This window comes from Podarcis bocagei (assembly GCF_964188305.1).
Source record: "Podarcis bocagei genome assembly, chromosome: 5".
NCBI classification, from domain to species: Eukaryota; Metazoa; Chordata; class Lepidosauria; order Squamata; family Lacertidae; genus Podarcis; species Podarcis bocagei.
Window position 1 is genome coordinate 7,516,632 of NC_138129.1, and position 143,858 is coordinate 7,660,489.

The 143,858-nt window shown below is 46.7% G+C and overlaps 2 protein-coding genes across 5 annotated transcripts; both read right to left on the bottom strand.

Moving 5' to 3' along the window:
- Positions 1–5,913: 5,913 nt before the first annotated feature.
- RGS19 (regulator of G protein signaling 19) lies at positions 5,914–71,602 on the bottom strand. 3 transcript variants are annotated; one of them, XM_081196745.1, is made up of 6 exons: positions 71,383–71,602; positions 27,756–27,902; positions 25,729–25,868; positions 15,538–15,612; positions 9,552–9,786; positions 5,914–8,651 (listed from the first exon to the last, which is right to left on the bottom strand). In XM_081196745.1, the coding sequence occupies exons 2-6, from the start codon at positions 27,783–27,785 to the stop codon at positions 8,463–8,465; spliced, it is 669 nt and encodes a 222-aa protein (XP_081052871.1). In that variant the 5' UTR covers positions 27,786–27,902; positions 71,383–71,602; the 3' UTR covers positions 5,914–8,462. The 3 variants fall into 3 exon arrangements, with proteins under 3 accessions (XP_081052871.1, XP_081052870.1, XP_081052872.1); XM_081196744.1 differs by lacking the exon at positions 71,383–71,602 and adding an exon at positions 43,902–44,027; XM_081196746.1 differs by lacking the exon at positions 71,383–71,602 and adding an exon at positions 39,076–39,491.
- A 37,127-nt stretch (positions 71,603–108,729) lies between these two features.
- Positions 108,730–127,834, bottom strand: LKAAEAR1 (LKAAEAR motif containing 1). 2 transcript variants are annotated; one of them, XM_081196788.1, is made up of 6 exons: positions 127,697–127,834; positions 124,080–124,198; positions 121,413–121,754; positions 116,422–116,544; positions 113,456–113,492; positions 108,730–108,952 (listed from the first exon to the last, which is right to left on the bottom strand). In XM_081196788.1, exons 3-6 carry the CDS (start codon positions 121,704–121,706, stop codon positions 108,942–108,944), a joined length of 465 nt encoding a protein of 154 aa, XP_081052914.1. In that variant the 5' UTR covers positions 121,707–121,754; positions 124,080–124,198; positions 127,697–127,834; the 3' UTR covers positions 108,730–108,941. The 2 variants fall into 2 exon arrangements, with proteins under 2 accessions (XP_081052914.1, XP_081052913.1); XM_081196787.1 differs by lacking the exon at positions 108,730–108,952 and having other exon boundaries at positions 113,253–113,492.
- Positions 127,835–143,858: the final 16,024 nt, after the last annotated feature.

Sequence of the window (143,858 nt, forward strand, 5' to 3'; positions counted from 1 at the left end):
GAAGACATCTGAAGGCAGCCCTGTTTAGGGAAGCTTTTAATGTTTAATAGACTATTGTATTTTAATATTCTGTTGGAAGCCACCCGGAGTGGCTGGGGAAACCCAGCCGGTTTGGCAGGGTATAAATAATAAATTATCATTATTATAACATCAGAGTCCCTCTTTAGAAATCAGTGCCACAGGGCGAAATGACTATGCATAATTTGCAGATTTAGGTCCAGCAGGATTTCCTTCTAAAGAGGGCAGAGGTGAGAGCAAAACCCCATTGGTTGCCTTTGTTTTTGTTTTAAAAAACTAAAATAGCCATCCAGCAGGCGAAAGGGAAAGCCACGTACAACAGCCAGGCGCTTTTGCTTGAATTGGTTTCGTAGCATCTCTCTAGCCTGCCGGCACAGGAGGATCTTGGAATATCCATGGATGTGAACATTCATTCTCCCTTTCCAAGCAGTGGAACCACAAAGGCCGTTTAAATAAAATAAAATAAAATAGCATGTTCACTGTTGTCCTTTCCTTCTAAAACACCTTCACTTAAAAGACACCAGGAACTCACTGCCGTAATTGGTTCGGGTGGGAGAGACTTAAAAAAATTAAAAAATGAAGGTTTTTTGGGGTAGAGGGATGGGTCAGAAAGGATCTGACATGATCTGAAAAGGCAGCCTGCCACGTCAAGCCTCTGTGTACTGGGATTCCATAGCTGTTTTGTACATTTGCCAGTTGGAGAACAGACTAAATATGGCAAATATTGCAGCCAGCCTGCCAATCCGCTTCCAAGCTCCACCTTTTCTGTTTTGCAAAAATAAACATATTTTCCTCTCCTTCCCCCAACGTATTTCTATTCCTGCTGGAGTTGCTTGATATGGAGAAACAACAGTTGTGGATTCAGTTTGGTACTCACTGCTGTTTCCATGGCATCCATAGAGTAAGGATTTTCTTCGGGGGGTGGACCCCCCCCAAAAAAAATAATCCAAAATGAGTGCAATATAAGATCCACTGCAAAATAGCATTTCCTGATCATTAATTTTAGGGAAACTGCTGCAATTTTAAAATGCAGATATAAAGGAATCATTTTGATGGGCCGCAGCTCTCCTGCTCTCATCTTCATGACAAGTTGAAGCGTAGAAAGAGATAGGGGAATCTGAAGGTCATAGTCCTACTCCCCGCCCCCCAAACAGGATTCTCTGTGCATTGAATCATGGGCACACTGTACAGAAAATCCCCTTGCAGATACATTACAGCAATTGAAAGTTGCACAAGAGAACAGGAGACTAGAAACCAAGGCTCCATGCATAGCCAAGCAACCAGTTTCCAAGAGTTGCCAGCCAAGGTGCTTCTAGGAAATTCGCAAACCAACATGACCCACAAACTGGTGTTGGGGTTGACGCTGCCTGAAATGTGGAGATTCCACTTTATCAGCATGGCTAAGTAGCTTAGCTGTCCTCCATGCATTTTCTTTTTAAAAAACGAAACAGATCTATCTAAGACAGCGGCAGTGATCTACTGCTAGGATAGCTGAGTTGGTAGAGCACGAGACTTTTAATCTCAGGGTTGTGGGTTTGAGCCCCACATTGGATTAAAGATCCCAGTATTTCAGGGGGTTGGACTAGATGAACCCTGGTGATAAATCTACATAAATTCCATACTGCTTTGTGAGCAGTACGTTGGTCTGTCTCGAATCCACTCCCAGTAAAATCCATTGGGATACCCAGAGTTCTAGTGCTCTGGACAGAATCGTCAATCTGCTTTGTCTACCATGCATTTGATAAACTTCCCCCATGTCCCAGATTACATGTACCTTTTCATCATATTCTCCTGCCTTTTGTGCCACATTGGAGAAATGTTGGAGGGTATTAAGTTGGACAGTGTTCTCAAAGCTACCAGCATGAGTTTGACCAAACTGCGGGAGGCAGTGGAAGACAGGAGTGCCTGGCGTGCTCTGGTCCATGGGGTCATGAAGAGTCGGACACGACTAAACAACTATTAAATTGGAAGCCCAGTTTCCTCTTAAGAGAAAAAGGCTCTCTCAGTTGTAGCTATCTGCCAGATCTCACTGACACTTGCTACAAGGTGCCGCCTTTTAACAACTTGGGAGTCGGGACCAAAGAACTCACTGGGAGCTACTCTCCATTACTTGCCAGGCTGGGCCTTGTTGATTTGCTTTCATTGGTGGCTGCACCTGATGTTGCGGCCAGGCCTTTGTCATACAATAGGGCTTTCTCTGCAGCAGACCGTCCCATTGGTGAAAATCCACAAGAGGCTGCCTCCAGCTCACTGGCAACTTGGAGAGATTTCCACATGTGCATTTGAAGGTCTGTGAACAGGCATGGATATTTCGGTGCTTGAACCACTTTACCTGCTTAATGTGATGTTTTAAGTACAGTGGTACCTTGGTTTTCAAACACCTTGGTTCCCAAATGCCAAAAACCTGGAAGTGTGGGTTTTTAAATGTTTTTCGGAAGCCAAACGTCCAATGTGGCTGTCAGCTATCATTTCCAGGGTGCCTGCACTAATCAGAAGCTGCGCCTTGGTTTTTAAACATTTTGGAAGTCAAATGGACTTCCGGAATGGATTAAGTTTGGCGCTTTTGTTTTTGCTATTTTGCATTTTTGAGGCTTTTTTCTGTTGTTCTCGTGACTGTGTGGAAGACAATTTTTATCATCTATAATACTGTCTTATTTGTTTTACAGTACTGTACATTATTGCTTTCATTTTATGGATCAATGGTCTCGTTCATGTTAAATTGTATAAATTGAATAGTAACATTCATGTTAAATTGCTGTTTTAGGGGTTGCTTTTAAAAAGCCTGGAACGGATTAATCCGTTTTGCATTACTTTCTATGGGAAAGCGCACCTTGGTTTTGGAATGGGCTTCCGGAACGGATTAAGTTTGAGAACCCAGGCGCCACTGTAGACTGTTTCACCTTATATGTTCACACCTGGGGATCCTTTGGGATGAAGGGCAGTCTATAAATGTCTCTTAAACCCAAATCAATATCCCAGGAGGGAGACGTTGTTAAGCGCCCAGTCAGAACTGACAGGGCTCAGTTACATGCATCTTCCCTCAAAATTCTTGCACTCAGCTCAGGCAGAGGCTCCCAAAGCTCTTCAAATTTAGCCCGTCTCTCACCTTGAGAAAATGCACTTATCCCACTCAGCTAACTTGAAAATAGCTATCATGCAATGCAGGCTTGTTCCTTTATGAAGCCATTTGCTCCAAATGTTGTGATGCATCTCAAGTTTTCATCTGCCTTTTGCGCCGCGGTCCTATGGAGCTGTGTAGGAAGCACATTTGATTCTGAAAGGTTGGGGACAATTTTGTCCATGCCCCAGGCAGGACTCGTTTACCCATTCACCCGATACTTGAGTGAACACTGAAGTTCCCAAAATGCTTGTGTCTGAGAAGGTACATTTAAAACAGTACTTAGACTTCCTCTGTCTGTTCTTTCACACTGTCATTTGCATTGCATTTACCACTCCTTTGAGTGTGGCATAGGGTCTTTTGATACTTGCTGTCATAAATCAGATTCGTACTCTCAGCGTCAGGCAATCCAGACTTCTGGTGTCAAATACTATAGGGTGGAGGAAGGATGGCTCTCAGATGAGCAACATTTCTTATACTGCGAATCTTCAAATTAAGAATTCTACAGTTTTGTTTTCCTCTAAAAGTCAGGGTGGGACGCGGGTGGCGCTGAGCCTAGGACTTGCTGATCAGAAGGTCTGCCGTTCGAATCCCCGCGATGGGGTGAGCTGCCGTTGCTCGGTCCCTGCTCCTGCCCACCTAGCAGTTTGAAAGCACGTCCAAGTGAAAGTAGATAAATAGGTACCGCTCTGGCGGGAAGGTAAACGGCGTTTCCGTGCGCTGCTCTGGTTCGCCAGAAGCAGCTTCGTCATACTGGCCACATGACCCGGAAGCTGTACGCTGGCTCCCTTGGCCAATAAAGCAAGATGAGCGCCACAACCCAAGTCGGTCACGACTGGACCTAATGGTCAGGGGTCCCTTTACCTTTAAAAGTCAGGGTAGGCTTATGAAAAGTTGTTAAACAACATACTAAATGTGAAAGTGTCCACCCTCACTAAGAACTGAAGATTTCATTGGGTTTCATATACAGTGGTACCTCAGGTTACATATGCAGACTCCTCTAACCCAGTAATAGTGCTTCAGGTTAAGAACTTTGCTTCAGGTTGAGAGCAGAAATCGTGCTCTGGCGGTGCGGCAGCAGCAGCAGGCCTCATTAGCTAAAGTGGTGCTTCAGGTTAAGAACAGTTTCAGGTTAAGTACAGACCTCCGGAACAAATTAAGCACTCAACCCAAGGTACCACTGTAGTAACTTTACATTTTGGGAGTCCAGGAAGAAAGGGGAGTTGGAACTTGTTTTAAAACATTGCAGATTGTAGACCATGTCCTGCCTGAATACCATTGACTGGTTGTTTTATGAAAAGTGCCCATTCACCCCAGTGAATAACACCCATCATTAATATTGGAGAAACCACATAGGGAGACTTCCTGTGGCAAACCTGCTCTCCATTCTGAGCACTGGATAGTCTAGCACTACATTAGAGTGCTATGTTTCTTTTTAAATTGAAAATGGCCCAATTGGAAGGTTGGGTGGGGAGAGGCCACGTAACCCTTTCTCCTCCAGCTTTTGATCTGCCCATCCCAACATCTGTCCAGTAAGAACAATTAGCAGGGTGATCTCTTGACCATTCCCCCAAACATTTTTCTCTCTCATACACGAACCAGATCCTTTATATCCACAGACCTCGTACCTGATCCACGTTTGCAGGAAAAGCTTTGGTCAGAAAAGTGCTGGAACTCAGATGCATTTCTGCGGCTTTTAGGCAACCACAACACAGCATTAAGAAGCAATGTGTGTGTGGTTGTGTCTTCGCTCCTTGGTGGAGCACTCAGATAATCACCACCTCCATGTTCAGAGCAGCATAACGTACAGCCACCCCAGAACATGGAACATAACCCCACATTTTGTTGCCTGTTCCCCAAAATCAGTGTGGCAGGTGGGCCATAATATTTTTTTGCATGGTTCTGGCAGATGCCTGCCAAAGTAAATTCTCTAGATATTCAGCCAACATCACCTACAGGGGAATTTTATTTTCCCCTATAGTTACTGTGACACAACTTCACCTCTTGGCTTTCCCACTCAATGCACAGCACAAACACTAACCATATTCCTTAACCCAAAGGGACAAGGCTCACAGAAGCACCACGACTGTCTCCGCCCATTAAGAGAGTTGGGTGCTGATGAGGCACTTGCCGCCGTTGTTTTGAGTTTTCAATTTATGACATGGGAATCAGAACGATCTACATCACAGGGTTGTTGTGAGTAGAAGACAAAGCACCTCGTAATTATGCTGCGCAAGAGGCATCTGCCAAACACACACACACACACACACACACACACACACTAAATGTTGCAGTATGGAATCTTTCTGTCTAGTGTTCCAGCTACCCAGCCATGCTTCCTTCCTGGATATTCAATTGCATTCACTGTTTTCAGTTCCCCATGCTACAATAGACAGCATTCCAGTCCAATCGCGCATACTCAGCCCTCCTTGAGCTGTTTTGGAGTTGTCCCTCATTTCTTTTCCTAAAAAAAATAAATTCTTTTTTGCATTTCTGCAAACCTCTGCATTCCACGAACACACCAGTATGTAGGAACTGGCACTCAAGAGAAAGATTTTGTTGTCACTACATCTATATCAATGCAAGAGTCAGAACTGATCTGTCCAGTCTGAATCAGGAAAGATGTATCCTAACAGAGCTACAGTACTCTCTCGCAAAGTGTCATTTCCTTTCCAGAATTAAAGACACTCAGCCTATTCACACTGTTGTAATTACTTGAGGTCACTTGCTGCAATTCTCACATTTCTTGCACCTGTAAAAAAAATAATAATCCTCAATTGACACAATTGGCCTTTATTACTTCTGGTGGAAGAGAGTTCCACAGGTCAAGAAAGGGTTTGTTGTGTGTGTGAAGCCTGCCATGATGTGAACGTGTGCCCTCTGAGTGTTGTGTGGAAAGAGGGAAAAGGGAAACCCAATTGCTCCTTTTAAGACTCTCCCAGGCCAGTTTCACGAAGTGCAGGTGTTACCGGGCAGAAACGAGAGAACTGCAAATAAAAGACAGTTGAGAAGGAGCTCAAGTCTTACTGGCTCTCCAACATCAGTGTGGGGTGGCGGCGACACAGAGGCCTCAACATCATTGCATATTGTGGCTTGATGAAAACATGATTTCGACAGACATCCACGCCCATCTTTCGGAAGAGGCCGTGGCAAACAGGCTATGGTCGTGACACAAGCTCCAATTTTGGCACCCAGAATCAAGCAATATAAGCTTTTGAGATCATGGAAGGGGGGAAAAAGAAGAACAAAAGGAGGGTGTCCCATCTTTGATGGAAGACACAAAACCAGCTGCACATCTAGTGTGAGGAAGAGTCCACAAATTGGCATTGCCCCAGGCAGATGCCCACTGGGACCTGGCATAGTTCAGGTGAGGGTTCCACTTTTGGAAACACTGCATGAACAGAACAAGAAGGGCAGCCACCTCACTCCATGCAAGGAGTTTCTACCAAGGAAGCGTCTCTCCCTTTTTGTGGATACAGCTTCTCCCGTTACTGCAACGGTAGGATGGGAGAAACCAAATCTGGTGGGACGCCTGTCTCCTCAAGAGGAGACCGAGAGGAGATATGATGGCCATCTTCAAATATCTAATGAGCTGCCGCATGGAAGATGGAGCAAGCTGGTTTTCTCCTGCTCCTATGAGGACAGGACCCGAACCAACGGCTTCAAGTTACAAGGAGATTTTGACTAAACAGCAGGAAGAACTTTCTGACGGCAACAGCTGTTCAACAGTGGAATGGACTCCTTCTGGGAGTCTTTAAGCAGTGGCTGGATGGCCACCTGCCCTAGTTGCCCTGAGGGTTGGACTAGATGGTCCTCAGGGTCCCTCCCAACTCTGCAATTCTGATTAAAAGGAACCACAGCCCTATCTGAGAGGCGTGTGTGACACCTTGACCTTTAGGCTTCCTTAGAGGTTGTTGCTAAGCAACCCAGCCTCTGAGACGGGCGACCCCATCCCATATCCCATAGTCCTTTCTCACTCACTCTGCCTACTTCTGCTGTTGAATTCTGCTGGAGAGAGGAGATGCTCTGTCTTCCTCCAACAGGCACGACTGAGCTACTCCATTCTGCTCTAGCATGTACAGTGAGGACAGACCAGCTGGATGAAATCTGTTCTAGCTTTCTGCTTCCTCCATGCTTAACCAGATGCTTCTAGGAAGCTCACATGAAAGCAACAGCCTTCAGAGGCTCAAGGCGTCATCTTGGCATGACTGCTATGCCACGGAGTGCTGTGGCCTGGCAGAAAGGTTTCCTTCTCCAACCAAGTCTGCTCCATGCAAGGTGGAACCCCCGTTTTCCACCTGCCAATCATTTCCTTCACCTTTCGAAAACCAGGTCTCAGTTCCAGAGCCTCACACCTCCCAGAATCTGATGGGCTCCAACCAGCAACTCCACTACCAAAAGCGTCCTGAATCTTTGTAGGACGAACACGTAATCACACTATGAATTCCCCTGTGTTGCTAACACATGGAAGCCTCCTGTACACTTCTGGGATCTCAGGAAATTTGGGAGTTTACTTCCGGGTTGCTTCTGGAAATAGCAAAACCATGATTTGCACCAGGGAGGTCTGCTTTCAGTGGAACTCCTCAACAACCCTAGGTCTGGCCCCAGCTGGAATAAATGCAACTTGGGGGAATAGAGAAAGCCTTTGAGTTGCACGGGACTCTTCTCTGGCCAAAAACCACCACCTACACCTGTGCAATTCAGAATATTCTTATGCTACACTCATATCGGTCTGACTGAAGCTTCCACCAGAACCATTTGAGATCTGCCACGGAAACAGCTCTTTTTTTTTTAAACAGGGAAAACCAAACAAAACAGAAAAAAGACAGGAAGAACAATATTCAGAAGATGTGGATTTTGGCCTTTTTCTTTTCTTTCGCCATGTTGCCCAGGATTCTCTTGCCCCCTCCCAACCCCCACCCCTCCCTGCACCAGTTGGCCGATTCCTTCCGTACTTTAGTTCTTCTGCGTGGTCAGCTAGCTTGCCAACACGGATTCAGTAGTAAAAGCAGAGGCCTGAGTTTTGAGGTTCACGTGATGGCAGGTGTCACCTTTCTGGCAGAAGAAGATGGGGCAGGTTTGCACGGAGTGAACTTCCTAGTAAGTTGGACCAGCAGCTTGTTGTTCAGAACTGAGGCGGTTTTACAGGATTTGGCCCAGAATGCCATTTCAGGTCCCTTGGTTCTGTAAGACCAAGTGGGAGGTCCATATATATATATATATTTAAAAACCCCAAAGTTAACACCTGCCGTATGAAAGGAGAACCGTCACTTCGTATTTTGCTTCTCTCCCCACCCTCCCCAGTGATGGTGGTGGTGGAAGGGGCTTAGGACTCCGAGGATGACCGAGAGACGCTCTGGAGCAGTGCTTTGTATACGGCTGAGTTCAGAAAACGGGGATAGGAGTCTCTATGCATGAGCGTGTAGATCTGTAGCTGTGCATCGTCGAAGGTGTGCGAGGACGGCTCCTGCATCTTGCGGTTGATGCCTTCGCGGACGCGGGAGTCCAGGCTGACCTGAGAGACAGGTGGGCGAGAGAAGCAACACACCTTTTAGGGGAAAGATGGAAAGTGAATCTGCTGGGGAGAAGGGCTGAGCGATGTCTGGTTTTCACCAGCTAAACATTGCGATATACAGTGCTACCTCTGGATGTGAACGGGATCCGTTCCGGAGCCCTGTTTGCATCCTGAGTAGAACACAACCCGCATCTGCGGGTCACGATTCGGCGCTTCTGCACATGCATGTGACGTCATTTTGAGCATCTGCGCATACGTGAGCGGTGAAACCTGGAAGTAACCCATTCCGTTACTTCCGGGTTGTCGCAGAGAGCAACCTGAAAACGCTCAACCTGAAGCGACTTTAACCCGAGGTATGACTGTCCTGATTTTTCACAATGTCTGCAATAAGGAAGCAAACAGGGTAATGTCCCGGAAACCGCTTCTACTTAGGGGTCTGTAAGCGACACATTTTTACTTATCTTTAACAAATTGTTATGGCTGTTATTTTGTATTGCAGAGCAACAGGGGCGGCAGGAATCACGAGAAAAGGGATGCCCGTTTCTCCCAATATCAAGGTTTTTTACACAGCACACACACATGATTCGCGAAATATTGCCATGTCAAATATTATGAAACTGTTATCACGATGTGGACTTCAAACTGATTTTGGATGACGTATCGATACATCGTCCAGCCCTACTGGGGACTACAGGGGAAATGGACACATCAGCCAGAGGGAGGGAGGGAGGGAGGGAAGGAGCTGGGATAATAAAGTACATTATCAAATAGCAGTTTTTAAGCATAGGTTGGGTAGCTATGATCTAGCAGAGATTCCTGGACTGTAGGGGGTGGAACTAGCTGACCCTTGGGATGGGACCCCTTCCAAGTCAATAATTCTAGCTGCAAACGGACAGGTACCTCCTTGGGCGAAAGGATGGAGATGTAATCTTCGTAGATCATCCGAGCCTTCTCGTCGATGGCGTGCTTGTTGCACTCGCTTTTGAGTTCCTCGCAAGCCAGCCAGAAGAGCATGTTCTCCTCGCTGTACTCAGTCCGTAAGAATTCCCGGAACACGTTCCTGCCGGCTGGGTTCTTCATCAACTTGTCAAAAGACTGGGACCAGCCCTTGACTTCCTCAGTCGTCGGCTTGGCGCTGAAGGGGCAGCCCTCCCACCAGGCAGAGGCAAAGGCAGCGCAGGAGGGAGAAGCCGCAGGGAACAAGATGGGGGAGAAAAGGAGTTATTTCAGTCCCTTCGGCCTGCTCTCAAGAGTCTCTCCCAGTGTGCTTGCTCAAGGGGAGAGATTCTGTTTTGCATGCAGCAGGCCCCAAGCTGAATCCCTACCATCTCCAGGTAGGCAGGAAAGGCCCCCTGCCTGGAACCCTGGCCTACAATATGGAGCTAGGTACTGAGACTGCTGACAGGCAGTGGGGAGCAGTGGTTAAAGCGTTCAACTAGGGTCTGGGAGGCCAGGGTTTAACTCCCCACTTGGCCATGAAGCTTGCTGGGTGTTCTTGGGCCACTCACTCACTCACTCCCAGGCTAGCCTATCTCATAGGGTTGTTGAGGGGATATACAGTGGTGCCTCGCAAGACGAAAAAAATCCGTTCTGTGATTCTCTTCGTCTAGCGGTTTTTTTCGTCTTGCGAAGCAAGCCCATTGAAGGATTAGCGGCTTAGTGCTATTAGAAGCTTTTAGTGGCTTATCTGCTGACTGGATCAGCTGATAAGCGGCTTAGCGCTATTAGCGACTTTTAGCTGCTTTTAGCGGCTTATCTGCTGATCGGATCAGCTGATAAGCGGCTTAGCGGCTTAGAAAAAGGGGGGAAAGGGGGAAAAAACCAGCAGGAACTCGCAAGACATTGTCGTCTTGCGAAGCAAGCCCATAGGAAATTCGTTTTGCGAAGCACCTCCAAAACGGAAAACCCTTTCGTCTAGCGAGTTTTCCGTCTTGCGAGGCATTCGTCTTGCGGGGCACCACTGTAACGGGTTGGGGAGAGAACTGTTGGGATATTCCATTCCACCTTACGGAAACAGGCATGATTGTTGTGTGTCACATGTCAGTTTACACTCCAGCACAGCTTGCTGGGAACTTCCGTTTGTGTATAGCTTTTGCTTTAGCTGTCTTGCTTCGGACACGAAGGAGATCAAACATGTTTCCTTTTGGCTGAATAAACTGCTTGTAAATAGGCTCACACAGCCTCTCCTGCCACTACTTTTTGCGCAGTGTTTACTCTGCTGAGGAGCGTGCCCTGTCCTCTGAAGCTCAGGTCGCAGATTTATGCTGTATCAAGGACTGGAGTTTGACTGGCACACTGGCCAGTGGGCTGGAGCCAACTGGGGGCCTGCCAATTGCCCCCATTTCCTTAGCTGTATTTCAAAAAGAGCTATGTACGTCACCTTGAGCTCCTTGGGAAAAAAGGTGGGCTATAGAGGTGAACTTTCTTCTTTGCACGCAGAAGGCCTCATATTCAATCCTCAGCATCCCCACGTACCACTGGTAGGAGCCCTGCCCCAAATCCCAGAGAGCCACTGCCAGTCAGTACAGACAGCACTGAGCCATATGGATGGCGGCTAACAGATTGAGGTTGAATCCTGACAAGACAAGTACTGTTTTTGGGGGACAGGGGGCGGGCGGGTGTGGGGGATTCCCTGGTCCTGAGTGGGGTAACTGTGCCCCTGAAGGACCGGGTGCGCAGCCTGGGAGTCATTTTGGACTCACAGCTGTCCATGGAGGCACAGGTTAATTCCGCGTCCAGGGCAGCTGTCTACCAGCTCCATCTGGTACGCAGGCTATGACCCTCTCTGCCCGCGGACTGTCTCGCCAGAGTGCTGAATGCTCTAGTTATCTCTTGCTTGGACAACTGCAATGCGCTCTACGTGGGGCTACCTTTGAAGGTGACCCGGAAACTACAACTAATCCAGAATGTGGCAGCTAGACTGGTGACTGGGAGTGGCCGCCGGGACCACATAACACCAGTCCTGAAAGATCTGCATTGCCTCCCAGTACGTTTCCGAGCATAATTCAAAGTGTTGGTGCTGACCTTTAAAGCCCTAAACGGCCTCGGTCCAGTATACCTGAAGGAGCGTCTCCACCCCCATCGTTCAGCCCGGATGCTGAGGTCCAGCGCCGAGGGCCTTCTAGCGGTTCCCTCATTGCGAGAAGTAAGGTTGCAGGGAACCAGACAGAAGGCCTTCTCGGTAGTGGCGCCCACCCTGTGGAACGCCCTCCCTTCAGATGTGAAGGAAATAAGCAGCTATCCTATCTTTATAAGACATCTGAAGGCAGCCCTGTTTAGGGAAGATTTTAATATTTAATGCTGTATCGTTTTTAATACTCAATTGGGAGCCGCCCAGAGTAGCTGGGGAAACTCAGCCAGATGGGCGGGTTATATTATTATTATTATTATTATTATTATTATTATTATTATTATTATTATTATTATTATTATTATTATTATATCAGGGTTTCCCAAACATGGGTCTCCAGCTGTTTTTGGACTACAACTCCCATCATCCCTGACAACTGGCCCTGCTAGCTAGGGATGATGGGAGTTGTAGTCCAACAACAGCTGGAGACCCAAGTTTGGCAAAATGGACCAGGGGTCTAACTCAGTGTTAAGGTAGCTTCCTACGCTTTAACTACCGTTCTGAAAAACAAGCTTGCAGGACTGCACTAGGCCCTGAGTTTCGGCAAGCTCACACATGGTAATGGACTTTCTGAAGATCCATTAATGGCTTTTTAATGTGCAAAAGGAGCAGAGATATTCCACACACACACCACCCATGTCTCATGTGCTTCTTTCCTCTCTCTCTTTATGTATTTCATACTTCTTACTGGATTGCTATTTTAACTGCAAGACAAGGTCTTGAAAATTAAAATGGAAAGAACAAAGGAACAAACCTCACCCTCTCTGGCCAGCTGAACTCTGGCCCTATCCCACCCTCCGAATCCGAACGTTGCTTTTTGGTTTCTGAGATTTCATCATGCACCCACCTTTGAGCTTATTAAAAACTAGAAACATGCTTTTTTAAAAAAAATATATAGAATGTAGAACTCTTGATTATTATTATTAAAAAAGTCTGCATACAAGGCTTAACAACTATACATGCAGTTGTGCTTTAACTTGATGCTTGGCAATTGTCCTAAAAAGATTCAATAAAGTCTGTAATAAAAAAGAAGTTTGTCTTCCCTAAAATAGAGTCCTCCAGATGTTTGCAAGTACAGCTCACACCAGTCCCAGCTGTCACCACTGGGGAACCAGCACCACATTCGGGAAGGCTGTGTTCTAAGCTAATACCAATTTATTTGGGGAAAAGCTGTAGCTCAGCAGTACAGGATCAGCTTTGAATGCAGGGGTCTCCAGGCAGGGATGGGATAGTTGCTTCCAATATGTGTAGACAATATTGAGCTAGATGGATAAATTGGGGGCCTGAGTGAGGCACCTTCCTATTTTCCTTTGCTTCCAGAGGGCCAAGTCAAGCACTTTAAAAACCCACTTTCGGGGGGAAATCCCATCAATAAAAGATTGGCAAATCAAATTTTGTGAATCTACCGTAGTTTTCGCTCCATTACACGCATTTTTTTCCTCCTAGAAAGTAAGGGGAAATGTCTGTGCGTGAAGAGCTGCTGAATGGGGAGGAGAGAGGGACAGAGTGCCTGCTTCTTTAAAGGAGCAAAGCGGGAGGGGAGGGGAGCCGTTTACACGAGTGTAAGCGGCTCCTGTCCGGTTGGCTCCTTTAAAGCAAGCAGGCTCTCTTGTATCTCTCTCGTCCCGCTTTGCTGGAAATAGCAGGAAAGATTTTCAGCTCGCTAAGGGGGGGGGGAGGAGGGAGAGAAGCAGAGCCTGCTTGCTTTAAAGGAGCAAAGCGGGAGAGGGGAGGAGCTGCTTACACGAGTGTAAGCTGCTCCTGTCCGGTTGGCTCCTTTAAAGCAAGCAGGCTCTCTGTCCCTCCAGCAAAGTTTTTCAGCTCGCTAAGGGGGGGCGGGAGGGAGAGAAGCAGAGCTTGCTCCACGCGTGCTCCTTGTCCCTTGAGTGCTTTTCCTTCCCTCCCCACTTAAAACGTGGTTACAAAGCACAGATCCACATGGCTCCTCAGGATTTTTGCACTGGGTCACCCCAAATTCATCATCAGATCACATAGCATGTCCATGGCTACAGTTTGCACCAAAGAAACCATGCACACACTGTTGCCTGGGGCCGCAGTGGTGCAAGAACGTGGTTACAAAGCATGGATCCACATGGATCCTCAGGATTTTTGCATTAGGCTACCCCAAACTCACCATCAGATCACATGTCTGTGGCCACAGCACGAACCACAAAAATCATACATCCACTGTTTCGTGTAGGATATTTTTTTTCTTGTTTTCCACCTCTAAAAACTACATGCGTGTTATGGTCGGGTGCGTGTTATCGAGCGAAAAATACGGTATATATATATTTGGCAAGATTCACAGCATTCTTCAGGGGACAATCGGCCCAAAAATTAGTAAAAGAATGGGATTGTGTTAAAGAATATATGAAAAAACATTGTTCTAAAGTAAGTATATCGGTATGTAATGAATGAAGCTTTGCGGGGTTAAAGAAATTGAAAAATGGTGCAAGAGGTATAAAGATAGAGGTAATCTACACTAGACACAACAATACAGAAAGATTAAAAACTATGAGGTCTCAGAACAAACAAAGGAAGTCAATATGTGTATATGTATGTAACGATTAATATGAGGATATGGTTTTCTTAGAGGGACGCGGGTGGCGCTGTGGGTTAAACCACAGAGCCTAGGGCTTGCCGATCAGAAGGTCGGTGGTTCAAATCCCCGCAACGGGGTGAGCTCCCGTTGCTCAGTCCCTGCTCCTGCCAACCTAGCAGTTCGAAAGCACGTCAAAGTGCAAGTAGATAAATAGGTACCACTCCGGCGGGAAGGTAAATGGCGTTTCCGTGCGCTGCTCTGGTTCGCCAGAAGCGGCTTAGTCATGCTGGCCACATGACCCGGAAACTGTACGCCGGCTCCCTCGGCCAGTAAAGCGAGATGAGCGCTGCAACCCCAGAGTCAGCCACGACTGGACCTAATGGTCAGGGGTCCCTTTACCTTTACCTATAGTTTTCTTTGTAGGTGTGATTTATCTTTTTTTAATCTTTGTTTTTTGTATTGCTTTGTCTTGTTTGTTGTGCTTTGTTTTGGACTTTATGTTTGTAATCTATTTTTTAAAAATAATAAAAATTAAAAACAAAACAGAAACCCACTTTCAGCCCATGCACGATAGCTCAGTCGTTAAGAGCATGAGTGAGTTCAAGCCCCACGTTGGGCAGGAAGATTCCTGCATCACAGGGGGCTGGACTAGATGACCCTCACGGTCCCTTCCAACTCTACGGTTCTATGATGTCAGTGTACTTAACTCTCCCACTGAAAGTGATCAAACTTGGAAGGCACTTCATCACTTTAGCTGAGCCATGCACCTTTTGTGTAGAGATTTACCTCCGCTCCCCATGGCTCCAAAGGAGCCCGGAGGAAACCTAACAATGGATAAAAACCAGTCGCTAAAAAAACAGCCACTAAAATGCATCCGTAAAAACCAGCGAACAGTGCCACAGCCATTAAAAACCATATAAAAACCAGAAAAGAACAACAGGACATCGGTGGAATCTCAGAAAACTAAAGTTAACTCCCCAAACGTCTGCCAGGGAACGATGGTTCTTTTGTATCTCCAGAAAAACAAGCAAGCCAAAAGACATGCCTGTTGAACTTGCCTATCTGGGAAGTAAGTTGTTTCGGTGAGGGTGCCACCACCAAAAAGGCCCTGCCCGTTGTCCTGCCAGTTCCTCAGCATGGCTCGCTATGGACAGGTTGATGGGGAAAAATTCTGAGTGCATGAGAGCTGCCACCACGGCAAAGAGTGAACTCACCAGGCTTCACAGTTTGGAATGGGCTCCAGTTTGGTGTCTCGCGATGCCCTCCACGCCCGCTCACGATCTTCATTCCTAGTATCAAAATGAAAAGATTGCTAATAGGGCAGGGTGTGTACAGCATCAAGAACGAAGTTATGGAGAAGCTTCAAGCATATGATCATGCTCCCCACCACCCTACCTTATGAATGAATTTTATTATTTCGGTCACAGACCAGTTCCAGCCCACATACAATATCAAGGAAGTCATAGAACACGATAGGGATACATTTGAATTTGCAATTAGGTATAAGAGGGACAATACAGATATAGCAACAGTTAAAAATATATAAAAATTAAAACTTAGTCCCTAACATATAACCTAAAATTATCATTTAAAACTGTAATTGTTATGATAGCACAGCTTGTTCCCTAAGTTTTATGGCAATCGCACAGAATTTGGCTACCCTTAACGTGATCTCAGGATCCTTGTCCTCTACCAGGGATTTTAGACATTGAAGTTTGGATTCATTTGGAGATTTTTTGCATAGCAGGGGTAATAAATTCCGAGCGTATATCCCCGTAGAAACGGCAGCGTAACAAGGCACACCCTACCTTATGAGTAAAGTTCAAACTACATGTTAATCCGAGTTGATTCTATGGATTGCCTCCTCCCCCAAACCCAACTGGGAAAAGCTGCTTAACCCCTTTCCACTCCTACAGCTTTCCTGCTCAAGAGCACCCCTATCTTTCCCCCCCCCCCCAACAAGTGTAAAAGCACCCAGAGGAGGTCCGTTTTGAGCTGAAAAATGACGAGGGAGAGATTGATTAAGGACCTTGCACCTACTGCACAGATGCAGCTCACGCCAGGGCTGCTGTGTTTTGAAAATGAAGCAGAGAGAAAGAGAAAAGAATGGATAAACTCTCCATCAGAGGCAGACTGAGACTCAAGAGCTTAGGTATATATAGGAAACTTAGGGAAGGAAATGTGCAGCCGTCTTTACCAAAGCTGACAACTAGAGGTCAGTGTTCTCTCAAAGTTAAAGCAGGCGACGGTTTCACCAGCAAATATAAGAAGTTTAAATGCTGCTCCAGGAAGTGAAACTTTTTACCGCTATAAAAAAATTCCTTCCAGTAGCACCTTAAAGACCAACTAAGTTAGTTCTTGGTATGAGCTTTTGTGTGCAAGCACACTTCTTCCACTATGTTGGCTTGGAGGTGATGCCCAGAGCCAAAGGAAGACAAGCATGAACCGTAACTCTGTTAGTTGGATGAGACAAGTGTCTGAAATCTTGGAGTGCAGCTGCCAGTCCGTGTGGACAATACTGAGCTGGGTGGACCAACACTCCAGATTCCTATTTTTCATTATATTTATATCCCAAGCTTCTTCCGAAAGAGCCCCTTTTCCTGCTGTCGAGTCCTACTCTCAGCTATTCCCCTGCGATGTTCGCGAGCCTTGGCAGCTATGTACAAGGCAGGATTTTCAAAAGCAGGGGCAGGAAAACCAAAATTCCCTCTTCTACCTACCAAATGAGCCCTGCTCTCTTCTGCATCACCTCAAGCTCAACTCCAGTGTTAAAAGTCTCAGTACAATTCTCTCTGTGTTGACCAGGGGACAGCTGAGAGTGGGGTTGCACTGCAGAAAAAAGGGACTCTTGGAAGAAGCATGGGATATGAAGTTAATGAAAAATTATCTGAACCAACCCCTGCTGCTTGGCTGATCATGGGGAGGATATGTTGTGGGGCATGTGAGATTAGGCAGTGGGCTAGAAGCAGCCTAGGGAGCAAAGGTTGAACAAGAAATAGAGCGGGGAAAGTATGTTCTTTGGAGTTTATGCATAGTGATTGGAGAATGTGCATATTGCCCAGACAATGAACAAGATGCAGCCGATATTATGCACATTCCCCAAGGCCTTGTGCATTGGGGATTGTGCATAATGACCAGGAAATGCACATAATGTCCTCTTCACAGACAGATTCTGTGCACCTTCTCCATGAGGCTCAGTGAATGTGCATAATGGCCGGGTGTTAATGCACATTGAGTTGGGACGCGGGTGGCGCTGTGGGTTAAACCACAGAGCCTAGGACTTGCCGATCAGAAGGTCGGCGGTTCGAATCCCTGTGATGGGGTGAGTTCCCGTTGCTCGGTCCCTGCTCCTGCCCACCTAGCAGTTCGAAAGCACATCAAAGTGCAAGTAGATAAATAGGTACCGCTCCAGTGGGAAGGTAAACGGCGTTTCCGTGCGCTGCTCTGGTTCGCCAGAAGCGGCTTAGTCATGCTGGCCACATGACCCGGAACTGTACGCCGGCTCCCACAACCAGTAAAGCGAGATGAGCGCCGCAACCCCAGAGTCGGCCATGACTGGACCTAATGGTCAGGGGTCCCTTTACCTTTAATGCACATTAGCAGCTCAACTTACATTCCACTTAACACACACAAAAACATCAGCTGCCTGATTAATCTGAGCATCTTTCTAGCCAGTCATTTTTTATATATATATATATATATATTTATATATATATATATATATATATATATATATATATATATATATATATATATCACACTCTAGACATTTCGCCTATTAAAGTTTGCATCCTTGATTCAAACATGAAAGATCAATGTTGGCAGCCTCCTCTGTGCCCGAAGCAAGCGACTGTAGGCCTGAGTTGCTTCAACTTCCTTTTTTTTTTTAAAGAAAAAGAACTTTCGCTCGAAGCCCCACAGGAAGAGAGGTTCCGGTGTGCAAATTTCATCTTTTTCTCACCCCCCTTCTGCCTGGCGGTCTGAGAGCATCAACTATACAAGAAAAGAATTAACATAAAGATATTCCACTGTCCAAGGAAGCCACCCTGAGTCCAAATGCGACCGACCGCAGGCTTATCTTGCAGGGACTTGGGGGAAAGGCAGACAGAGTGGCAGATCCTCGTCCGACTGCAGCGGCTACCAATCAGTTTCTGGGTCCCATTCAAAGTGATGGTTTTGTTTTTAAAGATATTTATTAGAATTTTACAAACAATAAAAAGTTACAGAATTAAGGATAAAAAATAGAACAGAATAACAATAATAAAAGAAAAAGAGATACAAAAATACAGAAACAAAATACATAAAAAGTAAAAAGAAAGTTAGGGAAAAAAAAGAATCAATATTTTCATGTCTTATATTTCAGTTACTTGTTTCCTGACCTCCTCACACCCCCCTTTTTTGTATTCCAGTTCAAATATTTAATTCAGCAAATCCTTACCCTCTATCATTTATCTTTACTTAATATCTTAACCTATTTATAACTATATATTTCCAACCATTGTCAATCCGTATTTACATATTCTTATTAATCTTTTTACCAATACCGCTTATTTTCAATCAAACATCCCTTTAACATTCATTAATTTTACAGTATTTCTGCAAATAGTCTTTAAATTTCTTCCAGTCTTCTTCCACCACTTCTTCTCCCTGATCTCGGATTCTGCCGGTCATTTCTGCCAGTTCCATGTAGTCCATCACCTTCATCTGCCATTCTTCCCGGGTGGGTAAATCTGGTGTCTTCCAATACTTTGCAATCAATATTCTTGCCAAAGTGATGGTTTTGACCTATAAACCTTAAACGGCTCAGGACAACAATACCTCAAGGACCGCTTCTTTCCATCTCAATCTACCCAGACCCTGAGATCATCTTCTGAGGCCCTCCTTCGTGTGCCCCCTCCTCGATAGGTCAGGAAAGTGGCAACACGTGAACAGGGCCTTCTCTGCAGTGGCTCCGCGTCTGTGGAATGCTCTCCCCAGGGAAATTTGCCGGGCACCTTCATTATACACCTTTAGGCACCAGGCAAAAAAAGTTCCTTTTTAACCAGGCCTTTGGTTGATCTGTTTTACATCCTATACCCTTTTAAAATGTGGCTCTTTTCTGGGGTGTGTGCATGCTATTGAGTTGTTTTTATTCTGATTATATACTGTATGTTGTTATTTTTTATGTGAACTGCCCTGAGACCTCCGGGTATAGGGCAGTATATAAACTCAATGCATCAATCAAAATAATAATAATTTAGCCTGGAGGCGAAGGGCTTTGTTGCAGCAATGGCTGAGAAGGTCCCAAGTTCCATTTCCAGTATTTCCAGTTAGGGCTTGGAATGTTCCCAGTCTGAAACCGTGGAGAGTGGCTGCCAATCTGTGCAGGAAACTCTGAGTTATGTGGACCAACTGTCTAACTCTGTGTAAGGAAGTGTTCTCTGTTCCTAGCCTAAGATGTGGTGAACAGGTCTTTCTCTGCATCCCACTCAAAATGGGAGTGTGGTCAGTGGTGGCTGGAGACAGGGTCTTCTCTGTGTTGTTGTTTAGTCGTGTCTGACTCTTTGTGACCCCCTGGACCAGAGCACGCCAGGCCCTCCTGTCTTCCACTGCCTCTCGCAGTTTGGTCAAACTCATGCTAGTAGCTCTGAGAACACTGTCCAACCATCTCGTCCTCTGTCGTCCCCTTCTCCTTGTGCCCTCCATCTTTCCCAACATCAGGGTCTTTTCCAGGGAGTCTTCTCTTCACATGAGGTGACCAAAGTATTGGAGTCTCAGCTTCAGGATCTGTCCTTCCAGTGAGCACTCAGGGCTGATTTCCTTCAGAATGGAGAGGTTTGATCTTCTTGCAGTCCATGGGACTCTCAAGTGTCTCCTCCAGCACCATAATTCAAAAGCATCCATTCTTCGGCAATCAGCCTTCTTTATGGTCCAGCTTTCTCTGTGGTGGTACTCAAGTTATTAGACACTTTGCCCCATGGGATTTGGGCGGCTCCCTCTCTTGCTGCTTCCACAATCCCAGCATGTTCACGCTTCTGTCTTAATAATAATAATAATAATTTTTATTTATACCCCGCCCTCCCCAGCCAAGACCGGGCTCAGAGCGGCTTACAAGCAATAATAAAAATTATTTATTATTTAGCGACGTCTACGCTGTTACTTGGTCAAGTCCACAGAATGGAAGATGGCAGGATCTTCAAGGATGTGCTCTGCAGGGAGTTGGCTTCCAGCACCAGGTGTGTTGGCAGGCCAACTCTGCGTTACAAAGATGTCTGCAAATGGGGCACGGCGGCTGGCAACACCAACCCCTACCATGTGGGAATCCGTTGCAGATGACTGCAGTGTCTGGAGACAGTCAGGTTGTGCATCCGTCGCAGTGACCAGAGGAGGAAAAACCACTGGGAGGAGTGCAGACGGAAGAAAGGCCACGGTGCAAAAACCAGGCGCCTTCCTCTGCCCCAGCTGCAACAAAACATGTCTCTCCTATATCGGTCTCTACAGCCACAGCAGGCACTGAAACTCTCCAACGGTTTGACTTCACCTGCAAAGGCACACTCCTTCATTGTCTCCCGAGGCAGAAGTATGCCAACAACAGTACAGTACAGACTTCCCTATTCTGGCAGAGATTTGCCTTGACAGGTAAATAACGTTGTGATTTGAAGATGTGTTTTTAATCTGCCATGCCTGTCTCTGTTCTATTCTGCTGCTGCTGCTGCTGCGGTTTTATTGCAAGGTTGCAATTTTAAGTGATGCAAGCTGCCTTGAGTAATCCATATGCATCAGAAGGGAAGGGTAAAAAACAACAACAAGTGTCTTATCAAATAAATAAATTCCTGCAGACAAATTCCCAAGGAAGGGTCCAGCTGCTCCACACTGGGAGAAGACGGGGAAATTCTGGGTAGGCCTCACGTTTGTGAACTGGTGAGCACAGATAGAATCTGATTTAATCAAAAGGGTTTAAAAATAGGGAACAATTTGAATTTTAAAAGCTCTTTCCTCTGAGGAAAGATTGCAGCGTTTGGGCCTCTTTATTTTTGAGATGGGAGACATCACAGAATGGTGGAGTTGGAAGGGACTCCAAGGGTCATCTAGTCCAACCCCCTGAAATGCAGGAATCTCAACTCAAGCACCCCTGACTCGTGGACACCCAACCTTGGCTTAAAAACCTCCAAGTAAGGAGAGTCCACAACCTCTTGTGGGAGACCGTTCCACTGTCAAACAGCTCTTACTGCCAGAGAGTTTTTCCTGCTGTTGCGTCGGCATTTCCTTTCTTGTAACTTGAAGCCACTGGTTCAAATCCTGCTCTCCAGAGCAGGAGAAAGCAAGCTTGTTCCCGGTGACAGCCGTTGAGATATTTGAAGATGGATATCATATCTCCTCTGTCTCCTCTTTTCCAGGCTAAACATACCCAACTCTTTCTGGTTTCTAGACTACGGTTACCAGATTTTTTTCAATAATTTGGGGACACTTTTGGGGGGGGGGGAAGCTGAGTAGCAACAGGGAGTCAGTAGTGGGGATGGTGAGGCAAAAGACCCTGGGCCCAAGCACACATGCATATTGTATAAAGGTGCAAAGCCCTTCTTCCGCACCCTGTGAAACATAAATGCGCAGTGTTTAAAAAACTGGGCAGTGCCTGTGACTCCCAAGCTTCCCTGATCTCCTTCCCCCTTTGTTTTGGCAGATTGGGGGAGGCTCGGGAGTTGTGGGCAGGCGGCTGTTGCCCAGTTTTTAAAAAACTCTGCGCATTTATGTTTCACAGGGTGCGAAAGAAGGGCTTTGCACCTTGCCTGGCAGAGAAACTGCACGCTTTGTGCCCCTCCTGGGCAACGGCCACCCGCCCGCAACTCCTGAGACTCCCCCGATCTGTCAAAAAAAGGGAGAAGGGGGCAGCAGATCTGTCTTGCTGAATGTCCCCAGTTCACCTTTGGCAGTGGCAGTGGCAGCGGGTAGCGAGCCACTCCTGAAGCCAGCCAGAGCCAACTGAGCTACCAGGCTGGCTCCGGGCTGCTGAGACTGCCGCTGACACATTTCCCGGGGACAGATTTGCAAATCCGGGGACGTCTATTCTAGACCCTTGATCATCTTAGTTGATCTCTGCACACATTCCAGCTTGTCAATAGCCTTCTTAAATTATGGCGCCCAGAACTGGACACAGTATTCCAAGTGGGGTCTGACCAAGGCAGAATAGAGTGGGACTATTACTTCCCTTGATCTGGACACTAGACTTCTGTTGATGCAGCCTAGAATAGCATTACAGTGGTACCTCGCAAGACGAACGCCTCGCAAGACGGAAAACCCGCTAGACGAAAGGGTTTACCGTTTTGGAGGCGCTTCGCAAGACGAATTTCCCTATGGGCTTGCTTCGCAAGATGACAGCCCATAGGGAAATATCCGGGACAGCGGGGAAGCGCAGCGCGCATTCCCCACTGTCCTCAGACCTCCTCCGAAGCCGGGCGGTGGGGCGGGAACGCCTCCTCCCGCCGCTGCCCGGCTTCGGAGCATCGTTCCGAAGCCGGGCGGCGGGGAGGGAACACCTTCTGAAGGCGGGCGGGGGGCGAAAGTCTTTGCTCCCCCCTGCCTGCCTGTCCCGGAGGGCTTTTGAAGGCAGGCGGGGGGAGCAAAGACTTTCGCCCCCCGCCCGCCTTCAGAAGAGGTCCATGACCTCTTCTGAAGGCTGGCGGGGGGCAAAAGTCTTTGTCCCCCCTGCCTGCCTTCCCAGGGGCTTTTAAATCGCCCCGGACAGTGGAGAAGTCCTCCGCTGTCCCGGGGCGATTTTAAAATGCCGCCTGCCAGCATTTTAAGATCGCCCGGACAGGGGAGAAGTCCTCCGCTGTCCCGGGGTTTTTTAAAATGCTGGGGGTGGGAAGAAAAGCCCTTGTCCCCCCCCCCAGCCTTCAGAAGAGGTCCGGGGACAGACTGTCCCCGGACCTGGTCTGAAGGCGGTTTCCCTAGGAACGCATTAATTGATTTTCAATGCATTCCTATGGGAAACCGTGCATCGCAAGACGAAAAACTCGCAAGACGAAGAGACTTGCGGAACGAATTAATTTCGTCTTGCGAGGCACCACTGTAGCTTCTTTTTGCTGCTGCGTCACACTACATGGGGGCCAAATACAGTCCTCCAGGCCATGGGTATAGCCAGGATTTTTGCTGAGGGGATGCAGGACCTTTGTGTGTGTGGGGGGGGGGGCAGAACTGAGCCACCTGCGACTTGATTGGCATTTTTATTAATTTACTTGATCTACGGAGGGGAGCAGCCCCCAGCTACGCCTATGCTCCAGGCTTTTCTACTGGGCCTTTGGGCTTATCTGCAAGCCACACTCCTCTCCCCAGGCCACACACTTCACCAGCCCTGCTTTGCACCCTTCCTCGAGCGTTTCCACCTGGCTGAAACGTGCCCCTGAACTCTGACCACACCTCTTGCTCACCTGGGGACAGAGGACAGAAGTGTGCAAATGTCTGTAGGAAGTAGCCAGCTACAGAAAGGTAAATTTCACATTCGTCGCTTTGCTCACCCTTTTGCTTCTGGCCCTGCCCATTATTGGCGTGTGGCCCCCAGAAGACTGCACGGAGGGGAATGTGGCCCTTGCACTGCATGTGAATCTGAGAACGACAAGCGCAACGCAAACGGGAGCAGGGGCTCAGTGGCAGACTAGGGAAATAGCAGCATTTCCGAGAACAGATTGTAGGAAAATTCAGCCGTGCAGTATATCCTAAATCCAAAACACAAACACGTATCCGAACCCAAACAAAACTGAATATCCAAAGCTTCCGGGGGCCTCCGCACTCTGTGAGGCACAAATACCAGACCATCTGCTCAAGATGGTGTTTACACTTGCTTTGTTAAATACTCCTCCAATTAGCCACCAGCTATAAACAAAGCTTATGCACATGGCTCCTCCGAAACGCGGCAGCTGAACATCAGGCAGCAGAGGGAGAGGGAACCTCCAAAACTTGCCTATAAGAAGAGACCAGTGGCCCATCTAGTCCAGGAACCTGTTCTCACAGTGGCCAGTCGGATGCCTGTGAGGAACCCAGAAGTAGGATTTGAACACGAGATTTGAACCCCTCCTGTGGTTTCCAGCAGCTGCTCATCAAAAGCATTCCTGCGTCAGACCATGGAGGCAGAACAGAGCCACCACCACAGTGATCAATATCCCTCCCCTCTACGAATTTGTCTAATCCTCTTCTAAAGCCATCCAGCTTGGTGGCCATCACCACCTTCTGCAGTGGCAGGGAGTTCCATAGTTTAACTGTGATGAAGAACTTTCTTCCCTCTCTCCTGAACCTTTCAACCTTCACCTTCACTGGATCTCCCAGAGTTCTAGCGTTCTAGAGGAGTTAACCTTTCGTATTTTGCTTTTCAAGAGTACTCTGCATTAGACTGCCTTGGCACTGTTCTAAGTATCCAAGCAGGTTTGCTAGGCAAGACATTTGAAAAATATAATTTCCAATAATATAAGAATGCATTCTGAAGGCTGCAAAAAAAATTTCTTTGCTTTTTTGCTGCGTGTTTGGGTTGTTAAAAGCAGTGGGGCGTCACTGCTGGAACAGAAAGTCACTGCAAGACTTGACAAAATAGGATGGGTTCAGTTAAAAGCCGTCTTTGAAGAAGCTTTTAAAAATATGCTGTATGGGATGTTAAATGTTTAGTTTCCCCCCTGTTGTGTTTTAGAATGTATTAATGTGTAAGTTCTTCAGTGTAAGATCTGTTGGGTGGCAAGTGACTAATAAGTCAAATAAACGAATAGTGTTATGAGGGAGAAAAGGACTTCTCTATCCACCTTCTCTGTGCCATGAATTATTTCACAAACTGTTATCGATCTTACTCACCTTTTCCCTTAACGAAAAAAGGCGTAATGGCATAATAACCTATCTGCTTCCTCTTCCATAGTTTAAAACCAAAATTAGCTGACCCTGCCCATCATTGGTTCGGTCATTACCTATGATTAGACTCCTGCTAACTGCAGTGGGCGGGACGCGGGTGGCGCTGTGGGTTAAACCACAGAGCCTAGGACTTGCCGATCAGAAGGTCGGAGGTTTGAATCCCCATGACGGGGTGAGCTCCCATTGCTCGGTCCCTGCTCCTGCCAACCTAGCAGTTCGAAAGCACGTCAAAGTGCAAGTAGATAAATAGGTACCTCTCCGGCGGGAAGGTAAACGGTGTTTCCGTGCGCTGCTCTGGTTCGCCAGAAGCGGCTTAGTCATGCTGGCCACATGACCCGGAAGCTGTGCGCCGGCTCCCTCGGCCAATAAAGCGGGATGAGCGCCGCAACCCCAGAGTCGCCCACGTCTGGACCTAATGGTCAGGGGTCCCTTTACCTTTAACCGCAGTGGGCACCAGCCTCCACTGGCCCAGGCCCTATGACACAGGCACAGGTAGGCAGCGTCCAACCCCCCAACCCGCCCCAGTCTGTTCCACGTACCACGAGCAGCTACAGCAGCAGCACCAGCAGAAGCAGCAGGGGTTGTTGCGTCGGTGGTTGCTGGCGCGTCGCAGTACTGTCGGAGAGGTCTCATGCTGGGACATTGGAAGGGGTCTCCCCGCGTACTCTGGCTCTGGGTACTAGGGAAGGAAGCAGAAGGAGGAGCGTGAGACGTCACACGGAGCAAGCCTGTTTTCTCCTGCTCCGGAAGATAGGGCTGGAACCGACGGATTCAAGTTACAAGATTCCGACTCAACATCTAGAAGAACCTTCTGACAGTAAGAGCCGTTCAAAGGTGGAATGGACTCCCTAATCTACTGGGAAGGATTGTGGGAGCCCCAGAGCTGATTTGGGGAGGGGGGGATTTGTGGGGAAACATGGGGGTAGGATAAGGAGGGGAAGTGCCACTGCGCAAGAAGAAATTCTCCCGCTCCCACAGACACATAGGTCATATTCACACCGTATGTTTAAAGCGCTTTGTAGGAAGCCACAACTGTTTAAAGTGGCTCTAAGTTTAAATACTGCTTTAAATGTATTCTTAGGGCCTGTTTTTCACAGGCAGTATGAGCCTAGATGAATCAGTGGTCTGGCTCCTGTAAATCTAGCTGGTAACAATTCTTGCCAAAACTTCACCAGAGCTGAATAGAATGGTACGTATGATAGCACTTATATTCCACCTCTGGGGCTTTCTAAACTTAGCGTTCGTAGTGGCACAACCGCTGTTTGATCCAATGTTTTTGAGGGTGAATTTGTAGCTGACTGCCTGCACATTTGAGCACATGTTACTGCTATTAGAGGGCAAAGGGTTTTCCTTTCTATGATAACGACGGGTTCTGCCCAAATTGGAGAAAATAAATAAATCTGTGGCTGTAGTCACATCACATCCCTTAGGTATCTTTGTGTTCCTTCAGTCAGCAGAAGCCAAGAGTTTTTAACATGCACGTGGTGACAGCCCTTCTGCAGCTTTTCAAAATTTTATTCAGTGCTGAGTATTCTGGAATTCTAATTTTGTGGGAGCACAGGAGATTAGAAGAGTAACTATGTGTCTGCCTGAGCTACGATGAACCTTGCTATTGTGATGTAATGTTGTGTGCAGCTAATGTTTGCTGTCATGGGCAGCATTCTGGCTCAGGACCTTCAGCTTGAGCCGCTGCCTCTCTCCTCTGAACCGAGCCACAAACTTGCAGCTCGCACCAATCAGAGGGAAAGTGGTAGGAAACACATGCCTTCCAAACCACATCCACCAACCCCAACCCCCCACTCCACACAGGAAGTGGGACGATACTTGTACACATGCCATAAAAAATACTGAGCGTCCATTCCTGTTCTTTCACAAAAGTCAGATTTTTTTAAATGGAAGAAGAAAAAGCTCCCCCTGGTTATACAGTGGTGCCTCGCAAGACGAAAAGAATCCGTTCTGTGATTCTCTTCGTCTAGTGGTTTTTTCGTCTTGCGAAGCAAGCCCATTGAAGGATTAGCGGATTAGCGGCTTTTAGCAGTTTATCTGCTGATCGGATCAGCTGATAAGCGGCTTAGCGGCTTAGAAAAAAGGGGGGGAACCAGCAGGAACTCGCAAGACATTGTCGTCTTGCGAAGCAAGCCCATAGGAAATTCGTTTTGCGAAGCACCTCCAAAACGGAAAACTCTTTCGTCTAGTGAGTTTTCCGTCTTGCGAGGCATTCGTCTTGCGGGGCACCACTGTACTATTCTGGAGTACTAGCTGAATAATGACGTCATGTGGCAACATGCTGAACATTTCCCCCAAAACCGAGTCAGTGACATGAATGCTCCCGCTCAAATCAAGTTATGACGTCAAGGTGCTACGTAGCCAATCAGATTTGACTGTGTTCTGATGTCACCCGAGACCGTATGACCAATTCAGGAAGTGTTGTCTCACTCTTGAATAGTTTTTACCCCCTTTCGATGCGACGAAGGGGTGAAAGAAACCTCTAGAAGGGCAGCCCTTCCCAAGGTTGTCAGATTAACCCCAAGCCTGACCTTCCTGTAAGACAAAACCAGCAGCTCACCTGCTTCCCCACTTCATAAACCGCCGGCATGGGCAGGTCTGCTCTGCCGTTCTGGCCCACCGTGGCTGTTGTTTCTGGCCAAGGGCTGGCCACACGTCCTGTTGACACTTGCCCTTCCTAGGGCCCCTGCGGTTTATGGGATGGCACCTGTCGGAAGAAAAAGGCAACACCCCATCAGTGTCATCGCAATGCAGTTTCTTCGCCGAGGGAGTTGAACCTCGCATACCAGAAAAGGAAGTAGCGTATTATCGTTTTTTAGTATCTCAACTTATCTCTAATGCCTGGGGGGGTGGTTAATTTTAAAACCACAACACACACACACACACACACACACACACAATGAACCTCTGAAGCAAAGAGACTGATGATCCTGCTCATGTAAAGAAGAGAGGAAAAAAAGGTGCTAGCTTGTTGTCTGGTATGCAACAACATGGCTTCGGATGCTCATTGGAATGAACATCCTATTCAAAGTCACACTGCTAAACCACATCCTCACTTGAATATGCTTCCAATTCCCAATCTACTTCCTAATCCATAAATGACACACGCCTACTATGTCTGCTCATGAATATAGGTCTCCTTAGCTGAATTGGTGGGAAAGAATGTAAATAACACAGTATTATTATTGCATTCTGCTTATGTGTGGGGTGGACAGGAGTTCTAATCCAACCACACCTGGAAAGCCACATCTTTCCCAACATCAAGGTCTTTTCCAGGGAGTCTTCTCTTCTCATGAGGTGGCCAAAGTATTGTAGCCTCAGCTTCAGGATCTGTCCTTCCAGTGAGCGCTCAGGGCTGATTTCCTTAAGAATGGAGAGGTTTGATCTTCTTGCAATCCAAGGGACTCTCAAGAGTCTCCTCCAACACCATAATTCAAAAACATCAATTCTTCAGCGATCAGCCTTCTTTATGGTCCAGCTCTCACTTCCACACACTAATAGAGGTAAGTAAATGCTCCCAGGCCCTTCATGCGCAACACTGGTACAACCTGAAAAGTGTGACAGCTTTACAGCAATGGAAGGGGACTCTTTCCCCTGCAAACATTCTTCATCATCAACCGATGACCTGCAGGTGTGGAAGTCATCACAGAGAGATGCTTCTTAAAGCCTCAGATACGAAGCATTTTAACAGAAGCCACTCCAATGGACAGATCGTGAAGCTGAGGCTCCAATACTTTGGCCACCTCATGAGAAGAGAAGACTCCCTGGAAAAGACCCTGATGTTGGGAAAGATGGAGGGCACAAGGAGAAGGGGACGACAGAGAATGAGATGGTTGGATGGTGTTCTTGAAGCTACCAGCATGAGTTTGATCAAACTGCGGGAGGCAGTGGAGGACAGAAGTGCCTGGCGTGCTCTGGTCCATGGGGTCACGAAGAGTCGGACACGACTAAACGACTAAACAACAACAACTCCAATGGAGTTTACGGTATACCACAGCATCCTCACAACAACCTTGGAAAGTAGGTTAGGGGGTGTAAATACGTTTGTTAAAAAATGAATAAATGGATGCATGAAATTCCAGAGGTGTTAAGAACCCAACAGGAGCAGCAGTGCTGTCATGTTCTTTGCTGAGTCAGACCAACATAGAACTGGAATAATAATCAAGAGGGTATTTGGAGAAGTCACAAAGCCTACATAACAGAATCAGGTTCCTACAAATTTAGGCATCTGGAAACCTGGGAGTTTCCCACTCCTGTCTTAATGGGGCAATGCTGATTAGAAAGATAAGACTTCTGGCTGCACACATAAATGGGCAGGTGCAATGATGGTCTTCCATACAGAACCTCTCATTAAAGGGTAAGGGGAGGGAGAGAGAGAGAGAGAGAGAGAAAGCAAGGGTATTTAGCTCTTACTATTCATTGCAAAAAATCACTTGGGATGGGATGTTTTGCTAGCCATTTCAGCTGCCTCCTTTCCAGGAGCACAAATCTGTGGGCCTAAGCACCGATCGCGCAACCCGAGCAGCTCCATGGGCCGTTTGCACATCCAACGCCCTCTGCTGCAACTTCGCCGCATGACCTTGCGCCACAGAGAGTGGCGCAATCGCTGGATTGTGCAGGCCGGAGCAGAATCTGCGTGGGACTAGGAACCGTGTCAGCAGCGGGGCAAGCCAGCCCCTGAGACGGCCAATTAAAAAAAAGATAAAGAACGAAAACTTCAAGTGGCTTGCTGCAGCTGCACACCACACAAGACAAGACGAATCAGTCAGCCACCAAAGAGTCTGGGGTCAATGTTGGTCCCTTTAACTCCCTCCCTGTCCTTGCGATACTGACAGATGGAGGCTCCACGGTTGCTGAGCGTTTCATGCATGAGATATTTTATAAATATGCCTAAAGTTTTTGAGCACGGGTCCAAAAATGCAATGTGGGAAAGAAACAGGTTTGTCTGGAAACATGGGTTTGTGCACCAGTTGTCCGATTTAGCGGAATCATATAATTGTGGAGTTGGAAAGGACCTCCTAGTCCAACCGCCTGCAATGAAGCTTCCTGTGAAGTGTGTAGGCCCTGGCAAGTCAAGCTACGTACAGAAAAGCCCTGGAGCTGGGCATGTTTAGCCAGGAGAAGAGGAGGTTAAGGGGTGATATGATAGCCATGTTCCAATATATAAAAGGATGTCACATAGAGGAGGGAGAAAGGTTGTTTTCTGCTGCTCCAGAGAAGCGGACATGGAGCAATGGATCCAAACTACAAGAAAGAAGATTCCACCTAAACATTAGGAAGAACTTCCTGACAGTAAGAGCTGTTCGACAGTGGAATTTGCTGCCAAGGAGTGTGGTGGAGTCTCCTACTTTGGAGGTCTTTAAGCAGAGGCTTGACAACCCTATGTCAGGAGTGCTCTGATGGTGTTTCCTGCTTGGCAGGGGGTTGGACTCGATGGCCCTTGTGGTCTCTTCCAACTCTATGATTCTATGAATCAGGGTGGGGTGGGGATCTGTGGTCCTCCAGATGTACCCGGACTACAACTCCCATAATCTCTGGCCATTGGCCATGCTGGCTGGGGATGGTGGGAGCTAGAGTCCAGCAGAACCTGGAGGACCAGAGGTTCTCCAGACTGGATGTAGCGCTGGGAATGGGGACTGTGCAGCACTCAAGATGTGGCTAGACTCCGTCTCCAATCAGCACCAGCCAGAATGGCCTTAATGTGTAGGGATGACATGAGGAGATGGAATCCAGAAACCTCTGACAGATCGGAGATTCCTCGCCCTAGCCCTAAATGGTCATAAAATCATAGAATCAAAGAGTTGGAAGAGACCCCGAGGGTCATCTAGTCCAAACCCCTGCAATACATGAATCTCAGCTTAAGCATCCATGGCACATGGCCACCAAGCTCTGTTTAAAACACCTCCAAGGTCCACCACATCCCGAGGAAGATTGTTCCACTGTCAGAAAGCTCTTCCTGTCGTTTAATCAGAATCTCCTTTCTTGAAACTTGAAGCCATTGGTTTGAGTCCTAGCCTCCATCCTCCATGGGACAGGCCTTGAGATATCTGAAGATGGCAATCCTATCTCCTCTCAGTCTAAACATACACAGCTCCCTCAACTGTTCCTCATAAGGCTTGGTTTCCAGACCTTTCATTGTCTTGGGTGTCTCTAGCTCAGTCTTACCTACCTCAAAGGCAGTGGACTCGCCTTCACTGGGAGTTTTTAAGCAGAGGTTGGACTAGATGACCCTCGGGGTCCCTTCGAAGTCTACAATTTTTTGATACCCTAACCAAAATCTCCCCCAGCATTTCACTTGGGGCACCTGCTAGCCAAAACCTTACAAGCTGGATACACTAGGCACTCTAATTTTTTTCAATGTATTTTTATTGAAGATTTTCTTGATTTACAAAGGTATGTGCAATGTCTCTCTCTCGTATTTTTTTTTCGTAACACATTTTTTTCTTTTTGCAAATTGGTTTCATTTGCTGAGACATTAGGAAGAATAGGGGGAAGAGATGGAGGGGGGAAAGATGAGTGGGGTTGGGGGTGATGTTTCCATTTTACTTAATATATGTGGGGTTTTGCATCAGCGTTCCTTGTACAGGTTCTCTGGTGTTCGCTTGTGTTCCTTTGGTGTTGAGAGAGGTTGGGGTTGGCCTAGGGTGTGGCTGTTCATTTGTGGTTGGCTGTGGTGGTCTTTGTTTTCGTGTGTGAGTGGGTGTTTTGGATCAGATTAGCCATATTGATTTGTATGCTGTTGGTGGATTTTTGTCATTGTCTTGTTGGGCTGTGTATGTGATAAAGGGGAGCCATACCGGGGTGAAGGCGTCTTCTTCTATTTGTTCCTGTGTCAATTTCAGTTTATTGGTTAATTTTTCTAGTCAGGCTGTTTCCCATACTATTCGGTACCATTGGTCCATGCTTATTCCTGACAGGTCTCTCCAGTGTCTGGTTATGATGTTTCTGGCTGCTGAAAGTAGGTGGGTTATGAGTTCTTTGTGGTGTAAGTGGGCATTGTTGTCTTGGAAGATGTTTAGTAGGGCCAATTCTGGGGTGGTTTCTAACACTTGCTTGGTTATTTTATGTATTTCTCGTATGATTGTTGTCCAGAATCGTTGGATTTTGGGACACTCCCACCACATGTGGAGGTATGTGACTAGGCACTCTATTTGATATTTTAAGAGACAGGGACCTGTCCTGCCACTGGGCCATGACCCTGGTATGAACAGCTGGCTGTGGAGCATTTCCCAGCTCTACTGCATTTGCACATGGGGCAGGGAGAGAGAAACGAACCGCTTTCCTCCAGTTTCAATGCTAGCCTTCTTGCCACTGCCTCTCGCTTTCAAGCAAACCATCTGTAAAGCAGCCAGAGCCACCGCAACACAGAAACTCCAAAGCTGAGTCTAGACTCTCTCTTGCTTACACAATGCAGCACAGGCTGGGGGCATCAAACACGGGACCTGCCTGGTCATAGAATCCTAGAGTTGGAAGAGACCACAAGGGCCATCGAGTCCAACCCCCTGCCAAGCAGGAAACACCATCAGAGCACTCCTGACATATGGTTGTCAAGCCTCTGCTTAAAGACCTCCAAAGTAGGAGACTCCACCACACTCCTTGGCAGCAAATTCCACTGTCGAACAGCTCTTACTGTCAGGAAGTTCTTCCGAATGTTTAGGTGGAATCTTCTTTCTTGTAGTTTGGATCCATTGCTCCGTGTCCGCTTCTCTGGAGCAGCAGAAAACAACCTTTCTCCCTCCTCTATGTGACATCCTTTTATATATTTGAACATGGCTATCATATCACCCCTTAACCTCCTCTTCTCCAGGCTAAACATGCCCAGCTCCCTTAGCCGTTCCTCATAAGGCATCGTTTCCAGGCCTTTGACCATTTTGGTTGCCCTCCTCTGGACACCTCTGGACACTCTGGTGTTCTGCTCCTTCCTCAACATCCTGCCAGTTACCTCGGCACGGAAGTCAATCAACACCTTCATATTTGAAGGTTCTGCCTAGGCCTTGCCAGCACCTCGGAAGGTGGTGGACTCTCCTTCCTTGGAGGATTTCAAGCAGAGGTTTGGTGGCCATCTGCCAGATTCCTGAGCTCCAGTTCCTGAATTGATGGATCTATGATTCCATCTCCCTCCCCACCAAATCTTTGCCAAGAAATTCCAAATCCCCCTGTTGACATTTATTAAAAGCGAGCCACTCTTGTCATTTTGCACCACCTGCGGGATGTTCCCCATGTCTTTTGAAAGTTATTAGTAATTTATTAAAGTTATAACTTCCTGCCGTTCCTCCCAAAGGAGCCCAGGGCGGCATCAAGGGCTGAACCTGCATCCAAGACAGCACATGCTGATAAAAACTGGTTTTAGATTTACAAAGAAATAAATAAAATAGGGATGATCACTTCTTAGGCCATGCTAATTTTAATACAGAAGAAGCATATTCTTTTCTTTAATTCATCGATGTGAAGCTTGAAATGAGGAAAAGCAATTATAGCGTAAATCATGCAAGTTCTAGAATTACTATAAATATGAAAAATGGAAGATGCAATCACTGTATAGAATGGGGGGGGCAAAACTCATTTCTTACTTCTATAGCATATTGCTAAATAAATTGCAACAGACAAAAGGGCGGTCCTTCTTGAATTCATGTACATGGTATTAACTTAGTGTTTGGATTGTTTGTTATGAAAAATGCTGTTTTCAACATTGTATTTGGAATATACATGTCTTTTTCCGTTGTATATAAAGTGATATAAATGACTGAAGTTTTTTTTTAAAAAAGACAGCACATGCTTTTGTGTTAATGCCCTCCTTATTCCATAAACTGTTACCAAAGTGGTATCAAGACCTTTTCCATTGCTCCCGTGATTGGTGGCTAAGGTGTTCAGTTTATACCTATGAATTCCACCACCACCCCATCAAAAAATTGTTGTATCCTCACCAAAACATCTCCTCTAGGTACCCCGGCCCTGTAGCTCAGGGCATCAGACAAATGTCTCTTTCACCAAATTTGCACTATGGGTCAACGATACTGGCCCCGCCTCACAAGGCTGTCACATGAGATAATAACATTGCCAAAGCACTGAAAGGTGCTTGATAAAACTACAATGACGAATGCAAAACAGCTGTTGGCAAAAATAAGCCACGCTTCCGCTTGGACCCCAAACAAACAGGATGTCAAGATCACCTAACTCAGGCACCTTATGGTAAACCTTATCTATTCATGGCATCGGCTTCTGAGAACAGGGCTGTTTCAGGGGACGACTCTCAGCTGGATGAGAAAACTTCAATGCGCAGAATAAATGAAGGGAAAAAAATACCCGTGCCACCAAATGTTAGGATAAAAAGGCTTAGCTTGGAATCCTGTTATGCAATTCTGTTAACATCTGCCAAGCTGACGACAAACTCTGTGGATTCCCTCTGCGGCTACGTTAATATCAAAACCAGACACATGCTCCCATGAATCCCAGGTGCTTGCCTCACAGAATGTATTAACACCACACAGCGAGAAGCCGGAAACCAGGCCAATTCAGCAAGCACAAGGATGTGAGCTGGGAGAAAGGAGGGGGGGGGGGAATTAGCCAGACCACACCCGAAGAAACAGATGATGGCAATTAGAAATCGGATTGGGATTTGAAAAAAACAAAAACAAAAACTAGCAGAGCTGTAAAAGTCTGGGATCATCTCCCTGGAACAGCTGTGGAATAAAGAACCTCAATGCACCCAAGACAGTGATAGGAGCCTTTACGGAGAATATCATGCCATTTCCATTCCAACGATGCCCATTCCAGTTACAACTGCAAGGAAACCCTTGCCAGGACGCAACAGGATTTTCTGGGATTTTTCCAGCCCTGGAAAATGGAACAACGCTCTGGAACAGCCATTCCTAGCTTGTAGGTAGTGTCATGCTGCGTACGGGCTCTGCCGACGCAGCTTGCAGCTTCTACGTGAAACCTTATTTCCTGCGCTTGTGTTGCCCTGCGAGAAATCAAAGGGGGGGAAGAGAAAGCCCTGAACGATGTCTCTGCACCTTCCGACTTGCCAACAGCTTTCCCAGCCTGTTGCAACCGGCAAGAGATTGCCACCTGAGATTCTCTCCTGTGTGAGAGTTTGAAAGTCCTTTGTGCTGTTGGCTGTCCGAGGCAGGAAGAGGCAAGGATAAGACACAAGGTGGAGGAAACGGAGTTGAGAAAGAAAGACAGGGAGAGGAGTCTGGAGGGAGAAAAAAAGGGGAGATGGGGAGGACTGCGCAATGGCATCGCAGAAACCTGTTGCATGGAGGAAGTGCTGAAACTGCATTGGAGGCTGATGCGTCTGCCTGGGAGAGAGGAACCTCCTTGTACTTCCTGGCCTAACCTGTGTTGACCTTCCCGCAGGTGCAAGACTGACCGATATAGTCCTGGGTTGCTAACCTCATTTCCTACCTCCTCCTTTTTCATCCTCACCTTGGGAGAGGAGACATCTTTGTGTGTCTCTCCTGAAGAGATGTGTAGCTCAAGGCGACTCCACCTTAGGGAACTTTCCCAACCCACATGCATTTCCTGTAATAAACATGGCTTTTTCATTCTCCTAAACCAGGCATGTCCAAAGTCTGTTTCGGGGGCCTAATCTGGCCCCTGTGGCAGTCTATTTCCTGGGGTAAAAAAGCTCAACAACTTTGGTCGGCCCCCACGGCCCTTCACTTAATCAAATCCGGCCCTCATTGAAAAAGGTTTGAACACCACTGTCCTAAAGTCAAGATCTCTATGTGATTGCAAAGTGTGCCCCTCCAGCAGGGATTTAAGTTCCAACTTCTGCCAAGCATTTAAACACCAACCCCCCAAAAGGGGGGGGGGATGAAACTCAGATGGGCTGCAGAAAGAGAAGAGAGCACCGAAAAATAAAGGGGGTAAAGAGAGAATGGAAACAAAAAGTACACACTGAACAAAAAAATGGCAGCAAAAATGTTTTAGTGTAGTGGTGCAACCCAGATGAACTAAAGCATGGGTAGGCAAACTAAGGCCTGGGGGCCGGATCCAGTCCAATCGCCTTCTAAATCCAGCCCACGGATGGTCCGGGAATCAGCATGTTTTTACATGAGTAGAATGTGTCCTTTTATTTAAAATGCATCTCTGGGTTACTTATGGGGCATAGGAATTCGTTCACCCCCCCCCAAAAAAAAATATAGTCCGGCCCTCCACAAAGTATGAGGGACAGTGGACCACCCCCCTACTGAAAAAGTTTGCTGACCCCTGAACTGAAGCGTAAAATGCAAGAATGGCCCTTAAGAGTCATTCATTCTCCAGTCCTGGCTTTTTCCAATCGATGGGCAACCCAGTGGCACAGGCGGGGAGAATTTATTGCAGGCTTGGAGAGGAGATGGACGTTCTGGGACCGTGACAGGGAGGGAGACCTAATACTGCCTGCCTCTCCATCACTGCCTGGCTGCCTGGGCCACTAGTTGAGGCAGAAATAAAATAGGCTTTCTGATCTTCTCCTCCGTAAGTGTTCTAGGGGCTCACTCAGTGCTCTTCTCTGATCTGCCACTTCTGACTCTGTTCAGTGAAGATTGCAGGGTGGGGAGGGGGGAAACGGAACAGAAGACCTTCTGGATGCAAAGCATGCACACCGTGGCTTGAGTGACAGCCTCTTCCCCAAAATAAATGTCTGGAAAGACGGACGTCTTTCTAGGGGGCCCTAGAAAGCTTTACAGAGTTAAGGAGTGCAGACATATGCAACCTTCCGTAATTCATAGAATTGTAGAGTTGGAAGGGACCACCACAAGGGTCATCTATAGTCCACCTTCCTGCAATGCAGGAATATTTTGCCCAACGTGGGGCTTGAACCAACAGCCCTGAGATTAAGAGTCTCGTGCTCTACTGAGCGAGCTATCCACCATGAGCCTTCATCCACCCATCTTCCCCACAAGTCTTTACCCAACCCATTCTGGAAGCAGAAGGCATTGGGGAAGATGGAGTGTACAGAGCGATGTGGAAAGGTACAAACTAGGAAGGAGGGAGCCTCCTCGGTTGGAGAAGTGATGCATGCTGCTGCTGCTGCTTTTGGTTGGAAAAGCAGCATGTGTCCTGCTGCAAAACAAGACTGGCCCTAAAGTGCATTTGAAGTAGAGATGGCTCAGTTTGCATTGAAAGGAACATCTACCTACAGTGGTGCCCCGCAAGACGAATGCCTCGCAAGACGGAAAACTCGCAAGACGAAAGAGTTTTCCGTTTTGGAGGTGCTTCGCAAAACGAATTTCCTATGGGCTTGCTTCGCAAGACGACAATGTCTTGCGAGTTCCTGCTGGTTTTTTTCCCTCCCCCCCCCCCTTTTGCTAAGCCGCTTATCAGCTGATCCGATCAGCAGATAAGCTGCTAAAAGCCGCTAAAAGCCGCTAATAGCGCGCTAATCCGTCAATGGGCTTGCTTCACAAGACGAAAAAACCGCTAGACGAAGAGAATCACAGAACGGATTCTTTCCGTCTTGCGAGGCACCACTGTATTTTGCACTGTCCAATGTGTGAACCAAAACACAGGCATCCCTTTGAAATGTGCACTTCTCTGAATATGGCAATGCAGTTCTCCACACAAGCAATGTGTACAAAAAAATGCATATACTAAAGTGTGCATAAAAAACACCCATCCCTAACTTGAGGCCAGAACTAGTGATTCATCATAAAACATGGGAGCAGGGCTACTAATCCTGTGTTTGCCTTTGAAGAGAGGGGGGGAGGGGCTGGTCACTTGCAGGGAAGAACCAATATGTGTGTGCAGGAAGGCCAGGGAATTAACTACAGTGGTACCTCTGGTTACAGACGATTCAGGTTACAGACGCTTCAGGTTACAGACGCCGCTAACCCAGAAATAGCACCTCGGGTTAAGAACTTTGCTTCAGGATGAGAACAGAAATCGTGCAGCAGCGGCGCAGCGGAGGCCCCATTAGCTAAGTGGTGCTTTAGGTTAAGAACGGTTTCAGGTTGGGAACGGACCTCCAAAACGAATTAAGTGCTTAACCCGAGGTACCACTGTATTCCCTCAGTCATTACTGGTAGTCTGAAGCTGGTCCTCACTCTAGCTGAGCTCCAAGACCATGTTTCCCAGGGAAATGGGGAAAGTTGCTGCCGGGGAAGGGTTAAGCACACACAACACAAAACGATTCCACTTCCTTCACCTTTAGAGGCAAACGCAGGATTGGGAACTCTACATTTGTTGATGAGCATCTGGTTTCACCGTTTGGGCAACTCCTTCCTGTCATTCAGCAGCCTCTCTATGCAACTCTGGGCTTCGTCGGTCAGAGATGAGGCTCGCACGAGCATTTGCACAATCACCTTTCCCAGAATGCAAACAGAGGTGAAAGAAGCTAGCCAGGTTCACTGCAATGCTTTCAATTGAGTTTTTTTAAAAAAATACGCATAGGAATTTATTTAATCTCAACTCTAAATATTCAATACAGTGGTACCTCGGGTTGCAGACGCTTCAGGTTACAGATTCTGCTGACCCAGAAATAGTACCTCGGGTTAAGAACTTTGCTTCAGGATGAGAACAGAAATCGTGCGGTGGCGGCACAGTGGCAGCGGGAGGCCCCATTAGCTAAAGTGGTGCTTCAGCTTAAGAACAGTTTCAGGTTAAGAACGGACCTCCAGAATGAATTAAGTTCTTAACCCAAGGTACCACTGTACAAATAAGAAACAAATAATGGATTGAACAAAGTAATCCTGTTTGCAAAAAGGACTTCTACTTGTGCAGCAGAACTTCCCCTCCTGCTCTGCCCCCAGCCTTAGGATCTGGGGGCAACATGGGAAGGAGAGGGGGACGTTGCCTTGCGCAAATGTTAAGTCCTGGAGCAAATGGGAGGGCTTCGTTCGATACAACCCCAATATCTACATTCATGCACATACACCAAGAATATCATAACTCACGCTAAACTCCGAGAGCCAGGCTGAAAGGCTGCAAAGCACAGTGCTTGAGCGTGCAAGGAATTTGGATCCACTTGTGTTGGACACAGAGAACTCCTGGCCACATGCTGCCCCTACCAGCATAGAAGGAAGGCTGGAAAGGCTTCAGGGCTGCCTTGCCCCTTGACTTCCCCAGTGCTCACAGGAGGAAGCTGCGCCGGACTTGCGGACTTGCACTCAGCAAGCACAGCAGCTCTTTGCTGGAGGAGGGAGCTGTCTGTTGGCAAGGGCTTCTCCCCGCTGATCTCTTTTGGTGGCTAATCTTCCTTCCCAGCTGCTGGGATATCTTACGCCTAATAAACATGCACTGACAGATGCTTTCAGTGGAAATCCCAAAGGAAGGCGACTCCGCAGGAACACGGAAATAGACGAAGCTCGTGCTTTATCCCAGGTCAATTAGCCTATCTTGCCCCCCAGTATGGTTTATTCCAGCCTTCCCAAACCCAGCTCCCTCCAGATATTTTGGATTACAGCTCCCAGCCAGCACATCTGGTGCTTGTAGTCTAAAACACCTGGTTAGTTTGGATTTGTAGTGCAAAACACCAGAGGTTGAGGAAGGATGGTTTATTCTGACTGGCTGCAGCCTACGAATATCTTGGGGGAAGGTTTCGCCCAGTCCTGCTGACCAAGTGGTAATCCCAGAAGTGATTTATTAGTGGCCACAAACAAACAAAAGTACAAGAGAGAGCCTTCGATGTGATTAATCACACCATCTCTGAAACTTACAGCATTGCTCAACCAGTATTTGGGGCTTCAATTCAAGGCACTGTGCTTTTAAGCAACTTCTAAAGCCGAAAAGACAAGCTGCTTGGGAAGCTCAGCAGTAACGGCTTGTCTCTTCGGGATCAACTTAAGCAAACAAATGGGGGGAAATACCCAACTAGCAAGTTATTTCCGTTATCACGGGTCCCTTTAGTTCAAACCCATTGGCCGCAGTCTGAAAAAGGTCACACGCCTTGGCTATTCTTTTTGGGTTTTCGGAGCACAGAGAATCTCCAGACTTTAGAGTGGAGAAAGTGTGAGACAGCAATAGTTGGGAGGAGAAGGGCCCTTGCTGAGATTCCTGCATTGCAGGGGTTTGGACAAAGTGACCCTCGAGGTCCCTTCCAATTCTACAATTCTATGATTGCGATTACAAAAAATGGTCGGTCCCTAATTCTGCTCCCTAGGAGGCTTCTGAAGGCCACCATCCACTTTCAGTGGGCTGAATGTGGCTTTGCAGATTGCAAGCGCTGCAGACCTGGCCTAGCGAGGGCACACGAAAATCTGCAGAGGATCTGCCCAGCAGCAGAGCAAAGGAGGAAGTTCATTTTGGGTAGCTAAAATACCGGGGCAGTTTATCTCAAAACGCCCTTTAAAAAGAGGAAGGAGAGAGAGTGTGTTAATTGCGAAGAGGAACAATCTGAAAATGCGGAAATTTCCCAAGACAACAAAATAAGGACCCGTCTCTTTGCTTTGAAAAGGGGGCGGCTCCCCCTTTTTGTTCTGGGGAACCTGGACTCGTACGCAACAGATTTAACAGCGCAGTTCAAGAGTCACTGCCGCCCGGTTTCCAAATTGTGGCTTGGTGATTCGGCAGTGTGACGTTCAAAGGGGTCGCCAGGAGCCAGCCCTACGCCGCACAAATTAAGTTTAAAAAAACTGGAATTCCAAGGGGAACGGCGACTATAGCATATTCCACTGGAACGGCCAAAAGCCACGCAAAAAAAAAAGTCGACGATTTCTTTCCACAAGCTTTCCCTGGAATGTGACCTAGTGATAGCTTATTGGGTCTTTTAATTATTATTATTATTAAAAAGAGAATTTGACATTGTTCGCTGCTTCAGCATTTTACTATTAAAGCAGTATATGAATTTGCAAAGATACACACACACACACACACACCAAAAAAAAACAACAACCACCCACATTGCTCAGTCGGTAGAGCATGAGATTCTTGATCTCAGGGTCGTGGGTTTGAGCCCCACAATGGGCAAAAAGATTCCCAGGAAAGTTGCCTCACATCCAGAGACGACCCAAAACACTTTGGGGCATATCCAAACGGCATTCACCTCTCCTACCACAAACGTGTGGTAAAAATACATGTTGGTTAACTAATTGTCAATTTTTGCCATTCTTTCCTGGCCCCACAAGAAACTGCCAGCTGAGGTAGGCCGCCTCTTCCAGCCTAACGTTAGGACTGGGCCTAGTTCTCATCTAATTTCCTGGGCATCTTTGCCCACTATGTACTTGGGATATTTTCACCGCCTGGAAACCAGAGGCTTAATTCTCACACAGAAAACCACGGGGTTTGAATCCAGCCCAAAGGCCACATTCACACCATATATTCAAAGCACGATGATGCCACATTAAACCGTCATGGCTTCCCCCAGAGAATCCTGGGAAATGTCGTCTGTTCAGGGGGCTGAGTGGCGCCAGGAAGGCCGCCATTTTCTGCATTGCCTTCTGAAGAGGACTATAAAACGACTCTGGGAACTGTCGTCCTGTGAAGGGGAATAGGGGGTTTCCCTGAACAAACTATATTTCCCAGGATTTTGCAGGGGGGAGTGTTTAAAGCAGTGATCCCCAAACTTGGCCCTCCAGCTGTTTTGGGACTACAACTCCCATTATCCCTGACCATTGGTCCTGCTAGCTAGGAATGATGGGAGTTGTAGTCCCAAAACAGCTGGAGGGCCAAGTTTGGCCGTCACTGGCTTATAGTATATGGCACAAAGTTGCGAATGACTTCTGGCTGTGCTGTGGAAACTCCCCTCGCTCTCCTCACACACCCATCTGCTGTGGGGATCCCCCCCCAAACAATTTTTTGGGGAGCAATAATAATTTTATTATTTAATATGCCACCCCCATCTGACTGGGTTGCCCCAGCCGCTCTGGGCGGCTCCCAAAAAAATATTAAAACACACAATAAAACATCAACCATTTAAAACTTCCCACTTGGAGTAGATTTGGGAGCGGGGGGCGGCGGCACATGGTGGGATTTTAGGGAAAATTTTGATATGTGAGTAGGAATCATTCTGCTAGGCGACTCCTGTCAGATCCTGTAACCACCTCAGGTCTTCTTAAAATAAAAATAAAATAAAAGCAGGCAACGAAAAGGAAGCCCCTACATCACAACACAAAACGATGACTAATCCAAGCGGAAAGGAAATTCGCTTACTGCCTTTAATATACTATTAAGCTAGAGGGACAATTAGAATAAAATAGCTTCAGGAAACTCACAAACTATTATTATTTTTAAATTTGTATACCGCCCTATACCTGCGAGTCTCAGGGCAGTTACAACATAAAATCATAATACAGAAACACAAAATACAGAGTAATAATAATAAAACAAACAGACTACTCGGACGCTGAAGTTATGTAGCCGAATCCTGGTCAGAAAATAAAATAAAATACAATTGTAACCTGACAGTATGATGTGTTCTGCCACTACCCCATCTTGAAAGAGAGTTAACGTGAACAGAGAAATGAAAATAATCTGGAGCAGAAATCCTAAAATGTGAAACGTCATATGAATATTTAAATAAAACGGATAAAAGCAGCAGCGGATTAATATGTTCCGGGAGAAGTTTATGGGCTTAGAAAGCAGAAATGGGCATGGGGGAGAGTTGCCAGTTACTGGAAAGAGGGCAACGTGGGGTTCGGACAAAAGTTCCCGGGGAGGAGAACGTGGCATAACTGGGTTTCTCCCAGTTCACCCACAACGGCTGCTGGCAGAGGTGCGAAACCTCTCAGGGTGACCTCAGTGCCGACACGGAGGAAGGAGATGGCAAACTGGGTGGTTGCCATTGCACCCAAGGAACGCATTGTGGTGAAATGACACCAAATGCCTCGAGCGCCATCTTTGGCCACAGCCCCCCTGCAAAAAGAGCAAGGTTTGCAGTAACACCACGCACAGGAACCGCTTCGTGCAAACAGCTTCCCACGCAGAAGAGGCACCCACACAATTTTGTCTTCCGAGGAGCGACGGTGGCATGAGCACGGCGCTTCAAAGAGGGCTTATTTCTGTGTGCCGACCGAGATGCGGCGCATAAGCTTGAACCGAAGCATCAATATGATAATCCACTTAAACATCTATGCATTTATGATCCCCGAAAGAGGAGGTTGGCAGCCGGCAGGGAGGAGAGAAACGGAGGTGGCAGAAGCAGCTAAAAAGAAGTCTGGTAAAGTGAGCAGAACAAAGGCATGGAAGGAAAAAGAGGTGGGGGGGATATGAAGAGGAAAATGGAAGAGAACAAGCAGAAAGCATTGAGACAAGGACGGGTCACACCAGCGTAAAATAGGATATGAAATATTTTTTCCAGCTCTGAGCACAAATATTCCCGAAACGCCAAGCTTCTGAGTAAGCAGAAATTCCCCTAGTTATGAAGACACCGGAATACAAATGTGCATTAAGGGAAATCATTCGGGAATGAACTACAGCATAGCACTGAAGTATTTAGAATATGGTTTTGACAGGAAGGCCCTTAAATGAGGCAGACAGGTAGACATTTATCTGCCCACAGTTTGTAAGAACTGCCTCCCTGCAAGGAAGCTTTTGCAAACAGGTAGGGGAAAAGCTGGTTCTTTTCCCCCCTGGGGCAACGGACACATGAAGTTGTGGGCAGGTGGTTAAAAACAAATAAAGCCCAAACACTGTGAAACAAGTGGATTCTGTTTGCAAAAGCTGCTGGGCATGGGCAGTTGCAGAGACACCACCCCGTGGTGAAAGGCTATCTTGCCCAAAGTCAGAAGAAGACAACCGTGAGAGCATGGTAAAAAACGTTCCAGGTTAGTACAGGTTCCCTTACCTGTTCCGTGGCTGGCAGGATTCCATCTAGCCATACTGAGGTCTCTCCAAGCAGACTGATGTCTACTTGCAGGGCACGGCACAAGACATTTTGCAAAAAAGGAAGGGGGGGGGAAAGGCAGATAGACTCGGGGGTGATAGAACAAAAAGGGGAAAAAAGGAGGAGAGGGGAAGTGAATGTCTTGTTACTTCACAGGAAAGGGAGTGGCAAAGGAAATGGCATAATCTAAATGCAACGCTAAAGCCCTTTTTTGGGAAAGCCCCGGCCATCTCTTGTGAAGGCTTCCTAGAGACAGGAAAAGCTGGTGGCCGCGCAGAGAATGAAGAGAGGAAGTGGTTGAGAAAACGAGTAAGAGTTTGGGGGGGGGCACAGAACGGCGGGGTTTGGAACAAGAAAGAGAGAGCGTTCTGTGTTACGTTCTCTTGCCGTGCCGCAAAACTCTTCAGCAAAAATATGGCAAAAAATAAGCATTTTTTTTTTTTTGCAAATATGGAGGTGCATTCATCTAATCGCCAACTGGTTTTAAAATATTGCAAAAATAAGCATATTTTTTTTTTTTTGCAATTATGGAGGCGCTTTAACCTAATCGCCAAAGCTGGTTAAAAAAATATATCGCAAAAGGTCTGGATCTGCTGGCCTAAGCAATGTGGCTGAGCTCTTGGAATCCCAGGTGGCAGCTGATGGCATTTTATCAGCGTTGGCTGCCATGCCTGCTTTGAGTGCCACAGGAAGACAGAGACCAGGCTGTTCTCATTCAGACCATGCAACTTCCAGATCTGCCGACTGAGAGGCATTCTATGCCTTTGGGGCGAAATGTCTGGAACTTGTAGCTGGTGCAGAATGAGACAAACGGCTTGCCAAGTGATGTGAGCACAGGAAAACAGGGAGCTGCTTATACAGAGTCGGACCACTAGCCCAGATGGCTCAGCATTGCTGACACAGACTAGTAGCATCTCTCCAGTTTTTCAAGGAGGGGACATTTCCAGTCCTACCTGGAAATGTTGGGGAATGATCCAGACACCTTCTGCATGCAAAACATCCCTTGCCTATGTCCAGGCATGTCCAACTCCCAAGAGACTGTGATCTACTCCCATTATAAAAAAACTGACAGTGATCTACCAAAGGTGGCAACTAAACGGGGGGAGATTTGCCGAGGGTTGTTTAGCTTTTTTGAGGGGGGGCCCAAAGCTGTTTCTCAGTGATCACTTCCTATCGTCCCGCCATCTACCTGAAGCACCCCGGTGATCTACAAGTAGATCGTGATCTACAGGTTGGACATCCCTACACTGTGTCTGATCTCTAAATCCTAAAACAACTTGGGTCCTAATTATTTGTAGTCCCATTATGAACCTGCCCTCCCTTCCAGCTCTTGGGGAGGTTCACCTACAGCGGTGGTGTCCAAACTTTCTTCAAAGAGGGCCAGATTTGATGGAAGTGAAGGGCCGTGGGGGCCAACCACAGCTGTTGACCTCTGACCTTTTCTTAGGATTGAAGTTGAGCTTTTTTAAGGATTTTACCCCAAAATTGTTGAGTTTCTTTTTAGGATTGAAGTTGTTGAGGTTTTTTTGGGATTTTACCCCAGGAAATAAACTGCCACCACAGGGGCCGGATTAAACCGACCAGCAGGCCGGATTAGGCTCCTGAAACGGACTTTGGAAATGTCTGACCTACAGACTCCATCCAACTAAGTCTGGCTTAGCCTCCGTGGGGAAAGGGGTCTTCTCCTGGGCAGCCCCCAAACTCTGGAACTCTCTTCCAATGAAGATGTGAGTAGTCTCCTTCCAGGTGTCTAGTTCCCTTTCCCCCAGAAGGCTTTCATTCACCTTGTTACGGTAAAATCTGGGTGCGGGGCTACTCTGCCACCCAGCTCGTCGGACTAGGTCCGCGGGTCCCTGCGGAAGAAAATGAGCTCAGCCGGAGACAGGAGCAAACTGCAGAAGATCAAAGTTTATTGCGCAACAGGTTCAAGACAAGATTGAACAGCGAGAAAGGGGTGACATGAACTTTTGAAACTTCCCTCCATGTCCCAGAATACAGTGCAAAATACATCCTAGTTACATCATGAATACATTAAGAAGAGGTTGGGTTACACAGGATTAACATACGGAGGAAGGAGGGGGGATTATGCAGAGCTGGAGATATGCGCAGATAAGCACATCCTGAGTACCTGATGAGAAGAAAATGGTCCATGTATGCATGGTCTGCCACCTGGCATTGCCCGGAGGACAGGCTTGGCAGAGTGATTTGACAGGATTAGGGTCTTGACACCTTGCTTGAGGGATTATGGAGGACAGGGGAGGTGTCATGGGGTCCTAGAGAAATTGAGCAAATTGGCACGTTGATTTTCTATGAATTTTATAGATTTTAGTCCATTTTGACATTGAGAATTGGAAATAAATGGATATATTGTAGCGAAGGAGGTGAAGAAGACATGCCCCCCCCTTCCGTATCAGTCTGCATGGCATGTGTCGAGTTGCAGCTCGGCATCCAGGGAAAAATCAGTCTCACACCATGAGGGGTTCCGAAATATGGCTGCTCTAGGGCTTGGCAGCTCCTAGGGCTAATGCAGCACAGCTTTTATTGTGTGAAATCAAAAAGATACAAGCCAAGGAAAGATACAAAATACAAGCCAAGCAATTTGTTCTAGCCAATAGATAAAGACATGCGCACTAGACCGTGCGAGCGATCAGGCCATGCTACGTTAGCCAATCATATAGGACAGCACGAGCTGTTCACGCGCTGTTCATGCTCCAAGGATGCTTCTAGCTATGAGATCACCCTGCAACAATAAGAACTTTGCTCATGCTCTCATATACAAGCAATCATTTTCCCACAGGCATGCCTACCTGTGGGTACCAGGCTAGTAGCTAAATGCAAGCCTGCATTATACCACTCACCATCTTGCACAAGATTTCATTTTTTCAGAATGGGAATCACAAACTTCAATGCTATGAACTAAGCACTATGTATGTCCCAGCTGTTATCTGAATGTATCTGAAACTGCTTTATGAACTCTTTTCATATATGTTAATTGTTCAAACTATTATTATTATTATTTTAATATATGCAATTTGGTTTGGTTTGGATTGTGACAATTGCCCTTAGATGCTTCAAATGAAGGGATTAATAAATGAAATTAAGAATAATTTCAACGTAGCCAAATGACACAGCAAGGGTACTTAAACAAAAGCAAGTAACACCAAATAGTTTTCCATAAATGTGTTGCTGATTTTAACCTCAATCCCACACAGTTTCAGGGCAGTTCTGTGAACAGGTTCTTTCAAGTAAGCCCCACCGGGCCCACTCACTTCTGCATAGGATCAAGGCTATACAGCCCCCACAACATTCCAACAAAACACAGAAAATATGGGCTGATGCTGTGAAGAATATGTTTTCCACTAGCTAAATATACGAGCTGTTACAGTTTGTGGCCATTATGAATGGGTGGTATCCCTTGAGCTGGAGAAGGAGCAAAGAGGTTGAGAGAATTGCTTTATAAAGAGTCTTGGCTGTGATTAAATATGAAAATCAGGTGAAACCCACTAACTAATTATACATTTCCACTACAGCTCTCATTGCCAAATAAGCTATGTCCCTCCAATATACTCTTGACTAATGAATGGAGTCAAATAACTGCCATGATAAATAAAAAACACCCTTTTTTGGTCGGGTTTCAAAATGCAAGTTGCTTCAGAACCGGCTTCTCTCTGCTTTCCAAATCACAACTTCTATGTGGCTTCTTTGCTGTCTCCAAAGCCCCTTTGAAATCCAGTTTAAATCCATACCATTTCTATGCACTGCATACTGCCATCAGCAGGGGTATATATCCCAACTTGGCTTCTGCAGACAGCTCCATGCATGATATTTCTCTGGGCAGGAGCTACAACAACTCTGGACAATATGGGACTAGGATGGAATCTACACGCATATTAAAAACGCTGTAAAAATGCATTTAAAAAAAAAAGTTTTGAAAAATATATTGTATTTTGCATAGCTCACTGTTGCCATCTAGTGTCACATTTGTATATTGCACTTTACAACACATTTAAAATGGGTTTTTTTGCAGCTGTGTAGCTGCATCCTTAGGGACGCGGGTGGTGCTGTGGTGTAAAACACTGAGCCTTGGGCTTGCCGATCGGAAGGTCAGCAGTTTGAATCCCCACAACGGGGTGAGCTCCCGTTGTTCGGTCCCTGCTCCTGCCAATCTAGCAGTCTGAAAGCACATCAAAGTGCAAGTAGATAAATAGATACCGCTCCAGCGGGAAGGTAAACGGCGTTTCCGTGCGCTGCTCTGGTTCGCCAGAAGCAGCTTAGTCATGCTGGCCACATGACCCAGAAGCTGTATGCCGGCTCCCTCAGCCAATAAAGCGAGATGAGCGCTGCAACCCCAGAGTCGTTCGCGACTGGACTTAATGGGCAGGGGTCCTTTATCTTTACCTGCGTCCTAGGTTATCTCCAGGGACCCCTAACCATGTATACCCCTGCCTGGTCACTTCATTCCCTCCGGAGAGATGCTCTTAGTATAGTTGTTTGCACTGGAGCAGGCATAGGCAAACTCTGGCCCTCCAGATTTTTGGGACTACAATTTCCACCATCCCTAGCTGACAGGACCAGTGGATGATGGGAATTGTAGTCCCAAACATCTGGAGGGCTAGAGTTTGTTTATGCCTGCTCTGGGCCTTTGGTGTGGTAGCACCTGCCCTATGGAATGTGCTTCCAACAAGACAGTATTGAGCTCATCTCTTCTCCCAGGTGTTCACAGAAAGGCGATCCAGTTATGTCGATGCATCAAGCTGCTCTAACAGAGGCAAAAGAGCCAGTGGCCAACTGACCGATTGACTGACTGCCCAGTTCCTCACTGACCTTCGCACAGTTGAGACCTTGAAGCAGAGCTCACTTATTCACATCCTGATCTGAGAGTCACCGCCACATGAGAGAAGCCCAGCCCCACAGGGGGGAAAGGCGGGTGTCAGAAATTGTGGAGAAAATAATTTTGAGGATCTCTTTGAAAGCACCCCTTTGGCCGCCAAGGTGGATCTTATTGTTGTCTGTTAAGACCGCCCAAGAGCATTCAGCTTACTTCTGAACAAATTCTCAGAAGCTCCAAATCACTTCGCCCCTTCGAAAAGCTGGTTATCACAGCATCAAGAGCAGCCGTTTTGCCAAACTCATTAAACTAAATAGCTTTAATTGGATTTGAAATAAATGTGCAATTAATTGTTCCTGCTTTGAATTTCACTGTGCCGTTATCTTCCTGAGTGGGCAGTGCAAACCACTATTTTGAATAAAGCTATTTATAGGGTAAGGGACGCGGGTGGCACTGTGGGTTAAACCAGAGCCTAGAACTTGCTAATCAGAAGGTCGGCGGTTCAAATCCCCGCGACGGGGTGAGCTCCCGTTGCTCAGTCCCTGCTCCTGCCAACCTAGCAGTTTGAAAGCACGTCAAAGTGCAAGTAGATAAATAGGTACCGCTCTGGCGGGAAGCTGAATGGCGTTTCCGTGCGCTGCTCTGGTTCGCCAGAAGCAGCTTAGTCATGCTGGCCACATGACCCAGAAGCTGTACGCCGGCTCCCTCGGCCAATAAAGCGAGATGAGCGCCGCAACCCCAGAGTCAGTCATGACTGGACCTAATGGTCAGGGGTTCCTTTAGCCTTTACCTATTTATAGGGTAGGGGGCGCTGGGAAGGAGTTTAAGGAACCAAAGGAGCAAAAAACGATTTGGGAACCACTACTCTAGGTTAGAAAGGTTCAGGAAAAGAAACACGGCAGTAGAATCGTGGTCCAGTTTCCTTTCGAAGCAGAGGGTAGGCCAGCCAAGTGAAGACGAAATGCATGCAGAAATCTGTTACGAATGTTTACTACAGGAAGCAGCAGTGACATTTGCGCAGGTAATGCGCAGATTGTTGTTGTTTAGTCGTGTCCGACTCTTCGTGATCCCATGGACCAGAGCACACCAGGCACTCCTGTCTTCCACTGCCTCCTGCAGTTTGGTCAAACTCATGTTTGTAGCTTCGAGAACACTGTCCAACCATCTCGTCCTCTGTCGTCCCCTTCTCCTTGTGCCCTCCATCTTTCCCAACATCAGGGTCTTTTCCAGGGAGTCTTCTCTTCTCATGAGGTGGCCAAAGTATTGGAGCCTCAGCTTCAGGATCTGTCCTTCCAGTGAGCACTCAGGGCTAATTTCCTTAAGAATGGTTGTGTTTGATCTTCTTGCAGTCCATGGGACTCTCAAGAGTCTCCTCCAGCACCATAATTCATAATGCGCAGATTACCCTCCCCTGGAATATTAAGACAAGGGCCGCCTCGGTTGCCTTCTTAGCACACATGGAGGAAATTCCTTTTTCAACAAGCTTTTTAAGCCTTGCTCTTTCCCCAGTTTGGAACTGTCTTTAAGGATGCAATTATGGGGGGGGGGGGAGGCAGTTCAAAGCAGGGCTGCCTTTCCAGAGTGTGCTGGGTTCAGCGGGTGCAGAATGCAGGTTAAGCGGTGCAGGTTACAGAGATGGCATCAGGCAAAATCCTTCCCACATCCCTGAGCCGGATCATAACTCCACATTCCCTGCATCTGGGATGGGGTGCGGCGCCTCTGCCAGTGGTTTTCAACCTTTTCGAGTCCACAGCACCCTTGACATAACCACAGTCTTTCTGTGGCTTCCCTGTGGGAGCTACTCAGACCAGGGTTCCGTTACAGGACGCGTGTAAATGGGGATTCCCCCCATTCGCCCCCACCCTGACCCGTTCTGCCCCCCCCCCCCCGCTGGCTCCCCTGAATGTTCCTCAGAGAAAAGGAAAGAGAGAGATAACGCAGGAAGATATATATGGGCTGTAAGTTAATGGTCGCCCCCTCTAGGGATTCACTGGGCATTCCTCCAGTCTCCCCAGGGTGCCCCTGCACACTGGTTGACAACCCAGGCCTGACTAATAATAATAATAATAATAATAATTTATTATTTATACCCCACCCATCTGGCTGGGTTTCCACAGCCACTCTGAGCGGCTTCCAACAAAGTATTAAAATACAATAATCTATTAAAACATTAAAAGCTTCCCTAAACAGGGCTGCCTTCAGATGTCTTCTAAAAGTCTGGTAGTTGTTTTTCTCTTTGACATCTGGTGGGAGGGCGTTCTACAGGGCGGGCGCCACTACCGAGAAGGCCCTATGCCTGGTTCCCTGTAGCTTGGGCTTCTCGCAGCGAGGGAACCGCCAGAAGGCCCTCGGTGCTGGACTAGGATTCCCCTCCAGCCTCTAGGGCCTCTCTGGGGATTAAACACTCCACACCCCAGAACTGTCCTAATCCACATGGATGGATTGGGGAATGTGTTCCCCACCCACTGTGAGGGAGCCCATTCACAGAGGATACGGCTATCAGCCACAATGGCCGAGTTCTCCTCTCAGTTTGCTTGGCATCCGTCTGTCTTGGCAGACAATGGAGGTCTGTACATTTGGAAGTGAAGTCAAGAGTTACACAGCACCTGCTGTGGCTGTAGAGACTGATACAGGAGAGACATGTTTTGTTGCAGCTGGGGCAGAGGAAGGCGTCCGGTTGTACTCCTGCATAGGCACCATGCCCTTTCTTTTCTCTGCACTCCTCCCAGCGGTCATTCCTCCTCTGGTCACTGCGATGGACGCAGAACCTGGCTGTCCCATCATCTGGCACTGTGGTCATCTGCAAGGGAATCCCGCATGGAAGGGTTGACGTTGCCAGCCTTCGTGCCTCGTTTGCAGATATCTTTGTAACACAGAGTTGGGACTTCTCTGATTAGGGCTTAGTTAGGTTACGTTAAACCCCATTAAGTCTGAGATACAGTGGTGCCTCGCAAGACGAAATTAATTCGTTCCGCAAGTTTTTTCTTCTTGCGAGTTTTTCGTCTTGCGAAGCACAGTTTCCCATAGGAATGCATTGAAAATCAATCAATGCGTTCCTATGGAGACCGTCCGGGGACAGAGGGGAAGCGCCGCGCGCCTTCCCCTCTGTCCCCGGACCTGTTTTAAAGCAAGGGAAGGGGCAGCGGGGAGAATCGCTTCTCCCCGTTGCCGCCCCTTGATTCAAAAAGGGTCCGGGGACAGCGGGGAAGACGCGCTGTGCTTCCCCGCTATCCCCGGAGCTTGTGGGGCAAGCTTCGTTTTGCAAAGCAAGCCCATAGGGAAATGCGTCTTGCGAAGCGGCTAAGAAAACGAAAAACTCCTTCGTCTAGCGAGTTTTTCGTCTTCCGAGGCGTTCATCTTGCGGGGTACCACTGTAATCTGCATCATTTATTGCTTTTCTTCAAGGAGTTCAAGATGGCATTCATGGTTCTTCTCTTCCTCCTCAAGGAATCCACACGACAACCCTGTGTTGTAGGTTAGGCTGAGAGGCATGGCCTGGACTAGGGTCACCTGATGAGTGTCATGGCTGAGGTGGGATTTGTACCCTGGTCTCCCAGATCCTAGCCTGACACTCTACCAGGCATCCCCAACCTGCGGCCCTCCAGATGTTTTGGCCTACAACTCCCATGATCCCTAGCTAACAGGACCAGGTCAGGGATGATGGGAATTGTAATCCAAACCATCTGGGGGGCCGAAGGTTGGGGCTGCCTGCTCCAACCACTAAACCACACTGGCTCTAGGTGACACCACCGGTTTTGTCACCAATCAAGATGACACCTTTTCACTAACAGAAGCTGATTATTTTTCTACTGAATTGTAATGGGAGTGGCTCATATTTTTTTTAGCAGTGAGATTCGTTTGCATTTACAAAGACGCCATCTGTGTGTTTCCTTGTAAGCGTAGTTCTTCCTGTTTAGCAAACTCAGCTTTGCAAATAAGTCTGCAAGGTATGGATGAGCCTACCAAAAATAAAAAATAAAAAAAATGTGCTACTGGCTGCCTGCCCACAAATAGTCATTTGTGACTTTCAAAGCAGCAGGGAGAGAAAGACGCTTTTGTAACCTTTTATTTTTTATCAATGAATGCTTAGAGGACATTGCCATTGGGCCAGCAGCTGTTTACAAGCCTGGGCAAACCTGTGATTGACAAGCAAGGTGGGCCATGTAAAATTTACAGAGGAAATGCACTGCATTTAAGCAGAAATATTTATCTTTTTAAAGACTACTTATATGGCTCCTATCTCCTTCCAAACCACAATGTCCCGTCCAGCAGACACGTGAGAAACAGAAGCCACCGTAACAGAGTGACGTAGTAGCTAGAAAGTTGGGATAGGCTCTGGGAACCCGTGGGGTCAAATCCGAACTTGTCCATGAAGCTCTCTCATTCATATCTATCTATCTATCATCTATCTATCTATCTATCTATCTATCTATCTATCTATCTATCTATCTATCTATATCTCTATCATCTATCTATCTATCTATCTATCTATCATCTATCTATCTATCTAATAAATGTTCATAATGTACAAGGCAAACACATACATAAGTATATAAACCACGTGTCTGAAATAGTACAGAACAATCCTGAAGCCATTTTGACTCTCCCAAATTGACCTCAAATCTTTCTCTGCAAGGAGGAAGGAAATGGGAAAAGCTTTCCAGTTGTCTTTGGACTGTAGGGGCTTACGCTTCCCTTTGCAAATACAGTCTGGCAAGTATCTGTTAAGCTGAGCACACTATCAATAGGAGCAAGAGATTCAGGAACTAAGTATTTACCACCTCCAAGGAATGGCCAGGCTACCCGGAAAAGGCAAGCATATAAGGCATTATCAGGTATCCTGGCAGACAGGAGAGAAACAACACACTCAAATTTCTGCTGGGGACCACCTCTTTCTGTGATGTATGTATGATGTTTTTGGGGGTGGTCTTGAGCTACAGGGGAGGCAATTTCAAAAGTCTATACAGTGGTACCTTGGGTTACATACGCTTCAGGTTACATACTATTCAGGTTACAGACTCCGCTAACCCAGAAATAGTGCTTCAGGTTAAGAACTTTGCTTCAGGTTGAGAACAGAAATCGTGCTCCGGCGGCGCGGCGGCAGCGGGAGACCCCATTAGCTAAAGTGGTGCTTCAGGTTAAGAACAGTTTCAGGTTAAGAACGGACCTCCAGAACGAATTAAGTACTTAACCCGAGGTACCACTGTATAATCAGGGATGCGGGTGGCGCTGTGGGTAAAACCTCAGCGCCTAGGACTTGCCGATTGCATGGTCGGCGGTTCGAATCCCCGCGGGGGGTGAGCTCCCATCTTTCGGTCCCAGCTCCTGCCCACCTAGCAGTTCGAAAGCACCCCTAAGTGCAAGTAGATAAATAGGTACCGCTTTATAGCGGGAAGGTAAACGGCGTTTCCGTGTGCTGCTCTGGTGCCGGTTCGCCGGAGTAGCTTCGTCACGCTGGCCACGTGACCCAGAAGTGTCTGCGGACAGCGCTGGCCCCCGGCCTCTTAAGTGAGATGAGCGCACAACCCTATAATCTGTCAAGACTGGCCCGTACGGGCAGGGGTACCCTTACCTTTACCACAACATAAGAGCTTGCACACCAATGTTCTGGGTTCCTTTCCTCCCTCCCTGCGGGGTGTGTGTGTGTGTGTGTGTGTGTGTGTGTGTTTGTGTGTGAGCACCCTGTTGCAACAGTTTAATAAAGATCAGGCTTGCTAGCTGCTTTGCTTCTCAATATTCTCTGGTTCTCCTACCCATAGAGAACCTACATAAGGATTCTATATGGGCTCTTGGATACCCCATAAGGGATAAAGCAGCAGTTTTTTCTTATGACAACTCTCAGCCGAGCCTACCTGGTAGAGTTATTGTGAAAATAAAGACGGTGAGGAGAAACACGTAAGCCACCTTGGAGTAACAGCGGATAGAAATGGAATAATGTATATAAAGACGGCCTTCTCTTTCTGCTTGCAGGATTATGGAAAGGGATTTCTAAATTTTTGGGGAGATAGAGTTAAGCCTTGGGATTGAATTCGCATTCCTTTCCCTCCCACTTCAGCCACTCTGAAGTGCAGGTCCATCTGTCTCGGACGAGTCTTGCTCTGCGTCTCAGGAAGTGCCCCACAAGACGGCCGAATTCCCTTTGGAATTGGAAAACGCCACGCCATTCCTCACAGAGTCTTTACATGCCCTTTGCCAGGGCTGCTTCTCCATTTATTTGTGGCATTTGTATCCTTCCCCGTGGCTACCAATAGCTATGTGCTGTTGGAGGCACCATGCCTATTATAAATGCCATTGCTGGAGGTCACAGATGGGGAAATTGGGCTGTTGCCCCCAGGTCCTGCTTGAAGGCTTCCTATGAATATCTGGCTGGCTGCTTTGTATACAGTGGTACCTCTGGTTGCGAATGGGATCCGTTCCAGAGGCCCGTTCACAACATGAAAGGAACGCAACCCGCAGTGGCGCACCTGCACACGTGCTGGTTGCGATTCGCCGCTTCTGCGCATGACGTCATTTTGAGCGTCTGTGCATGCACGAGTGGTGAAACCCAGAAGTAACACCTTCCGGGTCACCGCGGGATGCAACCTGAAAAAACATAACATGAAGCGGACGTAACAAGAGGTATGACTGTACAGTCACACCTCGGGTTGAATGTGCTTTACTTCCAGGTTTCCAGGGTGCGTTACTTCCAGGTTTCACCGCTCGCGCATGCGCTGACGCTTAAAATGACATCACGCACATGCGCGGAAGCGGCAAAACGCAACCTGCGGACACGCGCCGTCACGGCTTACGTTGCGTTCAGGATGCGAACGGGGCTCCGGAACGGATCCCGAGGTACCACTGTACTGTTAATCTGGTGAAAGAATCTAAAAAAGCACCAGATTACAGTGGTACCTCGGGTTACAGATGCTTCAGGTTACATACGCTTTAAGTTACAGACGCCGCTAACCCAGAAATATACCTCAGGCTAAGAACTTTGCTTCAGGGTGAGAACAGGAATCGTGCTCCGGCGGTGTGGCAGCAGCAGGAGGCCCCATTAGCTAAAGAACAGTTTCAGGTTAAGAACGGACCTCCAGAACGAATCAAGTTCTTAACCCGAGGTACCACTGTACCCATTAAAATGCCTGGGATAATTCTCTTTTTTTAAAAAACCACACCCTCGCCTGGCACCTAAAACGCCAGCTTGGAGAGGGCATTCCACAAACAGGCTACCATTGCTGAAGAGATCTTCTCTCTAGCAATCAACTGCTCCTCACATCACTGACAGGGAAACTTGGGAGAAGGGTCTCCAGGTCCAAATTCAGAACATCAGAAAAGTACTGCTGGATTGAGCCATCAAGTCGCCTGCGTTGTTCTCACACAGGAGTAGGCAACCTAAGGCCCGGGGGCCGGATCCAGCCCAATCTCCTTCTAAATCTGGCCCACAGACGGTCCAGGAATCAGTGTCTTTTGACATGAGTAGAATGTGTCCTTTTATTTAAAATGCATCTCTGGGTTATTTGTGGGGCCTGCCTGGTGTTTTTACATGAGTAGAGTGTGTGCTTTTATTTAAAATGCATCTCTGGGTTATCTGTGGCGCATAGGAATTTGCTCATTATTTTTTTCAAAATACAGTCATACCTCATGTTACGGCGCTTCAGGCTGCGCTCTTTTCATGTTGTGAATGGGCCTCTGGAACAGATCCCGTTCGCGACCAGAGGTACCACTGTACAGTCATACTTCACGTTATGTCCGCTTTATGTTACGTTCTTTTAAGTTACGTCCCGCGACGACCTGGAAGTACCGGAAAGGGTTTCGCCGCTCACACATGTGCAGAAGTGCAAAATGACCTCATGCGCGTGCGTAGAAGCGGCGAATCGCAACCCGCGCGTGCACAGACAAGCCGCTGTGGGTTGCGCTCTTTTCATGTTGCGAACGGGCCTCCGGAACGGATCCCGTTCGCAACCAGAGGTACCACTATATAGTCCGCCCCCCCCCAGAAGTTCTGAGGGACAGTGGACCGGCCCACGGCTGAAAAAGGTTGCTGAGCCCTGTTCTCACGGCATCTGCCTGTCTTGAGAGACAACGGAGTGCGCTTCCAGGGGTGAATTCCACTGCCGCATTAGTAGCACCCAAGTGACCACCCTGGGTGCAAGCCTGAGCTGGGGGGATAAAAATCAATGATTTTTAAATAAATAAATAAATAAATAAATCGGATATTTTTTATTTAAAACGGATTTTTAAAATAAAGCGCTTTTGGAGGAAAAAGCTTTCTAAAGATAGACACTGCTGGAGTGGGGAACACACATACACAAAAAAAATAGAGGGTGTTTGGAGACATTTATCATAAATCCAAGGGTGGGAAATGTCTGTGTGTATACCTGTGTTGGAAGAATAATGATAATTTCTGTTTAGGTTACATTATAGTCCAAAGGCTATCCATCAGGAAATAAGGGTTTGTTTTAAGTTTTTCATGTGTGCTAAAACAGTCTTAAGTTTTGGTGGTTTTTTTTTAAAAAAAACGTTTAACCACATCCGTTAACAAACATGGATACTGTACATATGCTACAATGTTATCGCTTTAGTTAAATAAATTGTTTAAATTGTGATTAAGGAAATGATTGTTTTTCTCCTTCCAATAAAGTACAGCAGAAAAGTTGTCTAAATATAAACAGTTAACTTATTAAACCTCACAATTATTTCATAATTATCGGTCTATGTATTTCTAATCGTGTAACCAAATCGGTAATTTTTGATATAACTGTAAAAACTACGCTGAAAATTTATTATTCCAAAAATGAAACCTTCCACTGGTTGTAAATATTAAGATTATACCAGCAAGAATGATTCTTTCTGTAAAAAAAAAATATAAAAAAAAATTAAATCAAGTCTTACTGACTAGTGATTTAAATCATTATTTAAATCGATTTGATTTAAATCAAATCCACCCTGGATCTGAGTGTCACAGAACTCTTCCGAGTGGTGATTCTCAGCCGTTGGTATTCAAAGGCATAATGCCTCCAACAGTGGCGGCAGAAAGTAGACTTCCCTTCCATGAATTTGTCCAATCTGCCTTTAACGCCATCACTGTGGCAGGGAGTTCCACAGTCTAACAAGGCATGGCTAAAGCCCTTTCTTTTATCTGTCCTGGATCTCCCAGCATTCAGCCTCATTGGACGTCCTCAACCATTATAAGACAGGGAGAAAATGTCTTCATTCCTCGGCTAAAAATGGTTTTCAGCTTGTTTTAACCTCTGTGCCGAGTTTTGGTCTTATTTCTGTTTGTATTATTCACAACTGCCTTTTTTCAGTTTCGGTTTCTTCTTGTAGTTACAGAGGTTCCTAACCTCCTACGCTGCGTGCACATAAATACGTCCCCTTCCCACAACACCCAAAACCAGTTTTTTCCACGAAAGAATACAAGGGCTCCCTCGAGTGTTATATCTCTATAATCCTTCCAGGCCTTAAGATTTACATCGGCCAAGTACTGTTGCACAAAAAGCATATTTATAGAGGTTCGGACAACGGCAGGGGCAGATAAGCACCTATTAATCACTACTTAAAGCTCCATCAAAGACAGCTTAAGAAGAGTCAATAGCTATTTAATCAGCATTTCCCTTAGACAAAATGGAATGTGTTTCCTAAGCACCCCCCCCCCTTTTGAAAAGCATTCCTGAGCAGAGCAGTGGAAAGGCTTTGCTGAGAGACAGGAAAGGATGTGAGAGCCAAAGGGCATTTATCTGTTGCAAGGAGAAGGTTGCTCATGCGCTTTCTGCCAAGGTGCCCTAACGTGTCAGAAAGAAGTCTAAATTCAGCATGCAATATAAATTATGCAAAGCACTATAAATAATGCTCCTTCGACATGCTTGGAGATTTTATTTTCTTTAAAGTTGTTCCCAATTCTACACCAGCAATGGACTTGGAAAGGCTGGAAGAATTTGATGCCAGCTCCGAATGTTTGGCATCTAATAATTTTAATATAATCATCAGTTGGCAGAGCATGAGACTCTTAACCTCAGGGTTGGTTGTGGTTCGAATCCCATGCTGGGCAAAAGATTGCTGCATTGCAATGGGTTGGACTAGATGACTCTCATGGTCTCTTTCTAATTCTAGAATTCTGTAAGCACAGAAACTGCTTTCGGAAAAACAAAGAATTTTAATTTTACCTTCCGAAAATGTCAGGCAATGCTTAATAACTGGAAAAAAAAAACCAAAAGCAATATATAATTTAACTGCAAGTACTTGGCAAACATTTCTAATGATTTCTATGCCACTTTGCACACATTTTACCGTATTTACGCGAATCTGGTGCACCAGCAAATCTAAGGCACACCTCAATTTTCAAAACCAATTTTTTTTTTTTGCTGGTGAATGTAAATGCACAATCAAATCTAATGGCGCACCCGGATTTTTGTGACGTAATTTGGCCCAAAAAAGGTGCACGTTACATTTGAGTGAATGTGTTACTTACCAAGCAAAACTAAATTATGTTAACTTAACCAAAGTATCTTTTGAATTCCCAGGTCATGTCACAACTTTTTAGCACACCTCGTTCTTGGAAATTGGAAAATTCAACACGTCCTAATTTCTCATCTTTCTCCATCTGATTCAATAGCACAGCACACATTTCCTCTTTCGCTCTCACAACTGCGGTGCTTTGTGTACACAGTGCTGCACTTTGGCTCCCCACGTTTTCCACATGCACAATCGTGAAAATTGCCTCGCTGACCGTTTCTGTTTTGACCAGGGCTCTTTGCTTCCAACAGCTGCCAGCGAAACGCCCCAGAGGAAAAAAAGGGAGACGAGAAACCACACAACCCGCCTTGCCCCCCAAATTTTGTGCCATTCAGCGAGACACAACCCCTGTGCATGGAATTTCCACTTTGGCTATCAAGGAGGAGACAAGATTTCAAGATTGCAGTCTTGCCTGTTCCCATTTTGTGAACGCATGCCTTTGGACTTCTCCTAGTTACGCGCCTGAAAATGCCTTGGGAACACAAGTAAGGAAAAGCAGCAGAAAGAGTTGAGAGTGGGACAGCAAATCCCTTTCAAGTCTCTGGTTACAACCTCTTTTTTATTTTCATTATATTTTTTGAGACTGCCCAGAGGCCGAAAAGTTGACCAGACAAGAGGATGCTCTCTCCTAATATTTGGCGGATCACTTTCACAGGCAGACAAAACCATCCAAGAGAGACAAATATTTCCTTATATCCTTTGCAAGCACTCTAAGATAGATATGTGTGTGTGTGTGTGTGTGTGTGTGTGTGTGCGCGCGCGCAGTGGTACCTCGGGCTACAGACGCTTCAGGTTACATACGCTTCAGGTTACAGACTCTGCTAACCCAGAAATAGTGCTTCAGGTTAAGAACTTTGCTTCAGGATGAGAACAGAAATCGTGCTCTGGAGGCGGGGCAGCAGCAGGAGGCCCCATTAGCTAAAGTGGTAATTCAGGTTAAGAACAGTTTCAGGTTAAGAATGGACCTCCGGAACGAATTAAGTACTTAACCTGAGGTACCACTGTGTGTGTGTGTGTGTGTGTGTGTGTGTGTATATATATATATATATATATTTGCTTTCGTAGATTTTCACGGGTACAGGAATGCAGGTTTTGGTGTCTTCGGGTGTCTTCCCGTGTAAGAGTTGGGGTGTCTAGGCGACGTTTCGACGAGGTCTCACTCGTCATCTTCAGGCTGGTGCTTTCGGCTTCTTGTTACTAGAACAGAGCAGGATCTCAGTGTTTGAGTTCCTATAAATACTGTTGAGGGGGTGTGGTGTATAGCCTCCAACGTTCTGGGCAGAGAGGAAGTTCCTAGGTTAATGTGCCTTTTCTTCTTTTGTTCATTAATTACTTGAGGGATATCTTGAGTGATTACTTGAGTGATATTCTGAGTACCACTTAGGAGGGTCATTAGGTGTGGATTAGTTGCTAAAGCTTTCGTGTCTTGACCTCTTGACCTTGTAAAGAGTTTTTCTGAGAAGATGGCTGTACTGCACTTAGTTGTGCTCTGGCTTGGCTTCGTGTATAGGGGCGAGCTGTGGTTTTGTGCCCTGTGCCAGCCAGATCTGTGTAGGGATTGCAGGGGGGTGCAGCATCCGGAGGTGCCACTATGGTTTGGCTACTGGATGGTGTCTGTAATTTATCTGTGGAGAGGGTCTGGGTTTGGGTCTGGTGTGGTTGATTGGAGATGGCGTTCTGTGTGCCTCTGGTTCTGGTGTCGGTTTTTGTGGGGAGGGCTAATTTCCAGATGTCTGGCAGGCGGGACGTGTCGTCACGCTTGTTCATGTTGTGAGGGTGTTTCTCTATCTCGATGGCTTCCATGATTATTCTCTTGTGGTGATGTTCCATGTTAAAGAGCAATTTGGAATCTGCAAAATTAATTTCGTGTCCTGTTTCTTTCATGTGTTGGTAAAGAGAGGAAGTTTTTTCTTCTAGGCTATACACCACACCCCCTCAACAGTATTTATAGGAACTCAAACACTGAGATCCTGCTCTGTTCTAGTAACAAGAAGCCGAAAGCACCAGCCTGAAGATGACGAGTGAGACCTCGTCGAAACGTCGCCTAGACACCCCAACTCTTACACGGGAAGACACCCGAAGACACCAAAACCTACATTCCTGTACCCGTGAAAATCTACGAAAGCATATATATATATATATATATATCTGAGAAAAATTATAAGATCATAAAATACAGAACAAATGACAAACTATCAAATTAATTCTCCAAAAACGCTTGGCAAAACAAATAATTTTTCAGCAGACGACAACCAGAATTGTAGGTGCCTGTCTGATTTTAATAGGAACACTACATCATCATCATCATCATCATCATCATCATCATCATCATCATAATATACCCCACTCATCTGGTTGGGTTTCCCCAGCCACTCTGGGCGGCTCCCAACAGAATATTAAAAACATGATAAAACATCAAACATTAAAAACTCCCCTAGACAGGGCTGCCTTCAGATGTCTTCTAAAAGTCAGATAGTGCTTTATTTCCTTGACATCTGAAGGGCGCCACTACCGAGAAGGCCCTCTGTCTGGTTCCCTGTAACCTTACTTCTCGCAATGAGGGAACCGCCAGAAGGCCCTCAGAGGTGGACCTCCAGTTACTATGCTAAAAGCCTCACGTCACAAAGAAATTATATGAAAGTGAATGAACTGTGGAACAACCAGGAAGGCTTCTTCAGGTAATCAGACAGGTGTATATGGAACAGGATGGAGCTTGTTACAAACATCACGGCAGTGAGACAGTGTGGCAAAGTGGTTAGAGTGTCAAACTGGGACCTGGGTTCAAATCCCCACTTGGCCACGAAGCTCAACATGTGACTTCGGTTTAGTTGCTGCCTCTCAGCCTAACCTACCTCACAGGATCTTTGTGGGAATTAAATGAGGAGAGGGAGAACCGTATGTGCTCCTTGGAGGGGGAAAAAGTAGAATATAAATGCAATAAATATAAAAGAAACACCGTGGTGCATCTGCAGCAGCCCAGCAAGAAACCTTCATCTGCCCCAGCTGCAACGAAACATGTCTCTCCCCTATCAGTCTCTACAGCCACAGCAGGCGCTGCAACTCCCCAACGGCTGGACTTCACCCCTGACGGCACGCTCTTCCACTGTCTCTCCCAAGACAGACGGATGCCGAAAAACCAAATACAGCGGTACCTTGGTTTTCGAACAGCTTCGTTCCCGAACAACTTGGAACCCGAATGCTGCAAAACAGGAAGTAGGTGTTCCGGTTTTCAAACTTTTTGGGGGGAATCCGAACGTGCTCTGTTTTGAGTCCCCCTGTGTTTCCTGTTGCGCTGCTAATTTGCGTCCATCCCCCACCCCCATTGCAATTCAAGCCTTCCTTTTTCGATTGCAGTGTTCTGAAGTGATATTTGGAGCTTATATTTGGTGCTTTCGTTTTTGCTATTTATTTTGCGTTTTTTGTTTTGAGGCTTTTTCAGTTAATTTGTTTTTGTTGCTGTGTGGATCCCAGTTCAGCTACTGACTGACTGACTGATTGATTGACTGCAGAAATGGATAAAAGCCCCCCCCCCCATCCAAACAATGACTATCATCAGTGTAGGTAAGAATTTTTTAAATTTTTATCCTCTACAATACTGTTTTATTTATTTTACAGTACAGTACATTGATTATTGCTTTCATTTTATGGATTAATGGTCTCATTAGATAGTAAAATCCATGTTAAATTGCCGTTTTAGGGGTTGTTTTTAAAAGTCTGGACCGGATTAATCCGTTTTGCATTACTTTTTCAAAGCATGGCTTGGTTCTGGAACGCTTTGGTTTTGGAACGGATTAAGTATAAGAACCAAGGTACCACTGTAAAATAAATGCAACAATTTTTCAAGTACAAGGGGAACTCCAGATCTACGCCATCTGGACAGCGGAGTTCAAGGAACCCTAGTAGGTGTCCGGGAAACAAGGAGATCTGGTCTGTTTTGGTGTGTGTGGATACGGTACTGAGTCTGGAGGGGAAATGAAGAGTAGCCAAACGTCAGAATCTGCCAGCGGCCTCTTAAACAACCTGATGTCTGCCAAGGTCTCTTGGAAGGCTCCGCAGAGCTGCTTAAGGAAAACTGTTTCTTTCCCAGACAGGTTGACGGTTCCCTAGAGGAGACCCACCTTCACCCCCAATCGTACAACATCTACAGGCTGCAGCGACTGTGACAGGAGCCACTGTGGCACGTTCCGGGGAATGTGCTTCCTCCCATCGCCGTATGCACTGCAAAAATGCTTTCCAGTATTTCTGCAAGGTTTCAGCTAGTCGTCCTTATCTAGCAGGAGCCAATCCACCTCTTCCACCTAGAAGTCTGTGAGCCCAGGAAACTGGAGGGAGGGGGAAAGCAGATCCCACCCCATCCCCCAGGCCTTTCTCCCTCAATTTTCCCAACTAAGGGGGGGGGGGGAAATAGGAAAATTTGGGTGAGCACTGGCAGGGGCGGAACGGTTACGTTTACGTTCTTTGAATGAATGAAATTCTTTTTGATGCATTACTTTATTTTAATATTGTGTTGGAAGCTGCCCAGAGTGGCTGGGGAAACCCAGCCAGATGGGCGGGGTATAAATAATAAATTACTATTATTATTAAGGCAAGGCTTTACTTAAGTGTAGTATGAAGATTCAACCGCCAATGTGTTTTGTGCTTTATAGACACACTTGCAGATTTGGAAGGGAATCTTTTGCCCAGGGCTGGGATCGAACCCATGTCCTTGAGATTAAGAGTCTCTTGCTCTACAGACTGAGCTATCCTGGGTTTTCCTTTTGTACTTTTATGTTGTGAACTGCCCAGTGATCTTTGGACGGAGGGGGTAAACAAATTAAATTAATGATGATTATGATATTGATGAAAGCAGCAATGTTTCTGAATACCAGTTGCATTAACCACTGTGCTGCAGCCCTTTGTGTAGCTCACATAAAGGCTGCACCCCTACACTGGCTTCATGTCCCCTTATCCTTAATTCTAATAATAATAATAATAATAATAATAATAATAATAATAATAATAATAATAATAATAATAATAAATTATTTATACCCCGCCCTCCCCGGCCAGAGCCGGGCTCAGGGCGGCTAACACCGGTAAAATTACAATAAATTACAATAAAAACTTAATAGGGGAAAAAAATTAAAATACAGGTTAAAATGCAATTTAAAATGCAACCTCATTTTAAAAGTAGCCCATAGATCAAAACCATAAGGGGAGGGAAACATAAGGGTCAGACTGAGTCCAAACCAAAGGCCAGGTGGAACAGCTCTGTCTTGCAGGCTCTGCGGAAAGATGTCAAGTCCCGCAGGGTCCTAGTCTCTTGGGACAGAGCGTTCCACCAAGTCGGGGCCAGTACTGAAAAGGCCCTGGCCCTAGTTGAGACCAATGCAACCACCTTGCGACTTGGGACCTCCAAAATGTTGTCATTTGTGGACCTTCAGGTCCTCCACGGGGCATACCAGGAGAGGTGGTCCCATAGGTATGTGGGTCCTAGGCCTCGTCCTCCGTTTCTCTCTCCATCCTTACATCCCAAGAGCCACTCTTCCTATAAAGCTTTTGGCACAGCCCCTTAGTCCTCACCAGGGACGGCATGTTGGAGAATTCAAACAGAAATGGAAACAGGGGTGCAATCTGCCGTTGTCCTGGTTGCTTTCAGTCGGCAAACGATCACGTTCGCCTCCCACCTGCTTTTGCAAATGAATGGGGTGGAAGAACATAACCTATCCGAATTACACTTTTGCCATGGCAGACAAAATGAGACAAAAAGTGTTGTTTATGGAAGAAGGTGAACCGCAGCAGAATGGAAACGGTGTTGCATGCGACGAGTACAGGGCCAAATGAAAAATGCCCTACCTCTGCATTACAGAAACGAAGCCTAGGTACGTGTAACTGAACAGGATACATATCCTTCCCATTCACCCTTCTCTCTTCCGTCCCCCTTCCCTTTAGCCTCCCCAAAGCCAGGTTTTCAATTGTATGCTCTCTGGGGCAGGGACCTGCCTTTTAAACAATCTTGCAGAGAAACAATTTTTCTATCAAAAGAAAAGGGAATCCTCTCTCAAAAACAAAATTAGCTCATCGCTCAAACTAATGCGGGACGCGGGTGGCGCTGTGGTCTAAACCACTGAGCCTCTTGGGCTTGCTGATCAGAAGGTCAGCGGTTCGAATCCCTGCGACGGGCTGAGCTCCCATTGTTCGGTCCCTGCTCCTGCCAACCTAGCAGTTTGAGAGCACGCCAAAAGTGCAAGTAGATAAATAGGTACCGCTCCGGCGGGAAGGTAAATGGCGTTTCCGTGCGCTGCTCTGGTTTGCCAGAAGCAGCTTAGTCATGCTGGCCACATGACCCGGAAGCTGTACGCCGGCTCCCTCGGCCTGTAAAGCGAGATGAGCGCCGCAACCCCAGAGTTGTTCGTGACTGGAATTAACTGTCAGGGGTCCTTTACCAAAATAATGCATCATACTGTTGACTCATGTTCAGTTTGTGGTCCACCAAGACCCCTAGATCCTTTTCACATGTACTACCAGCAAGCCAGGTGTCCCCCATCTTATATTTGTGCAGCTGGTTCTTCCTGCATAAGTGCAGAACCTGACATTTGTCCCCGTTGAAATTCATTCTGTTAGCTGGGGAAAGACTCCTGCTGCAATCCTGCAGAGCCACTGCCAGCCAGTGGAGTGTGGACCATAGTTAGCTAAATGGGTCAGCATCAAGCAGCTCCCCATAATCGATTTATTTTAATTTATTTCCTAACATTGACTGACTGCTTGATTGCAAAAAACAAAACGAAACCTCAAAGCAGTTTGCAAAAAACGATAAAACGAATAAAATCACCAATAAGAACATCATCATCAACCTTTTATTCGACCGTCAGTCAGAAAAAAGTACAATTGTCAATACACAGTTAAAACATCCAAGAAGATTTTAGAGCTTAGCCAACACTAAAATGGGCTAAACAGATAGCCCCATATCAATACAATCAATTAAAGTCTTGCGACGCTTAAAAGCTAAAAAAAGAAATTTGGCCACCGAGGAAGGTATAGCTCTAGTGATGTTATTCAGCAAGTGTAAAACCTGGTTTTCTCCAGGTAGGGAGCTAAATTGACGTAGAAGTGGGTCTATAAAATTTTGTCTAAGCTCTGCATAAGAAGGGCAAGTCAAGAGGATGTGTTCGGTGGACTCAACCACACCCATGGCACAATGACAGGTTCTCTGGGCGTATGGTACTCCCCTGTACCTTCCCCACAATATCGCAGAGTCAAGGACATTTAATCTGGCCGCTGTAAGAAGTCTGCGGTATTCCACATAGTGGATTTCTGCAAGGTAGGGGGCTGGTATGGTCCGATAGATCTGGTCCCCTAGGAACATCCCTGGTTTTACCTGGGCTATGTCCTCTTGTCTAGCAATGTCACTCAATCTCCGGGAGATCACAGCTCTAGCTTGATTGTACGACATAGACTCAAAGTAAAGATGAGACAATCCGCAGGATTGAACCTCGTTAGTGACCTCCCTTTCCCACGATGATTGGAAATCGTCCCTCAATATCAAGGGGGCAATACCCACTGGTTTAAAACAAAGCTTAAGCCATAGCCAGAGCTTCGTCTTCAAGGCCACATACCGTAGAGCTTGCCAGCCGACCTCTAATCACCACCAATAAGAACAATGCGCACACAAAAACGTTTGTGTTGACCTTTAAAGCCCTAAATGGCCTCGGCCCAGTATACCTGAAGGAGCGTCTCCATCCCCATCGTTTTGCCCGGACGCCGAGGTCCAGCGATGAGGGCCTTCTGGCGGTTCCCTCATTGCGAGAAGCAAAGCTACAGGGAACCAGGCAGAGGGCCTTCTCGGTGGTGGCGCCCACCCTGTGGAACACCCTTCCACTAGATGTCAAAGAGAACAACTACTACCTGACATTCAGAAGACATCTTAAGGCAGCCCTGTTCAGGGAAGTTTTTAATGTGTGGCATCTTAGTGTATTTTTGGTCTTTGTGGAAGCCGCCCAGTAGTAGTAGTAGTAGCAGCTGCCGAGAAAAGTACAGCGAAGGCACCTGCCTTGATATCAACAGGCAGGAAGTTCCAAAGTTCTGCCACACCAAAAGCCTTAATCCATACAAATGCAAGAAGGGTTTGCAGTTGCCTTCGCCAACTTAGCGCACCCCCCTCCCAGGTGTTTTGGAGTGCAACTGTCTGATGCTACTGGGAGCTGTAGTACAAAATATTTGGGTGCTGCCACGTTGAGGAAGATGGTCTGGAGAATGAGAGGCCTGCAGGAGCCAATCTGAGAGGGTGGGCTGGATGGGTATTTGTTTCTCAAGGGGTCTTGCCATGCCCTCTGGGGTTCCCTTCCACATTTGGGTGCTGGGCATGCAAAGAGACACCTGCATGTCGCTCAGGTCCCCTGCTGGGGGGCAGACGCCACCTGCCCGCCCCCACCTGGCTGGCAAATTGTGCCACCGCCTTCTCCTTCGTCGGCGCTAGCTGAGAGCAGCTTAGGCTCCAAGCAGCGAGTGTGGGAGTCCTTTTTCTAAATTTGTGGTTTTATAAATGATCTTTTAATTGACTCTCGCATCTTTCCCATTTTGAGGTTTCTTCGTTTTGCAAAGCCGCAGCTGCGCGTCGCCTGTGCCAGGAAAGCAAAACAAACGGAGGGTGTCGCCACCACTGTTTTTGCAATCTGAACGGTCCCCCCTTTCAGATCGAGAGGTACAGCCACTGGGCTTAAGATATCCCCAAAGTGTGCTGGACGAGACAAATCGCAATTCACACAAGCGCTTGGAGGTTCACACTGCACCCATTTCCACCAATTCCTCCTGAATTCAACAACAAAAAAGTTACAGAAAAACAGAATGACACCTTAGGCGGAGACCACTGGTCTGCCTGACCTCTCTGACTGGCAGAAAAAGATGTTTCCTCGTCTTTAACCGGAGATATTTGTTGCATCTCACGTTTTCCTGCCAAGGAGTTCATGGTGGCAAACATGCTTCTATCCCTACTCATTTAATCCCTACAACAGGCCTGCGTGGTAGGTCAGGCTGAGAGGCAGCGACTTCAGCATTTCAAAATTTGCCAGGCGCATTTTGCACCCAGGACGCGGGTGGCGCTGTGGGTTAAACCACAGAGCCTAGGACTTGCCGATCAGAAGGTCGGCGGTTCGAATCCCCGTGACGGAGTGAGCTCCTGTTGCTCGGTCCCTGCTCCTGCCAACCTAGCAGTGTGAAAGCACGTCAAAGTGCAAGTAGATAAATAGGTACCGCTCTGGCGGGAAGGTAAATGGCGTTTCCGTGCGCTGCTCTGGTTCGCCAGAAGTGGCTTAGTCATGCTGGCCACATGACCCGGAAGCTGTCTGTGGACAAACGCCGGCTCCCTTGGCCAATAAAGTGACATGAGCGCCGCAACCCCAGAGTCGGTCACGACTGGACCTAATGGTCAGGGGTCCCTTTACCTTATCGTCCACCTGTGACCAACTGAAGATGCCTGGGTGCTAAGAACGGTGACTTAAATCACCACCATCTGGAGGTACATGCCCGGGCATCCTCGAACCAAACGTGACTGTTCTCACACACTAACAACACACCCTGTAGAATCCCACCCATCATATTTTATCTGCACAATCAGAACGAATTCCAGGAAACAAAAACTTGCGTTGAAACATACGACTTTTGAGCTGCCCGGCACCAAAATGGCAACAAGGCGTTCTGTTTGGGTGACTATAACCCTGGTTTAAGGAGCCATTTGGCGCCTAAGCTTATATATCTGAGTTTCTAACGAGGAGTGACCAGCTCCCAAGGTCACCCAGTGAGTTTCGTGACCAAACCCCGGCCTCCCAGGACCTAGTCCGACACTCTGACCACTAGACCACACTGCCTCTCAAAGTCAGTATCATATGTCAGTCGATATGCGGAGGCAGTATCGACAAAGATTGAACATTCTGCAGGAAACTCAGGGTTACCACAGGACAGCATAACCGAATCAGGACCTGGGTTCAAATCCTGACCCATTCACAAAGCTCAATGGTTCAGCCACTGCCTCTGATCCTTAACTACCCCACAGGATTGGATGAGGAAAGGGAGAACCATGTCAGATAAAAAAGCAATAAAATGAATATAAAAATCCAAGCCAGGCTTCAGATCCCTCCCTAGCCTTGAGCTCTTTCGCACCCTTTGCTTCTCCTTTTTTCCCCTTTCCAGAATCTGCAACGCGGGAGCTAGGGATGACCTCCATCACAGGGCTGTCATGAGATCGAATCCAGCACGGCCAAAATTACGTATATCGCCATGGTACTTTCAGCCAGGCAGCCGTTAAAAAACAAACAGAACACGTCCCTTGTAACTGAAGCAGATCTCTCTGGCTCCTCCTGTCCAGTGGCCCGTCTATTCTGACTGGCAGCTGTCCATCACCAAGGAATATCTCCTGCCCCCATTTCTTGGGATGCCTCCGCCAAGGATTCAGCGGGGATTTCTGCATGCAGAGAGATGCCGGAGAAGAGCCACCACTAAACTGGGCTTTCGGAGGTAATGCGGTGGGGGTGCCAGGCAAAACGCAGCTCTTCCTTAGGCGAGGCCGGGTTTCCTCTCCGCTGGGAAGCCCCGGAATTAAAAGACAGGGAAATCCCACACCCGAATACCCCCCCCCATGTCCTATTTCCTTGCTGTAGAAAAAGGGGAGATCTCTGCTGCGGGCTGTCTCTCCCGGTGCAAAAGCAGGGGTTCCCTTGCTCCGGCAGAGGATGCCAGCTCTACAGGGTGGGGCTGAAGAGTGGGGAGAGGAATTGGAGAGAGGGAAAGAGAGGATATTTGCAGGGAGGAAGAGGAGGAGGGGAAACCCCCACCGCAGACTCTGGAATGGGAAAGCCCCTGCGCCTCCCTTCCCTCCACCGTCGGGGGGGGGGGGGCGAGGATGCAGCAGAGCGGGCGGGGCGGGGGAACACTCTTGCAATGCAGACAGGCATGCAAGCAAGCTAGGAAGGGACTGCAGCCCAGCCGGGCTGCTGGGAGCGCCCTCTTGAAGGAGCCTTCCAACGCAACCCTGATTTTTTTAAATGCATATATATAATATATATATAAATAATATATATATAAATGCATGTATATATATGCGCGCACACACACACATACATACATATATGCATGCATTAATTTATATTTGCTCCGAGCAACTCGTGCAAGGTCTGACGGGCATCACTCGCCACGCGACCCGCCCGGCAAATCCCCGGGTCACGGAGGAGGAAGCCGGAGGGCGCGCGCCAGCCTCCTGCCCTGGCCGCTCCTTCCAAAAGGGAAGCCCCCACCCCACCCCGGAGCTGGCAACCGAATGCGTTGCAAGCGATGCAAACTCCCATTCCGGATCCCCTTCCGAGCAAAAGCCACGCATAGAGAAGGCTCCCTCGCTCTCTCTCTCTCTCTCAAATCGTATGCAAACCACCGCACATGGCTTTCATTTTAAAAGCAAAGGGCCATAGGGCGGGTGTTATTTTTTAAAAAATGTAATGTGCCCCCCCACCCCAGCGGACGGGGTGTGAGGAGAGAGAGACCCTCGCTCAATTGGCAAAACGGGACGCGGCCACCTCCCCCCCACTCCAAATCCACAAGCTTTGCCTCCCTCCCTCCCAAGTCCAGCAATTTGCAAGCACGAAGCAGCTGGGGGGTCTGTGTGTTGGCTTATTTCTTTCCCTCCACCCCCACCCTGGCTGCCCATCTCCTCCCAGTCCATTGCAACTGGATCTCTCTGCCCCCCCCCCCGTGGCACACTTGATGCATTTATGAAGACGGGAGGGAGAAAGAGGCTCTCTCGCTTCCCCGCGCGGCTGTTTCAGGAAAGCCGTTTTTCGTGTCTCTTTTTTTTGCAACGCGATGCAAAGACAGGAAGAGGACCGGGGAGGGGGCGGAGGGGCTTTTCCTCTCTCTCTCTCTCTCTCTCTCTCTCTCTCTCTCTCTCTCTCTCTCTTTTGCAAGGTCTGCTCCGATCCCGCTCTTTCCCTCCCCTCCTCCAAGGAAACACCCCCCTCCTCTGCCCCCCACCCCCGGCCCGATCGCTTCCCTTTTGCACCCGCGCCGAGGACCAGGGAGAGTGGATGCTGGTCTGTCTTTCCGTAGATAAGAGAATATATATTTTTTTGCAAAAAATAAAGGAAAGTGGGGGTTACTCACGTTCTGTGCATCCGAGGCCCCTGCAGCCTCCCCCCGCCGGCTGGAGCACATCCGTGCCTTCCTGCCTTGCTTGCCTTCCAACCCCCCCGGGCCGCTTCTTCCTCGCCTCTTATTTTAAAGCTCCAGAATCGACACCCTTTGAGGAAAGGGAGGGGGGAGGGAAGGAGGCGAAGAGAGAATTGGAAAGCAAGCTTTGAAGAAGAAAAAAAATACTGGCTGGCAGGGTCTCCACTGCGCACGCGTCCCCCAGCCCCAGCGATTGACTTCCTAAAGCAACTGCTGTTTTGCACTTCCTCGCGTCAAGAGCGAACCAACCAGCCCCCTTCCCGCTCCTCTCTCTCTCGCTCTCTCTCTCTCCACCTCCCTCTTCCCGGGACCGGGCAGTAGGGATTGCCAGCCCACCCCCAGCTCATGCACACGCATGCATGCGCACATGCACACCTTTTCCCGGGTGCATGCATGCGTTGCAAAACCCCAGCGCCTGCTGCTGCACCGTGCAAAGGAACCGCTCAAGCAGCAGGGAGAGAAAGAGGCTTGCAAATGGGAGAAAGAAAATCGAACCTGCTCGCCATCTGCATTGCATCCGCCGACGGCGCAAGTTGCAGAGCGGAGTAGTATTTTGGGGCGTGGGTGGGGGTGTTTTTAGGGGCTCCGCACGTGAGAAAGTTCAGGCTGCGCTCCGTTTTGCGCGCTTCTTCGCCGGATCGAAGGCTTCGCCGCGCGCTTTTCTTTGAACCGCTTTGATTATTGTTAGCGTTATTTTTGCTGGAGTTTAATCTGGGCTAGGATTCGGATTCAGGGCAGAGCGCAGCGGAAAGGAATGGCAGGTGTGGAGTGCCAGGAGTGCCTCTGGGCACGTGCAAAGCGCCCTTCCTTCGCCGTTTGGATAGCTAGCGCGAAAGCGGGTGCTAGCAATCCTGTCGCTCCCGGTGGGTCAGGTCCGAAGGGGGAACTCGAAGAGGTGGCTTCCCAGGCCTCTCACCTGCCGCCCAGGTGAGCGGATGCGGGAGTCACTGCGTATCTGCTACTGCTTCTTCGAGGAAATGCTGGAGAGCGCCGTTATTGCATTGATAGCTCACCCTTTTCTCCAAGGAGCAAATGTGACTTGCAGGATTTTTAACACATTAATCCCACAACAGCCCTGTGAGGTAGGCAAGGCTGAGAAACAGTGACTGGCCGAAGGGCTATTTCTGCCCCAATGAGGGGGCGGCAACATGCAAAATCATAAAATAACAGGCTACCATAACTTCTCTATTAAAAGCACACTCAAGGATTTACAGGGGTTCACATTAGCACATTTATTGTGGCCCTTTGGGCCACCACTACAATGGCAAAGCGAGGATGTGAACTGATCTCCCAGGTCCATTGCAACCAATCTCATTGCAGCCACAAGCTCAACACAAACACGCACACAGCCTCAACCACTTGCAGGAAGGGGTTAATTATACTGGCCTGCCTTACGGGGCTGGTGTGTCAGGATTAAGGTGACCAGGTATGCTTCGGGCTTTGAACATTTGCAATTGGCTATATGTGCTAAGACTTATTTATTAACCAGCTTCATTGTCAGCTGCACCAGCGGTCCGGCTCCATAGACCCTGCCATCCGGAGGTGAGGCAGTGTGGTTTAGTGGTTACAGTGCCGGACTAGGACTGTAGTCCTAGAATGCACCCCCAGTTGTGACGCTCAGTGGATGACCTTTAGCCTGAGACCCATCTCTCAGGGTTATTGTGGCAATAAAATGGAAAGTGCGATATAAAGGTAATAAATAAAGACATTTTTTTAAAAAATTGTGGCACCATTTCCCAAGGCCCCCTTATAGCACAGGTGATTGCTAACACACCCACACGCCCACACCCACACCTCCCAAGGATTATAATTGCTGCTTCTCTGAATTCATATTCATTGCTTTTGTGTCAATAATAGTAAGCGATTTCCGGTATCTGCACGTGTGCAAACGCGGTTTTTGGCACCGTTTGGCATGTCACTGCACTGCGCCGGTTTAGCACAGCGTGCGGGGGACTCGCCAAGCAAGCTGCTCAGTTTGGGGGCGGCTCGTGGGCTGGTGAAACAATCTTCATGGGCCGCATCCTGCCTGTCGGCCCCACGTTGCCGGCCCCTGGCTTAGGACATGAAAAAAAATACATAGCTGCAACATAACATAAGTAGTCATAAACAACGAATAACACATTAAAAAAAAATACACAGCCAATTTGAAGATTTTCCACATAAATCAAAATAGGATCTCAAATATAGGTACAAAAAAGCTGCCCGGTTCTGAGCCAGCTGCAGTTTCCAAAACGTCAGCTCTTGTTAAAGGAGACCTGGACAGGGTTTGAAGACTTAAAACCGTTTACATCACTGGAGCCGCTTGCTCTAGAGAAGTCACATGATCCTGCAGTAAAAGCAGGGGTCGGCAACCTAGGGCCCTTGGGCCTAAAGCGGCCCATGGGGGTCGTTTAACCGGCCCATGGACCCCCCACTGCCCACTCGGTTGGCTCCCATGCGCCGCACTAAACTGGCGCAGACCAGAGGGGGGACCGCCTTCCCCAGTGCTGGCCGGCTTTCCATTGGCTGCAGGAAGCTCCTGCAATCAATGGGAAGCTGCGAACGCCTCTTCCGCACCGGAAATAGCGTTTGCACATGCATGCATGCGTGCGCACTCAGGCCCACTGCTGCGTCTGCGGGACTGTGAAGCAGCCCGAGCCACAAAACTTTGCTGACCCCTGAGTAAAAGGCCTGGAAAACGAGGGCTGCTTGCAAAAAGATTGCTAGGAACTTTAAAGCACTAGAGTTCATTCATATGCCTGCCCTCCACTTGGATAGCATTAGTGGGAGTTCGTTATGAATAAGAGGGGAAATTTATTCACATAATAACATTGGAAGTGTCCTTTCTGCTGGATTGGAACAAAGGCCTATCTAGTCCCACTGTGGCCAGTCAGCTTTCTCAAAGGGAATCCCACAAGCAGGTAAAGGTAAAAGGACCCCGACCATTAGGTCCAGTCACAGACGACTCTGGGGTTGCGGTGCTCATCTCGTTTTATTGGCCGAAGGAGCCGGCGTACAGCTTCCAGGTCATGTGGCCAGCATGACTAAGCCGCTTCTGGCGAACCAGAGCAGCGCATTGAAATGCCGTTTACCTTCCCCGCCGGAGTGGTACCTATTTATCTACTTGCACTTTGACATGCTTTTGAACTGCTAGGTTAGCGTGAGCAGGGACCGAGCAACGGGAGCTCACCCTGTCACGGGGATTCGAACCACCGACCTTCTGATCGGCAAGTCCTAGGCTCTGGTTTAACCCACAGCGCCACCCGCTTCCCATCCCACAAGCAGAATTTGAGTGCAATAGCTTTGTTCCCAAGCAACTGATATCCAGAGGAATACTACAGAGCTCTCATCCTGAAGACAACATATAGCCCATCATAACTAGTAGCCCTTGACTTTCTCCTCCATGAATTTCTTTAACGCTCCTTTCAAGTAAAAGCAGGAATCCATCAAGAGAAAAAACTGGTGTAGAAATTGCACGATCTCAGCAAATGCTTTCGTTTTCCCCAAAACCTTCCCGTTTCCTTGCCTTCGGGGTTGAAAATGTGAAAATCTCTCGCATGCTTTTTCCAGTGCCAACGTGAAAATCCAGTTTGCCCTGAAAGGAGCCCTATGCTTTTTCATTATTATTAAAGATTTTCTTGGTTTACAAAAGTATGTGCAATGTCTCTCTCTTTTTTTTCCTCCCCCAAGGAACATTTTTTACAGATCAGTTTCATTTGTTGAGATATTAGGAAGAAAAGGGGGGAAGAGGTGGAGGGGGGAAAGGTGAGTGGGGGTGGGGTTGAGTGGTGATGTTTCTATTTTACTTAATATATGTGGGGTTTTGTGTCAGGTTCTCCGGTGTTCACTTGTGTTCCTTTGGTCGTGAGAGAGGTTGGGGTTGGCCTAGGGTGTGGCTGTTCATTTGTGGTTGGCTGTGGTGGTCTTTGTTTTCAGGTGTGAGTGGGGTGGGTGGGTGTTTTGGATCAGGTTAGCCATATTGATTTGTATGCTGTTGGTGGATTTTTGTCATTGTTTTGTTGGGCTGTGTATGTGATAAAGGGGAGACGGCGTCTTCTATTTGTCCCCCGTGTCAGTTTAAGTTTATTGGTTAATTTTTCTAGTCAGGCTGTTTCCCATACTATTTGGTACCATTGGTCCATGCTTACTCCTGACAGGTCTCTCCAGTGTCTGGCTATGATGTTTCTGGCTGCTGAAAGTAGGTGGGTTATGAGTTCTTTGTGGTGTAAGTGGGCATTGTTGTCTTGGAAGATGTTTAGTAAGGTCAATTCTGGGGTGATGTCTAATACTTGCTTGGTTATTTTACATATTTCTCATATGGCTGTTGTCCGGACTAGTTGGATTTTGGGGCATTCCCACCACATGTGGAGGTATGTGCCTGTGGAGGTGCACCCTCTCCAGCATTTTGGTGAGGTTCCTGGGCGTATTAGAATCATAGAATCATAGAGTTGGAAGAGACCACAAGGGCCATCGAGTCCAACCCCCTGCCAAGCAGGAAACACCATCAGAGCACTCCTGACATATGGTTGTCAAGCCTCTGCTTAAAGACCTCCAAAGTAGGAGACTCCACCACACTCCTTGGCAGCAAATTCCACTGTCAAACAGCTCTTACTGTCAGGAAGTTCTTCCTAATGTTTAGGTGGAATCTTCTTTCTTGTAGTTTGGATCCATTGCTTGTAGTTTGGTCCGTTTCTCTGGAGCAGCAGAAAACAACCTTTCTCGCTCCTCTATATGATATCCTTTTATATATTTGAACATGGCTATCATATCACCCCTTAACCTTCTCCAGGCTAAACATGCCCAGCTCCCTTAGCCGTTCCTCATAAGGCATCATTTCCAGGCCTTTGACCATTTTGGTTGCCCTCCTCTGGACACGTTCCAGTTTGTCAGTGTCCTTCTTGAACTGTGGTGCCCAGAACTGGACACAGTACTCCAGGTGAGGTCTGACCAGAGCAGAATACAGTGGCACTATTACTTCCCTTGATCTAGATGCTATACTCCTATTGTTGCAGCCCAGAATTGCATTGGCTTCTTTAGCTGCTGCGTCACACTGTTGGCTCATGTCAAGTTTGTGGTCAACCAAGACTCCTAGATCCTTTTCACATGTACTGCTCTCAAACTAGGTGTCCCCCATCTTGTATTTGTGCCTCTCATTTTTTTTGCCCAAGTGCAATACTTTACATTTCTCCCTGTTAAAATTCATCTTGTTTGTTTTTGCCCAGTTCTCTAATCTGTCAAGGTCGTTTTGAAGTGTGATCCTGTCCTCTGGGGTGTTAGCCACCCCTCCCAGTAGCGCTAGTTTTCTTGGTTTTAGGTACCACAAAGCAGCCCTATGCATCACCTGCACCTTAAATCCCGAAAGCTTGTCTCAGTAAACTGGGAGAAAGGATAAAAAGAGGGCGCCCATTGCATCCTCACTTAGGAAGGAAACCCGCAAAATAGGGGCAACCTGTTTTGGCTCTCCCTCGTGTCCCCACCAGCCAGGCATCTGATGCTGATGAGACCCAGAGAAGGTGCTCACCTGGAGATTTTAACACCAGGATATTTCAGGTAGTCAGGGCCCAAACCTTAACTTGTCGTGTCTTCCAGTCTTGGACTCGTAGTTTGCTCACCCCACCCCAAGCAAACCTTGGTTGTCTGGGGGGGGGGAGAACAAACCATCAGCCCAGTTGTGAAGGACACTGCAATCTAACACCTGTGGTTTGCAACTTGTGGCACAGCAGAGGGAAGGAAAGGAATGTGGCAGGGATTTTTGAGTGATGTTCTCCAAAACGCTGTCTGTTTGTGCTTAGCGATGGGAGTGGGGAACACGCAGCCATCCAGATGTGGTTAAATTTCCAGCTTCCATCAGCCTGGCCAGAGGGACCAATGATCAGGGATTATTTTGAAATAAATTAATAAATTAAAAAAATTGTCCAGTAGCACCTTAGAGACCAACTAAGTTTGTTCTGGGTATAAGCTTTCATGTGCATGCACACTTCTTCAGATACACTGAAGACCCAGAACAAACTTAGCTGGTCTCTAAGGTGCTACTGGACAATTTTTAATTTATTTATTTCAGACCAACACGGCTACCTACCTGAATCCGGGATGATTTTGTTATTTATTTATTTTCTATGCCACTCTTTATCTGAGGACCACAGGGCAGTTTATGAACACAAAAATATGTGACGCAGTAACAAACAATAAACCCTCTATAGGTCGTTTAATTAGCCAGAGGCTGGGGGGGAGGGGAGGAAAAGGATTTTTTTGCCTGACCTCTAAAGATATGTAACAATTGTGCCAGGCGAGCCTCCCTGGGGAGAGCACTCCAAAGAGAGGGGCCACCTCAGAAAAGGCCCTGTTCTCATGTTGCCACCCTCCGGACCTCTTGCGGAGGAGGCACGTGAAGAAGGGCCCAGATGATGATCTCGGGGTCTGGGGCAGTTCATATGGGGAGAGACAGTCCTTGAGATATTATGGTCCAAATTCCAGATGGGAACAACATCTGGAATGCCACTCATTCCCCACCCCTGCCTTAACGTGTTGTGGCTTACCTGTTCCCTTCTCACATTGGGCTCCCGTCACCTCCTAGCTGACATGGTCAGGGCTGTTGGGAGTTGTAGTCTGGTAGCGAACCATGGTCTACACCAGGCATGGCCAAACTTGTCCCTCCAGATGTTTTGGGACTACAACTCCCATCATCCCTAGCTAACCCGACCAGTGGTCAGGGATGATGGGAGTTGTAGTCCCAAAACATCTGGAGGGCCGAGTTTGGTTTGGCCATGCCTGGTCTACACTGATTGGCAGAGACTGTCAATGGTTTCAGTCATCTCTACCGGGGAGTAAGCACTAGACTTTCTCAACACAAAGCATATTCTCCATCACTGGTCTGTGGCCCTTCCTGAGTTTGAGCTCTATCATGGGGGGAAATATTTGTCAGTTGTTTGGGGTTTCTTTTAGGGACGGAAGGAACTGTCAATTTTGTTCTGCTCAGTTTCTATTTCCCCCCCACAATGTCAAATTCAGTTTTCTACAGATCTGCAGCAATTTACGTTTTTGTTTTAAACCCAACTGTCATGTACATTCCAGCATTTTTTGTCATTTTCTCCCAATAAGGACATTTTTGTATGCAGATTTAACTCGTTCACACCATTTTCAAGCAATTTCCTTACATGGAATCATTTATTTTATGTCTTTATTTTGCATGCTGTTTTCACTAGTATATTCCTTTTTACACATGCTTTTCCCCAGTAAGGGCATTTTGGTCAAATTGTTTGGTGGGGGGAACTGCACCACAAAGGTCAGGTAAGTGCGAATTTCATTGAATGGTTGTGTTTTGGTACTCAAGAAAGTGTGAATTGGATAAATTCATCTTTAAATAGGAACTGAATCAAATTTATCACCCATCTCTAGTCCCCCCCCACTTTGTCTACTGCACATATGTAATAACCCGGTGGGGGGGGGGGACTGGAAGATTTTCAGCAGATGTGGTTAATGCAGTTTATCTGTATGAATTTGTTGTTATTATTATCCAGCAATTGTCGTAGGCAATAGCAGTGACCTTTAATCTTTTTTCACACTGTCAGATCTGGAAGGAGCAACTGTGATAAACAGGAATCGGCTGCAATGTTGTTTGGGTTTTGTCCCTGTATTTGAGGAGAGTTTTCTAAGGACCCATCTCGACTTTTGCCCTGACTTTTCTTTAGGCAGGGGCAACAAAAGTTGTGCTACGATTTAACCCCCTCAAGTGCCCTGTTAAAATGAGGACACCCCGTTTTTTCGCACGAGAGCATGGTGGCCAATTTGGGCACCGCAATCTCGCACTACACACTTTTTGGGGAGCCCTGATCTCACATAATGCCCCCCACAAGCCTGTCTTTTGGGGCCATGATCTTACATGTTACATGATTCGCACGGGAGCCCAGCCCTGGAAGATGCAAATTCCAGTTTTTTGTGTGCCCTGGTTGGAGGGTATGAAAGCACACACCCCCATGGAACATCTATGGCATTAAAATTTACAAGATTTCAGCCACAGGACATGCCCCAATTGGAAACAGCGTAGTATTTATTCTGAAACCTTTGCAGGTTCCAACAATATTGAAGGCATGATCATGTACAACTACCCCAATACCTATCACCAGGGCGAATTCTCCCGAAGGCACAATAAAAATTATGTCTGTGGGTCGGAGGCAAGTTGGCAGAACACTACCATTTGGATTGGATTTGAAAATCTAAAGTCTTAAAAAGAAAAAACGGTAAGATACAAAACAAGGTGAAATTTTGATTCCAGGAGAAAGTGGTGCAGAACAAATATTAAGGGACATACTGGCTTTAATCATAACAGCGTAGAATGCAAATGAATGCAAAACAGTTTGGAGATGTAGCTGTGCTCCCTGAAAATATATATATATAAGATTTACTTGGGCTACAAGAGTGTATACAGTCTGCTTTCAGTTCATGGGAGTCCTTTCTACACATCAGTTATATTCTATGTGAGAGACTATTGTTATACACACTATAGCATTGGGGGATGCCTGATTATTGTCTTCCAAAGCACGTACTCTATTCCGAACTTAAAAATGGAAAGCGTAATGCAGGTGGTCAACAAAAAAGGTTTAAAGACTGTCTCAAGGCAAATCTTAAAAATGTAGTATAAAGACCAACAATTGGGAAACACTGGTCTGCGAGCGCTCCAATTAGAGAACAGCCTTTACCAAAGGTGTCATGGACTTTGAAGACACTCAAACTCAGGACACAAGAGGGAAACGTGCTAAGAGAAAGGCACGCTTGGCAAACCTTCACCATGATCAACACCCACTCAGAAACCTATGTCCCCACTGTGGAAGGACGTGTGGGTCCAGAATTGGCCTTCACAGTCACTTATGGACTCACTGTTAAGTCCATGTTCATGGAAGACAATCTTATTCGGCTACAAGTGATCGCCAGAGAAGAAAGAAGAAGGGTTGGGGGTGAAGAGAGGGGGAGAGACAGGTGGGGGGAGAGAGAGATCGGGGGTAGTGAACTTTCATTCTTTTCCATAGTGTTTTGTGTGAGGTTTTTGTGCCACGTTACATGGGAAGGTTCTCTTCCTGTTCATTTCCTAGTTTTCATTGTTGGTGAGAGAGATTGAGTTAGACCAGGGGTCAGCAAACATTTCAGCAGGGGGCCAGTCTACTGTCCCTCAGACCTTGTTGGGCTCCAGACTATATTTTGAAAAAATAAATGAACGAATTCCTATGCCCCACAAATAACCCAGAGATGCTTTTTAAATAAAAGCACACATTCTACTCATGTATAAACATGCTGATTCCTGGACCACCTGCGGGCCGGATTTAGAAGGCAATTGGGCCGGATCCAGCCCCTGGACCTTAGTTTGCCTACCCATGAGTTAGACCAGGCATCCCCAAACTTGACCCTCCATGTGATTTGGGACTACAACTCCCATCATCCCTAGCTAACAGGACCAGTGGTCAGGGATGATGGGAATTGTAGTCCCAAAAACATCTGGAGGGCCAAGTTTGGGGATGCCTGAGTTAGACCCATGGCCCATCTATCTCAGTGGCTCTCCAGGAATTTCTGGGAACCTTCCTTGCCTGGAGTTTTTGGGATTGAACCCAAGACATTTTGCATGTAGACCAATTGCTCTACCGCTGAGCGAATTTTGCTGTTCGCAAGAACAGCGCTCCACCTTGAATTACCTTTTATATCAAGAATCTCATGTGCATGTGTGTGTGTGTGAGAGAGAGAGAGGGAGCCTTTGAGAAGTGGGGGCCCATAAAAGTATACCTAGTTTGGAAAGTTTCCCAGTAGTGATGTATGGAAGTGAGAGCTGGACCATAAAGAAAGCTGATTGCCAAAGAATGGATGCTTTGGAATTCTGGTGCTGGAGGAGACTCTTGAGAGTCCCATGGACTGCAAGAAGATCAAACCTCTCCATTCTGAAGGAAATCAGCCCTGATTGCTCACTGGAAGGACAGATACTAAAGCTGAGGCTCCATGACTTTGGTCTCCTGATGAGAAGAGAAGACTCCCTGGAAAAGACCCTGATGTTGGGAAAGATGGAGGGCACAAGGAGAAGGGAACGATAGAGGACGAGATGGTTGGACAGTGTTCTTGAAGCTACCAGCAGGAGTTTGACCAAACTGCAGGAGGCAGTGGAAGACAGGAGTGCCTGGCGTGCTCTGGTCCAGGGGGTCACGAAGAGTCGGACATGACTAAACAACAACAACAACAGTTTGGAAAGAATATGGCTTATTCTCACTTGCTTTTCCTCTGCACCTTAAACCTTCATGCTCAAGTGCTCTTTTATCTTGCCCTCCCAAAGATAATGGGCATTGCCATTCAGTTGGTGCACATGCGCCGCGATACAGTGGCACCTTGGTTCTCAAACTTAATCCGTTCCAGAAGTCTGTTCCAAAACCAAGGTGCGCTTTCCCATAGAAAGTAATTCAAAATGGCTTAATAAGTTCCAGACTTTTCAAAACAACCCCTAAAACAGCAATTTCACATGAATTTTACGATCTAACGAGACCACCGATCCATAAAATGAAAGCAATAAACAATGTACTGCAGTCACACAATCAATCCATCAGTAGCTGGACTGGTTTCCACACAGTCACAAAAACGAAACAAAAAAGAGCTGCAAAAACAAAGTAAAATAAATAGCAAAACCACTCAAAATGTAACACTCAAAACGGAAGTGTAACACTCAAAGCAGAGCACGTTCGGCTTCTGAAAAAAGTTCGCAAACCGGAACACTTACTTCCAGGTTTGCAGTGTTTGGGTTCCAAGTTGTTTGAGTACCAAGGCGTTTGAGAACCAAGGTACCACTGTATCATAGCTGTAAACGTTTCCCTTTTCTTGCGAGGAATCCTATTCGGAATAAGGGAATTTCCCTTTAAAAAAGGGAAACGTTGACAGCGATGCACTGTATGTGATATTTATTCAAAATATTGAATATTTTATTCAAGTTGGCATCTCTGGGTGGCAAGGAGCTGCAGGGCTAAGCTGAACCTAGAAAGCTTTCTCTCTGTTTGTAGGAATGAGTTAAACTGTTCTATCCTCCCAGTCACAAATCCTACTGCTTTTGACCCAGAAGAAGCCCTTTCACATAGATAACAGCTGGCAGTCGTTTTAGATTGTACAGTCTAAGGACAAGCTAATCATGTTTTTTTTTGGGGGGGGGAGGAGTTTTGGACTCGACGTCTAATCGTTCCCCCACTCATTGGGCTGTACCAATGCTAGCCTTACTCACAGTAGACCCATTGAAATTATAAACATGGGTAATTATTTCTAAGATCCTTTCAAAACTGCTTATTAAAAACTCTAGGTGGTAGAACTACAAAAGAAAAACAATAAAGCAATGTTTCTTTTCAATTAATATTTTATTATGAGAATTTTAGTTATAGTGAAAAAAAGGAGAAAGTGCAAATAAAAAAGTGAAAAATCATAAGTAAAAAGATATAACATAGTACACTAAGTATAGTCAGGTACACTTCCAAACATTATTATATAGATATTTAAGTAGTATTATTGTCCCAATACCTATATGATTATAAATAACCTACTATATTCTGTATAAACTCATTCCAGATGTCAACATATTTATCCAAACAAACTCTGCGGCTATAAGCAAACCGTTCATATGTTGCGGCTGTTCTCATGTCGTCAATCCATTGATTAAAGGGTTTATTATTGCTTAATTAACTCAGTCTTTTTATATTTAAAGATTAAAAAACCCAGAGTTTATAAAATGCAGGAATTCAGTAATAAGAGAGTCCATTCTTATGGGCCAGGGCAAGCCTGGGCAAAAAGATACATCTTTATTAGATTTATTTATTTATAATTAAATTTGTATGCAACCCTTCATCTGAAACTGGGCAGTTCATGCTAAAAACGAATTAGACACATTAATGTGAAGTAGGCTGCCAGATTATTGTCTATTTGCAATGACTGGTAACATTAAGGGGCAGCGTTGTTTGATTGACAGTTGCGTGTCGAGACCCCGCAGCCACCCCCTCGTTGGAAATAACTCACACAAGGACACGGATATTAAGGGTAAGCCACCGGTAGGGGGAGCCCTGTCGATGCGAACCAACTCAAGCTCCCCCTGGTGTTCCCGTCGGGGTCGTGTCAAGGCCTTAGCCCCCCAGCTGGGCTTCAGACTAGAGATCAACACCCCCAGGTTCCTTTAACAGAATACCCTTAAGCATGGAGGGGCAAGTGATGGCCACACCTCCCCTCCCCCACACAAGGTCAAACAATGACTAACCGCAACCCTAACAAAGTTGTGACGATTGCTATGAGGTAGGCGAAAACCAAGTGGCCAGTGCCAATTTGCCAAGTGGAAAAATTCCTACCAGGCCCCTCAGACAACCAAGGCGACCAACCAAGGTCCATAGCAAGGCCACTGCCTAACCTGCAAAATAGGGAGGGAGGGCGGGTGATTGAGGAAGCGAGCCAAAGAGGAATACCTCAATTTTTTAACCACTTAGGCTGCACCCCTGATTTCACTTACCTGGAGGTTAGCCCCATTGAATTCAATAGGATTCACTTCTGGGTAAGCTCTTAGCCTGCAATCCTATACTCACTTACCTGGGCGTAAGTCCTGTTGAACTTGGTGGGACTTCCATATATAGGTAAAGGTAAAGGGACCCCTGACCATTAGGTCCAGTCGTGCCCGACTCTGGGCTTGCGGCGCTCATCTCGCTTCATTGGACGAGGGAGCCGGAGTACAGCTTCCATGTCATGTGGCCAGCATGACTAAGCTGCTTCGGGCGAACCAGAGCAGCGCACGGAAACGCCATTTACCTTCCCGCCGGAGTGGTACCTATTTATCTACTTGCACTTTGACGTGCTTTCAAACTGCTAGGTTGGCAGGAGCAGGGACCGAGCAATGGGAGTTCACCCCGTCACGGGGATTCGAACCGCCGACCTTCTGATCGGCAAGTCCTAGGCTCTGTGGTTTAACCCACAGTGCCACCCGCGTCCCTTTCTATACATAGGGTGGGGCAGAAAATGTTCAAAAGTGAACTTTCTTGCCATAAGTTCATTATTTAAATGCTTTAGAGGAGTGGTTGCTAAACAGAGGCCTGGGGAGAAGCAGCTTTCAGGCTGGTTGTCAAGGCAACCAGGAAAGTGACAAAAAAACTGCTGAAGATCTGTGATGAAGGTTTCTGTGATGTATCCTCCTTGTGCTGAAGAGGCAACCCACTTCATAGAAATACTGCTTGCCTCTTCAGTCATATAACATTTGTTTTTATCTTGTATTTTTATGCTGTGAACCTGCCCTAAGATCTACAGATCAAATTACACAAATTTAATAAATACAATAAATAAATAAACGAACAAACCTGACAGTATATTGTAATGTCCCTTCCCCCATTGCATACATATAGAATTGCTGGTCACGGCCACAAAGTCCAAATTAATGTCTGAGTTTGAATGTTTAGTCTTTATTCTCTCCTGCAGTTGCCAAAAGATAATACAACACAAGGAATTTCTGCAAAGAATAAACACAACAGAATAGCAGTTCTCAGTGCAAGAAAGTGCTATGAGAATTATAAGGTCTAAGATATAAAATAAATGTTCATAAATGTACCAGGCAAACACATACTGTACGTAAGTACAGTATATAAACCATGTGTCTGAAATAGTACAGGAGAACCACCTTGAAGCCATTTTGACTTTCCCAAATTGACCTCAAATCTTTCTCTGCAAGGAGGAATGAAATGGGAAAAGCTTTCCAATTGTCTTTGGACTGTAGGGGCTTACGCTTCCCTTTGCAAATACAGTCTGGCAAGTATCTGTTAAGCTGAGCACACTATCAATATGTGAAGAGATTTAGGAACTAAGTATTTACCACCTCCAAGGAATGGCCAGGCTACCCAGAAAAGGCAATCAGATAAGGCATTATCAGGTATCCTGGCAGACAGGAGAGAAACAACACACTCAAATTTCTGCTGGGGACCACCTCTTTCTGTGATGTATGTATGATGTTTTGGGGGGTGGTCTTGAGCTACAGGGGAGGCAATTTCAAAAGTCTATTAATAAAGATCAGGCTTGCTAGCTGCTTTGCTTCTCAATATTCTCTGCTTGGCCTCTGTTATTTTCTCCTACTGATAGAGAACCTACATAAGGACTCTATACGGGCTCTTGGGTACCCCATAAGGGAAAAGGAGCAGTTTTTTCTTATAACAAAAGTTTAAGAGTTACTGTAGAGGGAGTTTCTGAGATCTTAGGGACTTGCAAGAGAAACAAAGATGTCATGGGCTGGAATCCATTGAAATTGTCCTGCATTAGCCCTGTGGTTTCCTTTTCAGGATTGGTGGAATAAGATACAGTGATCACCTCTGGGTTAGATAGGCTAACAAGGAGGTCGGATAAATTCATAGAGGAGGGTAAGCCTATCAGAGCAGCATGACTTTTGGGGCTTGCGCAAGACATTGCAGTGTGTCCTCCCCGCCTGCAGGGGCGCTCATTTTTAGGATTCCAACTTGCCAGCCATGCCTCCCTCCAAGGCACTATACATACATGCCCATTGCAAAGTACGGTATCTTTGCAATGTATCCCTATGGGACTGCCTCTCCTGGTATGCCCCGCGGAGGACCTGAAGGTCCACAAATGACAACACCTTGGAGGTCCCAGGTCGCAAGGTGGTTGCATTGGTCTCAACTAGGGCCAGGGCCTTTTCAGTACTGGCCCCGACTTGGTGGAATGCTCTGTCCCAAGAGACTAGGACCCTGCGGGACTTGACATCTTTCCGCAGAGCCTGCAAGACAGAGCTGTTCCGCCTGGCCTTTGGATTGGACTCAGTCTGACCCTTATGTTTCCCTCCCCTTACTGTCTTGATTTGTCAGCTACTTTAAAATGAGGCTGCATTTAAATTGCATTTTAACCTGTATTTTAAATTGGTTCCTCTCCCATTATGTTTTTACTGTGATTTTATTGGTGTTAGCTGCCCTGAGCCCTCTGGCTGGGGAGGGCGGGGTATAAACAAAATTTATTATTATTATTATTACTATTATTATTATTATTAATGTAATATGCTGATATAAAATAGCTACTTAGTCTAAAAAAAGAACAAAGGCAGAAAGGAGAAAAGAATTTGAAAAAGGGAAACCTAAAGAGAGAGAGAGGAGAGAAAGAGAGAGAAAAGATTAGAGAGAGATAAATTAGGATAGCAGGACTTCCGGCTCTCTGTCCTGCAGCTACATATGATATTAAGATCCAATCATTCTATCTTCCATAAACCAGTATTTTTTTCAATCTTCAGCTATGACAAGTTCATTTTCTATTTCACGCAGAAACTCCACAAGAAATTTCCAATCCTTAATAAGTGTCAGGAATGATTTTTCTCTAATTAAACACGTTAACTTGGCCATCTCACCCAATAGTTTTATCAGCCAATTCTCCTATAGCTGGGAAGGCTGTATCTTTCCCTCAAAAGACACGTGCCTCCCTCTCTCTGCGAGGGGAACAGGCGCCTCCTAAAAGCGCTCAGCACCCTTTTAACAAACTACAGCTCCCAGAATCCTTGGAGGGGGCAGGGATGCAGATAAGTTTTTTTCTCCCTTTCTCATCACACTCTGATTGAGGAGGGACAATGCAAGGAAGCTGAGCGCTGGAAGATTCAGGACAGAGAAAAGAAAGGCAGCGTATAGTTGAAACTATGGAACTCCCTGCCACTTGAGGCAGGCATGGCCACAGACTTGGATAACTTTAAAAGACAGATCCAGCAGCTTCGCTTACGCTCTGGCTCTCAGTCAGGCCCTGAACTGTTCCTGAGTTTCCACCTTCGCCAGGGAGGGCCATAGATGGATGGTGTTTTGAACTTAGAAGCTCCCAGCTTTAATCCTCAGCGTTTCTGGGCAAGACTGGGTGTCATGTACTGAGTTGAATAGGATCCAAAATGCAGCAGTCTGATTGGTCCTAGAACAATAGGGTCCAAAATGCAGCAGTCTGATTGGTCCTAGAACAATAGGATTCAGAATGCAGCAGTCTGATTGGTCCTAGAACAATAGGGTCTAGAATGCAGCAGTCTGATTGGTCCGCAGGAGCCACCCAATCCAGCTCTAGATGGAAGTGAATCCACAACCTGATTGGCCTACAGGAGAATCCCGGAATTAGCCAATCACGTGGGGCCCACTGTGTAAATAATGTATATAAAGCAGACATTCTGGGGGAACTTCCATTCCTCCTCACCACTATGAGCTGAATAAAGAGCATGAAATCCACTCTCGACTCCAAGTATATTTCACTGGGAGAGATTGCATGCCTGAAACCCTGAAGAGCCTCTGCCAGTCAGTGTAGGCAGCACTGAGCTATATGGACCAGTCAATCTGACTCAGTAGAAGGCAGTTTCCGTCATCCACTCCCTCCCAAAGCACTTCTGCAAGCAAAGCGATTGGGCTTCTGTGGTAGTTCTGAAATTCCCATCTGGCTCTCTGCCTTCTCAGCTTCTGTTGCTCTGGAAGAGATGGTGTGTTTGTGTGTGTGTGTTTATGTGTAGGGTTCTGTCTTTGAGAGCCGGCCACCAAGCCATGCGACTGGTGTGGGAACCTTCAGTCCTGGGGCAAGCAAGACCTGAGTTCAAGAGCACGCTCTTCCTCTGTGGTTTGCAACAACCGGTACTCAGAACCATACTGTCTCCGACAGAGGAGGTAGGGCATAGCTGTCAAGATCAGTAGTCATCGAAATCAAAGCCACCATAACCAATAAAATATAAGGTAAAGGTAAAGGGACCCCTGACCGTCAGGTCCAGTCATGGTCGACTCTGGGGTTGCGGCACTCATCTTGCTTTATTGGCCGAGGGAGCCGGCGTACAGCTTCCGGGTCATGTGGCCAGCATGACTAAGCCGCTTCTGGAAAACCAGAGCAGCGCAGGGAAACACCGTTTACTTTCCCACCGGAGAGATACCTATTTATCTACTTGCCCTTTGACGTGCTTTCGAACTGCTAGGTTGGCAGGAGCAGGGACCGAGCAACGGGAGCTCACCCCGTCGTGGGGATTCAAACCGCCGACCTTCTGATCGGCAAGTCCTAGGCTCTGTGGTTTAACCCACAGCGCCACCCGCGTCCCCTTATAAGCACCCATAATTAGCACCCAAAATATAAGCACTCATAATTAAAGCACGCAATAAAATAACCCCTGTAAAGCAGCACAGCAGTTAAAGCAGGGAATGCGAGCTGACCGTATTATTATTATTTATTAATTTCTCCCCGTTCCTTGTCGTTTCCTTCTGAGCTGCGTTCTTCTGTGCATCCAGTAGGTGCCACCCAACTCCAGCAATCGGGAACTCGATTTCCCGGGCCCACATCAGAGGACAGACCCTTTCTCTCTCGAAAGCAAGAAGGGGCCGTCTCACCCTCCCACATTTGTTTCCTGCTAGCCACATGCTCACTCCTGCAGCCAAAGACTGAGATCAAAACCGATGTGTGAAAGATGACATGAATATGTCGAACCTTTCCCCTCTGCCTCTGTGACCTTGCCGCATGCTTGCTCCTGGATCTCCCCAGTCCGATAAACACCCAAAGCTCCCTACTCATGTTTCCTAGGGATAGAATCACAGGACACACATAAAACAAATTCACGCACAGGGGACATTCGCAGGGAAACCAAAATGCTTGTTTCCAAAGCTATTGTACTACCAACCTGACTGTATGCTTGTGAAACATGGACTACTTATCAACGCCATCTCCAACTCCTCGAAAGATTCCATCAACCGTGTCTCTGAAAATTTTTGCACATCATTCGGAAGACAGGCGAACTAATGCCAGTGTACTGGAAGAAGCAAAGATCACCAGCGTCGAAGCAATGATTCTTCAACAACAGCTTCGTTGGACTGGTCATGTTGCGCGGATGCCTGATTGTCGTCTTCCAAAGCAACTATTCTACTCCGAACTTAAAAATGGAAAGCATAATGCTGGTGGTCAACAAAAGAGGTTTAAAGACTGTCTCAAGGCAAATTAAAAAAAAAGTAGCACAGTGGTACCTCGGGTTAAGAACTTAATTCATTCTGGAGTTCCATTCTTAACCTGAAACTGTTCTTAACCTGAGGTACCACTTTAGCTAATGGGGTCTCCTGCTGCCGCCACACGATTTCTGTTCTCATCGTGAAGCAAAGTTCTTCACCCGAGGTACTATTTCTGGGTTAGCGGAGTCTGTAACCTAAAGCGTCTGTAACCTGAAGCACCTGTAACCCAAGGTACCACTGTACAGTGGTACTTCGTGTTGCGTAACCTCCAGGTTATGGAATCTTCAGGTTATGGCTGCGGCAAACCCGGAAGTGTATACTTCCAGGTTTTGCCGCTTGCGCATGCACAGAAGCGCTCTATCACACCGTGCAGGTGCACAGAAGCAGCACCTCTAGTTACAGATTTTTAGGGGTTCGCACGGCACCCCGAAGCGAATTAAATCCATAACCAGAGGTACCACTGTATAAACACCAACAACTGGGAAACACTTGCCTGCGAGCACTCCAATTGGAGAAAAAGCCTTTATCAAAGGCGTCATGGGCTTTGAAGACACTCGAACTCAGGATGCAAGGAAGAAACGTGCTAAGAGGAAGGCATGCTTGGCAAATCCACACCGTGATCAACTCCCGCCCGGGAACCAATGTCCCCACTGTGGAAAGATGTGTGGATCCAGAATTGGCCTCCACAGTCACTCACGAACTCGTTAAAACCGTATTTATGGAAGACAAGCTTACTCAGCTACGAGTGATTGCCAAAGAAGAAGAGAGAATGATAGAACCATGGAGTTGAAAGTGAGACTGTTCCTCTGTCGAACAGGATGATGCCTAGAGCTACTCCCAGGATCAGAGGTAGACTGCGGCCACCTCTGGAGGCTGCCTCATGCGCCAGAGCCTCATTCTGTAGCTGTTTGGTTTCAGGCCCACAGCACCTGCCCTGTGGAATATGCTCCCCATAGAAACTAGACAGGAACCAACAACTGTGGTCTTTCATCCTGTATTAAAGACTTTAAAAATAGTAATCTGCTTGTTTTTCCAGAGAGATGAGCCTATTTACTGGCATTATTTGTTGACAGTATTTTATGATGTGCTTTATTACATTCTGCTAAACTTGTGCATCACTATGGGAAGGGTTAAGTGTTCTATAAATGTTTTCAAATAAATAAATAAGACCCAGTGCACGAGTTTGCTTCCCCCCTCCTCCACCCCCACCCCCATTCCTTTTGTGCTATGTCTGTTAAATTGAAAGCCTGAAAGGAGGAACTGTCTTATTACCGATCTTTGTAAGGCCCCCTCGGGAGCCCTTTTTGGCTGAGCAGCAGGGTAAAAATCCTTCAAATAAATGCATTGATCCAGTCTGCTTTGTCCTACAGATCTCTATAGGAGGTGCTGAAATTGCTCTTATCTGTTCAGCCGCCCCAATATATATTGCCTTAATAGCTCATTCAGGATCTGCGCAGGTGAAGTTTCGGCACCGGAAGTTTCTCAGCATGGGTTATATACAATTCCCTGGCAGGACTCCTAACACAAGCCTGCAGCAGGTTGTTTTTTCTCGGCAAAGGAAAAGGAGGGAAAGCGCAGGGTTAATTCACTAATCCTGAATACAAAACATCCCCTGACATTGCAATAATTAGGTAAAGGGACCCTGACCATTAGGTCCAGATGTGGCCGACTCTGGGGTTGCGGCGCTCATCTCGCTTTATTGGCTGAGGGAGCTGATGGTCATGTGGCCAGCATGACTAAGCCGCTTCTGGCGAACCACAGCAGTGCATGGAAACGCCGTTTACCTTCCCGCTGGAGCGGTACCTATTTATCTACTTGCACTTTGACGTGCTTTCGAACTGCTAGGTGGGCAGGAGCAGGGACCGAACAACGGGAGCTCACCCTGTCACGGGGATTCGAACCGCCAACCTTCTGATCGGCAAGCCCTAGGCTCTGTGGTTTAACCCACAGTGCCACCCATGTCCCATTGCAGTATTTAGGCCAGCCAAAAAAACTTCTTCCACATCAACATTCCCAATATAATAAAAGTTAACCTGGTACCTACTTTGTTATCATTTAGATCTCCCCCCTAAATCCTTTTCCTTTTTAGTTCCATCAAGCTCGTAATTAATTAATTAATTAATTAATTAATTAATCAAATGTACACACGTTCGAATGTAAGCAAAACTAAGCCGTTTACAAATGTCTTCTGCTTTCTTTTTCTTTTAATGCCAATTCTCCAGCTACAACTATGTTTCTGGTTATATTTAGCAGCTGTTAAGCACGTACATGTTTATTTACCACATTCTGTCCTTTTGATTGCTTGTACGAAAAGAATTTTTTAAAAAAATATAAAATAGTAATAATTAAAACTCAAATTGATTCGAATTGAGAATTTGTTGTCCTGGGGTTATTGGTCAAAGAGTGGCACACATATTCCTTAGATGAAATAAACCAATGGGGTTGGGGAAAGCTGTGTTTGGGTGAAGTTTGCTTCTTTCCTGCTCGCTGGGGAACTCTGGGTACCGTATTTTTCGCCCTATAAGACGCACTTTTTCCCCTCCAAAAATGAAGGGGAAATGTGGGTGCGTCTTATGGGGCGAATGCAGGCTTTCGCTGAAGCCTGGAGAGCGAGAGCGGTAGGTGCGCACCGACCCCTCTCGCTCTCCAGGCTTCGCGGACCTCTCCTCAAGCAGCGGGAACGTTCCCACTGCTTGGGGAGAGTTGCCGGCATCCCGAAGCCTGCAAGCGCTGATCCCAGCACGTGCAGGCTTCGCGGATCTCTCCCCAAGCAGCGGGAACGTTCCCACTGCTTGGGGAGAGTTGCAGGCATCCCGAAGCCTGCGCGCGCTGATCCCAGCACGTGCAGGCTTCGCGGATCTCTCCCCAAGCAGCGGGAACGTTCCCACTGCTTGGGGAGAGTTGCCGGCATCCCGAAGCCTGCAAGCGCTGATCCCAGCACGTGCAGGCTTCGCGGATCTCTCCCCAAGCAGCGGGAACGTTCCCACTGCTTGGGGAGAGTTGCAGGCATCCCGAAGCCTGCAAGCGCTGATCCCAGCACGTGCAGGCTTCGCAGATCTCTCCCCAAGCAGCGGGAACGTTCCCACTGCTTGGGGAGAGTAGCAGGCATCCCGAAGCCTGCAAGCGCTGATCCCAGCACGTGCAGGCTTCGCGGATCTCTCCCCAAGCAGCGGGAACGTTCCCACTGCTTGGGGAGAGTTGCAGGCATCCCGAAGCCTGCAAGCGCTGATCCCAGCACGTGCAGGCTTCGCGGATCTCTCCCCAAGCAGCGGGAACGTTCCCACTGCTTGGGGAGAGTTGCAGGCATCCCGAAGCCTGCGCGCGCTGATCCCAGCACGCGCAGGCTTCGCGGATCTCTCCCCAAGCAGCGGGAACGTTCCCACTGCTTGGGGAGAGTTGCAGGCATCCCGAAGCCTGCGCGCGCTGATCCCAGCACGCGCAGGCTTCGCGGATCTCTCCCCAAGCAGCGGGAACGTTCCCACTGCTTGGGGAGAGTTGCAGGCATCCCGAAGCCTGCGCGCGCTGATCCCAGCACGCGCAGGCTTCGCGGATCTCTCCCCAAGCAGCGGGAACGTTCCCACTGCTTGGGGAGAGTTGCAGGCATCCCGAAGCCTGCGCGCGCTGATCCCAGCACGCGCAGGCTTCGCGGATCTCTCCTCAAGCAGCGGGAACCACCGCTGGGCTCCCACGGCTTGCAGAGAGCTGCCTGTTTGGGGGCTGGGGTCGGGGGACGCTCGGGCTGCCCCAGCCCCGCACCTGGGGGGGAAATATTTTTTTCCCTTTATTTCCCCCCCAAAAAACTAGGTGCGTCTTATGGGCCGGAGCGTCTTATGGGGCGCAAAATACGGTAATCTTCTAAGCCAGGCTTCCTCAACCTCGGCCCTCCAGTTGTTTTGAGACTACAATTCCCATCATCCCTGACCACTGGTCCTGCTAGCTAGGGATCATGGGAGTTGTAGGCCAAAAGCATCTGGAGGGCACAGGTTGAGGAAGCCTGGTCTAAGGGATCTCAGGGGTTCTTGCAACGCCCTTTGAAAACCACAACATTAAAGGAACTGATATCACATGTGTGGCTTGTATACTGCGGCAATCCCCCTGAAGTTTTAATCCTTCCAGTTATACTGGAGGACCACCACTTGCAAATGCAATGTTTTGCTTAAATCTGATTTCACCAGAGGCCTTTCTCCTGGGCATGGTCGGCCAATTGGTGCTAAAGAAGGATAGAACTTTCTTTATGTATGCCACAACAGCAGCAAGAATACTCATCGCGAAGTATTGGAAGACACAAGATTTACCCACCTGGGAAGAATGGCAGATGAAGTTGATGGACTACATGGAATTGGCAGAAATGACTGGCAGAATCCGAGACCAGGGAGAAGAATCGGTGGAAGAAGACTGGGAAAAGTTTAAAGACTATTTACAGAAATATTGCAAAATTAATGAATGTTAGAAGGATGCTGGAATGAAGTTAAGTGGTTTAAGCAGTAATGCTATAAAGGTGTATGTAAAAATGGATTGATATCAGGTAAAAATTTAAAGTTATACTATATTAAGTTAAAGGATTAGGAGAAAATAAAGAGGGAAAGAAATTGCTGAATTAACTAATTGAATTGGAACACAACAAAGGGAGGTATGAGGAGGTCAGGGAAACAAAGATATGAATGTAAGGCATGGAAAGATTGATTCTTTTTTTTTCCTTTGTGTTTTCACTTTTTTATTCTGTATTTTGTATTTTAAATTTTCTTTGTATTTTTAGGTTTGTCTGTTATTTTTGTACTTCTTGTTTTTATGTAATTCTTTTTTCTGAAATTTTAATAAATATCATTAAAAAAAATGATTTCAGGGGGGCGAGTTCTGCTTAACTCTGACACTGCCTTGGAGATCTTGCTCTTTTTCTGCTCCTGATGTTCTCCTGACCTTTATGCTTTTCACTTTCCTGATCTCCACTCCTCTTGAGTCTCTAGTATTCTTCCTTTTTATTTTGGGAACAATTATTCAAGGATCTATTCTGAGTGTTGCAGCCTTTGAGATACTACTTGGCTGCCATTATTTCCGTTTCCCTCTTGGGTTGTTACATAGGCCTTTGAAAGGAAATAAAACCCCACTAGATAGTCCTTCACTGCAAGAATGGCTCTCCTGTATTTTTCAATTTACTTGCCAATTCTCCTCCCATTCCCTCTCCCCCTTGATGAGGCACTGCAAACCCTCCAATGGGAGGCTGTGCTCTGGCTTTATGCAAATCCAGCATTGTGATGTGACGCAACAGATCCTCCAATTGGGGCCGCGTGACGACAGCATTACATTTTTATGTATATAGGCAGAAAGCTCTGGAGCACCAATCCAGCACCGACACATGCCATATGCTATTGCACCGTGTTGCTCAGTGCCAGAAGAAAGCTTGCCCTTATGGCAGTGTGCAAGCCATATATTTAAAAGACTTGTCTTCCCCGATAATCATGGGAATTGTCGTTTGTAATGGGTGCTGGGAATTGTAGCTCGGTGAAGGATTCTTTTTTGGGGGGGAGCAATGTGCTTTAAATGCATGATATGCAGAGACTTTGTCTGCATGGGATAGTCTCCAATAACAAAGGAGTTTCACAAGATTCTCTGGACTTTTATCTGAATAAGGAGACTGAGAGATGATAGTCATCTTCAAATATCTGGAAGGCTGCCACAAGGAAGATGGAGTGAGCCTGTTTTCTCCTGCTCTGGAGGGCAGGACTCGAACCAATAACTTCGTTACAAGAAAGGAGATTCAGGCTAAACATTAGGAAGAACTTTCTGACAGGAAGAGCTGTTGGACAGTCTCCCTCAGGAGGTGGTGGACTCTCCTTCCTTGGAGGTTTTTAAGCAGAGTTGGAGATGGCCATGTGCCATGGATACCTGAAGGAGCATCTCCACTCCCATCGTTCTGCCCGGACACTGAGGTCCAGTGCCGAAGTCCTTCTGGTGGTTCCCTCACTGCGAGAAGCAAAGCTACAGGGAACCAGGCAGAGGGCCTTCTCGGTGGTGGCACCCGCCCTGTGGAACACCCTCCCACCAGATGTCAAAGAGAAGAACAACTACCAGACTTTTAGAAGACATCTGAAAGCAGCCCTCTTTAGGGAAGTTTTTAATGTGTGACATTTTAATGTATTTTTAATCTTTGTTGGAAGCCACCCAGAGTGGCTGGGGAAATCCAGCCAGATGGGCAGGGTACAAATAAATTATTATTATTATTATTATTATTATTATTATTATTATTATTATTATTATTATTTAGTTGAGATTCCTGCATCGCAGGGGGTTGGACTAGAGGACCCTTGAAGATCCCAGCTGTTATGGAAATTACCGGGGGGGGGGGGGAACGTCTATGGGGTTGTTGAATGTTCCAAATATTATGCCTGAATGTATCCTTTTGACCTGACTGCTCAGGGAAGATACCTAGCTTTATAAATCATATACTGTACCTTGCCAATTTAAACACATTCCAACTCCATTTTGCCCTTGGAAAAAGGACTCTTCCCTGCTACCTCCCTGAGGACATGTACACCCACCCACCCAGGGAAGTGCCCAGGGGTGAGAATTGCTGAGATATCTGAAGACGTGTGCATGCACACGAAAGCTCATACCAATAAAAAACTTAAAGGTAAAGGTAAAGGGACCCCTGACCATTAGGTCCAGTCATGGCCGACTTTGGGGTTGCGGCGCTCATCTCGGTTTATTGGCCGAGGGAGCCGGTGTACAGCTTCCGGGTCATGTGGCCAGCATGACTAAGCCACTTCTGGCGAACCAGAGGAAATGCCATTTACTTTCCCGCCGGAGCGGTACCTATTTATCTACTTGTATGCTTTCAAACTGCTAGGTTGGCAGGAGTAGGGGCCGAGCAACAGGAGCTCACCCCATCACGGGGATTCGAACCGCCAACGTTCTGATTGGTGAGTCCTAGGCTCTGTGGTTTAACTCACAGCGCCACCCGCATCCTTATAACAAACTTAGTTGGTCTCTAGGGTGCTACTGGAATGATTTTTTTTTTATTTTGTTTCAATTGCTGAGCACTTAGCTTCCAAAAGCCCATCACCTGACTTGCTCCAGGCTATGGATATGCAAAGGGAGCTCTACTGTCCTTTGATTGTGGGTACTTGGTTGTTGCCTAGACATGTTTGACCTGTGCTAATCTTGTACCAAGGACTTATCTGGACATGTTTGCCAAGGTTAAACCAGTGTAACCCCTGTCTACCCCTCCCCTTTTGTGACACGTCAGTGATGTAAAGATGATGTATCAGTGATGCTGCTCTAAGTGTATTCTGGGGGAAAGAGGGAAGTTTTAAAGGTCAGCATCACCCCATGCTCTGGATTCTTACTGCTGTTGGAACCTGTTGCGCAACAATGAAGAATCTACTGAAGAAGTCTACTGCTGTTTTGCTTCAAATTACTTGGCTTGAATTTCCTTCTTTTACTGATCTCATGGACCCGCAGGGGACTTGTACCCCGGCGAGCTGGGCTGCTGAGTAGTCTCTCAACCCAGAATTTTCTTTAACACCTCCAACTATATGATTCTATTCTATGATTTTGTGATTCTAATAATAATATGCCTGTTGTCTTTGTCCATGGAGTTTTCTTGGCAGGGACACTGGAGTGGCTTGCCGGTTCCTGCTCCAGGTGGATCACGTTTAGTCAAAACTCTCCACTATGACCTGTCCGTCTTGGGTGGCCCTGCACAGCATACCTCATAGCTTCTCTGAGTTATTCAAGCCCCTTCGCCACAACATGGCAGTGATCCATGAAGGACTGTGATCCATGAAGTGATCCATCACTGGAAGGACACATCCTGAAGCTGAGGCTCCAATACTTTGACCACCTCGTGAGAAGAGAAGACTCCCTGGAAAAGACCCTGATGTTGGGAAAGATGGAGGGCACAAGGAGAAGGGGACGACAGAGGACGAGATGGCTGGACAGTGTTCTCGAAGCTACTAGCATGAGTTTGACCAAACTGTGGGAGGCAGTGGAAGACAGAAGTGCCTGGCGTGCTCTGGTCCATGGGGTCACGAAGAGTCGGACACGACTAAATGACTAAACAACAACAACAACAACAATATCCTGGCTTTCCTCCTGGAAGCTTAAGTAGCATATATGGTTCCCCCTTCCTACCTGATCCCCACAACAACCCTGTAATGTAGTTTATGCTGAAAACATAGGAAACCAGAGTCAGATCATTGGTCTATCTAGCTCAATATTGTTTACACCAGGCTTCCTCAACCTCGGCCTTCCAGATATTTTTGGCCTACAACTCCCATGATCCCTAGCTAGCAGGACCAGTGGTCAGGGATGATGGAAATTGTAGTCTCAAAACATCTGGAGGGCCGAGGTTGAGGAAGCCTGGTCTACACGGACTGACAGGTGTTTTCCAGGATTTCAGTCAGGAGTCTTTCCTCGAATGAGACAAGGTTCACCCCAGTGAGCTTAGTGCCTGAGTGGGGATTTGAACCCAGGTCTCACAAGCCTTAGTTGAATCCTCTATCCATGCTGGTTAGGTGAGCGTCCATATTGTATGGTTCAAGCCTGGCTTCCAGTGCAAAGTATCAGTGCAAAAACTTTACACATGGAAACCCAGCTTGGAACCGAGGCAATGCGTCCCTTTCTTTTTTTTTTTTAAATAATTTTTATTATTTTCCAACACAAATATACAATTATGCCAAATTTTCACAAATTTTCACAAATTTGATTCTTTTTAGACTTCCTTCGGCTTCTCTGACAATCATCCATAATTACATCTCAGTTTATGCATTTCTCTGTTTATATTGCCATTAAACTTCCCTCCCACTCCTATTTATTTTTAACAACATATCTCTGCTTTCACAGTGCTTCTTGAAATCTCACCAGTGTTGGCACTTCCGGTCGGCGCCAGCGCTAATGGCGGTCCTTTTTCCGAGCTCCGGAGAAGGACTGCCCTGCGAGTTCGGGTCTGTCCCGCTACGGCAAGCGGGGGACCCCTAAAATCACAGGCGCGGAAGCCTGTGAATGAGGAGATTCGGTGGGCACCAAAAGCGCCCCCCCTTTACCGCAGAAAGAGCCTTTTTAAAGGCTCTGGAACGACATCGGGGGAGCGCGGTGCTGAGAATCGCTACCCAGCCCGCAGGGTGAAGCCGCGTCGCTATTAGTGGAGAGCGCCGATTCCTTCCTGTAAATTACGGACAGAAAAAACCCGTGAGTAAAACGGAACTTTTATTTGGATCTAAAATTTGGAGATTTGGCTGAAAGCGGGGAGGTCAAAATCAAGGAAGTCTGCCTCCCCCCGACTGCATGAAAGTGAAAGCAACGGAACTCTAAAGCTGCATCCGTTAAAGACTTTGTTTTTATTTAATCAAACCTGACATTTGGACTTTAGATCTCCCCTCTAGCTAGCAGGGCAGAGGGGAGGCGAAAGAGACTTTGGCAACTGCATGATTTATTTAAAAGAAAAATCCTCTGCTGCCTCAGCTGTCTAAGAGCATGAAACGGTCTGCCTTTTAGGACAATAGGACACTGAACTGACTTTTCCCTGTGAAAGTTACATTGTGATACAAAGTTTTTGCATTGACTGGATACAGTACATCAGAGTAAGTTGAGACAGTATCTACTGGGAAATTGTGGCAATTTGCAGTTACAAGTCTCCAGCCACACTTGCTTTAATTTTTCTCTTTCTCCCTTTCCTACGTATTTGGATATTCTCTTTGCCTTTGTATTTGGACATTTTATATTTTGGCCATTTTGATTTGCTCCCCCTAGAGGGTAAAGTAAAGGTTGGCCCAGCCTAAGACAGTGGAATTTTCCAGTGGGGAACAGCTCCCGTGGGAAACGACCTTGACATGAGTGGCTCACAAGAAGAGATAGTCACAAGAGCCAAGACCAAACAACAACAACAGCACCAGCTGCAGCAACAACAGCTAAAGAAAAGAGGCTCAATCACAAGCGTAACTGCCGGACTTGCAGGAATAACAGGACAAGAAAAAGTGACAGCTGTCTCTATGGAAGCCGTGACAGAAGCCCTGCTCAAGATAAATCAATCCCTGGAGTCTCTGACAAAACAGACTTCAGAAAATACACAAAAATTAACAGAAATATCAGCAAGACTAGACCAGAACACAGAATCTATAAACAAATTGGTTGAGGAAAATTCTACTACACGTAAAATTGCTGAAGAAGCGAGAGCTATCGCTGGAGAGACACAAGAGAATTTAGAACCGATTGCCAAGAAGGTCCATGAGCACGACGCAACTTTGGCTCTGTGGGAATTACAGAGAAAAGAGAGAAATTTGAAATTGAGATTGATTCCAGAGAACGAAAGTGACAACCTTGCGGAGTTTTTAACACAGGAGTTTGCTGATTGCTGGGATCTGGAGGAAGACGAATTTAAAATTACAACAGCCTTCAGATTGGGCAAAAAGCAGGATAGAAAGACCCCGAGAGACTGCCTGATTACACTTAGATCTAAGGAAGAAAGAGATAAAATACTAGGACTACACTTTGAAAAGGCCTTGCAAATTGGAAACTCAGCTGTACAGATTTTTAAAGACATTCCAAAATATATTTTGGATTTGAGAAACTTTTATAAGGACTTAGCTCTTCTGTTAAAGAAAAACTCCATCCGCTTCAGGTGGGAATTCCCACAGGGACTGTCTTTTGATTACAAGGGGAAGAAGGTCAAAATAAAGACTATTAAAGACAAAGACAAATTTTTGGAAAGAAATCAAGAGGACCTGCAGAAGGGGACTGTGGACCCAATTGCAGAACAGAGGAGAGCATTAGACATTCTGAATCTCTCGCTTGGACACAAACCACCACCATCAGAGGAAGAGCAACAACTTGGAGCTGTTGGAGGAGTGTCAGAGAAATAACAAAATGGCTCTGCAATTTCTTAGCTGGAATTGTAATGGGCTCAATGGGCCTTTGAAGAGAAGACAAGTTTTTCACATTTTGAACAGAGAACAATTGGACTTGATATGTCTACAAGAAACCCACATAACCAGAGCTCACAGGAAATTACTTACAAACAAAAGACTAGGACAAGAATTTATCTCATCAGACAAAGTAAAAAAAAGAGGAGTTGTGATTTATGTAAAAGAGAAATGGGCCCCAAAAATGATGTTTAAAGATGAGCAAGGGAGATATTTGGCAGTGGAGATACAAGTACAAGGAGAAAAACTTTTAGTTGTTGGAATCTACGCACCAAATGAAGGTAAATCTGACTTCTTCAAGAGACTTCATGAAACTCTGACGGACTATTTGGATTACAATATGATAATTATGGGAGACATGAATGGTGTGGTCTCCACCAACATGGACAAGGCACAAAGACTAACAGTTACCAAGGAAGGGAGACTTCCTAGGACCTTTTTTGAAATGACGGAAAACATGGACTTGATAGATATATGGAGAACAAGGAACCCTCTGGAGAGAGAGGGAACCTTTTTCTCCCAAGCAATGATGACCTGGACCAGAATTGATCAAATTTGGATTACTAGTGGCATGGCTCCAAAGATTAAGAAGGTAGAAATCTGCCCAAAAACTTGCTCCGACCATAACGCCGTGAAGATGGAAATGAAACTTACAACAACTGGCCAATTTAGATGGAGAATGAATGACACCCTCTTTCGAGACAAGGAGATCCTTATGAAGGCCCAAAAAACTTTAAAAGACTATTTTGAAATAAATTTGAGGGCTGACGTGGAGAAAAGAGTGATCTGGGACGCAAGCAAAGCGGTGATGCGAGGTTTTTTGATTCAACAAAACTCAATAAAGAGGAAAAAACAAAATGAGAAAAAAGAAAAGATTTTGGAAAAGATAAAGGAAGGAGAGAAAAAATTAAGAGTAAAACCAAAGTCCCAGGAGATCTTAAGAGAGATTAAGTTATATCAAACACAATATATGGAATTGATGAACCAAGAGATTGAATGGAAGATAAAGCAAATGAAACAAAAGACATTTGAATCAGCAAATAAATGTGGCAAACTTCTGGCATGGCAATTGAAGAAAAGGCAGAAATTAAATACAGTTACAAGCCTAGAAGTGGATGGAAAGAATATATCTAAACCTAATGAAATTAGAAATTGCTTCTTGAGTTATTTTAAAAAACTTTATACTCAAGGCCCGCAAAATGAAGAAGATATAGACAAATTCCTTGATAAATATGGATTACAAAAAATCTCTCATCAAAGCAAGATGGATCTGAACCAGAGAATAACAGAACAAGAGATAGAGGCTGCCATTCAGAATATGCAACTGGGCAAATCTCCAGGACCAGATGGACTGACTTCCAGATACTACAAATCGCTGAAGGAATGGTTGATTCAACCACTAAAAGAAGTCTGTAATGAGATCCTTGAGGGAAAAAAGGCACCTGAATCGTGGAAAGAAGCATATATTTCACTCATACCAAAGACAGAGACTGAAAAGACTCAACTGAAGAACTACCGCCCAATATCACTACTTAATGTGGATTACAAAATTTTTGCAGACATTTTGGCAAAAAGATTTAAAAAAGTGCTGATGGAAAAGATTCATAAGAACCAAGCAGGCTTTCTCCCAAAAAGACACCTAGCAGACAATGTAAGGAATATAATAGATATTTTGGAAAAGCTAGAGGTGAATATAAATACTAAAGCAGTGTTGATTTTTGTGGACGCGGAGAAAGCCTTTGACAATATTTCTTGGAGCTTTATGATAAAGAATCTTCATGGGATGGGGGTAGGTCAAGGTTTTGAGAATGGTATGGCTGCAATATATTCTGAACAAAAAGCTAAATTGATTGTAAATAATGTAGTAACTGAGGAACTTAAGATAGAAAAAGGAACACGACAGGGGTGCCCAATTTCCCCATTACTCTTCATTTCAGTTCTGGAAGTGTTGCTGAACATGATTAGGAATGACCAGCAGGTTAAAGGAGTGCAGGTCGGAGCTAAACATTATAAGTTAAGAGCATTTGCAGATGACCTAGTACTGACTTTGCAAGAGCCAAACACTAGTACGAAAAAGGTCCTAGAAATAATCCAACAGTTTGGCCAGGTAGCTGGATTTAAGTTGAATAAACAAAAAACCAAAGTTTTAGGAAAAAATTTAACAGATACGGAAAAAGAGAAATTCCAAGAGGAGACAGGGTTGACGGTGGTCAAGAAGGTGAAATACCTAGGGGTTTATTTGACATCTAAAAATGTGAATTTGTATAAGGATAACTATGAAAAATGTTGGTCAGAGATTAAAAAAGATCTAGAAATATGGTCAAATTTGAAATTGTCAATGTTAGGCCGAATTGCAGTGATTAAAATGAATGTATTGCCTAGAATGTTATTTTTGTTTCAGACCTTGCAGATTCTTGATAAGATGGAATGCTTCAAGAGGTGGCAGAAAGATATTTCGAAATTTGTCTGGCAGGGCAAAAAGCCCAGAATTAAATTTAAAATATTGACAGACGCTAAAGAAAGAGGGGGTTTTGCCCTGCCGGACTTAAAATTGTACTATGAGGCAGCAGCTTTTTGCTGGCTGAAAGAATGGATGCTCCTCGAGAACACAGACACTTTGGATCTGGAAGGTTTTAACAATGCTTTTGGTTGGCATGCATATCTATGGTATGACAAAATCAAGCTGCATAGTGCCTTTAAAAATCACATTGTTAGAAAAGCATTGTTCAATGTTTGGATAAGATATAAAGATCTGTTGGAAAACAAAACCCCTAGATGGGTGTCACCAGTGGAGGCCAAGGCAGTGAAGAAACTCAATATGGAGGTCGGATGGCCGAAGTATTGGGAAATTTTGGAACAGGATGGGGATAAGTTGAAATTACAAAGTCATGAGAAATTGAAACATAAAGTACAAAATTGGTTTCAATATCATCAAATAATGGAGTTTTTCAAACAGGACAGGAAAATTGGCTTTCAGGTGGAAAAATCAAAACTAGAGACTGAATTGTTAGAACCCAATACTAAGAATTTATCCAGAATGTATAACTTGTTGCTGAAATGGAATACACAGGACGAAACAGTCAAATCGGCTATGATTAAGTGGGCACAGGATGTTGGTCATAACATTATGTCAGCTGACTGGGAATGGTTATGGAACACCGGTATTAAATTCACGGCATGTAATGCCTTAAAGGAAAACATTATGAAAATGGTCTATAGGTGGTACATGACCCCAGTCAAACTGGCAAAAATTTATCATTTGCCCGATAACAAATGTTGGAAATGTAAAGAGACTGAAGGTACCTTCTACCACCTTTGGTGGACATGCCCGAAGATTAAGGCTTTCTGGGAAATGATCTATAATGAAATGAAAAAGGTACTCAAATGTACTTTTCCTAAAAAACCAGAGGCCTTTCTCTTGGGCATTGTCGGCCAATTGGTGTCAAAGAGGGATAGAACTTTTTTTATGTACGCTACAACAGCAGCAAGAATACTCATCGCAAAGTATTGGAAGACACAAGATCTACCCACTCTGGAAGAATGGCAGATGAAAGTGATGGACTATATGACATTGGCCGAGATGACAGGCAGAATCCGTGACCAAGGAAAAGAGACGGCGGAAGAAGAATGGAGAAAATTCAAAAGTTATCTTAAGGACTATTATAAACTCAATGAATGTTAGAGTGTTGTGGTTTTTAGGAACAAAGGGATACAGTGATATAAGGTCAGAATACAGAGAAGACTAAGATGACAGAGGTTGGAAAGTAACAATTGGGAGTTGCTATAAAATTATGGACATTGGGATGCAGAAAGGGGGGGTATGTGGAAGTCCCAGAAAAGAGGTTTATGAAAATATGTTATGAAATTATACGTGTATGTTTGTCTTTTTAAGTGTTTGTTTGTTTTCTAAAATTTTGTAAAACCAATAAAAATTTTATAAAAATAAATAAATGAAATCTCACCAGTGTTGTTTGCACATCACATGTTCTTTTCAGATAATCAACAAATTTCCCCCAGTCCTCGATTAACTTTTGGTCTTGAAGATATCTAATTTTTCCAGTTAATCTATCTAATTCTGCATAGTCAGTCAGCTTCAGTCTCCAATCTTCTATTGTCGGTATCTCCTCTTGTTTCCATTTCTGGGCCAGTAGAATTCTTGCTGCTGTGGCTGCATATTGAAAAAGTTTACAGTCTTTTCTTTTAATTTCATTCCCTGTAATTCCTAAAAGAAAGATCTCTGGTTTCTTTACAAATGTATATTTCAACATCTTTTTCATTTCATTATAAATCATCTCCCAGAAACCCTTCACTTTCTTACATTCCCACCACATATGATAAAACGTACCTTCTTTTTCTTTGCATTTCCAACATTTGTTGCACGTCTTATACATTTTTGATAATTTTACCGGTGTAATATACCATCTGTAAAACATTTTCATAACATTTTCTGTAAGTACTGTACATGCAGTAAATCTTAAATTCTCTTTCCACAGTTTTTTCCCAGTCCTCAAATTGAATATTATAACCGAAATCTCTGGCCCATTGTATCATTACCGATTTTACTTCCTCATCTTTGGTATTCCATTCCAACAATATTTTATACAGGCAATGCGTCCCTGTCTACTCTGCTCAGAGAGGTTGAAGGCGGTTGCATAATCTGAGTTAGAGAGAAGTCTAGGCTCTGGACAGCAAAGAAGAGTCAGAGACACCAGAGGTAATTGAACTCAGCTTCCAGTTTATTTGTACAGCATCTTTGCATATGAAGTGCTTAAGACAATTTACATCGAAACAGTAATAATACAAGAGATGAACAAACAACAACAAACAAGCAATCCGAAATATCTAGGATAATGCAATAAGCCACTTACAACAGTGAGGCAATCATACATAAATCATATTTTATAGTCGGTTGTTTAAAATCCGGATATTTATTAAGCAGCAAGGTATTAAACAGCAATTCTGTTAAAAAAAGGAGTTATCAAAATATAACAAAAACAAATCCAGTCAGGTTAGCCACACAACAAAATCAGTTCCCAACAATGCTTTCCTATTCACAATAATGGTGCAATCTTAGAGGCATGTCTACTCAGAAGTAAGGCCTGCTGTGTTTAGTGGGACTCACACCCAGGTAAGCATGTATGGGATTATGCCCTAAAGCACGTAGTACCCCTTCCCGCACCCCCGCCACAAAAATACCAATTTAGAAGACATAATTTTCAAAGCAACGATGCAGAATTTAATTGCCAAGAAATTCAGGAGCCTGGGAGCGCATGTTAATAATAAAAGTAATAAATTGTAAAGGCCGAAGTATTAAAAAGGTGGAATATGCTTGCCTACAATTTCATAAGCCCTGGACTTTATTTGGCCTGCGGCATTTAAATTCCCAAGCACAGTACTTCAGAGGACTTTTTCCTGGCTGAGGAGAAAGGAGCAAAGGATGGAGGAGCCATTTAATAATGATAAATAATAATAATAATAATAATAATAATAATAATAATAATAATAATAATAATAATAATAATAATAGTTTATTATTTGTACCCGCCCATCTGGCTGGGTACAAATAAATAAAAACATGTCTGTGTGTGATTTTATGCTCCCTCCTGCTTCTATCTTGGAATATAGCAAAATATAACCCAGTGTTAGAAAAACGGAGGCAGAAGTGGGATGATAGACCAAGGGAGGCTGCTCCACTTGTGTTTTAGGAACCGGGCTGAGCAGTGAGTATTTTTTTCTCCTGAGCAGCATGGGGAATATGTGGTTATCCAGAGACTCCAACTCCCATCAGCCACAGCAAGTGTGGACGGGGATGATGGGAGTTGTAGTCCATCCACATCCAAAGAGCCCCAGGTTCTCCACCCTGACTCTTGAGCCTCAGCATTATGTTGAATGTTATTGACACAAACACACATGATGTTGCCAAAGCTTATCATATGCCATTGGGCTGGAGGGGGGAGAATAAAACGATGAATTGATTTCCCCCCTTTTATTCAATGTGTGTTAGCTGCTGCTAAGGTAAGAGTGAAGGGTTGTGGAAGCTGCCATGATGATGATGATGATGATGATACATCATCATCATCATCAAGAAACTGTTACTCAGAGTAAGGTAAAGGTAAAGGGACCCCTAACCATTAGGTCCAGTCGTGGCCAACTCTGGGGTTGCGGCGCTCATCTTCCTTTACTGGCCAAGGGAGCCGGCATACAGCTTCCGGGTCATGTGGCCAGCATGACTAAGCTGCTTCTGGCAAAGCAGAGCAGCGCACGGAAACGCTGTTTACCTTCCCGCCAGAGCGGTATCTATTTATCTACTTGCACTTTGACGTGCTTTCAAACTGCTAGGTTGGCAGGAGCAGGGACTGGGCAACAGGAGCTCACCCCGTCGCGGGGATTCGAACTGCTGACCTTCTGATTGGCAAGCCCTAGGCTCTGTGGATTAACCCACAGCGCCACCCGCATCCCTGTTACTCAGAGTAGGACCATTGAAATCAGCGGGTGCAAGTTGGTCATTAATTTCAGTGTGTCTACTCGAAGAAACAGTTAGCTGACTGCAACCCTTAGAAATAAGATCTTCCATTGTCTAGATTGCACAGAAAACTCCACAGTGGCTCAAAGCATCAGATCGGTCCCAAAACTATTCTAAACTGCCTGTACATTTTAAGCATTGCAACCCAGGAAGCCGCCCAATGCCGCACCAGAACATTGATCTATCTAGCTCAGCATTGACAACACCAGGGGTCAGCAAACTTTTTCAGCTGGGGGCTGGTCTACTGTCCCTCAGACCTTGTGGGGGGGGCGGACTATATTTTGAAAAAATAAATAAATGAACGAACTCCTATGCCCCACAAATAACCCAGAGGTGCATTTTAAATAAAAGGACACATTCTACTCACGTAAAAACACACTGATTCCTGGACCGTTCGCGGGCCAGATTTAGAATGCGATTGGGCTGGATCCGGCCCCCGGGCCTTAGTTTGCCTACCCATGGGCTACACACTGGCAGCAGCTCTCCAGGGTCTCTGACCCCCCCCCCCAGCCTGACTGGAGATACTGGGGAATGAACCTGGGACTTTTTCCCACGGAGCTATGGGCCAGGTAGCACAAGCTAGCCTGACTTCTCCTCCTCAGGTTGGAGCTGGAGAGGGGATTGTCCTCACAAGGACACTGTTTGGCACAATTTGCGGAAAAAGGGGGGAGAGGCACTGAATGCAGCAAAACAACAACAACAACCTAGAGAGGAAAAAGTTCTTAACGTGTCTGAAATCTTTTGTTATTGCCCACGCTTGGCAAAGGGGGAAGCTGCAGTAAAATATATACTGTATTGGCCCAAATATAAGCCACACTTTTTTTTTGCCAAATTCTGTGATGATAATAATAATAATAATAATAATAATAATAATAATAATAATAATAATAATAATTTATTATTTATACCCTGCTCATCTGGCTGGGCTTCCCCAGCCACTCTGGGTGGCTTCCAACAAAATATTAAAATACAGTAATGCATCAAACATTAAAAGCTTCCCTAAACAGGGCTGCCTTCAGATGTCTTCTAAAAGTCTGGTAGTTGTTGTTGCGGCTTGTATTTGGAGCCAAGTGCTGGCACTGACTTGGGGAGCGGAGTGGCGAGCGCCGGCTGCCCCCACGCCCCATTCAGGGCAGGAGTGCCGGGAGGCAGGCTGCCCTCACAAATAAGCCTTGAATTTTAAAGGTGTGGCTTATTTGTGGGTGCGGCTTACTGTCGGTCCAATATGGTGTGTGTGTGTGTGTGTGTGTGTGTGTGTGTGTGTGTGTGTGTGTGTGTGTATTTGCAGGGGATTGTCTTGGAGGAAGGGAATTCTTTATTTCTTGGATCTACCTCATTTTTGTGATTGTAGGTTGTTTTAAACTGTTTCTAATACTGTGTTTTAACCCGCCCTGGTTAAAAACCCGCCCTGGGACCTTAGGGTGATGGGCAGGAGAAGAAGAAGAAGAAGAAGAAGAAGAAGAAGAAGAAGAAGAGGAAGAGGAGGAGGAGGAGGAGGAGGAGGAGGAGGAGGAAGAAGAAGAAGAAGAAGAGGAGGAGGAGGAGGAGGAGGAGGAGGAGAAGAAGAAGAAGAAGTTATTGTTTCCAAAATGCACTGGGCAACAATAATTGATTGCACTTGGGGAACTTTCTCTCCTGGGTGTCTTCTGGGACACAGAGGGTTCATGGGGCCATGACACAGTGCTCTGTGAGTGCAATACCTCAACACCGGCCAGGTGACCATTCAAAGAGAGGGCTGGGGGCTCCCTGGCCCTCCCCACACTATGCTCCTAGGTACATCAGAGTCATGGCGGTCAGGACAAACTGGGATGGTGAATTGTGGCAAGTCATGGTGGCTCAGCCCTAGCGAACCCCACCGAAAGACTAGTGAGCAAAGGAGAAATAACATAGAAGCTGCAATTCCAAGCTGGGTCGGTTGCCTTTATTGGAACATGGGTATATATATATACATGGTGACTATCTTTACATATGCACAAAAGCGACCTATTCAAGCTTAGAGGCTCTACAAACGTCTGAGCAGCTACACTCCCCTTGGTTCAGCACAAGGCCAAGCGCTCATCGCCAAGAGCCCTGATTGTGGCAAAGGAAACGGGGACCTATTTCCGGAGGGCGGTTGCCCTAGAATCTCGCTGAAGCGGCAAAAGAGAGCAGACACAGAGTGTTTAGCACTTGAGAACCCGTTTCAAAAGACAGGTCATACCATGGTCACTGGCTGTTAACAATGCAGATTTGATTTATCAGGGGCGGGGAACCTTTTTCAAGGTCTACGTTCCCTTCTGGGCAAGCTTCGGGGGCTGGTGTGGGCACATGCCAGCAGTGGGGCAGGACCAGAGGCCAAAATGGTTAGAGCAACGAAGGTAAATTTCAGCTTTGTACGGTAGGCTCGTTCCTACACTCACCTCTCTTGGTCCTCCACCCAGGCCAGCAAAGAGGCATTCTTAAGAGTAAAAGGAGGCCAAAATTAGGTTTTTGGGGGCTGAGGTTCCCCACCCCTGGGTCCTGCAAGATTCCAGAGAACTGGAGGTTTTGAAAAGCGGAGAAGTTTCCATCTCTCCCTCGCAACAGTTCCCAGCGTTACTGGGACATTACAATGGCCGGCCCAGTCAGTTTCAGATGCAACATGCACACATGTGTGGAGGGCAGGGAGCTTATATTTATTTATCTAACTTATTTATATTTATTTATTTAATTTATATTTATTTATTTAATTTATATGCCGCCCCATAACCAGAGGTCTCAGGGCTGCTCACAATTCGCACAACCTCCTGTGGATTTTTAAAGAAATAATCACTATGCAGAAAGGAAGGTGGAAGAGACATAGGCAATGGACACATCTGAAACTGATATGGACTTGGAAGTAGCCTTTTCTATCCATCCCTGTACAAAAGATATATGAACTTGACCCCTTGGGCATATATACTGTATTTTTCGCTCCATAAGACGCACCTGACCATAAGATGCACCTAGTTTTTAGAGGAGGAAAACAAGAAAAAAAATATTCTGAACGAAACAGTGGATGTATGATTTTTGTGGTTCATGCTGTGGCCACAGACATGTGATTTGATGGTGAGTTTGGGGTAGCCCAATGCAAAAATCCTGAGGATCCATGTGGATCCGTGCTTTGTAACCATGTTTTTGTGCCACACAACAGTGGGTGCGTGATTTGTTTGGTGCAAGCTGTAGCCATGGACATGCTATGTGATCTGATGGTGAATTTGGGGTGACCCAATGAAAAAATCCTGAGGATCCATGGGCTTTTACCTCCCAGGTAGCCTCCTTTATTGCTAGCATCCCTTATCTCCCTCCTGATCGCTTGCTGACCAGCGGCTTTTTTTCAACACCCACTTCCCTCTTTCAAAAAAAAAAAAAAAAGCATGATTTTTTTCCCCTGGGCAATTCGGCTCCAGGGACTACGCATTCGCTTCATAAGATGCACAGAATTTCCCCTTACTTTTTAGGAAGAAAAAAGTGTGTCTTATGGAGTGAAAAATACAGTATATATATTATGCCATTCACATGGTTTGGCAAAAGCCCCTCTCCCCTGGGAACACTGAGAACTGTAGCTTTGTAGGGGAAGAAGAAAAACAATCCTTGGCACCTCGAGAAACTTCAGTCCTCAGAATTCTTCCCGGAAAGGCATGGCAAGTTAAACCGGTGCATAAAACCAACACAACACAAATTACAAACAAATGCAAATGACAAGAATTGAGATTCTGGATAAACATCAGGAAGGACTTTCTGACGGTAAGAGCTGTGGAACGGACAACCACAAAATGTGCTGGGCTCCCCTTCACTAGAGGTTTTAAAACTGAGACTGGAGGGCCATCTCTCAGGGATTCTTTAGCTGAGATTTCTGCATTGCATGGGGTTGGACTAGATGGTAAAGGACCCCTAGACGGTTAAGTCCAGTCAAAGGTGGCTATGGGGTTGCGGTGCATCTCGCTTTCAGGCCGAGGGAGCCGGCATTTGTCCACAGACAGCTTTCTAGGTCATGTGGCCAGTAGGACTAACCCGCTTCTTGTGTACAGAGGACCGTGACAAGTGACAGAGCGCATGGAAACGCTGTTTACCTTCCCGACGCAGCAGTACCTATTTATCTACTTGCACTGGCATGCTTTTGAACTGCTAGGTTGGCAGGAGCTGGGACAGAGCAACGGGAGCTCACTTGGTTGCGGGGATTCGAACCGCCAACCTTCTAATCGGCAAGCCCAAGAGGTTCAGTGGTTTAGACCAGAGCCAACTCTACAATTCTATGATCCTATGAAGCGGTGCGGTTTAGACATATTCTTTGCGATGGGGTGAGCTCCCGTTGCTCGGTCCCTGCTCCTGCCAACCTAGCAGTTCGAAAGCACATCAAAGTGCACGTAGATAAATAGGCACCACTCCGGCGGGAAGGTAAACAGAGTTTCCGTGCGCTGCTCTGGTTTGCCAGAAGCGGCTTAGTCATGCTGGCCACATGACCTGGAAGCTGTACGTCGGCTCCCTCGGCCAGTAAAGCGAGATGAGCGCCACAATCCCAGAGTCATCCGCGACTGGACATAACGGTCAGGGGTCCCTTTACCTTTACCTGTGCTTTTTAATGAGCCTGGTAGAATCTACTTTCCTATTGTTAAACCTTAGAATCAGGCACAGTGGCGTAGCGTGGGTTGTCAGCACCCAGGGCAAGGCAAGTAATTTGCGCCCCCTAACCCCTAACCTGCTGCCGCTGCCAGCTTCTTCTTGCTACTGCCTGGTCTGGTCTGGTGTGGTTCTCTCCCGCGCTCAGCGCTGCGCTGGGCAGCCGCTGCACTGTCCCTCCCCCAGATAGTCCCTCGCTCTCTCTCCGCACCGCACGCCTGGCACCCCCCCTCCACAGTGGGCGGCGACCCGGCAGCTCGGATCGGATTCGCACAGCCAGCACTGCAGTGAGAGAGAGTGAGTGAGCCAGGTAGGGGCAGAGAGCTGAGAGTGCGAGCGCGCCCCCCCAGATGTTGCGCCCGGTGCGGCTGGCCCCCCCTGCACCCCCACGCTACACCACTGATCAGGCATATATAGGAACATGTTCTAAGCATTTGAATCCTGTGAAGTCATCTCATTCATGCAATGACTTCCGCAGGCCTCATTCTCTGCAGATTGGGGGGGGGGCACTATCTCATGGACCAGGGACCACCTGGCTGAATGTTGACCCCCTGCTTTATTTTGGGTTGCAGAAAGAGCCTAGTAGTTGTTACAGGCTACAGTGGTGCCCCGCAAGACGAATGCCTCGCAAGACGGAAAACTCGCTAGACGAAAGAGTTTTCCGTTTTGGAGGTGCTTTGCAAAACAAATTTCCTATGGGCTTGCTTCGCAAGACGACAATGTCTTGCGAGTTCCTGCTGGTTTTTTCCCCTTCCCCCCCTTTTTCTAAGCCGCTAAGCCGCTTATCAGCTGATCCGATCAGCAGATAAGGCGCTAAAAGCTGCTAAAAGCCGCTAATAGCGCTAATCCGCTAATCCGTCAATGGGCTTGCTTCGCAAGACGAAAAAACCGCTAGACGAAGAGAATCACAGAATGGATTCTTTTCGTCTTGCGAGGCACCACTGTATATGGTTGCTGGGCGGGGAGGCAGAAAATACAAAACTGACAGAGGAGGAAGCAAGGAGGTGGGGACGGATGGGGATTGGGGCCAGTGTCTGCTTCTCATGAGTTTTCACATGCATCACCAATGGAATGAGGATGTTGCGAGTCCCACATTCATGGCTAAGCATGCACAGGATTGCATGTTTTGCACAGGGTTTAAATGGAAGGAATTCAGTCTCTACAGAGTACGGCAAACTCTGCAAATCTGATGCTCAGCTATTTTGCTAACTAGGCACAGGACTGCACCGAAGGATAGGTCTTCAGTACCAAAAGGTTTTTGAACTGAAAAGCATGTCTCTAACAAGAGATGGCTAATCTGAGGTCCAGCGTTCCTCCAACAAGTATCTCCCATCCCAGGCATAATGCTCCAGCAAGCCTTTGCCACTCTGGTGCCCTCCAGATGTTTTGAATGACAGTTCCCATCAGCCTCAGCAAGCAGAGCCGTACACCAGATTGACAAAGTCCACGCACATTGATTTGAAAGACAGAACTGCAAATTGGAGAGAGAACCCGATCTTTGCTGATCAGGACCACTCCGACCACAGTGCAGATGTGTCAGTTAAGTTATTGGCCAGCTGTTTGTACTTCCTGAATGTTTAGCCACAATCGTTTCTTTTAAAAAGTACCCAAAACTTTTAACAATTCACCATTTTCAAAAATTGCATTTTGACCGCGCAGCCTTATGCACAACAGTTGAGAGGTCCCATTGCAGCCTAAAATGCACATTTAAATGCAATATATATTTGGAGATCTCGAAGATTAATGGGGAAAAATGGAATGGAACAGACTTTTGGGTGAACACATGCAAAAATAACATGGAGCTGAAACAGATTTGTCCACCCCTAACTATGAGGTTTTTTGTTTTTTGTCTTAAGTCATGGATAATAATCCATGAAGTTTATTGAACAGCAATAGTTTTTCTAAGTTGGAGCTGTCCAGAGATTTGGTCTCTGTCTGGCTTCCATCCATAATCTCCTCCCCTTATACTGCCTTGTCCTATGTGGGATTTCAAGGCTTTCTGATATACACCTCACCCGTTTCATCTTCCAGAATCTCTTCAATCCGGCTTCTCTGTAAAGCAAAGCAAGGAAACAGTGTGCAGATGATCTCGGTTCGCATTGTTTATTAACAATAGTAACAGCAGCAATCCCGGGTTCATTTCAGTTGAAGCAGTCACCGGTTAAGAAATTATCTCAAGTCCACCCTGCGGATTGTGAGCTGAATTTGTAATGTAAAAGATTCTCCAAGTTTGTTTTGATGCCTTGTGAATGGCAGCACGCAAGACTTCGCATCTGTACATGTATTTGTCTTCGAAGACAAATAAATTTGGTAACCGTTTTTAAGATACAGTGGTACCTTGGTTCTCAAACGCCGAAAACCCGGAAGTAGTGTTCTGGTTTTCGAATGTTTTTTGGAAGCAAATGTCCGATGCGGTTGTCAGGTATTGTTTTTGGGGCACCTGCACCAATCAGAAGCTGCGCCTTGGTTTTCGAACATTTCGGAAGTCAAACAGATGGAACGGTGCTTTTGTTTTTGCTATTTATTTTGCGTTTTTGTTTTTGAGGACTTTTCAGTTAATTTGTTTTTATGACCATGTTGATAATCATTTTTGTCATCTACAATACTGTCTCCTTTATTTTATAGCACTGTACATTGATTATTGCTTTCATTTTATGGATCAATGGTCTTGTTAGGTAGTAAAATTCATGTTAAATTGCTGTTTTAGGGGTTGTTTTTAAAAGTCTGGAATGAATTAATCCGTTTTTCATTACTTTCTATGGGAAAGGGCGCCTTGGTTTTGGAACGGACTTCCGGAATGGATTAAGTTTGAGAACCAAGGTACCACTGTGCTCAGTAAAGTTTGTGAAGAAGAAGAAAAAGAAGAGGAGGAGGAGGATTGGGCAATTTCTTTTTTATATATACAGTGGTGCCTCGCAAGACGAAATTAATTCGTTCCGCAAGTTTTTTCTTCTTGCGAGTTTTTCGTCTTGCGAAGCACGGTTTCCCATAGGAATGCATTGAAAATCAATTAATGCATTCCTAGGGAAACCGCTTGCCAGGCTGGTGGTGCGGAGAAGGGCTTTTCTCCGCACCGCAAGCCTTCAGGACAGGTACGGGAACAGAGGGGAAGGCGCGCAGCGCTTTCCCTCTGTTCCCGGGGCTTGCGTGGGAGGAGGGTTTTTCCTCCCCACCGCCAACATTCAGAACAGCATTCTGAATGTTGGCGGTGGGAAGGAAAACCCTCCTCCCACCGCAAGTCTTCAGGAAAGCCATCCGAAGCTGGGTGGCGGGAGAAGGTGTCCCCGCCCCCCCGCCCGGCATCGGAGCTTCGTTCCGATGCCGGGCGGCGGGAGGAGGCGTCCCCCCCCCGCCCGGCATCGGAGCTTCGTTGCGATGCCGGGCGGCGGGAGGAGGCGTTCCCCCCTGCCCGGCATCGGAGCTTCGTTGCGATGCCGGGCGGCGGGAGGAGGCGTTCCCTCCCGCCCGGCATCGGAGCTTCGTTGCGATGCCGGGCGGCGGGAGGAGGCGTTCCCCCCCCCGCCCGGCATCGGAGCTTCGTTGCGATGCCGGGCGGCGGGAGGAGGCGTTCCCCCCCCGCCCGGCATCGGAGCTTCGTTCCGATGCCGGGCGGCGGGAGGAGGTCGCGCTTCCCCGCTGTCCGGAGATTTCCCTATGGGCTGTCGTCTTGCGAAGCAAGCCCATAGGGAAATTCGTTTTGCGAAGCGCCTCCAAAACGGAAAACCCTTTCGTCTAGCGGGTTTTCCGTCTTGCGAGGCGTTCGTCTTGCGGGGTACCACTGTACATATATTTTTTTAACATATCATTTCCAAAAATCATATAACTTCTTACCTTATATAATATTTTAGACTTCTGTCAACACCTCTGATGATTTTCCGTTCTTTATCACTTATTCTGCATTTCTTAATTTCTCTATTACTCTTAATTATCATTAACTAATAATTCTCCACATAGTCTTTCTTGCAATATTTCAAATAGTCCTCCTTACAAAACTTCTTGCAATCCTACTAGCGTAATCTTTTCATTACAATTACTTTTCAAATAGTTCATATATTTACTCCAGTCTTCTAAGAATCTCTGGTCTCGCAAGTTTCGAACCCTTCCTGTTAATTTATCTAGTTCTGCATAGTCCATCAATTTCATCCGCCATTCTTCTTTTGTTGGTAATTCTTCTTGCTTCCATTTTTGTGCCAATAGTATTCTTGCTGCTGTTATTGCGTATAAAAACAACTTACAATCCTGTCTATTAATATCATCTCCTACAATGCCAAGTAAAAATGCTTCTGGGTTCTTAATGAATGTACATTTCAACATCTTTTTCATCTCATTATAGATCATTTCCCAGAAGTTTTTCACTTTTTTACATTCCCACCACATGTGATAAAAAGTTCCTTCCTTTTCTTTACATTTCCAGGATTGGGCAAATTCATGGAGGAGAAGGCTATTTATTAGATGTGGTGGCTCCGCCTCCACAGTTGAAGGCAGGAATCTTTCTGAATAAGAGTTGCTGGGATCCATGGGATCTAGGAGAGGGCTTGCTGGGATCAAGGTGCAGCTTGCTGGTTTGTCACAGGCTTCTAGTAAACCATTGTGAAAATAGGTTGCTGGACTAGACACTGGTCTGACCCAGCTGGCTCCCTTAACCATCAATGGATCCAGCCACAGTGAGTTAGCTGAATGATTTTAAAGAACCACTGAAGATGATGGTCATCACTTCGTCTTCCCAGGAAACGGTCCACCCTATGAATCAGGGGCAGCATCTAGGGGCGGCCACGAGTGTTCTAGGACCCCCCAAAAAATTTAAAGGTGGGGGCCGGGCCTCCTCAATATTCTGCATGTGCACGCTGTCTGCGGAGGGAGCTGTGCAGCCCCACATTTCTAAGCGACCTTTCTTGATGGGCCCCCCTTTCAGAACTGGGAAATGGAGAGATATGTCAGTTAGAAGGAACTGTTTTCCAGACAGTTTGTGCGTTCAACATACCTGGACTGTGTTCATGCAGTCTGCTAGTTTTCTAAGGTTCTTCCTGGGTGGGAGGAAGACCTCGAGCCTCACAGCACCTTTAGCGTTCCTCTGGAAGGAGATCAGGAAGTTGATCTCTTGTGCCTGGAGTCAAAAGAGAATGAAATGAATGAGGAACTGAAGCCACTTTAGACTGAACCAGACCTTTGGTCCAGTGCTGTCTACTCTGAATGGCAGCCCTCTTTCCCAATCCTGAGACCTGAGGGCTAAACAAGGTGGTACTCTTAATTCAAAGTATATACACAAAGTATCAAATGTGGTGACAGTAATAATCATACAACAAAACAACACCACAAACTGGCTTATAAGTATAAAACCAAATTTACTAGAATAATAGCTAGTATAGAAATAGACTTGTAACCATTCAAACAACAAACATACTAAGGTGCCATATGCAAGACAAAGCCTGGAGATACTGTAAACATGGAGTGGATAAATGTACAACTCTATCTTAACAAGGTAAAGGTAAAGCAACCCCTGATGAATAGGTCCAGTCATGGCCGACTCTGGGGTTGTGGCGCTCATCTTGCTTTACTGGCTGAGGGAGCCAGCGTACAGCTTCCGGGTCATGTGGCCAGCATGACTAAGCCACTTCTGGCGAACCAGAGCAGTGCACGGAAAAGCCGTTTACCTTCCCGCTGGAGTGGTACTTATTTATCTACTTGCACTTTGACATGCTTTCGAACTGCTAGGTTGGCAGGAGCAGGGACCAAGCAAGGGGAGCTCACCCCGTCGTGGGGATTCGAACCGCCAACCTTCTGATCAACAAGCCCTAGGCTCAGTGGTTTAACCCACAGCACCACCCGTGTCCCGTCTTAACAAGTTACATGTGCAGTAAACATTATACAGACTGGATAAATGAACCGTTCAACAAGTAGCGTAAGTCCAATCACAGAACGGCAACCCCATGCCGCCATAATGGCAAGGGTAGCACACTGGAGAATATGAAAAAGTTTTTCAAAGCTGTTTTTCAAAGATTGAACTGGATGAGATGTTCTTCAATGGGTCTTGAGTTGGAAACACAAAGCCGTAGGCATGGATCAATCACGGGAAGGCAAATCAAAGCCACCGCCCTGGTGAGAATAACACAAGTGGGCAAAAGGAGATGTGTTCTCTGGATATATTACAGGTTTCGCTACAAGCTTCATCAGTCCGAAAAGCCAATCAGGACCACAAAACGGTTTGCTCAGGATAAAGGAAGTATTCACAGGCACAATGCCCATCAGCACACCTGTTCTGGCTGGGGCCGATGCAAGTTGCAGTCCAGAACATCTGGAGGGTGCCCGGTTGGGGAAAACTGCTCCCCATTTATGCTTGGCAACCACACGTAAGTTTAAAAAACAGCAGTAGATTCAGGGTGGAGGGTTTTCATCAGGACCACAGTGTATGGGGAGGGAGGTTTATCCTTGCCCTCCCCTACTGTGATTCCAGCAAAAGCCCACTTGCACTGCAATTAGCCTTTGGAAGCAGAGAAAGCTCCCATTGACACCAATGGGAGCTTTCCCTCTAAAGCTAACTGTAGTGCTGGTGGTGGTGGCGGAATTCAGGATTGCGTTGGGAGAGGAAAGGGTGAAGATCAACTCGCCCTGCAAAGCAGCTTTCTTTCTTTCTTTCTTTCTTTCTTTCTTTCTTTCTTTCTTTCTTTCTTTCTTTCTTTCTCACTTAATTTATTTATTATTAAATACATATATGAAATCTTGCAATACATATATGAAATCTTTACATATTGATACATATACATTATATTCGTAAATTCACATTTTCACATTTCATTATGTACCAGCATTTATCCATTTCTTATTTCTTGCCCTGTGTCTTCCCTCCACCCGTGCGTGACTTCCTTGTTATTATTTTGTAACTTTATTATTGAGATTGTAATTTTGTATCTTAATAATTAAACATTCATTCTTATATAGCTGCTTAACTTAACTTTGTGAAATAAGTCTATACATAACAATAAATTCTTGTTGGAGCATCTTTTGGTCATGTATTCTTCTACACATTTCCATTCCTGTTTGAGATTTTGATTGGATTGCATTCTAATTGTTGCCGTCATTTTTGCTAATTCAATCATTTCAAAAAATTTATTTTGCCAATCTTTCAATGTTGGTACTTCTTCTGATTTCCATTTTTTTTGCAATCAATAACCTTGTGGCAGCTGTTGCATATAAAAAGATTCCCTTCATGTCTTTGGGGATGTCATTTGTAATAATTCCTAAAAGGAATGTTTCCGGCTTCTTACCTATTGCTGTTTTAAACATATTTTCAGTTCCTCATGTATATTTCCCCAAAATTTCTTAAATTTATCACATCCCCACCATACATGATATAAGGATCCCTCTGATACCTTACATCTCCAACACAGATTTGATGTTAGTTTATAATTTTTAGCCAGTTTTACAGGGGTTAAGTAATAGAATACATATTGCAATGTGATTTACATGAATATATGCCCTTTGCTGAACACTTTACTCCAGCGTGTGCAGTTTTCGACACACTCTTTCGATGGAGGACAGCAGTGCAAAATTTGGAGAAGTGCGCATTCTGAAGGATGGCTGTGTTTTTTTGTGCTCCCGTTGCTACAGAAAGTGCAAATGAGCTTTGCCTTTAAATGCAAATTTCTCCTCCGCTCCTCCTCACAGCTAACTTGAACCCAAACTGATTTCATTGGGCTCCAGTATCCCAAACACTCGTCTGTCGAGGCCTCAGCCCTGTCACGTCCATTTGCCTAAATCTAACCATCACCCTAGGCACAATCCCTGAAAAGCCACTGGGTTTTCTTGGGAGATGCATCTCTGTGTACATATTGCGCTGCTTGTTGCCAGGTTTTTGGGAGCCTGCAAAGGGCGGGTCGTTGTTTATTGCCAGTTACAGACCCCCAAGAGAGATGCTTTGTTTCAGAATAGCCCCAGCCTTGGAAGGACAGAAAAGGCTTTGTTTTGACAGTAGCAGCAGTAGCGGCTGCGGCTGCGAAGTCCTGTTCCAAGCTTGCTAACTATAGCATATTTTATGGCAAGAACTGTAAATAACAAGCCCAGAGTTACAGCAGGGGCCAAGTTATGACATCATGTTGTTTGGGATTATAGAGTGAGCGAGAGAGAGAGAGAAAATACCTTCCATGGAGGCAGTCTGGTCTAAAATAAGCAACTTTTCCAGAACTAGCTTTCTCACGGGGATTACACAGGGAAAGTTGGAGGGGCATTGATACTGCGTTGGCAGGTTATTCCAATAGGTCTCGATGGAGCTTTCCCAGGGTTTGCATTTAGGAATGGCATGCAATAACACTTCCCAAACCCTAAAAAAACTAAATCTGTGCATGGACCAGGAATTCTGGGCTGTTTCTGCCACACCCCCTTGCTGTCTCTGGCTATGTCCCCATGAATGGTGCTTCCATTTCCCAACCTCTTTGCTGCTCTCAGGATGAAGTAGATGCCCCTATAGTGAGATGAAAACGAGTGTTGGAGGCTAGAGGCCACAGGGCAAGCAGGATCAGCCAAATATATTTTCTTGCTGGAAGTAGAGTGGTAAACATCCTCACCCTACTGAAGTCAGGGTGCACAGTACTCTTTGATACTACATACCGATTTAGCATAGTGGCTAGGGTGTTGGACTAGGACCTGGGATAAGGTACCCTTGCCCGTACGGGCCAGTCTTGCCAGACTCTAGGGTTGTGCGCTCATCTCACTCTATAGGCCGGGAGCCAGCACTGTCCGCAGACACTGTCCGCAGTGTGACAAGCTGCAACTGGCGAGCCAGCACAGCACACGGAACGCCGTTTACCTTCCTGCTGGTAAGCGGTCCCTATTTATCTACTTGCACCCGGGGGTGCTTTTGAACTGCTAGGTTGGCAGGCGCTGGGACCGAACGACGGGAGATCACCCCGCCGCAGGGATTCAAACCGCCGACCATGCGATCGGCAAGTCCTAGGCTTTACCCACAGCACCACCTGCGTCCCAGGACCTGGGATACTGCAGTTCAAATCCCCGCTCAGCCATGAAGCTCATTGGGTGACCTTGGGCCAGTCGCTCACACTCAATCTGTCAGGAGTGCGTGCAGGAGCCGGGCCCTGTGACCAATAGGACTCTCTAGGACTGGGGCCTTCCTAAGTTTGTTCTGAAGAAGCAAGGCGTGGCCTCACAGGTGAGGCCGATTGGTAACTCACAGCACCTGGTGGCAAGAGCTGGGAAGGGAAATAAGGTCAGCATTTCCCTTTGGCTCTTTGCTACAGCAACACGCTTCCTGCCTTGCTGCGTTTGTCTTCTTGCTTCCTGATCCTTGAACCTAGGCTTCTTGACTCCTTGCTTCTTGATCTCGGACCCCTGACTTCGTGACTCCTTGCTTCTTGATCCTCGGACCCCTGACTTCGTGACTCCTTGCTTCTTGATCCTTGGACCCTTGACTTCGTGACCCCTTGCTTCTTGATCCTCGGACCCCTGACTTCGTGGCTCCTTGCTTCTTGATCCTCGGACCCCTGACTTCGTGACTCCTTGCTTCTTGATCCTTGGACCCTTGACTTCGTGACCCCTTGCTTCTTGATCCTCGGACCCCTGACTTCGTGGCTCCTTGCTTCTTGATCCTCGGACCCCTGACTTCGTGGCTCCTTGCTTCTTGATCCTTGGACCTTTGACTTCATGACTCCTTGCTTCCTGACCCTTGGACCCCTGACTTCTTGACTCCCGGCTCTCTGACCCTCGGACTCTTGGCTTCCTGACTCCTGGCTTCTGGACCCCCGTTCCTACTCCCACCCCGCCATCTTGCCCGCGGTCCTGACATCCCCTACCAGGACTTTGATTGCCCATGAACCGGACTGTGACACAATCTAAGCTACCCCATAGGGCTGAGAGAATGAAGAACTATGGTTTCCTCTTGGTTAGGGGGTCTCCAGCTCTCCTCCTCATCTAGCCTGTCCCTGACATCACTTCCCCCCCTCCCCAAACTCCATGCAAACTCACTCTCAGATTCTGGTACTGGAGCCTCGTGTTCCGGAGGCGGTTCCGAGCCTCGGTGGCCTTTAGGACCCCGATGAGGTTCTTCTGTTCCGCCACCTTTTCCTCTTCCGGCACCAAATTCCTGTCCTTCATGAGAACAGCAGCCAGCATCTCTTTCACCTTGGGCTGACTGGGGTCAGCGAAGGCCAAGTAGCGCGCCATCTGCGCCGGAGTCATCTTGTTCGTTTCGCTGGCGCTCGAACGCTTCTGATGTCGCACGGTGAACTTATTTCTCTGGAGAGCTCCACCTTTGGACATCTTTGCTTATCTCGCCGACTTAGATTGGATTGATGCTTGGCAGGAGGGCTATGGAAGAGAGGAAGACCAAACAGCTTGACCATGGGAATAATAATACACTTTTTTTTATACCCGCCCTCTCCGGCCAGAGCCGGGCTCAGGGCGGCTAACACCAGTAAAATTACAGTAAAATCATAATAGGGGGGGGGGAAAACGCCAATTTAAAATACAGGTTAAAATGCAATTTAAAATGCAGCCTCATTTTAAAAGTAGCCCATAGATCAAAACCATAAGGGGAGGGAAGCATAAGGGTCAGACTGAGTCCAAACCAAAGACCAGGTGGAACAGCTCTGTCTTGCAGGCCCTGCAGAAAGATGTCAAGTCCCGCAGGGCCCTAGTCTCTTGTGACAGAGCGTTCCACCACATCGGGGCCAGTACTGAAAAGGCCCTGGCCCTAGTTGAGACCAATCTAACCACCTTGCGACCTGGGACTTCCAAAATGTTGTCATTTGTGGACCTTAAGGTCCTCCATGGGGCATATCAGGAGAGGCGGTCCCATAGGTACATGGGTCCCAGGCCGCATAGGGCTTTAAAGGTCAAAACCAGCACCTTAAACCTGACCCTGTACTCCACCGGGAGCCAGTGCAGCTGGTAAAGCACTGGATGAATGTGATCCCATGGCAAGGACCCCGTAAGGAGCCTCACTGTGGCATTTTGCACCCACTGGAGTTTCTGGGTAAGCTTCAAGGGCAGCCCCACGTAGAGCAAGTTACAATAACACAAGGCTATTTAAAACGCTGAAATAACACTTCAAATGCATTATGCTTTCCAACTCTGTACATCAGGGGTGTCTAATGCCCATTTCAGGGGCCTGACCAAACCCCCCTCACTACTCCCCCCTGCCCACTTTTGCTTCCCAATTCTGAGTTCCCCACTGCTCAGATAACAGCAGAAAGACGGATGCCTAGGGCTGCCTGCTGTTCATTGGGCCCTGCAGCCACCAGCAGTTGATGTTTCTCATGGCGTGGAAGCAAACAGTACCCCCTGCTAACAGTTTCAGATCAAGCTGAACAGCAAAAAAAGAGGCTTGAGGGTCTGGCTGAAAAGCTGGCCATCCTAAAACCACGCCGTGCGTGTTTGTTTTCCACAACAGATATACAAAGGGAAGAGAAGAGAAAACGAAAATAGAAAGACGTGTCAAAAGAGGAAAACGCTCCCCATAGCCAAGGTCTCCTGAGCCTGCTAGCAAGAAATTACACAGGATGTTTCAGATAAGAAAGAGGAAGCGGTTTCATGGGTGATACCAGAGCCTTTTAACTAGAATTTCAGCCACAAGCTAGAAGCGGACAACTCCTCAGTGCCAGGTCAGCGCCTTTGGCATTTTCTGCCTGGCTTCTGACGAACCACGTCTCGTCCAGCAAGCATCTTTTGGGCTGGAAGGCGTGATGGCTCACAGCCGGAACTCGCAGATGGACACAGGCTTAGATTTGCTGCAGGGGGTGTTGCTCTTACAAAACCCTGTCCAAGAACAGAAACATTTTTTTAAAAAGTATTGCTGGAACGTTTGGTTGGGAGAAGCCAGCCACGGAGAGCCTCTTGTGCAGATCACAGAATTAGAAGGTCCAGAATGTGATTCTGTCTGCTCCATGCAGGTTCTTGCATGGGCCAGGTAACCACCAGGCTCTGAGACCTGCGTTGCCCATCAGCTACATGACACCCGGTTGAGTCGTTTGGGTTCCCCACGCTGATGCTCCCCACATGCCCCATGGCACATTCCTGTTGGCCGCTTGGAGGGGCACCATTGGCAAAGGCAACCTTAGCTTCCAACGCTTACTCCCCAAAGGAAATAAATCCTGTTATCTTGTTCTGTTAAATGCATCATCCTACCCGCCACTTATGAGACAAGGGTGGCACTGTGGGTTAAACCACAGAGCCTAGGACTTGCCAATCAGAAGGTCGGCGGTTCGAATCCCCACGACGGGGTGAGCTCCCGTTGCTCGGTACCAGCTCCTGCCAACCTAGCAGTTCGAAAGCACGTCAAAGTGCAAGTAGATAAATAGGTACCACTCCAGCGGGAAGGTAAACGGCATTTCCGTGTGCTGCTCTGGTTTACCAGAAGCGGCTTAGTCATGCTGGCCACATGACCCGGAAGCTGTACGCCGGCTCCCTCGGCCAATAAAGCGAGATGAGCGCCACAACTCCAGAGTCGTCCGTGACTGGACCTAATGGTCAGGGGTCCCTTTACCTTTACCTGCCACTTGTCCAGCGCTTTCCTTAAGCACCACCTTGCTCATTAATCCTCACCCCAGCTCTGGAAGGCAGGACTTTACTACATTTAAGCCTGGGCAAATATTGCTATTAAACACTCACACACCCCTTTGTAATGACACTTACCTTTGGGGAAAGTCAATGGTGAGAGTGTGTGTGGTGTTGTTTTTTTAAAAAGCCACTTCCTTGAGAACAAAACTTCAGTCTCAGAGGGTCTTTAGATACAATGCAAGACAATAGTTTCCCTGTTGGTCAAAAAGAGAAAAGTGCCAGGTCATGCTTTGCTTTCCAGAGTGCATCATGGGAAAAGTGGACAGGACAGGACAAGACAGGTTACCTGTGACCTTGATGGTGAATTTCCTAGTTGGGGTTGGTGCCAGCTATTGGCGAGGTCCAGCACTAGCCCCCAGGAGCTCCTGCCAGCCTGACCCAGTGTCAGGAGCTGGAATCAAGCTCAGGTCAGCAATAAAAATACTCAAAGAAACTAAAGCAGCGCAGGTCTAGTGATCCCTGCTCAGTGCCTGAGGGCCCCAGTCCTGCCACTCACCACCTGGCGTAGGGCAGGACCTGATGGGCTCTATAAATGACTGCTGCCGCTGCTGTCGCTGGGCAGAGAGGGCTCCATTTTGTTTTGTTTTTTGTTTAAACTGCTGTTATTTTTTACCTATGTCATTTTAAACGGTGATAATAATGCTGTATTCTTAGTTTTAGATTTTGATTTATGTGGAAATTGTTTTCCATATGGTTGTGTATTTTTTGATGTGCTTTATTTATTGTTTATGACTTTTGTAATTATGCAAATCTTGTCATGCTGTAAGCCGCCTTGAGCATTGTTTTTTTAACTGTGGAAAGGCGGCATACAAATAAAAAATGATGATGTTCCTAGCAACTCTTCCCAGTAGGTCTTGGTCCAGCAAGGCAGTTGTGAGTGTTAGGATATAGTTCCATTCCACCTTAAAAGGAACAGGCATGACTGTTGTGTGTCACATGCCTGTTCACTTCCAGCACAGGCTTGCTGGGAACTTCCGTTTGTATATTGCTTTTGCTATTGCTGTTTTGCTTGGACACAAAGGGAAGCAGACATGTTTTTCCATTGTCCTGATGCTGAATAAATGCTGTAAATATGCTTACACATGTCTCTGTCCGCTACTTCTGCTGCAAAGAGTTTTTTCTCTGCTGGCTTGCTTGCTTAAGCCTCTGAAGGCTTCTGAGGCTTGAGTCGCAGTTTTGATGCTGTTCCGAGAACTGGAGTTTCGCCCGGCTGCTGGCTGGAGCTAGCAAGGGGCCTGCCAGATGCCCCCGTCTCCTGGCAGCACCCCAACAGCGAGGACTGAAGGTCCCTGTGTTCCACCACTCTCTAAGGCTCTTCCTCTCATGGGCTTTCCCCAAGCAATCTCAGACTGCACCTGCACACAACTAATCTCTGCTCTGCTCTTTTCATTTCTCTGCATGTCCTAGGAGACCAGTGGGGAGGGGAGCTGGTCGTAACAGGGGATGACAATGACACCCTGGCTTCTTCAACAGCCAGCCCCTCTGTCTCCTGGCCCCATCCCTCTCCAGCCTCTGCTTCAGCCTTGAAGTTTGAACTGCCATCTGTCACAACTTCTTCCTGCTCACGAAACCCTGTGGCCTTTTCAGATTCCGATGCCTCCTCCCCGAAGTCTTCTCCCTCTGACCACTTGCCATCCTCCCACCACCAACCCCCTGGTTCTGAACCTTCTTCCCTTGGGGATTTCCCAGCTGGTGCCTCCCATCACTCCTCTATCTCCAGCCAGTCTATGGCACCCAGCTGCGACACCTCTCAGCACCTCTCTGTCAGCCCCTTGGACATTCATTTTAGGAGCCGGTGAGTGGCAGTGCTATTTTTCAATGGGAGCAAAGCTCAGCTCCCATACTTGGTGGCTGCCAGCCTTCTTAATTTACCCAAAATTCAATGCTCCAGCCTATATAGTCCTATGAAATCTATAAAACTCAGCCTCATAGACCTTATGGATTTAAAGGTTGGGGCATTGCATTTTGCTTAAATTAAGATGGCGGGCAGCTGCCATGGATAGGAGCTGACTTTGTCTCCCATTCAGATGAAGCAATGACATTTTCCCACCATTAAAATCCCATTGGGAAGCCTTGGAGGATGAGTGGCAGGTGTAGCGTTGTGGTTATAGGGTGGGACTAGGACCTTGGAGACCAGGGTTTGAATCCATGAAACTGGCCCTGTTCCTGTATGTCACTGCCAAGCAGTGCTTGAGCCAAAATAATAAGCCAGTGAAGAGGTCCAAACCACCCACACAACATACACTCAGTTAAACTCCATTATTGCTCCATTGGTGCTGGAGGAAACTCTTGAGAGTTCCATGGACTGCAAGAATATCAAACCAATCCATTCTTAAGGAAATCAGCCCTGAGTGCTCACTGGAAGGACAGATCCTGAAGCTGAGGCTCCAACACTTTGGCCACCTCATGAGAAGAGAAGACTCCCTAGAAAAGACCCTGATGTTGGTAAAGATGGAGGGCACAAGGATGACAGAGGATGAGATGGTTGGATAGTGATCTCGAAGCTCCTAACATGAGTTTGACCAAACTGCGGGAGGCAGTGGAAAACAGGAGTGCCTGGCGTGCTCTGGTCCATGGGGTCACGAAGAGTTGGACACAACTAAATGACTAAACAACAACAAAGTGCCCCAACACCCCCATGTTCTTTGCATCCCAACATTCTCTCTCTCATATATATAGTATTAAATTTTGTTTTGCAATTTAAAATACTCAGTTAAACATCCTTAAGATATCAATGACTTCCCTTCTTCTCTATCCATGGTTCATTTTGCATACCATAAATCACTGCATATTTTACATAAACTAAACCATTCTGTATTCCATTATTGCATCCATCAAAACTTATTTACACTGTTGAATTTATCTTAATGCTGCTAACGTTTCCAAGTGTACACAATTTCCCCCCATATATTCAATAAACGTTTCCCAATCTTCTCTAAATGTATGTTCTTTTTGTTCTCTTATTCTATATGTTAATTGACATATTATATATGTTAATTGTGCAGTCTGCAATCTGTGCATATTCTGTCAGCTTAAGTTGCCATTCTTCTTTGGTTTGGACCGCGCTCGTTTTCCATTTTTGGGCTAACAAAACACGGGCCGCAGTAGTGGCATACATAAATAACCTGTTTTGACACCTGGGGATTTCCATCTGAATTATCCCCAACCAAAACGATGGGCAAATCTGTCCCATTTTGCTTTCTCTCAGTTTTTCCACTCTTAAGATCTGTTCTCCCTATGTGTGATTTTTTTTAAAAAAGCCCCTTGAAAAGTCCCTTGAAAATTCACCAGAGTTTTCTCCTGCTACATGTTACACAATTCTACCCAATATTCACATTTCTGCAAAGCAATCTTCCCTAATATGTTATATTTTTTCACTAATATATGCATTTTTAGGCACACTTTACCCTGGACAGTATATATGCACACATCATTTGGTTAGGGAACCGCCTTGCAAAATTCAGAGGAATACGGACTTTGAAGGAAAGCTGGGTCTTAGTTTGCATAGTTTTGGCAAGTGAGAATGTAGGTTGATTTGCCTTTGAAATGAAAACTGTCAAACTTCTTCCCATGCAGAGGCAAATACATCCACAAGGGGTGGTGATATAGGGGTGAAACACAAGGTCCCAGGCTCCCCCTTACCCTAAAAACCCCACTTTTCGGTTTCTCCCACTCTGTGACCCTTCTCTCACCTGCCAAGTCAACATCCTCTCCTGCGGCTCTCAGGGCCTTGTACTGGTCTGTCCTTTTGGTCCAGGCCTCCAGTGTACAAACGTCTCCATGGTAACCTAGTTGCCAGGCAACTCAGACAATGGCAAGGAGGCTCCCAGTCTGCCCAGCTTTCACACACATGCACTGACCAGCAAGCCGGCTGCTTGCCGCCTGCTGAACTGAAACTTAGAGAGGGAAATGGTGAGTTAAAGAAAATGTTTAAAAACACTTTTGTTAAAAAAAAAAGAAGAAGCTTTTTATTGGGTATAGTGGGTAAAGAGATACTGAGACAAGAAAAAAAAATATTGCTCTTATATGCAACAACTGCGGCAAGAATTTTGTTAGCCCAGAGATGGAAACAACAGATGAACAGATGAAGTTGATGGACTTTGCAGAACTGATGAAACTGATGGGAAGAACCCGGAACCAGCGAGACCAAGCATTCCAAAAAGACTGGGATCAAGTCATATTATATTTGAAAGATAACTGTTACAGATAGGTAGCCGTGTTGGTCTGCCATAGTCAAAATAAAAAAATTCCTTCCAGTAGCACCTTAAAGACCAACTAAGTTAGTTCTTGGTATGAGCTTTCGTGTGCATACATGTGTATCTGAAGAAGTCTGCATGCACACGAAAGCTCATACCAAGAACTAACTTAGTTGGTCTTTAAGGTGCTACTGGAAGGAATTTTTTTATTTTGAAAGGTAACTGTAAGCAATTAACATCACTAGCAGGGTTATCTGAAGATTTGTAAGATGAAATTGCTACCTATTCAGGCTGAGTCATTTAATGTTTTAGGTAATGATGTAACAAGGATAGGAAATGAAGTGAAATGTAAAGATGCAAAGTTTAATTTTGTAAACTATTAGACGGGAGGGAGGGAAGTTAGGCTCAGTTGAGCCAAAGAGATAAAATAAGAGGATAGGATGTTACGTAATGCGATTACCGGTATATGTAAAACCAATAAAAATCATTAAAAATAACAGAGGGGGAAATGGGGGAGGGGTGGAGTGGGGAATACCTAGAGGTTGTGACTAGAGGCTGGGGCTTCTAGGAGCAACTGCATTAAAAAAAAATTCATTGGTTTCTATCTAATTGGTTTCTATCTAATGGCTGCATCTGTCTGTCTCAAGAGACCATGAAGTGTGCCTCTGACGGTGAAGTCAAACGGTTGCGTTATAACACAAATAACACAGGACTGAGGTGACGTCCCTGAGGCACAAGCCTGGGCAGTGGGATGTCCTGGGCTGCTTCGATATTGGGATACTGCTGGGGAGACGGGGGCATTTGGCAGCCCCCCCAAGCTGGCTCCAGCCACCGGTCAGTAGCCAGACGAACACCAGTCTCCCTTGGAGCAGCATCAGTCAGCGACACGAGCCTCAGATACGTTTAGAAGCTGTGCACACTCTTATCAGCAGAGTGAATAAATCCTCACAACGGAAGTGGCGGACAGAGACATGTTCAAGCATGATTTACAGCGTTTATTCAGCATAGTTCAGGAACAAAGGAAAAACATGTCTGCTTCCCTTCGTCTCCAGCAAAACAGCAAAAAGCAAAAGCAATATACAAACGGAAGTTCCCAGCAGACAGTGCTGGAAATGTAAACAGGCATGTGACACACAACAGTCACACCTGTTCCCTTTTAAGGTGGAACTATATCCTAACAAAGACCCTCCTCTTCACCTTGCTAAAGGAAAGCAGAGCAAGATGTTTAGCACCAGCCTGGCTGCAGAAGTTGCTGGAAGGAGGCGTACAAGGCGCCATCCAACCATCTTAGGGACTCCATTCCCGATTTGTGTAGCTTTTACTCCTTAACCTTTTCTTCTCCCAAAGATGTCCTGCAAGGTAGTGGAGATTTAGGACCAGAGTATTCCTTCTCCTCAATGGCGTCCCTTCCCAGGTTGATGATCCTCAACTGTCCCTCACTTCCTTCTACAGCACTTCCTTCTCTTTATTTTTTTTAATTAACTTTCTTTTTCTCATAACCAATATCCAATATCACTAATATTCATTTTCCAATTTCCCCCCTCCCTATTGACTTCCCTCAGCTTCCATTTCTGGTTTATTACGTCAAACGTTGCATTCTGCTGTTCAGAAGCCAGAAGCCATCTTCTTGACCGTTGGACCCACTATTGTTCTCAGTCTGCTGGAGCCTGTCTTCACAAGCAGCGCAAGTCCCCAACTCACAGAGGGTTTGAGACCCATCAGCTACCCTCACCTGGTTTAGCTGGCCAGTCGAAATTGTTCCTGGCAGTGGCATGTGGTCAGTGGACATGGGGAACTAGGCTAGTCCCTTACATGTTCCCCTGGTGCCTCCTTCCTGTGGGATGTGAAACACAAGAGCAGTCAAGTACAACATTTCTAGAGTGAACATATTTACACATGGGGAGGAATGTTTGTCCAGCCAGCAGGTGAACTTCCTGTTTCCTTCTGGGCTGGGACAGACTTCCTCTGCATGTGACTAGAGGTGGGTGTGGCCTCACCTGTGCAGGTAAGGACAAAAGCACAGGGCAGGACAGCCATCTCTCTCCCTTTGACTACATGCATCGAAGAAGCAACATCTGCTTAGCCAAAGATGCTTCCAGCCAAGAGAGGACAAAGGGACTGTCTCTTTATGGGATAGTGTCCAGGTGTATGTTACTTTTCAAAGCTAAGTCTGCCTTCTGGGATCCGATTGTGAACAGAATGTGAGTAAACTCTTTTTTATACTTTTATAGAAGACTGTGTCGTGTCTTATCTTTTATGAGGGAATAAGGGGAAAATACCAGAACAGTTATTATAGAGGCTTTAGCGAGCCTGAGCAAACGCATCTGCTGTGAGTTTAAAAAGGGGGAATGTTACTCTGCTAAATTGTGAACTTGTTTACACAAGTTGGAAAGGCTATAATCAAACAATATATCCTCTCCTGCATCCCTGAACATTCCCACACTTCCCAAAGCCCAGGAAGCTTCTGCTCAGTTTAGGGAGGGCAGCTCAATGCTTCAACGAGTCCAAGAGCCATTCCGCCACTTTTCCTAGCCCTCCCAACTTTGGGAAGGAGACAGCAGGGCTCTAACATCCTGTCAGTGTCCTGACACTTCCTTCCCAAAGCCTGGGAGGCTTCTGCCTGGCTTAGGGAAGGTGGCACAATACCCAACTTTGCGACATTGCCCCACACCACCCTCGCAAGTTGGCTCCTCTGCCCTAATTGTTCTCCCACAAAACAATTCACCGCATGCCACTGGTTCCTGGGGTGTGGCTGCTGTCTCATGCTTTTTAAAAAAATAACATTTTATTAATTTTCCAAAAATAACATCAAAAAAGAAAATAACACCACAAACCAATTTTTGAACCATAATTCTTTTTTTTCTTTTCTTTTTAATTTTTCTGAAAAGTTTTTATTGTTAAAATAATTCAGCATTAATACACACATTGCGAATATGCAAACATACAAACATACATTTCATACAGTCCTTTAAAATGTTCAAACATACTTACACTCAATCCCACAGATAATTCCTTTTCCCATCACCATCCACCACCCCTCACCCCACCTTTGTGTTAGACTTCCAATCTACTCAGTTGCAATTTCTTTCCACTTCTGTTACTTTCTATCACACACCTTTAACCTAATTTCATGCTTCTTTTTCTATTACTCATTGTTATCCATCTTATTTAGTATTTCAGTATTTATAACGGAACTTGTTTATTCTAACAGGAGTTCTGATTTTTCAATGTGATTTTGCAAGTATCCTTTAAACACCTTCCAGTCCCTGTCTATCTTCCCTTTTGAGATCCTTCCAGTTTCTCCCATTGTTTTGGATATATTGTAATACTCCAATAATTTGGCAAGCCACTCTATTTTTGTTGGTATAATACCACTTTTCCAATTTTTCGCAATCAATAGCCTTGCGGCTACTGTTGCGCATAAGTATAATGTCTTGTTTTCTTCCTTTAGACAAGAAGACAATTTTTGAACTATAATTTTTGGTTGACTTCCCTCCACTCCCCCTCTTGGTTCCATTATTTAATACTTGTTCATGCATGTTCATAAAATTTTATATTCTTAACAATCCATTTTTTAAACCTTCATCTTATTACAAATGAGTTTTAATAGTTATACTAATGTGGAAGGCTATACACAAAGCTTGAAGAACATGCAGTCAACCTTTACCCCTTCTTTAAAGTTCAAAGCCCCCTTTCTTTCTCGCGTTTCAAATTGGCCAATTTGTCCTGCATAGTTCAATAATTTATTTTCCCAATCTTCTTCTTCTTTGGCGGAGGTTTCTTCCTTCAGTAGGAGCTTGCTGGTCTTGGACTTTTGATCCACTCTCAAAGACAGGAACAAAGTCTTTTGCTCAATAAGTCCATCAAGTCCTGTACCTCTCAATATCATAACTTCAATTTTTTTAAACAACAATCCTTTTCCACATTCTCTTCAGGTCTTTATATATTTTTCCCCAGGCCTTTTTAATAATTTTACATTCCCACCACATATAATACAGTTATACCTCAGATTACAGATGCTTCAGGTCACGTTTACGGACCCGCCGAAACCCGGAAGTACCAGAATGGGTTACCTCTGGGTTTTGGGGGTCGTGCATGCACAGAAGCGCTAAATCATGCTTTGTGCATGTGCAGAAATGCTAAATCACACTTTGTGCATGCGCAGAAGCACCGAATTGCAACCTGTGCATGCACAGACGTGCAGCTGCGGGCTGCGAACGCTGCAGGTTGCGAATGTGCATCCCGTACGGATCACGTTTGCAACCCGAGCGTCCACTGTAACATCTTATGCTTTTAGCCCTCCCTTCTGGCCCCTGTCTCAGGAGCATGACATGTCTCCCACCAGAGGTAATATCCCCTTCCCTAACAACACATGAATCCCGGTTTTTGTTGACACACATACAAAAATTGCAATGCACAATTGCAATTGCCAAATGGGGATGTCCAAGCAACTAATGATGAATATAAAAGCATATCGTAACATCAACAATAAGTAAAGTTTCAACCACTCTATCAAATCAAAATATATATGCAAAAGCAGCAATAAAGTAAAGAAGCTGGATTTTAAAAAATAATAATAATCTAAAAGACGAAGTGGAAGGGAAAACTTGCTAAAGTTTTTCAATGGCAATGGATCAGTGGCAGAGAAGGAGATAATTTGACCTCACAGGGACGGGGTGGGGTGTGGGGTGGGAGGTTTCTGCATATTGGGGGTCACTAAAGAGGAAGGTCAGACTAGGAGAGCAGAAGATGTTGCAAATCAGATCAAGAGAGGAAGCTGGGGAACCTGGCAGCATCGCACCTGTGATTTTTAGCTATTTCACAGGGTCATTGTTAAAGTGTGCTGAGACTTGCAACTCACGACTTCGAACCATTAGTATGTTTGTAAAAAACCCCAAACTGTTCTATACTGGTTCTTTGTTCCTTTTCCATTCTTCCCCCCATGCCCTTTAAATGCTCTCCTAAGAGGTGAATAATATTGGAGATCAGCTAAGAGCACTTTCATAATAGGAATGATGAAGCTTTGGAAAAAAGGGGGGGGGATGAAATACTTTTCAGAGGATATGAGAGATGCCTGTAAAGACCGAATATACCCACAACCTCCCATTTGTGCTCCTGGCTCCATTCTAGGATTATACGAGGGGAAAAACCATTATTATTATTATTATTATTATTATTATTATTATTATTATTATTATTATTATTATTATTATTATTATTATTATTAATACCCTGCCCATCTGGCTGGGTTTCCCCAGCCACTCTGGGCGGCTTCCAACCAAGTATTAAAATACAGTAGTCTGTTAAACATTAAAAGCTTCCCTAAACAGGGCTGCCTTCAGGTGTCTTCTAAAAGTCTGGTAGTTGCTCTTCCCTTTGACATCTGGTTGAAGGGCGTTCCACAGGGCATGTGCCACTACCGAGAAGGCTCTCTGCCTGGTTCCCTGTAGCTTTGCTTCTCGCAGTGAGGGAACCGCCAAAAGGCCCTTGGCGCTGGACCTCAGCGTCCGGGCAGAACGATGGGGGTGGAGATGCTCCTTCAGGGATACTGGGCTGAGGCCGTTTAGGGCTTTAAAGGTCAGGACCAACACTTTGAATTTTGCTTGGAAACGTACTGGGAGCCAATGTAGGTCTTTCAAGACCTGTGTTATGTGGTCTCGGTGGCTGCTCCCAGTCACCAGTCTAGCTGCCACATTCTGGATTAGTTGTAATTTCTGGGTCACCTTCAAAGGTAGCCCCACATAGAGCGCATTGCAGTAGTCCAAGCAGGAGATAACCAGAGCATGCACCACTCTGGAGAGACACTCTGCGGGCAGGTAGGGTCTCCGTCTGCGTACCAAATGGAGCTGGTAAACAGCTGCCCTGGACACAGAGTTGGACCTGCGCCTCCGCCATCTAGCACTTTTCTCCAGACCATGCATCGTTTATCTAAAGGGCCAGTGAGAGGAATGACTGAATCCAAAGGTGGCAGCTGTGAGAACCTTATCCATCTCCAACCAGGAAGAATGGTGTTTGACAGTGGAACAATAGTGGAAGGTAATGGACTCTCTCCTTCCTTGGAAGTTTTAAAGCAGAGGTAGGGTGGCCATCTCCCGGGGATTCTTTTGCTGCAATTCCTGCTTTTCAGTGGGTTGGACAAGATAATCTTTGGGTTGCTTTCCAACTCTGCAATTCTGAGATTCTATGATCCCTCGTGGGACTGTGACCCTCAGCCTTGTTCTTATCAGGTCCCCCCTCAAGGCAGCTGAGCTACCTGGCTAACTTTGCAAACCAAACTGATGCAATGTGCACTTTGAGGGGAGTGGGGCATGCATTCACCGGGAACACTTTTGGCTACTGCTGCCATCCCATTAGCAGGATTTCATATAAAACGCTTAAGTTCTTTCAGTCATTTGTGTCACAGCAGCAGAGTTCAGTTCCCCCAGGGGAAGCTGGGGGCGAGAACACAAACACTATGACAGAAAGGCCGCCTTTGTTGTGGGTCAGGTGGAGAGAGATGGCTATCGCTTGTTGAGCTTGCCTGCTAATGAGGATTAGCAGAACAGAAGCAGATTCTTGCAGAATGGCCTTTGATGGGTAAATGTTTTCTTCTTCAATGTGCTTTAACCAGAGGGGAGGGAGGGGAATTGGGCCTCTTCTTGTGCTTTTAGCATCCAACTGAGCTGCTGAAATCAGGAGCAGAAGCTTGTCAGTTTGGGATTGATTGTAACACAAGAACACCAGAAGTTCCTTCTGGATCTGACCAGTGACCCATCTAATCCAGCACCCTGCTCTCGCAGTGGCCAACCAGTGCAGGACATAATCCACTGGGAGCAGTCAAATACAACGTTCCTTGTTTTCCTAGAGTGGACATGCAAGGGAATGTTTGGTCCACCCAGTTGAAACTTCCTGTCCCTCCTGTCCGGAACTGTCAGGAGCTCGTCCTACACTCAAGTAGGACCCTGGCAGAGACACATGCCCAACTGGCATGTTCTCTCCCTCCTGGTCGATTGTTCGGGAGCTTCATAAGCTTTCTTCAGCCCGAACATCACAGTGACCGATGCCAACAGACATTGGCACACTTAGGGATCCGCAGAGTCTTGCGTAACAGACCTCAGCAACTCAGCATTTTGGCTAATCTACTTTATTTACAACACACACGGAGCACTGCAACATGGCTCCCTCCCTCTCTAGCATCAGACAGCAAAGAGAAAGAACAAAGGACAATAGTCCCACTTCACGGAACACAGTAACACAAACTTCCTGTCTCCATCACTTCCCACTCTGTGGAGTCAAAACATATACCGTCATGTGATAGACAAAAATCCCATGACTGCAACCATGGAGCAGGAATTCTAACAGGAACATCCTTCCTTGTATGTGACTAGTGGGTGGGTGTGAACTTTCCAGATCTGGTAAAAGGCCAAGGCATGTTGCCACACTCTCTCTTTTCCATCTTCCTTTCATCCTGTGAACTGCTGGATTGCTAGCCTGCAGTTTACCCCTTATGGGGTAAACCCATTTCTATATGCTTGTAACTTTAAGCCTTAAGCCTGCCTTTCAGGGATCACACTGTGCTCTGCCTGATCATGAGTAAACTTTCTTTTTATTGCTTATCAGTAAGACTGTGGTGTTTTTATTCTTTTAGGAGGGATTCAAGGGGTCTTACCAGGAAAATATTAGAAGACATTTTAATCTGGACAAGCCAGATTGAATTGCGTATTGTCTTAAGAAACTCACATGAGTTTGCAACTAGTTTTCTGCTGTGTAAAGGGGAATGCACTCTGCTAAGTAAAGGTACTTGCTAGCACGAGTTGGTAAGGGTATTAATAAACAATATATCCTCTTCTGCCACCCTGAACATTCCCACAAAGCTGTTTCCGACCCTTGGGGAGGAGAGGGGGTTGCGGTCTGGCCCCTCCTCCCTCACGCGCGGGGGCCGAGCTTTGCCCCCGCGAGAACTGGGGGAATCCCTGGGCGTGCTCTCCACCCGGTCCGCCAATCGGAAGGGCATGAAAAGTGGAAGGAAGGGAACGAAAAAGGACGCAAAGTATTCTGCAGCAATGCGTAGCGGGAGTGGGGAAGTTAAAAGGTATGCTGGTGTAACCGGTTCGAGTCGGGGAATAGTAGTCTGCTGGACCGGAGGGCAAGGTAAGGAACAAAGGGGGGGGGGGTTAAGAGCGGAATAGAAGAAAGCGAAGGGGAAATCCAGCTGGCACCAAATGTACGTTACCCCCGTAGGTGTAGTGATTCCTGCAGAGGGTGGCGCTGACGATCCTACTTCTTGCCTCAAGCTTCCAGGTCTCCCCGCGCTAGAAATCCTCGTGAGCTCCAACAATAGAATCCAAAGCGAACCCCTCAGTGTGTTGGCTTTTTGCAGTATGGTAGCGCTGCAGAGAGCTTGCTGGGGAGACCATGCATTAAAAAGGGACTCAAAAATAACTTAAAGAAGGTTTTAATAAGAAAAACAAAAACTCCATTTACACAAAATACATCAACAAACCAGACCCAACCACCAACCCATCCCCCAGGGTAATGGGAGAGCTAGGTGCTGCTCCTTATATACTACACCCAGATGCTGACACACCTTAATCAAATACACCTCAGCAGCACCTGCTATGTTTCACAGCTGTAAAGCTGGGTCTCGTTATCTTGCTCTGGCCCCTTAAAGACATACACATGGAGTGGAACAATGATGAACCTTTACATTTAAAGAAACCATTCAACACAGTGGTCTGCTGCTCAGGCCGCTCGGTGCCCCGGCGGGTGCTGGCCAAGACAAGTCTCGTGCGCGATTTCAGCTCCTTTTGTCCTCGTACCGGAGCAAGCCGCGAGCAGCACAGACCAACGCCAAGAAAATTGCCAAGAAAACAGCTTCCCTCGCGGCAAAGGCTCGGAGATCAAAACTTCTCAGCCAAGAAAAATTTCCAAAAAAACAACTTCTCTCACAGCAAAGGCTCGGAGATCAAAACTTCTCAGCTGGCCAGGAGTAAAGAGGGCGGTCCCTAGGCGTGCCTGGCCTTAAATACCCTAGGCCACACCTCCCCAGCCCGCCAATTGGCGGACCGGGTGGAGAGCACGCCCAGGGATTCCCCCAGTTCTCGCGGGGGCAAAGCTCGGCCCCCGCGCGTGAGGGAGGAGGGGCATTGACACGCAACCAGATGCCTGTGGAGGATCAGCAAGCAGGATTTGAGCACAAGAAGACTCTCAATTCCAGCAACTTGCATCCAGAAGCATTTCTTCCACTGAGCGTGAAAACAGAACACAGCCGTCATGGCTAGTAGCTGTCAATAGCCCTCTCCTCCATGAATTTGGCTAATCCTCTTTTAACCATCCCATCTGAATGCACCCTCAGTCTCATTCAAATCAGCTCGATTTCCTGGATTTGAAATTTACTGCAATGCGTTAGACAAGATGAGTCAAGCCCCAGCTACAGTTTTCATATTGGATTTCAACACACAGTCTGTTGTTCAACCTTGAAAGTCAGTTTAACAGCTTGAGCTGATTTATCTCAAATATTGACACTGATGAGCGCCGTTAATTCATGGTTTTTAGCAGCAGCGGGATTCGAGTCAAACGAGGCTGGTTGATTAGCAATTCCCTGATGAACTTAGCAGACTTTGGAGGATCTGCAGATGAGATGTAAAGTTAATACCTGAAGCCACATCATAAGAAGAATCCATAGATGCTTCTACTCATCCTTTGCCATTCAGTGACACTGTTCCTGTTGCTCTCTTGCTCTCAGACAAAAAGCCAGCTCCAAACATTCTGTCACACTCCTGTGTGACCAGTGGCGTAGCGTGGGGGGTGCAGGGGGGGCCGGCCGCACCGGGCGCAACATCTGGGGGTTAGGGTTATGGGGCGCAAATCCACGGATTAGGGGGCGCAAATTACTTGCCTTGCCCCGGGTGCTGACAACCCACGCTACGCCACTGTGTGTGACCAAGAAGTAGCACAATACAGGGAGGCTGTGCAGATTAGAGCAAGCTGGATTCTCAATGGCTGTGACCATCTGGAACTAAGGGCAGGTTCATTCCCCAGGACACTGGGATTCTTGAGTACACACTCTCACTTTCTGCCACATAATCGCTCCATCAGAGGTAAGCATCTAGGGGGCACTGCTGTTGTGAAGGTGATCCATGCCTTCTGTCAGGTAGGAGGTGGACCAGTCCATATGAAGGGGATCCTGCAAAGGGTTTATTTTGTTACAAAAGCTGGGTGCCAACCTCACTCTCTGCCAAGACCCAGGGGGTTCCAGGCACTCAGCCAGGAAATCACTTGGAGAATCGAGACATGGCGGAGGCTGCTGTAGCTTTAAGAAATACGGTTTATTCACCTGTTGACACCTTCAGTCTGCATGGAGGGAGTCAAGATCTTACCACTTGGTCATTTCAAAAGGGGCTTGTACCCCACAGTAGGGCAGCCATGGAGTCCAAGGCATCTCTCCCAGACAGCCTTCAGCCAACCGGCCCAAGATGGAGCCCAGTCTTTCTTCTTCCATCTTCTTCCCAGAACACCTTGCTTAAAACTCTTTTTTCCCATCACTTCAAACATATACCCTAGAACCTTGGCAACATCTGCCTACCAAGCCAAAGGAGTCCTCTCAGATAGTAATAATAATAATAATAATAATAATTTATTATTTATACCCCGCCCATCTGGCTGGGCCTCCCCAGCCACTCTGGGCGGCTTCCATAAAAACCGAAAATACAGTAAAATATCACACGTTAAAAACTTCCCTGAACAGGGCTGCTTTAAGATGTCTTCTGAATGTCAGGTAGTTGTTTATCGCTTTGACATCTGCTGGAAGGGCGTTCCACAGGGCGGGCGCCACTACCGAGAAGGCCCTCTGCCTGGTTCCCTGTAGCTTTGCTTCTCGCAATGAGGGAACCGCCAGAAGGCCCTCGGCGCTGGACCTCAGCATCCGGGCAGAATGATGGGGGTGGAGACGCTCCTTCAGGTATACTGGACCGAGGCCGTTTAGGGCTTTAAAGGTCAGGACCAACACTTTGAATTGTGCTCGGAAACGTACTGGGAGCCAATGTAGGTCTTTCAAGACCGGTGTTATATGGTCCCGGCGGCTGCCCCCAGTCACCAGTCTAGCTGCCGCATTCTGGATTAGTTGTAGTTTCCGAGTCACCTTCAAAGGTAGCCCCACGTAGAGCGCATTGCAGTAGTCCAAGCGGGAGATAACCAGAGCATGCACCACTCTGGCGAGACAGTCCGCAGGCAGATAGGGTCTCAGCCTACGTACCAGATGGAGCTGGTAAACAGCTGCCCTGGACACAGATTTGACCTGTGCCTCCATGGACAGCTGTGAGTCCAAAATGACTCCCAGGCTGCGCACCTGGTCCTTCAGGGGCACAGTTACCCCATTCAGGACCAGGGAATCCTCCACACCTGCCCGCCTCCTGTCCCCCCAAAACAGTACTTCTGTCTTGTCAGGATTCAACCTCAATCTGTTAGCCGCCATCCATCTTCCAACCGATAGGATTGCCATATTTCAAAAAGTGAAAAAAGAGAGAGGAAAAAAAGATTTTTTTTGAGCTATTTTTCAGGGAAATCAGCAAAATGACACTGCTGACATCAGTTGCCGTATGTCTGGATTTTCCTGGATATTTTTGCAGATTTGATGACACTGCTTCTGATGGCAGTATTCTAGGTATGTCCAGGAAATTCCGAACATATGGCAACCCTACTCTCAGATGGCCCATCAACCCCTTTTGCCATGTTAACAGATTTGCTGGTTTGCACAAGACAGCCCAGGGATTCCTTGTCTGACACAGTTCTGCAGCTTGTACCTTCATCCATAACCCCATTAATACAAATCCTACCATTTATTTATTTCTAGGATTTTTTGGGGTGAGAGGTGGATCCCCCTTAAATCTAGAACAAAACGTATCTCCATTTACAGAATGCATAAATAATAAAAAGCATAGCTGCACTAGGAAGGGATGCTAAATCATTGTTAGTGCAGCCTTCTCCAAGTAGACCCATCTTCTCCTTGCTACTGTCTCCACAACTGATTCACCTCTGCCAGTGCGGTGTAGTGGTTAAGAGCGGTAGTCTCGTAATCTGGTGAACCAGGTTCGCTTCCCCACTCCTCCACATGCAGCTGCTGGGTGACCTTGGACTAGTCACACTTCTCTGAAGTCTCTCAGCCTCACTCACCTCACAGAGTGTTTGTTGTGGGGGAGGAAGGGAAAGGAGATTGTGAGCCACTTTGAGACTCCTTAAAGGGAGTGAAAGGCGGGATATCAAATCCAAACTCTTCTTCTTATTCTTCTTAAAGCCAATTTGGACCCCTTTGGAGGGGACAAGACAAAGGGAGAATGCATCTTCTTCACCTCTCTCTCTCTCTCGTCACTGCTTCCATACTCAGATTTTGCAGACATGAGAGCTAGGGCTCTGGGAGTCGGGGCAAGGGAGTTTGGCAGATGCCCCAAAATGCTAAACTCTGATGCCAGCCTTGCCCTTTGCCAAGGAGACAGATCTTGCTGTTAAAGACCCAAAAAGGTTTGGCTGGCTGCCTTTTGAAATGGAATGCTGGAGCTTTGGCCGGATCTACCAAAGCAAGGTTTACATTCTCAGAAGAGGAGAACAAAAATAAACAAGCAACTCCACATCGGGTCCAAACATTTCCCAGTCAAGAGCCAACTTCTTGCACGCTTTGCCAGTGGGAAGCCAAAGTTATTTCTAATTATAGCTGACCGACCAGCTTCACATTTCGCAAACTATCTGTTTGGGAACTGAGAGGCTCCAGGGGATGATCTCAAATGTAGAATTCACCAGCCAGCAGCCCCCAAGTCCTGCACATTTGCAGGAGCACCCGAGTAGCTATAAATCTGTCCAGAATTTGCAGCAGTTGCAAATTTAGGACGGGGTGGGGAAATCTTTCGGCTCCAGATCCTTTTCTGTCCCCATCTGTGGGCTGACACTGGCAGGTAGGTGGGAGAAGACAACTGCTAAATCACATGGTGACATTGAGGCATGATTGACAGGTTCCACCCACCGATTAAAATCCCTTACACAGAGGTTCCGAAGTGCCCAACAGCTGGTTTGCAAGCCCTTTGCAGGCAACCCAGTGTTGTTTCCCTCTCATGTCAGCAGGGGCGTAGCAAGGGGGGTGCGGTAGGTGCGGACCACCCCGGGTGTCCCCACTGAGGGGGGTGACAAACTGGCGGGCGGCACTCACCGCTGGGCCTGCAGCGTGCCTGAGCCACACGTCTTGGGCACCCGCAGCTCCACGCTGTCCGCTTGCTGCCTCCCCCTAGCTGTAAGGCGGCTGTGCCCTCCCCTCCCTAAGGGCACTTTGCGTCCCGTCCCTATGGGTGCCACACACCCTGTCCCACCCCTCCCTAAGGGCAATGATCTAGAGATCATGATCTAGAGATCATGCTAGGTAAGGTAAAGGTAAAGGGACCCCTGACCATTAGGTTCAGTCGTGGCCGACTCTGGGGTTGCGGTGCTCATCTCGCTTTACTGGCCGAGGGAGCCGGCGTACAGCTTCTGGGTCATGTGGCCAGCATGACTAAGCCACTTCTGGCGAACCAGAGCAGCGCACAAAAATGCCGTTTACCTTCCCGCTGGAGCTGTACCTATTTATCTACTTGCACTTTGACGTGCTTTCGAACTGCTAGGTTGGCAGGAGCAGGGACCGAGCAACAGGAGCAGGGATTCAAACTGCCGACCTTCTGATTGGCAAGTCCTAGGCTCTGTGGTTTAACCCACAGCGCCACCCGCTAAGGTGTGGCTAAGCTAAGATCACGCTAAGGGTGGCCAAATTCTGTGCAACTGCCATAAAACTTAGGGAACAAGCTGTACTACCAAAATGATTAAGGTTTTAAATGACAATTTTAGGTTATATTTTAGTGATCAAGATTTAATACATATTTTTAACTGCTGCTGTATCTGAATTGTCTCCGTTATACCCAATTGCAATTCAATGTACCGTATTTTTCGCACCATAGGACGCACCGGCCCATAGGACGCATCAAGTTTTTTTGGGGGGAAATAAAGGGGAAAAAATTATTTTCCCCCCAGGTTCTTGTGGGGCCAGCAGCGGGGAGAAGCGCTCTTCTCCCCGCCGCCCGCCTTGAGATCAGGTCCGGGGACAGTGGGGAGACGCGCTGCGCCTCCCAGCTGTCCCCGGAGCTTGCGGGGCAGGCAGTGGGGAGAAGCGTTCTTCTCCCCGCCGCCTGCCTTCAGATCAGGTCCGGGGACAGTGGGGAGACGCGCTGCGCCTCCCAGCTGTCCCCGGAGCTTGCGGGGCTGGCGGCGGGGTCTCCCCGCCGCCAGCCTCCAAACCACTTCGGGAGACAGCGGGATGGTGGCGTTCCGCCTCCCTCTGTCCCCCGACCTTGTGGGGCTGGTGCTGGGGCTCTCCAGAAGCCTGGAGAGCGAGAGGGGTCGGTGCGCACCGACCCCTCTCGCTCTCCAGGCTTCAGCGAAAGCCTGCATTTGCCCCATAGGACGCACACACATTTCCCCTTCATTTTTGGAGGGGGAAAAGTGCGTTCTATAGGGCGAAAAATACGGTATTCCTTTTGTGTTTTATGATTTTCCTGATATTGTAAGTGAGCCGGAACTGGTCTGTGACCATAATAATAAATTCATTCATTCAGTGTGCGTCCCCTCCCTCTGGGTGCTGTGTGCCCTGCCCCCTATGGGTGCCACCCCACGTGCCCAAGAGGCTTCCTCCATCGCTGCATATCAGCTGATGGGCACTGCATCCAAAGCCTGCTGTTTGCAGGCACCAGCTGTGCAAGGGGTTCCCAAATCAGCAGGCTTTGGGTTTAACAAAGCTTTCATCCCCTTGCCAGCAGTGGCGTAGCGTGGGTTGTCAGCACCCGGGGCAAGGCAAGTAATTTGCGCCCCCTAACCCGTGGATTTGCACCCCCTAACTCGTGGATTTGCGTCCCCTAACCCCCAGATGTTGTGCCCGGTGCGGCTGGCCCCCCTGCACCCCCCACGCTACGCCACTGCTTGCCAGTGCACAATTGTGAGCACACTTTGAAGTTCCCCAATTGTGCATTGTCAGCTGAGTTGCTACCAGTACCCACAGGCAATTTCACAGGAAAGAGAGACTTGGTTTGACAGGGAGGCAATAGATTAAAAATGTGCTTCTTTGCCTCGCTGGTCCTTTAGGAGAAAGAGTTCTTTATAACTGCACTCAGCCTGCCTCCTAGTGGTGATGTTTTCCACCCATGGCTTCCCAAACATTTCAATGGTTTTCTTTCATTGGAGTCAGGGCCCTTCAGAGATCCAGGCCCCTGCAGGCTGTTCCCTTCTCTCTATCTGTATAAAAAACGCCTCGTATCATAATCTGCTCATCCTTCCCAGGCCAGTCTAAACCCCTTCTGAGGCGGAAGACAAATTGGGGGCTCCACCCTGGTCATTCCATGTTCAAAAGCTGTCCCAAGTTGGCTTACAGATAAAATATAAGAACAGCTAAAAACACAGAATTTTTTTTTGAAAGCAATTAAAGATTGATAGAATAAATAAATATATATAACCGACTAAAATCTATTATTAATTTATCTATTTGCTCCAACACTCAGCCACTCTTTCAGAAACAAAGCACGGAGAACCAGGGCTGTTTCTGATATCCAGTGTCTTCTTTCTGCTTTAAATTACAAGTTTGCAGTTATGAAAATTATAGAGGAAGAAGAGACGGTTT

What these genes read in the sequence shown, in the direction of transcription:
- RGS19 (XM_081196745.1), bottom strand. Translation starts at nt 27,785, where the DNA reads ATGCCGGCGGTTTATGAAGTGGGGAAGCAG. An exon ending in TGCTGCTGTAGCTGCTCGTG is followed by an intron (nt 15,613 to 25,728) that starts GTACGTGGAACA and finishes TTTTGATACTAG; the next exon opens with GAATGAAGATCGTGAGCGGG. An exon ending in ATTCCAAACTGTGAAGCCTG is followed by an intron (nt 9,787 to 15,537) that starts GTGAGTTCACTC and finishes CTGCCCCTTCAG; the next exon opens with CGCCAAGCCGACGACTGAGG.
- LKAAEAR1 (XM_081196787.1), bottom strand. Translation starts at nt 121,706, where the DNA reads ATGTCCAAAGGTGGAGCTCTCCAGAGAAATAAGTTCACCGTGCGACAT. An exon ending in TCCAGTACCAGAATCTGAGA is followed by an intron (nt 116,545 to 121,412) that starts GTGAGTTTGCAT and finishes TTTTGACTCCAG; the next exon opens with GCACAAGAGATCAACTTCCT. An exon ending in ACTGCATGAACACAGTCCAG is followed by an intron (nt 113,493 to 116,421) that starts GTATGTTGAACG and finishes TTTGCTTTACAG; the next exon opens with AGAAGCCGGATTGAAGAGAT.